Below are 144,179 nucleotides of genomic sequence, written 5' to 3'. Positions count from 1 at the left end.
TGCTAACACCAAGAATTGTAAAAATGTACAATGTGCCTAATCTTTTGGAAAAACTCTTGAATATCTTAAGAGTGATATAGAAAAGCACACTTTATGTTAAAAGACCTTGTGATACCAATATTTCACAGTTATTGCCTGTAAGTAATCTTAAAATTATACACAGGAAAAAAGACATTACACACATAATGTGCTGTATGAAAAGGGAAACTGAGGCACACTACCATATTGCTTTCATGGCTAAATGCCAAGATTCCTACACTATGAAGAACATTAATATCTACATTGACTTGATGTTAATTGGGTTCCAAACATTTGCCAGAGTTTGTATGGATAAATTAGCTATTTTTGATAGCTCTTGGCAAGATCATATAAAACATTCAAGAATTATGCTGCCAGAGCAGCTTCAATCCACTATTAGTCTAACCAAGGTTTAACTTGGGTTTGTAAAGGGATTCAGCAATATTATTAAACATGATTTTAATAAATCATTTTAGTTATATACTGATACTTCTAATATTAGGTTAGAAGCTGTAGTAATACAGAACCAAGAATGGGACATTCCTGTAATGCATTCAGTAATGTCTGGGACACCACTTCCTGCATCAATTTTGCGTTGGGGGTGTGATGTTATTTGATTACAATATGACCATATAGAGCATTATTGCAACCACTGTTACATATTTGCAGCAAATGTCGTACAAAGGTTGTCGAGTGAGGTGTCTATGAAAAAGCTATGTTTTGCTGGTTATGATTATGCTATCTGTATGTATGTATCATTTTTGTATGTGAAGTTATAAGTACTGGAATATCCACCAGCTTTATGGGGATTGTCTGCCCCATTCTTTCCAGTTCACCCTAATTGAGTGACCACAGCTATCTCGCACTGGGACACCAGTCACAGCCAGATATGTCATGTAAGATATCTGCAAAAATGCGATAATTTGCCAGATATGATCATCTTGTTTAGATGTTTGTGTCACTTTTGTATTATGAGTTATAGATATGCATGTACGTCTGTATTCCAAACCTGTGCTATGCTTCTGGGTGACACCCCCAGGCAGTTTGGCATCAACCCTGCCTAGCCTGCTTGAGGGCCCATTAAGGACCATCAGCTATACAACTGACCCATTGAGAGAAGGCAGATACACTTTAAGAAAAGGAGGACTTGTGGCACCTTGGAGACTAACCAATTTATTTGAGCATAAGCTTTCGTGAGCTACAGCTCACTTCATTGGATGCATACTGTGGAAAGAGAGACACTTTATGACTCAACAAGGCATGCAGGGACATGCCCGTGGACAGAACTCTAAGGGCATGTCTACACTGGCAATTTACAGTGCTGCAACTGTCTCGCTCAGGGGTGTGAAAAAGCACCCCTCTGTGTGCAGTGAGTTTCAATGCTGTAAAGCACCACTGTAAACAGTGCATCAGCACTGGGAGCTGCGCCTCTCGCGGAGGTGGGTTTTTAACTCTCCTAGTGCTACGCCACGACTACGCAAGCCACGTTAAAGCGCTGCCGGGGCTGCGCAGCCAGTGTAGACTAGCCCTAAGGCTACCAAGCCCTGTGCTGGGCAGCTTGTGTTTGAAACAAAGGAAGCACAGGCCGCATGGCAAGAGCCTATAAAAGGCAGCTGCATCTTCTCCATTTTGTCTTTAATTTTGCTTCTTATCTTGGAGGAACCTTGCTACAAACTTAAGCTTTGAACAATGAACAGAATGACCCATCCAAGCTGTGGACGTACTCCAGAGACTTGACTTAAGCCAGCAATTTATTCCATCACTGCTACAAGCCTGAACCAAGAACTTTGCCATAATTGTATATAATTGATTCCTTTAACCAATTTTAATTCTTGCCTGTCTTTCTTTCTTTCTTTCAATAAACCTTTAAATTTTAAATACTAAAGCATTGGCATCAGCGTGATTTTTGGGTAGGATCTAAGTTATATATTGACCTGGGTGTGTGGCTGGTCCTTTAGGATCAGAAGAACCTATTATGTGATGAGACGGGCTGTAAAGAACCACTACACTCTGAGTCCAGTGTTTTTGCTGGTAATATAAGAACTGAAATGCCTGAGGAAACTGCCTTTATGTTTTCTTGCTAGCCAGTGTGGTGAAACAGGAGTTTACTTTTGTGGCTGGGCTGGTATAGCTTATAAAAGAATAACCATCAGTTTTGGGTTGTGTTTGCCCTATTTCTCAGCTGTTCGTCCTGAATTTGGCATTCTCAGTTGTGACCCATTAAGGCATGGTTACAGTTGGGATCTTGTGTAATTCTTAAAAAGAAAAGGAGTACTTGTGGCACCTTAGAGACTAACCAATTTATTTGAGCATGAGCTTTCGTGAGCTACAGCTCACTTCATCAGATGTTTACCGTGGAAACTGCAGCAGACTTTATATACACACAGAAATCATGAAACAATACCTCCTCCCACCCCACTGTCCTGCTGGCAATAGCCCATCCAAAGTGATCAACAGGTGGGCCATTTCCAGCACAAATCCAGGTTTTCTCACCCTCCACCCCCCCACACAAATTCACTCTCCTGTTGGTGCTAGCCCATCCAAAGTGACAACTCTTTACATAATCAAGTCGGGCTATTTCCTGCATAGCCCGACTTGATTATGTAAAGAGTTGTCACTTTGGATGGGCTAGCACCAGCAGGAGAGTGAATTTGTGGGGGGGGGTGGAGGGTGAGAAAACCTGGATTTGTGCTGGAAATGGCCCACCTGTTGATCACTTTGGATGGGCTATTGCCAGCAGGACAGTGGGGTGGGAGGAGGTATTGTTTCATGATTTCTGTGTGTATATAAAGTCTGCTGCAGTTTCCACGGTAAACATCTGATGAAGTGAGCTGTAGCTCACGAAAGCTCATGCTCAAATAAATTGGTTAGTCTCTAAGGTGCCACAAGTACTCCTTTTCTTTTTGCGAATACAGACTAACACGGCTGTTCCTCTGAAACCTGTGTAATTCTTGTAGACCTAGTTCCACCTAGAGGTCTGTAAATCATGTCCTGATTTATAAAGGAGATTCAGAAGGTTATAGAAAGTCAGGAAGAAATCTAGCCTTCTATATGGCCTCTTGCGCAGAAAAATAAAAAGTTATATGGAGTTGATCAGATCCCAAATGCCAAAAAGAGCCAAGTCTTGAGAAAATGCTATAATTGCCTCCCCAGGTGGAGATCTAGAGATTGTAGTACTCTAATTAACAGGCTCACAGTACAGTTGTAAAAAGAAAAGGAGGACTAGTGGCACCTTAGAGACTAACCAATTTATTTGAGCATAAGCTTTCGTGAGCTACAGCTCACTTCATCTGAACCTGTCAGTAAAGTTGTAAAGTATCTTGCAAGGCCCCTTGGATTAGAAACCAGCTTGAGAGCTATCAGCTCAAGGAAAATCTCCAGGGACTGCCAAATACAAAGTCTGTTTTCCCTTAAATACCCAGTTCATTAGCATGCAACTTCTATTAACATTAATAAGGGGTAGCCCTTGTAAATCTCTCACATATCTCCTATCATCTTACAGCGGCTACTCTAGAGAGCTTACAGCTGCATTGGTGCTGTAAGCTCTCTAGTGTAGCCATGCCCCTAGGCGTCAAAGTCCTGACAGATATCAGAGAACACCACAAGGGATAGGACACCAAAAATTGTATTTGCTAGGAGCTACACCTGGGTCATGCATCATAAAATCAACTGATCAGCATTGCGGTGTTGGGTGTGTTAAGGACTGTTAGAATTGCAAGCTATCACTTTAAGAATGGGGAAGACTTCCTGGTCCTCCTCGCAGGCTAAGGGTCTCTGCAGCAAAGCATGCAACTAGCAGCGGTTAATTTGCAAAGTGACTTCTAAAGTAAGTTGGGGTTAGATGTGCCTCTTTATTTTAGGGAGCAGCCTGCTTTGTCTCTCTCTCTGTTTTGTGGTTCTTGTATGTTGTTATTCTGAATTCTAAGAACTAAATTGGTGTAATCTTCCAGCAAGAGTATTTATGTTTTTAATTTCACTTCTCTGTTTGTATACCATGAAACACAAGTATTTTATAGGGGAGACCCCAACAGCGGTGTTTGGCTGCAAAAACATTCACAAATATAGGACCAAATCCTCAGATGTTGTAAATCAGCAAGCTCCATGGACTTCAGTTTACACCAGCCAATTGTCTGGTCACAAATATAATCTATAGCTACTGAAATATTGGAGAAAGAACAAACTATTCCTTGCCATCTCAGAAAGGAGGGCTGGTGACATAAATATATAGAACCTTGTTCAGACTGCAGTCCATTGAGTTCATGAAGCTCTGATGGGCCTAGCATCTAACAAAATCACATGGGCCTTGATATCAAACTATCATTTCTCTTATCACAACAGATAGAGAAAAGGATAATCTACAACAATAGGTTATAGATCGATATGTAGGATGATGTTCTACCAAGGGAAGCAGCATCTAGTTAAGGGATCTAATAAAGAGCTAGTTAAGACTGGAGCTGTTTATCTTGGAAAAGAGACTCAGGGGAGATAGGATAGATGTCTATTAAATCATGAATGGTGTGGAGAAAGTGAATCAGAAAGTGTTATTTACCCCTTCACAGAACACAAGAAGCAGGGGTCACCCAATTAAATTAATAGGCAGCAGGTTTAAAACACACATCGGGAAGCACTTCTTCACACAAAGTACAGTCAACCTGTGGAACTCATTGCCAGGGGATGTTGTGAAGATCAGAAATACAACTGGGTTCAAAAGAGAATTAGATAAGTTCATTGAGGATAGGTCTACCAATTGCTGTTAGCCAAGATGGTCAGGGATGCAACCCCCCTGCTCTGGGTGTCCCTAAACTTCTGACTGCCAGAAGCTGGGACTGGATGAAATTGATAAATTGCCCTGTTCTGTTCACTCCCTCTGAAGCATCTGGCACTGGTCACTCTCAGAAGACAGGGTACGGGACTAGATGGAGCATTGGTTTGTGAGGTGACCAGATGTCCTGATATTTGGGGCTTTTGTTTATATAGGCACCTATTACCCTCCACCCCCATCCCGATTTGTCACACTTGGTATCCGATCACCCTATTGGTTTGATACAGTTTGGCCATTCTTATATGGTACTACTGGTAAATACTCTAGTCTTTACCTCTAGAGATCTGTGACACAAATAGAAATGAGTTGTCTGGTGTCTCTGCCCCATCCCTAATCACAGATCCTTATGAATTCCTCATAATGGTCAGCCTCTCCTTAGCAAAGGGAAAGCCCTGAAATAGCAGGGAGATTGTACAGTCTGTCCGAAATGAGGTGCACTGGCAAACACCTCTATGGGGATGCTTGTGGAGTGGCTGCCTGAGCCATGACAGACTCTAACCAGCACAGACTGTCACGGTAAGTCACAAAGTGTGCTGCAACTTACATTAAATTCATACTAAATTTCACCATTTTTACTGTAGCCATTTTGATCAGTAAAAAAATATTGTTTCCATTAGCCAAAATGGAAAGAAAGCAAAAAGACAGCGCCCCAACCCCCACCGCCACTAAAAAGACAGCCTCTGAACATGTCAAAATCCTACATTTCAGGTGTGATCCCCAGTACATGGTTGTACTTTATTGTCCAGTTATTCGTAGTAACAGAACTGAGAGTCAACTCTGTTCTGGGAACCTTCCTCAGAGCTCCGGAGAGGTGCACTGTGTTAATGACCGCATCATCCGCAGAGCTAAGTGTTTGAATAACATGGGGGTATGTTGATGACAAGAGAGAGTGCTTGGATACATCTTTTGTATCCTAGATCTTTCAGATGTCGTCTCCTTGCCACCCTAACACTTGCTACTGTCCAATCTTTTCATAGACCTGCAAGGCGTTGTCTTTGGGCTAATTGCTTGTTAGAAATTCACAGCACTTCAGGTTGTTTCTCAGGGTAAATAAAATACAGCTCAAAGAACTAAGCAGATTCTGTTTTGAAACCATCTTCAGAATACAAACTTTACGAAGTCTAGCTGCCACTTCACTTTGTTTTGTATTGTGGTTCAGGTATGTCCACAGGTGTTATGAGACCATCGCAAACCTCACCACCATCTGCTCCAAGGGCAAGGGGCCCTTCTGTGACCTGCCTGTTCTAATATGATCACAGAGTGGTGTGTTCATTTAATAAAAATCACACAAGCAACACAAAATACTTCACTGTACACACAATTTTCCTGTAGGGGTGGGGGAGGGAGAGGAAGAGAGGGTGCCACATATGACAAACATTTACTTCACTAAATGCACTACTGGACGTTGCTCAGATACTATGACAATGAGTGTGGAATAAGAATCTATAGAGAATATAATACAATAGAATAGAATCATGTGCCTTTAAGAATATTAGCTAGATTAGGGAGGGTTCTATTTTGCATCTTCCCTTGGAATTGTTATTTTGTGTTGCATTCCTATCTCTGGCCTTCTCCACTCCTTTGGGCCCTTGTTCTCTGATCAGCCCAGCTGATCTCCTTTCAGTAACGCTTTCCCCAGCATCTAGACTCTTCTGCCTTTAGCATAATAGAGGCCGTTTCCCACACCTAAGGCTCTGGAAAAAATTGTATTTAAAAATATTTTAAATGTCATTAAAAATATTAAATATCTCCTCAAACTCAGACAACTGAACACAATCAAAGGGCAAGGGGATCTAATGAAAGAAAAGGGTGTGGGGAGAGAAACAGGGAGAGGAACAGATATGAAATACACAGCCCACAGTGATCAGACAGAAAGGCACCTTGGAAATGCAATCTTGGCTGTTGAGTCTCAAAGTGCTGAACTATGAATAGTGACTGAGGCCATGCCACTTCCCCACCCCCTTTTCTAGAACAATAATTCTCTGAAAAATCAGATCTTGCCCAGATACAGAAAATATTCTTCTGCCTGCCTGAGTGTATGGAATAATCTTGCCCCTTATGTTCAGTATATAACACACACCATAAAGAAATGGCCATTCTAGGCTATTCATTACCGCACTCAACGAGTGCACGTGCCCCTCAAAATACACTCAGTGCAATTCCTGGGTCATCTAATCCCTCCTTAATATGGGCCTATTCCTGCAAACACCCTTAACTCCCATTGACTTCACTGGGAGCCAGTGGGGGTTGAGGGGGACTCAGGACCTTCCATGAGGCACTTAGCATATCATAGGCGATTGGATCCTAGGTTTGTATAGCTTCACAGCTCCCTCTGCAGCATCTCTCCAATAAGTCATCTCTCTATATACAAACAGTATCTATCCTGTGAGGACAACCTACGTATTATGACTGCACACAGAGAAGGTCACAGAGCTGCTGGTATATTGCAACCACGAAACATAGCACAAAGCTTTCTCTCTCCCTCTGTTACAGAAGGGGAATGGTGGTGATATTTAGGTGTAGTAAAGAGAGGGAGCCACCAGGTGGCCACCATTCCCTGTTGGAGGTGTGGGAGTATCAATGGAAGAGTGTGATAGAACAAAGGAGGGGTTTGATAGGATAACAAGCCTGTTCTCTCAGCAGCCAATGTAACATTTTTAAATGGCTATGTAACAATGTTCCTTTTCTTTTATTACAATTCAGCTCGCAGGGTTTGAGATCCCAGATCCTGGCTTACACCAAAGAGATGGATCCTGTCCAAACTGCATCTCATCCTTTGTCCTATTCTGATGTGATTAGATCACAGGATCCAGGGATCTACCCGCGCCGAGAGGAAGCTTGTGCAAATTAATTCAGGAACAGGATGCTTTGGGTCTGCCTCCCCAGCTCCCTGTTGCCCGCCACAAACACTCCATCATAGGAGTCACTTCACCTCCTCGTTCTTTTCTACAGTACTCTTCAGCACTGACACTAACCTCACAAACAATATTGTTGTGGCAAATCCTTCTCTCAGGGGCCTGATTCAGCAGTGACGTCAATGGGAGTTTTGGCAAAGGAAGGCATGCAGGGTTGGACTGTTATTGAACGATACATTTAGTCAGGAATCAAAATTAACTTGCTGGGGACACAGAATTTGCCCTCGGCTGTTCAGCTTCTCTGAAATGCATCTGTACAGGAGTGAGTCTGCCTTTTGATATGCTGCCACAGCAGAGCTGGAGTTGTCGCACAACAGCAAACACACGCTGCCCATCCCTTGGAAGAGTATACAAGAGAGCGCTAGAGCAGGATATTGCCCTGTTGCTGCATGGGAGCATTAGGAAGGTGGAAGTCCTTGTCTCCCATTCCCATCCCAGTGCACATGTGCCACAAGATAACACTTAGCCCTTAATTCCCGGTCAGAATTACCACGGTACACCAGCCTAGCTGGACAAATGCTATGCGAAAGCTGAAAGAAATGGAGCAGGAAAAAATCCTACATTTGAATAATCAGTAAAGAAACAATATAAAATGGACATGGAAAAGAGAAGTGACTAGTCACTCCAGAACTGGGGGAATTGCTTGTGAAAAAGGAGGACTATAGAGAACCTACACTTGAGGCAGTGAGACAAAGGAATTGTCATTTGCTCTCTTTGCCCATCAGATGTCACTCTTGGATCAGTAGTTCTTTAGCTGAAGTCTCTCTCACGAGGGAATCCATTAAACAGGGCTACTGAGTTAAGAGCTGAGGGAAATGGCTCAAAATCAGGCCAGAAGTGACACCTAAGCATTCATTTCGAAAAGACACATAAGAGCTCAGCATGCACAAGTCCCATGTGTTGTTCTTGGGGCTGCATTCTGGTTGTGTGAAATACTCAAAGCTCAGACCCACTTAAACTGAGCCAGAGGTTTGATGCATTCATGAACACCAGCTCCTGCTCCTGACAGCTGGAATGTAAATCAAGTTTGTTTAAACCGGTGGGGACTGGGGAACCAGTGATCCGCTCTCCCATCAGCTAGAGTCACTTCCAAGTCCCCACTGCAATGAGCTCAAGGAGGCCTCGTCTTACTGTCAGTGGCCAAGATTCACTATGGCCTTGTACAGTTCTCATCCACTTTAAGGCCAGAGGGGCCCTGCCGATCAGCTCCTCCCCCTTCCCCAGAGCCTCCCGCCTGCTGGTGGGCCCTACCTCCGGCATCTCCCACCTGCCAGTGATCAGCTGTTCAGCAGCATGCAGGAGGCGGTGGGGTGAGGGGGAGTAGTAGGGAAGGAAGAGGCAGAACAAGGGTCGGGCACACTTGGGGGAGGGGGTGCAGGAAGAGGTGGGGGCCGGAACTGGGGCACAGCAGGAGTTGAGCACTCCTGAGGAAGCCAGAAAGTCAGTGCCTCAGCTCAGACGGCTCACTAATAGTCACATTTTCAGAAGTCGCCATTAACTTGGGGTGCCTCACTGATTGGGTGGGGCAACTGAGACACCCACCCTTGCGGGCACCCACTACTCCACTTAAAGTGAGATAATGAGGACTTGTGGATGCTCAGCACTTCTGAAAATCAGGCCCCATGTGACTGAAGTGGGCATCCAGTCACTGCGGCACCCATAATGAGGAGGCACTCTGGGCTTGCAGGAGAGAGAAGAGACAGCCTCTCACTGGGTGGTGCGTGTGAGAGGAAGGGGTTCTCGATTTGCTCATCCCTGCTGTACTGGAGTGAGCACTTAGCCATTGGAATTCCAGGGCCTCCACCTCATTCACTGCCCTGTGGTAGTATTTGGCCATGTATTTTTCAAAACATAGTTGAAGTTAGCTACTTAAGTGACTAACAAGTGCTCAGTTCCACAGTAGCCTATCAGGCAGGGGACCTCACCTGAAATAGTTTTGTGAACAAAAATAAAGAGGCTGCAATTTGTGGGTTTGTGCCTTTCCTCCATCTTGCATGAAAAAGGATACGTACTTTCCTGACCCTTCGATGTCAGCATGGAGTATGCCAACATTTTTATGGCTGACTTAGAACAATGCTTCCTCAGCTCTCGTCCCCTAATGCCCCTACTCTACTTACACTACATTGATGACATCTTCATCATCTGGACCATGGAAAAGAAGCCCTTGAGGAATTCCATCATGATTTCAACAATTTCCATCCCACCATCAACCTCAGCCTGCACCAGTCCACACAAGAGATCCACTTCCTGGACACTACAGTGCTAATAAGCGATGGTCATAGAAACACCACCGTATACCGGAAACCTACTGACCGCTATACTTACCTACATGCCTCCAGCTTTCATCCAGACCACTCCACACAATCCATTGTCTACAGCCAAGCTCTACGATACAACCGCATTTGCTCCAACCCCTCAGACAGAGACAAACATCTACGAGATCTCTATCAAGCATTCTTACAATATCCACCTGCTGAAGTGAAGAAACAGATTGACAGAGCCAGAAGAGTACCCAGAAGTCACCTGGGTCAGGCCCAACAAAGGAAGTAACAGAATGCCACTAGCCATCACCTTCAGCCCCCAACTAAAACCTCTCCAGCGCATCATCAAGGATCTACAACCTATCCTGAAGGACGACCCATCACTCTCACAGATCTTGGGAGGCAGGCCAGTCCTTGCTTACAAACAGCCCCCCAACCTGAAGCAAATACTCACCAGCAACCACACACCACACAACAGAACCACTAACACAGGAACCTATCCTTGCAACAAAGCCCGTTGCCAACTGTGTCTACATATCCATTCAGGGGACACCATCATAGGGCCTAATCACATCAGCCACACTATCAGAGGCTCGTTCATCTGCACATTTACCAATGTGATATATGCCATCATGTGCCAGCAATGCCCCTCTGCCATGTACATTGGTCAAACTGGACAGTCTCTACGTAAAAGAATAAATGGACACAAATCAGACATCAAGAATTATAACATTAAAAAACCAGTCGGAGAACACTTCAATCTCTCTGGTCACTCGATTACAGACCTAAAAGTTGCAATTCTTCAACAAAAAAGCTTCAGAAACAGACTCCAATGAGAGACTGCTGAATTGAAATTAATTTGCAAACTGGACACCATTAAATTAGGCTTGAATAAAGACTGGGAGTGGATGTGTCATTACACAAAGTAAAACTATTTCCCGATGTTTATTTTTCCCTCCTACTGTTCCTCACATGTTCTTGTCAACTGCTGGAAATGGCCCATCTTGATTATCACTACAAAAGGTTCCCCCCCCGCCCCCCCCGCTAGTAATAGCTCACCTTAACTGATCACCCTCGTTATAGTGCGCAAGGTAACACCCATTGTTTCATGTTCTCTGTGTATATAAAATCGTCCTACTGTATTTTCCACTGCATGCATCCGATGAAGTGGGCTGTAGCTCACAAAAGCTGATGCTCAAATAAATTGGTTAATCTCTCAGGTGCCACAAGTACTCCTGTTCTTTTTGCAGATACAGACTAACACGGCTGCTACTCTGAAGCATGGAGTTCGGAACTCAGTCACTAGCTGGCCATGGAGAGCAACTGCAGCTGCTTAAATATGTGCTAGAGACATTTTTTAAAGTAACTATAAGGAGAGAAGTTTCAGAGTGGTAGCTGTGTTAGTCTGTATCGGCAAAAAAGAATGAGGAGTACTTGTGGCACCTTAGAGACTAACAATTTTATTTGGGCTATTAGGAGAGAAAGGAGGGGAAATGGCCCTGTAGACTTTTAGTTTCATCTGGGACAACATTCCTCCCACACTCTCCAGTTTGTCCTTCAGTAAAAATCAGAACCAGCCCTATCTTATGATGATTATTTTGTATTGCAATAGTGCCTTGGAACCCAAGTCATGCCCAGAACTCCATCGTGCTAGGCACTGTACAAACACGAGAAAGAGAGTCCCTACTACACAGAGCTTCTGGCCTGACCTGAAGGGAATTTTATGAGGCTTAACAAAGTTTGGCCAATCATTTCTTAATATATAAATAAGAATCTCTGTACTTCTAGGTCCAAACTTCCAAACTCCAGAAGTTCAGATTAAACATGCAACTTGAACTAAATCCAGAACTAAGCACCCAATCTGAGGTCTTGAGTTTCTGCTTTGTCATAAGATAAATGTCACGAACTGTGGTCTAGGCACTGCAACCTAGTGGTCAGAACAGGCAGCAGGACGAGCAGTCCGAGCAGAGCTGGAAGAAAAACTGGAGTCCTGGTTAGGCGACAAGCCAGTGCTTGGAGCCAGAAGAGATCTGGAGTTATGGTCAGGAGACAAGCCACTGGCTGGAGCCAGGTTCCAGAGGAAGGTAGAGACTGGGACAGGGGCAAGCAGAAGCAAGGACCAGTCCAGGAAGCAGCTCTGATGAAACTACATGCAAAAAATACATTGAACAGCCCCTGCACTGCTTCTGCAACAAAGCCTACATGGCAATCTGATGGCTCTTCTGTCCAATCAGAAACCACAGTCACTTAGTGAGAGCTCATTGGGTTACTAGGTGAATGCACCCAGAGCCTGCTGAGTTCCTGACACCAGGTCACTGAGGCTTCCCTGTTTGGAAGGAGCTTCAAACAAGACTAGTCTGAGTTTCAGGGCTGCTAAATTAGAATGCAATTGGCTCTGAATGTGATTGGCCCCCAGAATTTCCCTAATGTTTGTTTGTCAAGCTCATGATGAGAGTTCAATGAACCTGCACTGATTTAAGTGAGTGGGGTGTGAATACACACGACCCAAAACACCACAAGGAGAGTCACACAAACCCTTTCAAATCAAGATCAACTAGCTTTACACAGCTGTTCAGGAGACAACTGGCATCTGGTGCCTTAGCTGAACCGAATGTCTGCTCACTTAAAGCTCTGTTGCCTTGGGATGTGATAGCACAATGGGATTAGGAAGCAATTGGTCTTTATCTTGTTTTCACTTCAAGCTCACAACAGTTCTTGGAATCAGGCTGTCCCTATTCAATGCAGACTTACTCAAACTTCCTCTAACATGCCTGTTAATATTGATTATAAATAACTGTGCCTTCCAGGCTTTGTGCAGGAGAATAACTGTCAAGTCACATTTCAGAGGGAAATGGAGAGGTTGGGGTTTTTTTGTTTGGTGAGGCTTCCCTTCCCACCTCCCCCTTGCAAAGAAGAAAAATTGTTCCAAGAGCATGAAATTAACACTGAAATAAGCTTTGCAGTTAGGTTCCCACAGCTTGTGAAAATATGAAACCCCCTATGCCTGGGGCTTTCCATTCAAAGCAAATGTTTCTATGTGTGGAAGGAGGAGTTGCCATGATTAATTTAACTGAAAATTCTGCTCTGAGTTTGCATCCATTCTCTGTTCCAGCATGTGTGTGTGTGTGTGAGAGGCCCAGAAGAAAAGAAAAAGGAGAGTTGGCATTGCAAGGGCATGTTTTATTTATTCTTTATTAGGCCAGAGGTTACAAAATCAAAACCACTTTGTGAATCCAAATGGGACATGTCAGCACCATTTTCCAATCTTTCCCATAGAGGTTAGCCCCTTCTCCCATGGACTGTCAGGGGAAATGCTGCCTGCTTTTAGCCTTCAGCTGATCATTTTATGATGTAATGGGAACTGAACTGGGAATCGGGCGGGGGGGGGTGTGAAACAGCAGAGGGTCTGACCACCAGCAGATATCCAGTGCCTATGTGAAAGGGGCTGGGTAGTCTTAGCTTAGTTCCCTGCCCATAGTTCCTAACCCACCAGGGGAGTGTTCCAGAGGTTGTATCCTGGTTGACAGTTTTCTCAGAGACACAAGGGTTAAATGATCGTCTAGGGCGGGAAAGGGTACAGTGGTGTTGGTCAGGGCCAGACTAGACAAGCTACAGCTCAGAGTGCTATGCTAAGGCACATGCCTCCCCCACAAGTGCAGACTGCTTTGATCTCTCCAGAGCCACAAACACACTCCTCCTCAGTCCAGACTCTTCTTCCTCTCACTTTCAACCACCCTCTTCCACAGGGCAGGGCACTGCCCACCTATTGTTGCAGGCACCTAACCCCAGAGCTTACCTCTCTGCCACTGGTGGGATCCCAGCTGGGTCTGTATGAGGCTCCTCCCTTCCCATTGTCTCTGCTGTCAGCAAGTAGACACAGCCTTTTGGGCAGAAGCAGGAGAGACCCTTTGTTAAATGGCTTGTATTTTTTTGCCTGGCTGGGCAAGGTACATCCTGTCCTACGGAAAGCTTGATGGTGGGGCAGTCTGGGTGAAACTTGTATTGTCACCGTCCCTGCTGGATCTATTCCGAGGGTAAACCACATCCATGCCCCCCTTCATGCAGCTTGGCTGTTGATTAAGAGTCTGATTTTTCATTGGGAATCAAGAATAAAGGGGACTGTAACTGTTACACAATGAAACTTCACTGTTGGTTTTTTTTTTTTTTTTTTTTTTTTAAAGCCAATTAGTTCCTAGGCTTGGAGTCTTCACTCAGACAGATGGTGTTTATACAACTCGCCTGCCACGTCAAGGTGCTGGCAGCAGAAACCAGCCCAGTGTAAAGCCCCTCCATCACCTGTCCCTGTCTGTTCTTTTATCCTGATGGAACCACCTATGTGATATTGAAAGTAATAATAGGGAAGCTTGTCCATTGTTGGTTTTGTGGCACTGTAAAAATAATATCGGTCAGTGCTCTGTTTGTTTTTCCCCCAAAGAAAAGGAATAACGTTGCAAATAAGCTGCCCTTGCAATCTGGAGCTATTGTCTCGTTTCTATTGTAGTCATGGGTACTACTTTCTTTAGAAAAATACTTACACTAAAAAACCCACCCACCCACAAAGAAAAAGAACAAAGGGAACTCCTCGCTTTACTCTGGACTAAAGCCCCTCCCTCCGTTAACGTCCCTACTATCTGTTGATTCAGGATGGCACCAGCATTTTTATCTGGCTAGGAATGAAACAGTGAAGATTTCTCTAAGGCCCCTAGGGCAGTCATCCAATAACTAGATAAAGTTAAACAATACTACACAAAAGCAGCCTGGGAAAAAAAGGGGGGTGAGTGGAAGGAGGAAGGCGGGGTTGGAAATAATATTTAATGCCTGCTAAGTAGGAAATTGTAATAATGATTCATGGAAAAGTTAAACAATTACACCCCAAATCAGTTTGGCTCCAAACCTCCCTTCTGTTTAATTAATAAAAAGCCCCCACATCATGTCTGATCTTGAAAATGATATTTTCCCAAAATAATGACCGGCCCTGATGAGGTTCCACAGTACATGCTATATATTGCAGGCTTCCAGAATGCTTCTGGTTAAGAACTTTTATTGCTCATATTCCAGGACTGGGGGTAGAGAACGCTTTTTGTAACTGTGCGCAAGGCACAGATTACACTGTTAGCTTCATGCAATAATTTACCAGTGGAAGTCCTTGCATTCTGTCCAGTCTCATTATGTCATCTCAGTCTTAGAATCAAATCAGAAACACTTCGCTCCTGGGAGTGGGGTGGGGGTGGGGGTTGCAGCAAGGCATTTGGGTTTGTAGAGCTAAAGCTAGAAGAGCCCTCGCGAGAAACCCACCAGGTGAGCAGGTAATTTGCTGGCTCACAAACTTGCAGCAGGGAAAGCTTGGTGTCAGGGAAATAACTGAAAAGTCAGAATTCCTGTGTAAGCTAGAAAGCATCTCTCTTTCACCAACAGAAGCTGGTCCAGTAAAAGATGTTACCTCACACACACACACAGCCCCCCTTGCCTTTCTCTCTAGCTGCACATACATTATATATGAGAGAGCTAGCCCCTTGCAACCTGTTATAAAGCTTTTAATCCTTTTTTATGAAAGAAATTTGGGAAATTAGATCTAGAATTGAACTTTTTGATCAAACCCTTATTGAGATGGAGTCCAGCTTCTCCAGAATTGGAGAGTTTTAACAGCTGGAGTTCTGGTTTGGGCCATTCTTTAACATGGAGGGATTCTATACATTGCTTACCACGCTGACTACTCCCTCCCTTCCTGTAGGGCCCAGCCACTACTAATTTCCCCCTTTTGGTGTTATAGCAACAGATGATTGGTTTTGGGGGAGTTAGTCTTAGAGCTATTTTAAGCAAGCAACTCACCTATAATCAAGACCAACAAAGCATAATTGCAGAATATTTACACAAATGCATTTTGGGATAACTGCATCATGGATACACCCTTCCTTATGATATTTCCTGAAGATAGACTCTCTGGCCCACAAAGTGAGTTACAAGAGGCGTGGAGATTTTCAGGATGGAGTAGAATAAAAACCTGTATAAGTTATGGGTTTAGGAGCATCCTGAGGATATTTTGAAGAGGTCTGTTTTTAGAGTTCTGCTTTCTCAGTAGAGAAAGCTAAATCAGTAGTTAAGTATCTACTTGGTACTCAGAGATGGGCAAAGATGAGTAGTTATTGAGATAGTGTTTCATCTGTTCAAAGCCCTGTGTAACCGTTAGCTAATCCTCACAACACCCATGTACTGTGTCATCCTCCCATTTTACAGATGGAGAGAGTGCGGGAGAGAAGCAAAGTGACTTAGTTCAAAATCAAAAAGAGAGTCAGTAGCAGAGCCAGGACCAGAAACCAAGCCTTCCTAGCTTCCAGCACTGCATCCATTCCATCCATGGGCACATGTGGGGATTCTTGCCCCCAACAACAAGGAGCACAGAAGAGCTCATAGGGAGGGCTAAGATGTACTCTCAGTGTTTGTTGACTACTGAAGTCCCCTCAGAAGCTGTAGCTGGTGTAAAATGCAGCAGCCCACTTCCTTGGCAGTATTAGCCAAGGAGAGTATTGCTCCACAAATGGAAGTGGTTCCCATTTGCTCCTGATGTCAATTCAAGATATTCTCCTTCCTGAAAATAAGGTGTAAGTTTTTAACCATGGGAGCAATTAACCACTGGAACAATTTACCAAGTGTCACGGTGGATTATCCATCACTGACAATTTTTAAATAATTTTTGGATGTTTTTCTAAAATATATGCTCTAGGAACTATTTTGGGGGAGGCTCTATGGTCCGTGCTGTGCAGGAGGTCAGACTAGACGATTACAATGGTAGCTTCTGGCCTTGGAATCTATGAATATATTGATCTACAAAGAGTAGCATGGGTCCCAGCTACCCAAGAGACTGCCTGCCTCATCATGTTTCGGCAAGACAGCTGAGCTCCACCATGGCACTCAAGAGAACAGATGCGAGCTGGTAAACGGGCATTTTCAGCAGAACGTCCTCACCTCTTGCATTTTCTTCCTACCCTTGGTCTGGCACAGCCTGAGCTTGAGCTTCAAGACGTGGTACAAAGCTAATCTCTGTTACCTGAGTCCAACAAGCAGCTCCTGGTGTCACAATATTTTTGGCCAAATCCTCCATTGGTGTGAATTTACACCCGCTGTAGATTTGCCCCTTATTGCTGTAGTTATAACATTTCATACACATGCTCAGAAACACAGAAGGTGAATTCTTTTTATAAATCAGCTACATACATATATTAACTACTTCTACTGACGATTCCCAATGTGAAAATTCAGCCTTACCCTTAAAGTCCTCATGAAGCAGAGGAAAAGATGTTGCTGAGATTAAAGATGAGAACCTGATTTTCATACATAGAATTTATGTGCATGAATGCTTGTAATGGCGAGTGCAAACTGCTAATTTGGTATATTTGCACATGCATGTTCACAATTTCAATGCATGCACTAATTAGACATACAATTGTGTGCCCAAACTGTATGAGAATCAAGGCTTGAACAGTTCATCTGATATTGCTCACGGTATATTTTTCTTTGTAAAATATTTGTATGCACACAGAATTATTAATTCTCCTGGACTAAAACTTGCCCAGTTGTTAAAAAAAACCCTGGAATTTAAATTAGATGCTTCCAATGGGTATTTAATTTATATTTATTAAGTCTTCTAATTGAATACCAATCAATTATTAAAAACAGACTACCAAGTTTTAACTACAGAATCAGACATGCATTTATTACAGAATTGTTAAACCATGGTAAATGTGTTCTCAGTCTCTTGGTATTCATTTGAAAGGCTATAAAAACCCTATTAAAGTCTTAGTTATGTGTGTATACAATAAGAGCTAAATGCACTTATGAGACAATTTAAAATAATTAGTAATTACTGTTCAGTTTCTTAGAAATTTAGCAAGAAACCCTATACAAATCTCTCAGACCTTTTGACAACAAGGTGTCTGGGAATGTTTTTTCCATTAATTAACTCTCTGTTGGTGGGGTAATTTTTAAATAAACTTAGCTTCAATGCTCTATACATTCCTCCAGTGGTAAATTAATGACACCTATTATCAGAAGCAAATTCTGAGTGAGATATAGTTATTGTTACAAGCTCAGTAGTTGCATTTATTTATTTTTGATTTTGCAAAAGAGCTCTGACTCAATCTTACCAGGTCCTCTTTATCCTATCTACTCTATCTCCTTCCAGTCTAGATATGTTAACAAGTTTTGAAGAAAGACTCAGCAGTTGGAGCTGGAACAGGCTGGTAGCATTTGCTTGAGTAAGCAGATGCTGACCCTGTTGGGAAAGGGCTAATCAAAAGAACCGAGGCAGCTGACCTAAGAGTCACTCTGGGAACAGAGGATCTAGGGTGTGGGCTGAGTAGTCCTGAAGGAGGATATATAGGAGCAGCCAAGCTTCAGGAGAAGACGAGATAACTTTTATGCTATTTTGTTGTTTTCTCCCTTAATAAAGCCAAATCCTAGGAAAGGTAGGAGTTTGGATTTTATATAGACTATGTTTGTAGGGCAGATTGGAGGAAAGGTATCTGCCACAGGGTGATTTTGAAATTTGGACGGATGAGAGCATGGTGTTTTCCCTTTTAAGTTCAAACATTCTCCAACCTCAAAGGAAAAAGAAAGGGGGTAGGAGAAACAGTGAAGGAAAGAAGAAAGAGGCTTTATCAAAATAACTCCTTTGTACTTAGATGTGAGCTTTTATTGGGAACTGAAAGTCCTACTGCCTTTACTAGTCCATTACAAGTGGATGTTTGAGAAGTAATAAGTCCTGTGGGCTCACCCCACAGATTCTTAAAAGCAGTATTTGGGTTATTTCCATACATACACTTACTTTTCAGTCACCTCTAGTGCCCTCCCATGCTGTAACCGGCCACGGCTTTTATTCGAGTAGCACAAGTGAAACACAATTTTCAAAGACAATCCTGAAGTAACCAGAATTGCACTAATATGTCCCCGCTAAGGAGATATTCCAAGTCAGTTTGGATGCGCTCAAAGTGTACAAGACATTAAATTTGACAGATAGCCAAGGGAGCAAAGGGAAGAACTGCCATGGTTGTGGCTGTAATCAGTAGCTGGTTTAGCATGGATTTACTGTGCACAGGCTATTCTTTAGCCCCTGTAAGTTTATGGTAAAGTGTCACTAGTATGCGAGAAGGTGGGGCAGGGCAGGGGGTGGGAGGTGGGAAGAGGGGAAGTCTCCTACTGCGTAATCCACTGAAGGAGTTTATTGAAAACAACTGAACTGTTGCTTCCTTTTATAAGGGTAAAATTCTGTATGGACAAAAAACTAGGAGAGTCAGGACTGACAGTGACAACTGCAGTCACATTTGAAAAGCAGATAAGGACTGTGGGTTTTAAACATACACTCTCTCTCTTCCCCCTCCTACCCACCCCCTTCCTCATTGTCATCCTTTTAGCTTATGGGCTCCAGGAATGTGAATGACTCTTGTCAAGAATCACAGTGAGTTTAGTTACTCACATAAAACACGTAAACTGCCCAAACTGAAACTGAATTGATTTTTGACAAGGTGCAGTCAAGTGTCCTTCCAGATACCACTCATGACAGAGTGATTCCTAGAGAACTGAAACATGCATTGTAGTCCATTTTCCTCACACAAGTAACAGCACCGAAAAGTCTGCCAGAGAATCACCTACATAATGCAAGAAAATCGCAACTGAGAGGAAATGATAATTGCAGGCTAATTGCTATAAAACAGTCCTATCCAGAAGGGGTACATATGTCCAGCAGTCTGCTTTCACTGCTCGTGCGATGGCTTTCACAGCTCAAAAGAAGCAGTGTTGGCCAGCTGATGAAATGGAATCTGACATTAATTAGAACTAGGTGACTGCAAAGGACAAATAGTACATGGGGAAATTTGAGTTTACAATTTAGTTCTCCTGATATCCCTTTGCATCAGCTCCCTGAATCCAAAACATACAGTTGCAAAGCTCTTAATTTTTCACATCTTGCTTCCAAGCAGATCTAAGGCTTTGACAAGGAACTGGCTCCTGTTAAAAATCAGTGCAATAATTGCAAGCAGCCGTTTCCAGCCCTGACAGAGTTGAACTCTGAAGCTCAAAGTAGCCTTCAAATCATGAGCTAATGCAAAAATAATCAGCACTATAGAACATCACCAACACAAAATTCTCCTTCGTACCAGAATAGCATCTGCTAGCTTTCAATGTGAGCCTTTTAAATTAGAATAGAAAGTCACAGAATGAAGGACCAGGGACAAGCGAAAGCTGTGGTGACTTCCCAATACCTGGGGCTTGCTGTCGGGGTGAGAGATTCCTCAAGCTTTTTAATCCTACTTGGCAGACACCCCTCTTGTATTTTTATTGTTGGAAAATTCAAGCAGGGTCATTTAAAGAGACAATTTATTAGTTATGGATAATTCCTCAGGGAAGAGGGATGCCCTTGTGATCACGGTACTGAACTGGGACTAAGCAGATCTGGACTCGATGCCTAGTGTTGACATACACAGCCTGGGAGACCTTCAGAATCTCTTTGGGCTTCAGAGCCTCATCTGTAAAATAAGTATAATAAATAATAATGATGATGATAACAATCTCTCCTTTCTCCCAAGTTTTGTCTATTTAGATTGCAAGCTCTTTGGGACATGAACTCTCTGTTATGGGCACATACAGCACTAGCTAGGCTGGGGCCTCTCGGTGCTGTTGAAATAGAAATAATCATTTATTAAGTAGTAGTGGGAGCAATGTACACTGAAAACATGACTAATAGCAGCAACAAATCGGCAAACAGGCAAAAGCTGCAAGGGATTTCCCCCAAACCTAGAGGGGTCAAACATTTCCTACTCCACTGCTACTTAAGGTATAAGATTCATAGCTAGCTTTAGCCAACGTAACGTAACAGGAATATCACATCCAAACCCCTTTACAATCTATGCAGATTTGAATCATCAGGTCTGAATCCACCACTACAGTTTTGGACCTGGGTAGGATTTAAACTGAAAGGGGAAAATACACTAAAAGCCCATGAGAACAGCTGGTTTTGTGACATTTCTGCCCTTAACACCTCATGAGATCTCAGCTTGATTACACCTCTAAGCCAAGTCTGGATCTGAACATTATATCATTAGCCCATGCCTAAGTGAAGTCTACTTCTAGCACTGCCCAGTGTATCTGGTATGGTCTTACAGAAGGGCCAATGTGCCAGTCGGGAGCACTGGAAAGAATGTTCCACAGTCCTCTTTAATGCTAAGGATTCAGCTGACCGAGAGCCAAAGGGTTAAATAATATCCCATAAAGAGCCCAGTTTATATCTGGGCTGAACCATCTGGAGTTTACCAGTCAGAGAAACCAGCTGGTAGCTTTTTACATGGTTTCCTTTTAAATGTACTTTTTTCTTCTACACGTGGCATTCTGAGATGGAGCAGCCTCACCCACATCAGAGCCAGTGGGTGCCAGACCCCCTGCTACTGGAAGTTTATGCTAAGGACCCAACCCTGAAGTGCTGATGAAAGCAAAGGTGAGTGACTGAAGCTGGGGGAGGGAGGGGCTGCATTTTGGACAAGCTGACTTTCAAGTGCAGGCATGTAAGCAATTAGAAGGAGGCGTTGAAGTTCATCTTAAAAAGAAGTCTGCTAAAAGGGAGAGGCAGACGTTTCTGTCATGCTATTGTTTCAGTCCAAGGTAAGAAAATGGAGGGCGGGGAACAATTTTCCCACACATGAAATGCAGCAAATACCATTATCTATTGGGAGACGGCACATTTAGCCGCCTGAAGTCTGGAGTCTAGAGTGGGCTTTCGAATAGCACCTGCTGTCTGTTGTCTTATCCTTAGACTGTAAGCAGTATGCTGTCCTCTTGTTTGTAATAACATGTAGCACAATGGCACTTTAAAGCCTAACAGATTTATGTGAGCATAAGTTTTCGTGGGTAAAACCCCCACTTCTTCAGATGCATGGAGTGAAAATTACAGATGCAGACATAAATATACTGACACATGAAGAGAAGGGAGTTACCTCACGAGTGGAGAACCAGTGTTGACAAGGCCAATTCAACACTGGTTCTCTACTCGTGAGGTAACTCCCTTCTCTTCATGTGTCAGTATATTTATGTCTGCATCTGTAATTTTCACTCCATACATCTGAAGAAGTGGGGTTTTTACCCACGAAAGCTTATGCCCAAATAAATCTGTTACTTTTTAAGGTGCCACCAGACTCTGTTGTTTTTGTGGATACAGACTAACACGGCTACCCCCTGATACTTGACACCTAGCACAATGGCACCCTGGTCCCAGGGGCTTTCACACTACAAATAATAAGGTGTCGAAGTCTCAGGGTCAGCTTCTCTGCTTAACCAAGGCACAGTAGAAAGCTGGTAGAGCAGTTCTCTTGGGAGGGGAATTGGTCACTGGGATGGGGGAAGCTAGCAGAGGCAACACAGCCCCCTTCTACACCAGCTGCTCATATCCCCCCCGTAAGGTAGTGGGTTAGGGATTCTGGGAGCAGACATGGTGAAGTGCGATCCCTCTATGCCTGATCCACTGCTGGCATACGGCCCTTATGCCAGTGGTAGTTAGAACAGCCCCCCTGCTGCGCTAACTTCAGTGGGAGCCATGTGACCGAGGATCAGGGAGCGCAACCGCTTCCCCGAAGCATCACTGTGCTCAGGCTTAGTGGAGAATCAAGGCCTTAAAGTTCCCCCTCCTGGGTTTATGCAATCTGAAGCCATTCTTTCCTCCTTTCTGCGTGCTCTAGAGACCGCCACTAGTCACCTTACCTTGCAGAATGACCACCACATTCCTAAGCTCCAAGGGACAAATTGTGCTCTTTTATGACCCAGAAAAGCTATTGACTTTTGCTCGGGCAGTATAGGCAGAACTGAGAATAGAATTTGCCCCTGCATGTTAGATGAGCACTAGCTGTATTTGAGAAAAGGGACAATTATTCCAAGCAATGATCTCATGGGAACAATCCGGCAAGTCTTTAAGTGGTAAGAACTTTCATTATTGGGTGTAATGCAGTCCACACAATAGGCAATTATTATACCTGTCAATGTCAGCCATAAGCCCATGCAACCCCTCCCACTGCACTAGAGAACGACTTGAAAGCAGGAATTGTTGTAGGGAAATATCTGTTGAAGTCCAGATTTTTCTTTTTCCTTCAGCAAAAGGCTTCAAGCAAAGCAAGCTGCAGAGTCACAGGGGCACCCTAAGCTTTGCTCAAGGCTTGTCTGCAATGAGACGTTTTGCAGCACTATAGCTGTACAGGGCTAGGTCAGCAGGGCTTGATGTGGATGAAGGTCTCTAGGACAGCAGGAGGATCCTGTTAGAGGTTCTGGCCCTAAAATGGTAACGTGATGTGTTAAACAAAAAATAGCCTAGGTACATGAGTTTCTCGGACAGTATCCACTGCTGGGTGTTGGTAAGTTACATATACTTTGTGGCCCAGTAATGGGAGTTGGACATGAAGGTCAGGAGAACTGGGTTCTGTTCCTGCCTCTGCCTTGGTCTGTGGGCAAGTTACTGACACCAATCTTTTTAAGAGTACCCCTTAATTTTAGCTGCCTCAGTTGGGGTGGGCCCAGCCTGAGACACCCAGGCCCTGATTTTCACAGGTGCTGAGCAGCTGCCTCTCCCATTGATTTCAGTTGAAGATGTGGGTGCTCAGCACATCTGCAAAACCAGGTGTCTCAAAGAGGGCACCTCACAATTGAGGCACGTTTGACATTTTGCCTTAACTACTCTGTGCCTCAATTAGCCCATCTGTACAATTCTGAAACTCCAGGGTCAGTGGTGACAGTCTACTGCCCACATTACAAACCGGCGTGTCATCCCTTCTGGCCTTAAAGAACAAAACAACCCCATGGAAATGGGGACAGTGACCCTTCCCCACTTTTGTGCAACAGGTGGAAGGGGCATAATCTCCAAAACCCCCAAAATATAAATTTTAAATACTCTACTTCCTGCAGTTCCTTTTGCAGCCCTGTGGTCTATTTCTGTTTCTATTATGGCTTCCAGAATGGAAACTGGCATATTGGGAAGTACCGAACAGAGCAGTACAATCCTCTTTGTGTAATGCTGGCATTTCAGGTTTAAATTTAGAACATGTTATCACAGCAGTTCAGTTTGGGATATATGATGTGCTCCAGTGACTGAAAAAAAGAGTGACTTCATGTTTTATGAGAAGCATTTTTACAGATGTGGTTTAAGGAAAATATTCTCCAGGAAAACCAGCAACATCTGCGGATCGTATGCCGATTACGTCACAGTAATGATAGCTTCTGTGTATTGTAACTCAACAGAGCAAACTAACCAATTCAGATGGACCATGCCATCCTCTTCCTGGGTAATGGAGTGAAACAGGTCACTGTAAAAGCTGTTCACTGGAAAAAATCAATTCTCTGATTTTATTGGCACTCTCTGGAGATCAGGAACCTCGAGATTTAGTGTGTCCAGTATGCAGGTAAAGGAGCGGTTGAAATTTAGCAGCAAACAGAGTCAACCTGGGATACCACAAAAAATATTCATGGCATAACAGGAAGAAGAAAAAAAGCAATAAAGGCTGAGATTTTCAACACTGTCTGGGTGATTTAGTGGCACAATTGTCAGCGGTGTATGTAAATCCTCTAGGCTGCTTTGAAAAATCTCAGCCTAAATGTAGGTCAAAGCAGCAGAATGCAAATAGAGGGACCTAAGCAAAATCACAGGAAGTCAATGGGAGTTTTAACGTGAACTTCCCTGGGAACGGGATTGGATCCTGGCAGGGCTGTAGTGGCCCATCCTGTTTGGCATCAGAAGCCTGGGAAGGGATTCCTTCTGATGCACCGTGGCAGATATAACTCATCCATTGCCCCTGGACATAGAGAGATGGGCAGGGGGGAACAAAAGTATGAGTCCAAGAGGTCCTACAAGAGGAATCCTAATAATAGCTACGACTGGAATTCATAGGGTTATTATTAGTCACCTTGTTAATAAATCCTGGCACCAAGAAGGGAGTGAGTTTGCCCTTACACAATGTGCCTGCAGATTTTGGTTGGCGCAAAGTAGAACCACCCCACTTTGCGGGCCATATCTGTGAACCAGCGGAATTGCAAAGTGATGCAAAAAAACCCAACTCCAACCCACACACTCAACAGGCCTACTCACATCCACGGTATGCACCCGATGAAGTGAGCTGTAGCTCACGAAAGCTCATGCTCAAATAAATTGGTTAGTCTCTAAGGTGCCACAAGTCCTCCTGTTCTTTTCACATCTGTAACGTTGTTCGAGTGTCTGCAGGACTAGGGCCTAATAAATAAGGGCCCTCTGTAAAATATTAAAAAAAGAACAGAAGGAGACAGGAAGAAGAGAACAAACATGCCTCCGTTTGCAGTGACGGATGCTAGGTTAGTTTGCAGGCCACCCATCTTGTGTATATCGCCCCCGCATCAACAGTGCAGATTGTTTTTGTAGGTGCAGATGCTTGTTTTGCTCATGCGCTAGGACGAGGAACATTGAGACCAAACAGAAGCTAGTCAACAATACTTGGCCTTTTCAACAACATTGTTTGCTCTTAACTCACATGAAAAAGAAAAGTAAATCTTTACTGTCATGCGCAACTACCCAGTTTCTACTTCGGCCGAAGCACAGACATTAGATGAGGAATCCAACACGCCAGGTTCGATTCTCTACTTTTCTTATGCTGCTGTATCTATGGAAGTTGATGGGACCTATTCGGTTCTGTGCCTCTCAGGAGAGGCAGCAGAGGTGATATCCCGACATAGGAGGGAAATGCCTTGAGAATTTAGGCTGCTTCAGGGGCCAGCATGAGCGTCAGTGTAAATTAGAGCAGCCCAGGGGTTGCTCTGCAGCCTAGAATTGCCAGGGCACAAAATGCTCCAGCCACTCCCCCTCCTTCTCCACGACTGTGTAGGGGTGCATAAAGAAACCATAGCAGGAACAGGAATTAGGCCCAAGAAGTTACACAGGAGAGGAGAATCAGTGGGACTTGATTTTTCAGACGTGCAGAGCACCAAGAGCTCTTATTAAATTTGATTAGAGCAGCAGGTGCTCAACATTGCTGAAAATCAGGCTCTCACATCTGCTTGTACCCAGGATTTGTGGCTCTAACAGGTCTGCGTCACCCAGGGGAGGGACTGAAGAATGAAGCAAGGATCCTTAGCTTTTTAGTTTCCTGACTTTTGAATGCAAGGGTCTGCAAGGTAGACCCTGGAGCTGCTGTACCATACAGCAGGGGTGTTATGCCCCCGAAGCCATCCACAGCCTGGATAGCATAAAGCTATCTTTGTCCCCCATCTCCCTGTGCTGAGGGCTCTGTGTGGCATCTCTCTGAAAACACAGCACAGAATCTGGCCTTGAACATGTTGTTTCCCTTCAGTTTCCTTGCCCTGTCCTGCCTAGGAAATCAGCCCATTTCCCGCAGACATATGTAAACAGCAAACAGGACTTGGCTGGGAGAGAAGCTGACACTGCACTAGGGTCAAGCTTAAAACAGTAACGGACTTCTGAGAAAGTCAGTCCCTTTTATGACAGGCTCCTCCTATCAGGGAAAAGCTGCTGCAATAATTTAATCTTGTATTAGGGTCTACCGCGGGCTGAGGGGGCGGGAAAGCAGCATTATGTAACTTACCTTGGCGTTCTGGGAAGACTGAAAAGGGTCTCACAGGCAAAGAAACTGCTGTGGAAGTTGCAGGAGAATCACCAGTCTGCCAAGAGCATCTGATCCCCTTTAAAAGCACATTAGATGCACCAGTTTCTTTTTTAAAAGCATAACGAAGCAAAACAATAGCACGTCAGTTCCCAGTGTGCTAGTAAAAGGCAAGCTGGATCCCTCTGTGGTCTAAGGTCTCCAGCTTGTAGCAGGCCTAGGCAATAAATTCTGGTATGGTGAAAAGCAGTAACAGGCCAATCATACAGACTCAACTTTAATTGGAATGAGATGATAAAGTCCAGATAACCATTACCAGCTCGGATAGGGATGTGGACTCATTATCGTCAGGCAGCTCATTAGGTCCAAACAAGTTTAAAAATATTTAAAGGTAACATTTGTTTGTATTTCCCATCAGTGATTGAATTAGGAAAGGGTTCTGTTTCCTCACCCAAATTCTGCTGAGGGGGGAGGGAGGGCGGAAACTGGCAAACCCACTCATATTCTGCCATTTTGCATCTGGCTGCTTAGTAACGTTTAATGGTCCATGTTTAGAAAGGGAGTTCTTGGTCCTAAGCTTTGGGAGAGCGAGTGGGTTTGTGTTTTCAAAATGTCCATTGAGCTTTTGAAACCAACTGATAAACCCAGTACAAGTCACAGCCTAAACATGAACAAAAGCAACCTCTAAGCTAGGAGCAGTTGACAGGCTTCATTTAAGTCACCGTTGGAAATGTTTGGAGGTTTCTTCCTAGTCCCTCTGCACTTATTTTGTGCCCGATGATTATTCAGTGGCAGATGTTTTGTGGCCTCCACTTTTTTCTGATGTAGAGTTTTTTTGAAAACAAAAAGGACTTCCTGTGAGTGAAGTGCTCCTACAAGGCGCTAGTTTGATAGCCATGAAGACCAAACCCCACTATCCACAGGACAGATACAGGACAGGGGGGGCTGCTGGAGGTTCCCCCACATGGGCTTGTCAATGCACCTCACTATGGAACAGCTGGTACAACTTCCAACTACGAGAGTAGTTTCAACGATTTCAACCTATGGCCCATTCGGTCCTTAGGGTCTGCTACTCAGGCTCTCCATTACAACTGATACCATTGGTGATAGTGGTTTTTGTGCTGAAGACTTGTGTCCAGCAGGAGCTGAACTGTGGCCAAATTCATTTCACATTTTAGCCACCCAAGTCAGCAACAGGTAACAACTTTCCGTAAACTAACAATCTGGGCGGGATCGAAGCTGGTGAACTAGGAGTGAAGAATAAAAGAAATGCATTTGTAAAATAGTGCTGCACTTTTATATTGACTCGTAGTTTGGGGTTTTTTTCCTCCTTTGCCTTACACGTACATTCAGAAATCCTTCCCAAGCAAGATTTTCCAGAAAATGTCCTTCGCTATGTTAGCTAGCAAGCATGCCAAATCTTCCTTAATCTTATGATTTGCACTGTTTTAAGCAGGTGACAAAGTATCTGGATCCGTGCCCTTGTTAGTTAAGCCTGCTTGCCACTGGATTTGAACCCCAGGTTGAATGTGTGCCAATGCCAGGAGGTCCCTATATTTTCTGTTTGATGCTTTTCCTCTGGTCATCCTAATATATTTACTGTAAAATATAAAATGGAATCCAGTGCTGTTTCATACACCAAGAATTCACTTTTCCTGATTGTTCATTTGATAGATATATGGAATACTGCCACCCACCCAGCCCTGCTCGTGTGCCTCAAATCTGCTCTGGAGCAAGTGCAGCGCTGAGAACAGTTTGGTCTTTATTTATGCCCATTCAGTTCCCTGCCTCCTTGCTAAGACTTACATGGTGCCAACTTTAGCAATGGTTTTATGGGATGTGGACAGCTGTCCATTAGGATCTGGGCTGAGACCACTAACACATTCTGCACAGGGACCCGAACAGTTGTCAGATGATCACTTTGCTGGGCCTTAAGGCCAGCTTGTAGATTGAAAGGAGAAAACACATTTATGGTAGACAGCGGCAGCCAAAGTGGCCCTCTGTACTCAGCCTGTGAGGACCAGAAACATGTTCACATCTGTCCCTCAGCTTGGCTGCAGCTGTTGACTGCTTCCATTCGCTTTTTGTACGAGTTAATATGGGCAGAGGCAAGACATGAGCTCCGGCCAAAGGAAAAAATTATAGTTTTGTACCAAAAGGCCCAGGGGCATTGGATCAAAATTGTAATGGCACCTGGAGAAAAGGCGAAAGCAAAGCATCGACATATAGCTCCAATCAGCATGTGTCTGCACAAGAGAGGAGCCATCTTGGGACAGTCGCTGCTCAGTCTCAATCTGTAGTGATTTTGCAGGTTACAGCAAAGTGGCCTTCATGCCAGATAATTCGGAGAAGGATTGTGGGTCCACACTGATACATGGTAGTTCTCACCTATTTCTTTGTCCACCTCCAGATTATCGGAGCTACTGAGAGACTCAGTATCCATTCCAGCACTGACTACAGCGATGGGCCTCATACAGGCACTGAGAATGGTGGATCAGATGCTCCTTGCATTCGTTCTCTACTTGTACGTGTATATCCTACTGCACTTTACAGCCTGGGAAGATGAATCTTGATACCAAGACTCTTGTGAGTGAACCTGGAATTAGGGACAAAACCTTTTTGATTGATTTATCTTTACATTTGAACAGATTTGCCCTTTTCAAAGCCCAGTTGTAAAGAGCAGAGAATGCTACGACCAGCCATAACCAGCATCTGCACATTTCTTACTTCATATTGTGTCCTCGCAAATAAAACCCTCCATCTGGATCCTGTGCTAAAATATCTACAGCTGTAAACAAAACAAACAGACTTGTGGGCGAGGCTGAATCACAGGGAGCTGAGGCAGGACCTTACAAAACCTTCTGAGTTCGTGTTCTGTCCTCAGCAAAAGGAGTCTGGTATTGTGCACATTAAACCCCATTGTGGGTAAATCTCTTCATATTCATCCAGGGTGCTTTTACAGATGAGAAAGTCGATGGTCAGAATAATAGAGCCACCATCTCTTGAAGAAAAGGATCTCTGACCAAATTCTCTAGGAGTGACACCTGCCCCAGCACCGTTCTGCCAGCAGTAGTCTAGGGCTTATATCCTGGGCCTGACTCTCAGTTGCTCTGGCAGCAAAAAGCAGCTCTTTAGGCGGTAAACCCGGCTCTCTGAGGTCTCCTGGCCCCACCTAGCGGAAACCTTGAGTGATGTAGGAACCACTAGAATATCTCCTGCACCACTCCCCTCTGAGACCCAATGCATGATTCTTTTTGGGAAAAGGGGGGAATGGCTGGGGTGCCTCTGTGGCCACGTTGGGCTGTGGGCAGCCAGCATATGTTAGAGCTGGGGAAGGGGATCTCACAAGTTAACAGTTCATTCAGCGAAAACTCCATTGCAATTCTGATCTGTTCCATTGGGCATTGCAGGACGCTTCTCTTGGGGTGGATCCTGCCAATGCTTACACGAGTCCAGTTCTGGGTGCCACATTTCAGGAAAGATGTGGACAAATTGGAGAAAGTCCAGAGCAACAAAAATGATTAAAGGTCGAGGAAACATGACCTATAAAGGAAAGATTGAAAAAACTGGGTTTGTTTAGTTTGGAAAAAGAGAGGACGGGGGGGGGGGGGAGCAGGGGGGACTTGATACGAGTTTTGAAGTACATAAAAAGTTGCTACAAGGAGAAGGGTGAAAATTTTTTCTCGTTAACCTCTGAGGACAGGACAAGAAGCAAAGGGCTTAAATTGCAGCAAGGGAGATTTAGGTTGGACATTAGGAAAAAATTAACTGTCAGGGTAGTGAAGCACTGGAACAAATTGCTTAGGGAGGTTGTGGAATCTCCGTCACTGGACGTTTTTAAAAACAGGTTAGACAAACACCTGTCAGGAATGGTTTACTTAGTCCTGCCTTCAGTGCAGGGGACTGGACTAAATGAGCTAATGAGGCCCCTTCCCGTCCTACACTTCTACGATTCTATGAGTAACTTCACTCAGTCAATTAATCCCATTAAATGCAATGAGAGTACACCTGTGAGTAGTTACTTAGATGCTTACATACAGACTCAGGTCCACAGTCATCTCTACAGACTACACACTGTCCTTTCCTTTTGCAGAGATGATAGGGGTGCCTGCCTGGAAGGGAAGCGTAAGCAATGATAGCTCTTCTGCAAAAAGAATAAAAACTATGTGCATACAAATTCAAACAGCATTAATCCCACTGCGTACGTGAGGCTCTTTGCTCCCATACCACAAAAATACCGTACCCTTTAGGAAATAATATGGCCATAAATCAATAACCAAGACAAGGTGGGCGAGGTAATACCTTTTACTGGACCAACTTCTATTGGTGGAAGGTACAAGCTTTCAAGCTACACAGAACTCTTCTTTAGATCTGGCCTGAAGAAGAGTTATGTGCAGCTTGAAACTTCCACCAACAGCTGGAAGTTAGTAAAAGATATTACCTGGCCCACCTTGTCTCGCTAATATCCTGGGAGCAACACAACTGCAACAACACTGCAAACACAATAAATCAATAACATTATTTCCCAAAGGAAATCTGCACTGAGAACATGTACCTTCTGTTTATATAATGGCATACCCTGTATCCACCTGCGTTTGGACACTGTGGGAACAATATGCACACAGCATGCATGCCCTAATGGGACAACAGGGAGATTCATTGCTTGATAAACTAACAACCTAGGCTTCATTGAGCGGAAACCTTGAGTAACGTAAGAACCTCTAGAATATCTCCTGCACCACTCCCCTCTGAGACCCTGATGCATGATTCTTTTTGGGAAAAGGGGGGAATGGCTGGGGTGCCCCATGGCCACATTGGGCTGTGGGCAGCCAGCATATGTTAGAGCTGGGGAAGGGGATCTCACAGAGTTAACAGTTCATTCAGCGAAAACTCCATTGCAATTCTGATCTGTTCCATTTGGCATTGCAGGACGCTTCTCTTGAGGTGGATCCTTACATGAGTCCAGTTCTGGGCACCACATTTCAGGAAAGATGTGGACAAATTGGAGAAAGTCCAGAGCAACAACTCAGCTATAATGAATGAGAGACAGGAAACTGACAGTACCACTTTATTTTGTATTTCATACAAACGCTCTCCCCCAAATGCTTTACAGAGTTAAATAATAGAGTTAACAGACACTTGCGGTATTTACAAGGTTCATTCTTGTCACTAGCCTGGTAAGGCAGGTAGAATAGCAGTCTGGTTTTAGTCACTTGTTACAAGACAAATAATGCGAGCAAAATGGAATCAGTCCAGAAACTAATTTACCACAGGATATTATTGTGTGAGGTGGCTCCGTTTTTAAGCTACTCAGGGGAGCAAATGAGTTGATTACTCATAAGAAAGAGTGGCCATGAGACAAGTGTATGGAAATTTTGATTTGTGGGAACTTATTTTCAAATGAAAACAGAGGTAAGTTTGAATCCCTAAGGTCAGATCTTGCCAGCATTGTTATTTATATAACAGCTAAATGAGACCACTGAGGATGCCTAAGTGAATGGTTTGCTTGATTTATACATTCAAACACAAGGGTAATGAAGCAATTTACGAATGTCTAAGGTGTGCCTCATGTTAGTGTCACAACACATCTGAAGAGTGTGCTGGACACCTGCAGTGTGAAAAACCGCCTTACAAATGGAGCTGAACAGAAGATACAGGTGCTGGAAAGTGATAGATGGCTCAACCTGACAATTACGTCGTTCTCACAACAATACATTTGGAAAAGCTAGGTAGGCCAGTCTCGTAGTACTCTTCCTCCTGCCCAGTCAAGCCTGTACTCAATCCTGTTTGTTCAGAAACGTCCATGTTCTGCTCTATGTCACTATGCTTCTGACTTATTGCCAGGTCCCCATCTGATTATCGTTACACATGCCTACATGGCATTAACTATCATTCTCTGTTGCCACAAATATTTGAATAATGAGAAAATGGCTAAGGGCCTGAAGAGGATGGTTGACTATTTATTTCTCTGTGGGAACCAGAAGGATGTAAAGTGTCTGTTGCGAGCCAAGCAAATCCAATGGGCTTACATGCTTGTGTCCGTATCTGATGATATTACACAATGGGTTTCTAAGAGAGGGCACTTACAACAAGGGAAAATGACTTTTCAATTTTAAATCTTGGTGTTTGATTAAAAAGATACTTCATGCTTCCTTCCCAACTTCCATCTGAGTTATGTCAAGGTGCTTGACAACAACCCTGCGAAGAAGTCTTACACTCATCGTACACATGGGGAAACCGAGGCAGGGAGCGGGGTTAAGAGACTTGCCTCAGGTCCCACAGGAAGCCTATGGCACGACTGGTAGCACGCCTCATAATTTTTTTTCTCCTAGTTCTGGACTACCATGACTTCTCATTTAGCAGACAATTAGCTAAAGGGCACATGAGAAAATGAACATGGACTTTTAAGGAGAGCAATAAAACTAGAGGAAATGAACCACAAGCAATATTTATAGACGAAGTGCAAAGAGATCAATTGTTAGCGATGATACATCAGCACGTAAAAACCCGAACAAACCCCAAAAACAGATAAGGCAGGCACCCACTTCACAAAACATATTATAACCAATTAACCTGGGCCCAGTAATGTACGAGGTTAAAAAACTAAGTAGAAATGAACATGAATGACAATTGCGAAGTAATAAGCTTCCAGTAGTGGCGGGCAAACACAGTGCAATAATATTTTATACTTGATTAGGAGTTTAGTAGTACAGCTAATCATTTACAGTTGCCCAAAGTATTTATGTTCAGATGGTCCAACTCCTTAAGAAAGGCTAAGCATACATAAAGGGAGAACTAGACTCAGCTATCTATGTGACAGAACCACCTTACGTTACCTGTACCTTAATAATTAAACCCGATCCTCACTGAAGGGAGTTGCAAGCCATGGTGTGGATGGATTTACAGACCTGATGCAGGTTTTGATGGTGAGTACAGGAGATAAAAGGGGGAAAGGTATTTTCCATTACCAGGAGAAACACATGGGGCTAAGGGACAGCGCATCAATGCCATAGCCTTTTGTCTCTTGGGATGAACTCTGGGTTCAAATCCTGAGCAGATCACAAGCGAAAACAAGCTACTGTCTAAACCACATTATAAAACTACTTCACCATTCTGCAGGATGGGTAACTTTTGTTTGGGGGAAGTTCAGGCCTGGCATGGAAGGTGCATTGTTGGTCAGGATTAAACTGCATAACTGTGAAGAAAAAAAACCCAGCCAGCCAGCCCTTATTTATCAAAATGTCAAGCTTTAAGCAGTGCTATTAGGCTCTCACTTCCACTAGCATCACTGTAATCACTGATCCACTGAATGCATGAAACAAAAGCGAGAATGGATATGCTGTCAGCTGGAATGACCCTCACTCTCTCACACAGAGAGATGCCCTCACCCTGCCACCAGAAGAATTCCTGCAAATGAGTTAGACATACATGAACAGTAGCAGCCTTATATTTATGAATTACCAGACTTGTCTGCGCTGCTGCTAGGTGGCATCTGGACTCAGGATTTCCTGACCCTGGCTTCTCATGCAGCCTACCAATGCTGCAGCACATTCAGCACTAGGAAAATTTGAATACCAGCGCTATGCCAGCAACTGGTTTCACCAATACAGGGTTAACCATGTGTCCCACTCTAGCAGGCCAACCTCCCTCCTGTGATCCATCATAGCGTCAAACAGAATAAAGAATATGCCACTCAAACCCTCACAGCCTCTCCGTTTCACAGTGTGATGTAGCAGCCATAGGAAGGACGATTTCTACAGGTGATTTCTACGCCTAACACTAGCCAACAGATCTTTTTTTCTGACCTTCTTCCAAGACCCCATTTCTCAGACCCCTTTTAGGGAAAACAGACAGGAGAAAGAGGGGCAGGCCGGTTGCCCCATCTATACTGTTTTGTGCCTGTCCAGAAGAGGCAGCTGTGTATCAGAGTGTTTTGCATTCCTCACAATTCTCTGCACTGAAGGGGGTGGGGGGGGGGAGGGGGAGAAATAGGGGAAAGGGGCTACTGCTCCTAGGCAGAAATAGCACCCCCCATCTGATAGTAACTCGTTCAGGTATTGAGAAATAATGCTGTCCTGGGCTGTACAATTCAAACCACAACATCACATTCTTTTCTGGGGAGCGATCAAAACCCATGATTTGCCCAGGACGGAACTGAATGTCTGCACTGAATGTTTTACTAGTAACTGTGTGGCATGCCGAGGGGGGGGGGGGGTCTTGTGTTTCTCAGAGTTACTGTTGTTGCTCTTTAACTGCTAAGAAAAAGACCAGAACTATAACCAGGATACGGTAACCCTGGCAACCATGCAGTTCAATGTTCGGCTTTCCGACACAGAAAAAAGGTGATTTGTTTTCTGCTCGGTTTTTAAACTACGTCTACAGTTCAAAAGGTCGGATATTCCAGCAAGCGGAATGTCTCCAACCCCCACTGATCCCAAAGGGAGTTGGGGGAACTATAGTCCACCAGTTTTCAGTGGAATGCACTCTACCTCTATCTGAAGTGCAAATTCAATTCATAGGGGTGCCTAGTGTATGGTGGTTATTGGGGCAACTGCATCCTACTGCCTCTTCCGGTGGGAGAGATCAGCAGCAGGACACATGACCTTTCTAAAAGAAAAATGTTTCCAGGCTTCTTATTTTTAATGTGCTGGTAATGCAGGGGTAAGGTTTCCAAAGCAGTGCATGGGGGAAATTGGCCACATGGCTTCCATTAGCATGAGTGGTACTCAAGCAGCCAAATCTCAGCTCACGGCTTACAAACGGCCCAACGTTCAGCCAATACTGGATGTCAGATGCCGTTCCAGCAGGATGCCCAAGGAAAATAAAACCCTCCAAACACCAGAACAAAACATCTCTCCCGACAAAATCAAACATTTCCCCAAAACAAACGGGAAACAAAATCTTGTAAATGGCTTAGGTTTGCGCTGAGCAGCAGTGGGTCTGAATCTGCTCCCACTCACTCTAGACCAGGAAAAATGAACTCAGCAGCTGCATTTACCAGTTCTGGTGCAACTTTCTAAGTTCTTGATGGATTTTGCTATTGGTTCCACAGCTGTGAAATTACAGAGAGCCAGAATGGCAGGTAGTTTTAAGAGCTGCTGTACAATCCTAGGGGCCACTGAAAACAGCAAAAGCTGGATCAGGCCTATGATGAACAAAAACAAAGACACCCTTTGCAGGAGGGCGAACAAGGCAGTCAAACATACGAGCTGAAGACCAATTCAGGAATCAGCCAGGCAGCCCAATACTATGTCACGGTCCTAAGCATTAGATGCCAGAGAATTCCAGGAACTAAAAGCAAACAGAAAAGCAAACCTTATAGCAGAATGTAGGTGCACGGTGCCTTTTTGATTCTTTTTGATTGAAACCTGGATCAGGTCTGCAGATCAGGTCAGTGCCATGTCATGTAACTAGTGAATTTCACGGTGACTACTTTTTAAAAAGATCATTTTTGCACAGGACAGTCATCTCTGCTTAATATCAGATCTTGTATGAAACTCTTTCCACCCCACCACTGTGCTGCATTGCAGGAACATAGCTTCCACCTGGTCTCAATTTTTTAGCACTCAGAGTCACAGAGCAATGTGTTACAGAAAGGTATAGATCTAAAGCAATGCAATAAAAGTTAGTTTCTCTTGTTAAAGTGCCTTATTTCCTTTGAGCTTTTAAAATGTTTTCCTTACATTTTAAAATGAAGAGAAAAAAAAAAGAATACTGGTTTTATATGAAACATAGTAGAAAATTAATCAATACTTACACAGATCTTGGACAAGGCCATGGCAGAACTTATTTAAAAACCCAGCAGACAACCCAAAAGCAGAGCGTCAAAAGGAAGGAAAAAACCTGTTCATATGCTTTCAACACCATCCCCTTGAGATCCCCAGAGTAAACCGCTTTATCTCTGAATAGCCATTTTACTGAGACGCTAGTAATCGGAGTTGATTACAGACATATTTTAAAACTAGTGGCGTGCGTGTGGGTGGGCGAGTTGCCTTATGACCTCTCCAGGAATAGAGTATGCACTTAGACAAGTTCGACTTTCGCGTTTGGATAAACAGCGACAACATCATATCCTTCGGGGGGCTTAACCCTTTCCTTCGCGTGTGTTTCGCAGTACAGCTGCTCCTCGATGAAGAAATATCCCCTCTGCTTCAGGTTTAGGCCACAGTCATTGCACATGAAACATTCTGGGTGGTAGAGCTTGTCCCGAGCTTTGACAATGGTCCCTCTGTCAAGTGTAGGAGAGAAGACGGATTACAGACCAAGCTGATGTCAAAAGTCATAGCAAGTGCACTCTGGAGCAGTTTGTTCCACTGCCCAGCATAGCAAAGAAACACGAAAGTAAATGGCATTTAGTGACATTTTGAAGATATTGTTTGACCCCTGCAAACTCTTCTGCCTCAGTCCCTGATACCCACCTTGTTCCCCCTGCTGGCCGTCTAAAATCCCACTGTGAAAATCCTCTCCCTCAGCCACTGCTCTGATCATCTTGACCTCTCCTTCAAGGGCCCAGTCCTGCTTCCACTGATGTCAGTACCAAAATCCTTGTTAACATCAGTGCCCGAAGCCCTGGACTGGCTCCCTACTGCCTTCTGCATCGAGTTCTCCTCAGCTTCAAGGTGCTGCTCAACTCTCCTCTCCATCATGGTTCCCAGAGCTTCTTTTACCACACCCACACCTCTCACCTGATCCTCCTCTTTGCTTCCTTCTCCCATGCCCGTCTCCACAACACCTCCCACATGGTCACCGTTGCCTGGGACACCCTTCCCATCCCAGTGTGGCACTTCTGCATCCGCTCCTTCTTTACAGCCTTCCTTGAAAACCCATTTCTTTCTCAAAGCCTATCAGCATTAGGCTGTCCCTCCACCCCCACCCCTCAAGAGCCCAGATGGATGAGGGAATATCTTTTACTGGACCAACTTATGTTAGTAAACTTCTGTAATAAAAGATATTGCCTCCCCCACGTTGCTGACTTTTGTCTGTCTGTTTAGGGACCATGTCTCCTCCACGTTCTGTACAGTGCAGATCACACAGATGCTGATCAACAACCATTCAGTTGATTTCAAGGTTGTTGGGAGCGGGTGGGTGGGGGGTGCGGGGCGGTGCCCTGCACCTCCTAAGAGACACTTGGCACCTTCCAGAATTGGACTTGAAGGGGATGTACATGGTAAGCCCTTTCCTACTCTTGTGGGTTGTTGCCTGACAGCCTGAATTCCTTACCCCACGCCTTGGCACGACGCTGGATCTGGAGCAATGGTTCTAAACCTATTTACCATTGTGAGCTGCAAGCCCACAGGCTGCAGGTTGAGAACCACTGGTCTGGAGTATCCACATTCAGCCAGGATGATGGAAAGGAGACCTGTCTGTGAGAGCAGGGAGCCATCCCCTTAGCCTATAGCATCAGCCCTTTCACATGCTAATGTAATAAAATAACTGCCTACGCAAGCCATTTCTGGGAGATCTCCCACCATTGCACCTCCCCTGTGATAAGAATGATGAAAACATGAACATGGACAGTGCACAGGAACTTTTACCATGTTGTCAGCAAGTCCCGCTCGAACTTACTCGAACTGGTGTGCTGGTAAAAATGCCTGTATTCTGCATACCACGTTGCAACAGTGGGAGCTTTCTCAAAAAAACCTCCCCAAAAACAACCCACCGCCGCAAGGCTAGTCAAGTAGACAAAGCCCTGCAGACTCTGGAGTCATCCACCAGGACTGAACCCAGCAACTTCAGCATGAAAAACACTGTCCTCTTCCACTTGAGCCAAATGAGATCTCGGTTCATTGTGGGATAATAAAAGGGTAGTAATAATTTCTGGGACCACTCACATGCATTAGGCCAGTATATTACAATAAGCATGGTAAAATCATGCGCGTCAGTAGAAATCCCGGTTACATCACGGCACTGGTCATATTTCTTTGCATCTTGAAAAGGCAACCCAGACTGTACTGGGGAATGTCACCTCATTCCGATTTTTTTATCTTGTGTACAGGTCTGGCTAGCAAAAAAATAGGAAGACTTGGAAGACTCTGCTGTAAATATTAATAGAGCCACTTCTAATAGATGAATACCACAATAGAGGTCTTGTGACTACGTTAATCGGCCTGCTCCATTGCATGTTGTTATTGACCTCGAATGCTATGGAGAGATCATGTACTTACACGATCCCATTTCCACATCTGGTGCACTCAGGAAGCATCTGCAATCCAGACATGGCACCACCGAGTTTTGATACTGGAGATTTGATGTTTCTTGGGCCAGTCAGCCGGTCGAGTTTTTCACCTGCCAAGAGTTTTGAAAAGACACAGATTAAAAGCTGACCTCTATTTTAGAGGAGAGATGTGACACCTGGGAAAACATGATATACATATTGCAACAGAAAACTCTTCTTGCAATTTGCGTAACAAAGAAAATGGTGGGACCAATCGGACTTTAGCAAATTCAGCATTTAAGTTCATAGAACACTGATAGGCCTCACATAAATCCATGGTACATCATAATGAAGCCAGCAGGGTCAGTAACTAACTGCTCAGAATGGTAGCAATGAAATGGCTGAAATATAACCATTGATTACCACATCACGATTTAATCGTACATCCTCAACAATCTAAACAGATCCCATCGATCTAAACAGACCAGGGCTGAATTTGTTTGAGAGATTTTTTTGGGAGCTAAGAGGCAGAGATGGGGAGAGAGAAGCACACTGATGAAATCATAGAGGAGCAGAACAGAGGGAGTGGGTTCTATCTGAGTAAGATTAGATGTACTGTTTTTTTATATCTATGACCAGTCAAAGAGAAAAAGATTAAAACCTTTTGGAGCACAGGGAAAACCAAAAGAAGAAATAAACCAAACAATAACACAGTTAAGTGTATTTTTCTTCTTAGAAGATGTATTTGTTTTATTACATCTGTCGTGAGTAAGGAAGACTTTTGTGAGCCGAAAACAAAAGTAAATCAGCATGTTAGAAGCTGACTTTTTTCTTGGCATTAAGTTTTGTTTTACATCGGAGATCAGCCAAACTAAAAGGAAGCAATGAAAGCTTTATGCATAGTAACTGGTGCACTCTCTCATACGTGTGTGTGTGTGTGCATATATATATATCTATAGCAAGAGAGTGTATACAAATAGTGAGTGTTTATATATATATATATATATATATATACACACACACACACTCACTCACATGGATACATGTACATTGCCAAAAACTGTAAAACTTAACAACATACATGACTAACTGTGAGATTTTCCAGAATCCCCTGTCACCCACCAGATCACAGTTGCAATTTTGAATATACTCATCCAAGCCCCCATTCAGCAAAGAACTTTAAGCATATGATTAATTTTAGGCACATGCTTAAATTTCATTGACCTCCATGGGACTTTAGCATGTGCTTACGTGCTGTGCTGAATAGGAGTAAGTATTCACCACACGGCTACTTTGGAGCTTTAATAGCTTTAATTCTGCCCTAAAGTGCTTAATACAGCTTTAAAAAATTCTGTGTATATAAAAGTTCATTCTTAGCATTTTTGATCAATCAGGGTATCATTCCTCCAGGCTGTTTACTGAACGTGTCCCTATTGTTATAAACAGATTCACACAGTATTTCTGACTTGAATTCTCAGCAAAAAGAAAGGGAAGCACCACTGAGTAATGCATTTTCCCAAATGATTTGGGGATGAGAGAAGCACCTCCTCTTCCCTTTTAGAATAAGGACGTAACAGGTAGGACAACTTGCTTTGCTTTCAACCCAGAAAGACAGATCAGTGCATTTCAGCTCTAGCAGTTACTAGCATGACTATACTTTCATCCTTGTAGAAACTGTTTGCCTTTAATGTAGAGAAGGCTATTCAATTATAGAATTAAGAAGTGAGCAAAGGACCCAAAAAACTCTCTCCCTCCCAAAGTCAGGGTTTTTTTGGGGGAGGGCCTTTTAATCATTTCTCTGTCTTTGCACAGTGACAGTCTTAGCCATTGACACTGAGCCAAAGCATGATAGTGCTCATGATTTTACCATCAAACAACTAAGATCATGAAAACCAAACTCCCTCCCAGCCCCCCATGAGTAAAACACAATGTTAATGATTTCAGAAGTCTTGGAATAAGACAGCCCCTTGCTCTATGTGCAACTGACTGCCCAAGCAACCCACTGAGACTGTTAAGCCAAAGAGGCCTCCAGTGTGTTTGGTTGGACTCAAGCAAAACTCGTTTGCTGAGATTTTCTGTGGAGCATGGACTGACACAATCGTGCACAAGGTCAGACCTCACATCACTGAGAGATGCTGTATTTGAGCTATTCATATATTCATTTGCCAGTTTTTAAAATATCACCCTACACTTGAAGCTGCTCTTATTCCTAAACTAGGGAACTGGGATGATTTCGACAGAGGTGGGGATAGAGAGAGAGATTTTAAAACAAGGTAGGATCTTCAAAACTCTCACCAGAATGCTAGGTCCTTTCCCTCTGTTTCTGCAGACACAGAGCCCCACAATAATTTATGTTCCTCAGCTAGGCAGCTACTAACTTTAACTAAACATTCTTGTCTATGCTTTGTGGTTAGAGGGCTCATCTTTCATGGTTGAGGGGCACCCATTGAGGCAACTGTTATGTTTCTTTACAAATCCTGTCAGATTCCCAGCAGGAAACACTTCTTATTAGAGGCACAGTGTGAGGCCAATCATCATAAAGAAAAAACACTGCTTCTGGCAGGAAAATTTTCCATATCCCCAGTCCTTCATGTGAAATACCAGGTTCCCTAAGACTAAGAAGATCCTGCCTTTAAAGGGACACTGTAGACTAGTCTTGGACCTGAAATGTACATTTCTTCTTTTTTGTATTTATTTTTTAAAAGGGGGAAAGGGAAGATCTGAAGAACCCGGATACAAATTAAAAAGAAAACAGCATGATTTCAAAAACAACAATGAACCTAAATATCTTAAACGGAATCTCTATTACTGAGACTCCCCAATACAATAACATTTCCCTAGTGCACCAGAACCCAGAAGTGAAATAATTTACCCCAAAGTGAAAGGGATTAGTCTAGTTCCGTCATCCAAGCTGAATGAAATGCAAAAGAAGCTTAAATTAAGAAAAATACATTCAGATTTTATAACGTTTACTTTTTAATTACCTATGAGTTTTATGCTGACAGAATCTCTGCAGAAGAGAGTATTTCATTTTTAATCCTTTACAAAATGAACACCAATAACTTAACAATCAATGCTCCTGGCCTGGTTCTGTGGCTGCAAAACTTGTCAGGGATTCACCAGCCTCATGTAAAAATCACTAGGAGAACAGAACCAGGTATAAAGTAAGAGAGAAAAAAGGATGGTGCTGGCCTTAGAATGAAGATCTGAATTGTCCAGCTTGCTGACCATTTGGTTGATATCTGTCATCAGTTTTGTAATTCCAGACTCTGACAACATTGTGCTGCCATGTTACCAGAGGTTGGCATTGTAATAAACTCCATGTGGGAGGGCAGGGGGCAGTTCTTCAAAAAATCTTTTTAAATAGTGTTGCACTTTTAAGATACCCTATTAAAATCTTGTAAAAGAAAGGCTCCACTGTGCTAGTTAGGTCTCGTCATGAGAGGATGGAAGAAGGGGAGGAGACAATAGTCATTTACAAGCTTCAACTCCAGCACTTTCTACTCGCTTCCTCCCAATAATGAGGTTCTTGGGTATGTACAGTTGTGCACTGTCAAAAGACACAAAGGCACAATTGGATCCTGCTGTTACTGCCAGCTAATCATGCATTTGCCCTGCCAGCCTAGAATGGAATAGAACTTCTATGCCTAGGAGTACCATGGCTAATCTCATATTTCACGCTTTTCCAAAAGTAAGTTATTGGCCCTTCTCCTTGCCTACAAAATGTAAACGGCTGCTTGGGTTGAAAGCTGATTTTCCCAAAGATCATAGCTTATTCTCAGGCCTCCTGCACTCACCCAGGCCTGGTCTTTGGGATCTGTAACGCTCATAGCCACATATTCTTCCAGGTCTTGGAGGACCCCAGGTCGCACTGTGGGTGTGGGGGAGCAGTGCCACCTAGAGTGCACGGATGATGTTTTTAGGGCTCCCACAAACTCCCTCAGAGCCACTTGCCTACAGCAGGGGACTGGCAGTAACCTGATGATGGTAAAGCAAGGCAGTGATATTCGACGGAACCCGGAATTGTCTGCCTGCCCTTCATCGCCTCCCCAGGCCAGACCTGGTCTCAGTGATACGGACAAAGTGGGCAGTGCTTTGGAATGGCAGGGTGCAGAAAACCGTTCTGTTCCAGCCAGCCATGTCCACAATGTGGCGGGTGGAGAGTCTGCCAGCCCAAACACCAAATAACATTGGGCCACTCTGTAGCACCTCTTTTCTTCGGCTCTCAAATGCCTTTGCAAACATTTGGGCCCAATCCTGCTCACCAGTGGAAGTTGCGTCACTGCTTTCAGTAGGTACAAGATATTGCTTGTCATGAATTAAGTCTTGCAAATAGCCTAGTGAGGTAGGAAAATATTCTCAGTAATTTTACGTACAGAGAAACTGAGGCACAACAAAGCTGTGTTACCAAACTCTGGCAATTTTATCCCAAGCCTTGCAATAGTTGTTGTTTTTCCTTAAAGTCCCAGCTCCTTGAGTCATGTGGGAATATCAGTCTTCTTGCAGAGAAAAGCTTGAAAATTTAAACCCTAAAGGCCCAAAACTCACAAAATGAACAAAACATTTATTGTTTAAAATCTCGTGGCTTTTTAAGACAATCTCATAATTTTTGCAGTCTGGCTCACGATTTTTGTAGGGTTGGAGACGAGTGGACAACATTCAGCTAAACTATGGGCTTTGTTATGTTCTATAGGAAGCTGACTGTGGGACTGCGATTAGAACGGAGACCTCTGACTCCCAGTATTATGTCTGTTCATGTAAATGCCACTTATTTAAATTGAAATGGTGGGCGAGGTCATATCTTTTATTGGACCAACTTCCGTGGGCGAGAGAAACAAGCTTTTGAGCTTACACAGAGCTGTCCTTCAGATCTTCAGCACCCGAAGAAGAGTTCTGCGTAAGCTCAAAAACTTGTCCGTCTCACCAGCAGAAGTTGGTCCACTAAAAGATATTACCTCACCCACCCTGTTTCTCTAATATCTTGGGACTAACATGGCTACAACAACATTGCATACATTTATTTAAATAGGCAACTGATATTCTATTAATTATGCCCCCAACTGTTTCTAAAATATTACATCTGTATGAATGTTTCTAGGAAAACAGCCGCCGTGTGCATCCAATCTGCAAACCTGGACACCTTCCACAGGATGCCCAAAGCCTGAGTTTGGATGCAGTAAGCACACAGATGCTAATCTGGGCTGTGCGTTCAGGTACCCAGGTTTCAAACCTGCCCTCTGGGAGTTCACCGCCTTTGGAACATTTATTGCTGGAGACGTGTTCGCGTGTCCAGTCATTCCAAGTCTCAGCACAAAGGAGGTGAGCTTGAAAACAACAAGAACCAGAACAGTCAGTTTCCGAGTTTCCTTTCAAAGTGCTTTCCAGGCCTGTGGAATGATTCAGTAGAGAATTACATAGAGGCTGTCAGCCAGGTCTTTTTCTCAAGGGATGATGTGGCTCAGCCCAGAGTGTGGAGTCTAATCCTTCCACAGGCAAGCAGCCAATGTATGCACACCTGTGCAATAACACGGAAAATCTGAGCAGAGGTTTGCCAGTGACCAGGTAATACCTTTGCACACTGTCACAATCTCATTTCCCAGCGTCCACATAAGCAATGAAAGAAGATGAAGGTTGCTGGCCGGGTTAGTTGCTGAAGTGGTTGTGGCCGGTGGGACCGGAGTGCCAGGAGCATGTGTGAACAAGCTCTCTACAATGGAAGTGCAGAGGAGGTTGCTAATCCTGTTTGAGAACTTGTGGAAGTGGGAGAGCCAAAATCCAGCCTCTGAAGTATCCCAAAGACTGAACTAAAGACATTCCTGCCCAGTCACACACCAAATGCTTTACATAGACGTCTACAGCTCTGCCTCAAGCACTAATCTCTTTCAAGTGGTCCAGACACACCAAACTGGGCTGGATGAAAGCAAGGCTGTGGTTTTGTTCTCAAGTTCAATACATTTCTTTCCACATACTTAAGATCAGTGTCACTGCATCACACCAGATTTCAGCTGTCCCAGCCCGTGTGTGTAATGTGAAGGAGACAATGCAGAGACCTTCCTCACTTGTGTCTCTGCCACAGCTTGGGTGGGGGGCTGTCTGGTGTTGTTAGCCCCCTGACATAGCTAGGAAGGATGAAGGAAGAGAGGTCCAGTGGTTAAGGCTTTGGCCCATGACTTGGCAGAGGAGGGTTCAAATCCCTGTGTGACCAAGTCACTTAACCTCTCTGAGCCTCAGTTTCCCATCAGTAAAATGGGAATAACAGCATTTCCCTGCATCAAAGAGGTGTTATGAGGACAAATACACTAAAGATACTACAGTAACAGGCAGCAAGCGGTGGAGCCAACTCTTGCGGTAGATGGGCAGAGAGTGTCAGGGTCCTCGCCTCATATCCTGTTCCTACTCATCAGAGTAACTGGGTACAGCTGCAGGGGGATGTGTGACTACACTCTGCTATGGTTCAAAGGGTGGCATTGCTTCTTCTTCATTGTATGCTCCCCAGCGTAATTCTGGCAAAGTCAGCAGAAATTCTCCCAGCCATTCCTGTTGCACTGTACCATGACCTGCTCAGTGCTGTAAAGCCAAGCTCTGGCCTACTCTGATGAGTGAGCACCATACAGTTACCTCTGTGGGGAGCAGTCACCTTAGTATCGAAGCACTGATGTTCCAAGCTTGGAAGGGCTTTTAATGTGGACCTTTGGATCATAAAAACAAATAATTCTTCCTGTTACACCAGCACAACCTCAGTGAAGTCAACAGGATTGCTCCAGCATAACTGTGAAGAGCATGTGACCCACTGACTCTTTCATGAGAAAAAGAGAAGGTGTTGAAACATGTAGGCTTTCCCCCTTGTAGGGCGTATTATATTCATAGGTAACAAACCGACGTAGAGGACCCTAAGAATTAGGAGGCTTGGGGGACTCTTTGGAAAATTCTGTATGTACAAACAATCTAAGATGCTGTCTTCCTTACCATTCTCTCCGGCTTCTAACATGCCCTGCAAATACCGGAACGATCCAGACTGCTTAGGCTCTGAAGCTGGCTTTTCATAATCCTGGAGCATCTTGTACACATCTGACTCCATGTCAATCCCATTTCTGCTTCTCGGGAGAGGTTTTAAAGGGTCAGCACTATTTAAAAGCAAAGCAATGTCAGATGGTAAGCAGCCATTGCATTCAGGAAAGGAACAAGATTCACAGCTAATTAGGGAAGGGTGAACTCCATGGGGTTGGAAGTTTTATGAGCAGCCCCAAATGTTCTGTGCTTCACCAAACAAGTCTGCATTTCATTAAACTTTTTCACCCATAAATTATATCCACGTTTATTTTCACAGAGATTTAATTAAATACTCCATTCCCATGTTTTCTACCTACAGCAAAGCTTGCTCTAGGGAAACAAACATGCAAATCATGAAAGATAAACTAGTATGTTGCTTGCTCTTCTATTGTGCAATATAACTAAGACTTGACCAGTTACCAAGAGTCTTAGACAAAGGGCAGCTGCTAAAAAGCTTCGTAAATTACTGTGCCACACATGAAATGTACTGAAAAAATTCATTAAACTAATGACTCAGTGCTATGGAAGCTACCCATCCATCGTTAAATGACCTGACATCTGAGGTATTTTTTGTTGTTGCCAACCACAGCCCCTGTGGATATGATGACAGGTTTCAGAGCGGTAGCTGTGTTAGTCTGTATCAGCAAAAAGAACGAGGAGTACTTGTGGCACCTTAGAGACTAACAAATTTATTTGAGCATAAGCTTTTATGGGCTAAAACCCACTTCATCGATGCATACAGTAGGAAGATAATACAAACACACACAGAGAACATGAAAAAAGTGGAGTTGCCATACCAACTCTAACGAGAGTAATCAATTAAGGTGGGCTATTATCAGCAGGAGAAAAAAACTTTTGTAGTAATAATCAGGATGGTCCATTTCAAACAGTTGACAAGAAGGTGTGAGTAACAGCAGGGGGAAAATTACCATGGGGAAATAGTTTTTAGTTTGTGTAATAACTCATCCACTCCCAGTCTTTATTCAAGCCTAATTTAATGGTGTCCAGTTTGCAAATTAATTCCAGTTCTGCAGTTTCTCATTGGAGTCTGTTTTTGAAGTTTTTTTGTTGAATAATTGAGACTTTTAGATCTATTTCCCCATGCTAATTTTCCCCCTGCTGTTACTCACACCTTCTTGTCAACTGTTTGAAATGGACCATCCTGATTATCACTACAAAAGTTTTTTTTCCCTCCTGCTGATAATAGCCCACCTTAATTGATTACTCTTGTTAGAGTTGGTATGGCAACTCCACTTTTTTCATGTTCTCTGTGTATATATATCTTCCTACTGTATTTTCCACTGCATGCATCTGATGAAGTGGGCTTCAGCCCACAAAAGCTTATGCTCAAATAAATTTGTTAGTCTCTAACGTGCCACAAGTACTCCTCGTTCTTTTTGTGGATATGATGTTATCTCCAGTGAACGCACCTTTCTAATCCAGTTTCCTTCTGGATAATTCTGCATTGAAAAGGCCAGTGGTATTTGTCCGAGAAAGTCCAAGTGTTAAAAAAACAAAAATACCGGGCCCACAAAAATGACCACTAAACAAATTAAAAAAACACCCTCCAGACGTCCTATTTTATCACATTCTCTCCCATGTTCTTTGATCCCACATTGTCTGTTTAGATTGTAAATTCTTTGGGGCAGGGGATTGTCTATGTTCAAAGCACCAAGCACAATATTGTGTGCAACTGAAACAAACAATATATAGTAACGAAGGCCCTGATTCAACAATCCATCCTAATACAGCAAAGCTCTAAAAGGACATGCTTATGTTCCATTGACTTCAAAGAGACTTTAGCAAATGCTTACGCACATTGTTGAACAGAGAAGGTCTTAAGCGTATGTTTAAATGCTTTTGTTGAACTGGGGCCTGATAGCATAATATAGCACCTGGGGGCAGGGACTTTGTCTTACTTGTCTGTAAAGTGCCATGCACATCAATGTCTTTATAAAAACAATAAAAATAGCCAGAGCTCTTAATCCCCATCAGACAGCATAACACATCTTACTCATCATGAGTCACTGTCTCCACCAGCATTGCATTCATGCCAGTACATAAATCAAACAAAATTCACTTTCAACAATGCAAAAGGTTGCATTTTCTGGAAGTAATCTGAATCTCAGACTCCTGCTGTGCCCAGCTTCTGTTTGGAATGTGCAGTTGTTGGTGGGAAACTTAGGAACTCAAAGCTAAACCTGCAAGATCGGACAAGCAGGACTTGATTTTTCTAACATTCTAATGGGCAGTTAGTGATCTCTTCATCAAGTCAGCAGTGGCAGGACTGGATTGGTCACCACGGATGGAGATGCCATTATATACAGTAGAGGAGCAAGATCCACAACTAATTAGGGAAGGGCGTACCACATACTCCATGGGGTTTAAGGTTCTGCAAACTGCCCTGGGTGTTCTGTGTGTCACCAAACAAGTCTGCATTTGATTAAATATTTTCATCCATGCATTACATTCTACTTTATTTTCACAAAGATCCAATTAAACTCCCTTTCCTCCCGCAATGTTTTTCTGCCTATAGGGAAGCCTGTTCTAGGGAAACAATTATGCAAGCCATGAAGCAATCTATGCATAATTCTCTGAAGATTGTGATGCCCATGAAATCTTGAGTCAGCGAGCTGAGCTGTTGCTGCTGAGAATCGTTGAGTGGACATGGGACTGAAAGTTGTTGCAGCATCTACCACCGGTGACTTGAACCTGACTCTGCAGATTCTGTGCCAGTTGCTCCGGTGTCCTTTCTGCATGTCTGAAGTTCCCTAACTACCTTGTTACAGTGCTGTCATCCGTCAAGTCACGTGTTTTCAACTAGGGAGTAAACTTGTGTTTTATCAAATCCAGGCAAATCACACACTTGAAAAAGACTGAGTTCATGACCCAATTTTGAACCTATGAATGCGTTCAAAATCAAGCACAAATGCACTCACTCATCACTTAGGCTAATCCCCCTGTTTTTAACCAAGGTATACAAAGCCAAATTCTGCTCTCAGTGATTCCTGTGCCATCTCAACAACTTCAGCATCATTAACGTCAATGTGGCTGTACGAATGTAACAGAGGGCAGAATTTGGCTCATCACCCCGAGGTGTGAATTAGTACAGACACACAGTACTCCACAATCTGAAAAAGCTTCTTCACCACTGGGAATTAATATGGGCATTTTTCCTAGTTCAGAACTAATGTGTGACATAAATTACCAACAGCCTCAAACAAAGATACTCCAGTACGCAAGCTGGGCTGCATCAAAGTTTCAGCTATTCAGCGGAGCTGTGTGTGGCTAGAAAAGTGTTTTCTTTTCTATAAGCACTAATATACCTCAGCCTGCCAAACAGCTGCATTCACCTAGATTTATAGATGTACCAATTTATTGGACTTAGTTTTGTATGAAAACCATAATCCCAAAATCTGCTCCAAAGCTTCACTTGGAAGACTAGTCACTATATAATAGAAATCATAGCTTCTACGGGGCAAAAACCTTTGATAAGCGTCTGGTGGACAAACGCTTCCTTAAAACAAGATACTGAAGTTTATGACAAACTCAGGACCATTAGCATCATCCCACATTGGGATCTCATCTGGTGATTGCTACCCTATCCAGTTCCATTAGCAGTAAAAGGATCTGAATCAAGTAGGGTCCAAATTCAGTAGTGATATAAATGATGGGGTAAGTTATACAATGGGTGTCAGTCAGAAAAGGCTATGCCTGGCTGTAATTGATAAACTAGAGTAAAATGTACTAGTTTGGCATTAAATGGACAGGCAAAACAAAAGTACAACTTCAGCCAACCTGATATCCACACCAGCTTGGCATCCTACAGGTAAACTGGGAATGGTGTGGGGATAGGCAGAGTGGGGGAGATCTTGCTTTTATTTCACAGCTTCCTGTTAATTGTTTGCCCTCCTACATACATCCCTTCTGTCCCCCCACGCAGTTACATGTTATTTGCTCATCTACTAAATGTTTAATTGGTGCAATTTATGCCATTTGGCCACTGACATTACAGCACGTGTAGATTACAATTTGTGTAATTGGCACCACTGAATTTGGCCCACAGACTCTCACAGGTGTTACCCCCATTTGCTCTAGGAAGCCTTTTGCTGAAACTGGCCCTGGTCCTTTCTGGTGAGCACAGAATAACATGCCGACCTCCACCTCTGGAGAGACTGCAGAAGTTAACAGAGGTGGTTACAAAAATCCATCTGAAATCCACACTTGAAGGGCAACTGTCAACTTGTTTTTGGTTTTTTTTAATTGAATACGTAAAAAAAAAAACCCAGCAGTTGCTGACAGAACCTCATTAAATAGCATGTTCTGATTTTATTTTTACAGATGCCTTTGAAAATATTTACCCTGGTTCATGTACAGAAGGGTTTTTTCGTCCACAGAAAAACAGAGTAACTGGCTATATGGAGGAAACAATGAGAGTGACTCTGCACAGTGTATTCTCAAATGTACAAAATAAACTTAAAAATAGAGAAAATCATTTTTATTGCCAATATCGGTCAGTTATGGTTAGTTTAGGTGTTACTTGGAAGCATAATAGGTACACCATTTTCAGACAAAAATATGGTTTTTCCAAGTAGGAAACTTCCTTTCAAGGAAATGGCTAGTCAGAATGTTCAAACGTACAGACTATTGACCAGTTTTACTGAATACAGAGAAAGATGCAAGTACCAAGTCATCGTTGCTTATAGACCATCACTGGAATGGTTGTGTTGTAGCTCAGTTATGTGATGGAGCCAATCGTTCGTACTTCCAAAATACTAATATGTTATGTCAACATAAGCTAAACTGCATGAAGAGAACTTTTGCTGTAGCAAAGCCGTTTAGTTGTGTTTAGCAGAATGGGGTTCTGGTCCTTGATTGGACTCCTAGGCGCTATGATAATACAAACAATAATAAATATCTAGCTACTTTGGTATAACATGCTTATGTATTGTACTGAGTGCCATAAGGGGCACAAACATCAGCCGCACACGGCATAGACCTACATAAAATAAACAAACACTGACTTCTGCTCCCATATGGCATTTTGATTAGAAACTTGAACCTTCAGCTCCAAGAACCCGGGTTCCCCATGAATGTGGGATGGCTGCCATTTTTGCTGGAATATTCAAAATTAGACCAGGAACCTTCAGAGCTAAGAGCTCTGCAGCTTGCGCTCAAAAGCCAGCGCACCCTACCTGTGCTGTACCAGACGTCTATCCTTTAGGGACAAGGCACGGAGGGGGGGGGACCTGTTATGTAACCCTCTTCCCCCCACCCAAAGCATAACACTTTATATAAACTGCTATTTAAAAATGTCAAATTCCACCATTAACTGTTAGCAACATAATCACACGATCAGAGCTTTTCTCACACCTGTGTGGCGAAGCAATATGGAGCCCACTCATCTGTGCTGGCAAACTGGATTCTACATTATTTGGATAGAGTCGTGTTGGATTATTGTACTGCAAGTTCAAAATCTGTTTGTTGTCACTGGGGCTCCCTCCAGGAGCATAGGGCACTGGTCTTCGGCTCTGAGTGGGCCCATTATCCTAAAAGGGAGAAGAAACAGAAAACGGTAAGGTAAGTGGCTCCCAGTACTAAACAGCCACTCCAGCTATTCTTCACGGCCTATAATAGCATTTCATTTGTTGTGTGTAATAAGCAGAGGAAGAGAAAGAAATCCACCAGGAAAAAGGAAATTCACATTTGACCCATAATTAGATCTTGCTGAACTTGTGCAGCTTTCATTGGTCTGTAATTAAATAACCTTGACTGTTTCTCAATATTCAGCTATTGCCAATTATTCTGCATTTCTTTATTTCCCTCATATGATCAATATTTATCTGTCCTGTGAAGGAAGAAAAAGGGGAATGATTCACATTTCAATTCTACCATTTCATAGATTCATAGATTTTTAGGTCAAAAGGGACCATTATGATCATCTAGTCTGACCTCCTGCACAATGCAGGCCACAGAATTTCACCCACCACTCCTAAAAAAGACCTCACACCTATATCTGTGCTATTGAAGTCCTCAAATTTTAGTTTGAAGACCTCAAGGAGCAGAGAATCCTCCAGCAAGTGACCCGTGCCCCATGCTACAGAGGAAGGCGAAAAACCTCCAGGGCCTTCCAATCTGCCCTGGAGGAAAATTCCTTCCCGACCCCAAATATGGCGATCAGCTAAACCCTGAGCATATGGGCAAGATTCATCAGCCAGATACTACAGAAAATTCTTTCCCGGGTAACTTGGATCTTACCCCATCTAAAAACCCATCACAGTCCATTGGGCCTATTTACCATGAATATTTAATTACCAAAACCATGTTATCCCATCATACCATCTCCTCCATAAACTTATCGAGTTTAATCTTAAAGCAAGATAGATCTTTTGCCCCCACTACTTCCCTCGGAAGGCTATTCCAAAACTTCACTCCTCTGATGGTTAGAAACCTTCGTCTAATTTCTAATCTAAATTTCCTAGTGGCCAGTTTATATCCATTTGTTCTTGTGTCCACATTGGTACTGAGTTTAAATAATTCCTCTCCCTCTCTGGTATTTATCCCTCTGATATATTTATAGAGAGTAATCATATCTCCCCTCAACCTTCTTTTAGTTAGGCTAAACAAGCCAAGCTCCCTGAGTCTCCTTTCATAAGACAAGTTTTCCATTCCTCGGATCATCCTAGTAGCCCTTCTCTGTACCTGTTCCAGTTTGAATTCATCCTTCTTAAACATTTCATAGAACAGTTGTGCACTGTTCCAATTTACTCCTGAGTCACACTGGTGCAAGTAAGATCAGAATCAAACCCCTGGGCTATGTATTCAGGTTACACAGGAGCCCAAATAAAGGGCCGGATCCTGACACCCTTTCTCACCTTGAATAACACCTTACTCCACAAATAGTTTAATTTATCTCAGTGGGACTGCTCTTGAAGTCAGGTGTTACTTGAAGTGACTAAGGGGATCAGAATTTATCTCAAGCTAATAACTTGGTATCTATATTTACATTTTTTGCTGGCTTTTTAGTGCCTGAGTGAAAATTAACATTTTGCAGGGCCAACCTGATGGAGGATCTGGTCTCTTTGTCGTATTTCCACCAAACAGGAACTGAAGCATTGTAAAAAGACTAGTTTTCATGTTATTTCAGCTGTACGAAATATTAACAAGACCGTAAAAACCACTGACAAATATTCGATCCTGTGCACACCAGAAGGTACAAAACACATCAAAAGTAACATTTACTGCTAGAGGTGCTCCCTACCAACCAAGCTGTACCCATGTTTTATCTCCTTTTTAATATTCTGCTTGGTGAGCTATCACAAGAAAGAAGAACCACTAGACAGGTTATTTCATATCCAATTATCAAAAGCACCTGAAAACCAAAGGGCATACTCTTCCACTTGCCCTGTGCTTGTTAGTTCCATTTGTGCTAGTCAGGTTCATGTCTGTATTGATGGAAGAATAGACATTTACATGAGAGACATTTTAATTGTAATGTATTCTGGGCCGGATCCAGGAGCTATGCTGATCTATACCAGCTGAGGATCTGGCCCTCAGTTTTCAACATTCTCGTATATTTAAGGCTCGTGAAAAGCTAAGGAGAAAAACCACATTGTGACCAAGTAATGGAGTGCACAGTTTGGGGTCTATTACCAGGTTTACTTTTGACTGAAATCATCCAATAAATGCTAATTGGAAACAAAAGTTTATCATCACTGGCATATAGAATGAAATAATTTTATGTCCAAGTATATTAAAAATGAATTGGTAAGAAAAATAAAAACAGATCCAGCCAGAGGCAAGGTTTTTAGCATCCAATCCTGAAATTCTTCCTCAAGAAAAAGAAAAGGAGTACTTGTGGCACCTTAGAGACTAACAAATTTATTAGAGCATAAAACTCTTAACAATATCAGTGGAACTTTTGCCTGAGTAAGAACTGCAAGTCTAGGGATATAGGGCCTGATCCTGCAACCACCTAACCATGTAACTATGTATGTGAACAGTCCCATTGGACTCAGTGAGACCATATGTATGCATGAAGTTACCCATGTGCTTATTAAGTAGTCGCAAAACTAGGACATTCTTTGTAATGCTGTTTCAGAGACATATGGGGGGAATAATTGCTTCCAACATATTAGATCAAATTATCTGTTAAAAAATAATTTCTCGGCTGGGAATAATATTTCAGTTTTTTCACCCGAATGATCCTTTAAAAAACAAAAGGAAACAAAACAAAACCCATTAGGCCACAGTTCCCAATTCCCAGATTTACAATGTTATTTTAAGAGAAATAAAGCAAATACTTTCTACCATGCCCCAGAGGGGAAAATGAAGGCCATAAATGTTTGAGGGAAAGCAATAGTGTAAATTGGCCAGATGGTAAATCGTTTTTAGTAAAAAGCCATCGGTTCTTCAGAAGCCAATCCTGTAAATGTCTATGTCAAATAGGTCTGAAATTGCATTTTACTCCAAGGAAATTGAATGCTACCCTTTCCTGAGTCAGATGAAGAATGAAGAAACCACAGAGCAACAGACATAGGCTAGTCTGGGTCATGGCTGAGGTTTGACACTTCTGTTTTATATGGATGAGCCACTCAGAACTATTGGCCAAACTCTCCCCTGACAGATGCATGTGCGGCTCCCAGAGAAGCCAACACAAATACAACATGTGTGTCCATGGGGAGAATTTGGATTTAAATTATTTGGGCTGCATGTTTCCCTCTATTATGGAGTAGAGTATATCTGCTTTGGAGAAGAATGCATGTTATCTGAGAGCATTATGCCAATGACCCTGTGCATGCTCTCACTCTATCCCCACCCCATTGTAGGTACACAGTGAGTAGTTAGCACTCTCCAGATCGTGATGGGGTGTGCTGGAGGCAGTGAAACCAGGCTAGACTGCAAACTCATCCAACTTTAAGGGTTCTCAAGAGTAAATCTGCCTGAAGGTTAATTCTTGTTCAAGTAACATTATCTTCTCCCAACTGCCTTAACCCTTCTCCCTTGGGTGCAGGCACAAAGGGAGAGGCCCTTCGGTGGCACAAGCAACCACAGAGAGAAGCTGGAGAAGGATCCTCATTACCTTTTGTGCAGGTTTGGGATTCCTCTCCTTCTTGGTTGGACGATGCAAAGGAAAAACTTTACTGGCTTGACGCCAAGGGGTTTCTAGCATTTATTTCCCTCCCCTCATCTTGTCCTTTTTTCCGTACAAGGGATGATTGGGGCCTTTACCATTAAGGTAACATGGGATCGTAGTCCATTTCTGGAATAAAATGCACTTTAATGTGGGCCTTGAAAGCAAGATCTCCTGGGGCTCCTTTAATCTGAGGCAGTTTGTAAACTGTCAGGCATTCATTTCTGTTGAACAAAACGATGTGTAAATCAACAGCAAATGTGTCTTAAAAAGCTAAAAAATGTTGCTTCGACACTCTCCAAAGTGCATAGAAATTCAGTGTTGGACACAGATTTATTCAATCTTGTGGGGGCCTTCCCAACTACTCCCGGTTAGGCAGTGCAGTCTGGAATGGTATCAATTTGGTGACTAGAACAAATGGTTGTGAGGCCATTTGACAAGCAATGATGTCCCTTGCTGTGGTTTTGTGGTCAGCTGAAGAGGGTCACTCTAAGTGGGGAGGTGCAGGTCTTTATTGGCTCCATTCTGTTTCCTAACAGTCCTAGCCTGCACCTCCATGGCACTATTTCGGCTCAGGTTAAAATGAAGCAGGTCTGTTCCAGACAGGATTCCAGCACAGACCCCATGCCTGGTACCTCAGAAAGAAACCAAACACCAGCTGGTTTTACTTTAAGAACAATCATACCAATTTTTTGAGCTTCTTGAAACCAAGGACAAACACATTGTCTAAAGGCCCAATCCCGCCCTGACTGAAATCTGTCATGGCAGGTTTGGACAAGTCGCAGAGTGAAGGGGCGATACCATGTCCCTAGTAAGCAAATGGCTAACTGGAGACCTGCGCACTCTTTTTCCTCCAAAGAGCTCAGGGCCAGATTTCCAAGTGTTCAGCACCCACAAATGGGGCCAGACTTCCAGAAGAGTTTGGCACCCTACAGCTCCCATCGTGGCATTTGCAGCCAGATTTGCAGAACAGCAGAGTACCAATCTGCTGAGCTCTTGAATAGCTGGCCACTTATTCCATTGCCAGCATGGGAACTGACCCCTTTGGAAAACCTGTCTTGAGGGGTTCAGGAGAGAGGCTATAAGAGGCAGGGCTCTGTGCCCAGGTGCTGAGGTTTGGTTGGATCCCATGCTGAGAAGGATTTTTGTTTTTCTCCAGATGCCTTTGCTTTGTTTGCATTCCTAGTTATAAAGATTTGCTCCTTTGGAAAAACCCTTGCAGATGGCTGTTATCTCATTTCCTGCTGACTCACCCTGGTAGCTCATGGGGCCCTTCTACTGTAATGCTCTCTCCAGATTCCTCCTCTTCTCAAAGGGGATTGAACTTCTTGATTGCATATTCACTACAGAGCTGAGTCCAACCTCTCTGTTTTCAGCCTGCTATGTCACTTCCCTGCAGTCACAAACAGCGAGCCTTTTGTACCACATGTAGCTCTGGTGATGTGAGGGCTGAGATTCATTTAATTTTAGTCACTACTAATTAATCTGTAGTCATTATAACCATACACCATATGACTTTTTCATAATCACCTGCTCTCTCTGCTGTTTTCAAGGCTCTGCCATCAATTGACTTTAACTCATAGCACAATGGTTATTTCCCAGATGTTTGGCCAGTTTCCTAGAATTTCACTTGTGGGCAACTGCGAAGTGTTGTGCCAGGGTGGAGTGAAGGAATTACTGGCTACTGGGAGGTGCAGAAGACTAGTACTGTTGGAAGCAGCCACGCTTTATACTCCCTTTCCAGTGACAAGGTACGTGAGTATTATTATTTTTTTTTTTTGACCAACTTCTGATGGTTATGAGAGAGACGCTTTCAAGCCACATCTTGTTTCTCTTATATTCTGGGACGGACACAGCTACAACTACACTGCATACTCCCTTTCTACTCAGGATCACTCTCCTGCCCCAGTACATGCTCCCACTGTGACCTACTTCCCTTTATTGCCAGTTCTCAAACCCTTCCTCAGAGCCTGGGAGCTGACCTGATGGTACCTCCAGACCTTGAAAATCAAAGGACCAATTCCAAGTCCTAATGGAAGATTCCAATTGGCTTAAATGGGATTGGGTCAAAATGCACAAGAGTAGTTGCAGTCTTTGATGGCTTTATTTTCTTGGACCATGCTGCGGATTCAGGCTGTGGCTTGAGAGGAAAAACATGGAGAATATTCAGTCTTCTGGGAGCTCACTTGTCTTGGTTGTACTCCTTCGGTTGCCTGGATTGGTTTCAGACTCCTTTCTTAGTACCTGTCTCAGAGTTTTCAATGAAGGCCATGCAAGATTTTACATAGTACAAAACATTCATGCCTTAGCCCTTAGAAACCTAGATCCAGATGGATTTCTTTCCTGCTCTCAACGTTTAAGATTATAAAAAAAGTACCCAGTTTGGTGGCTAATTTTCTTTACTCTGCCAGCTGTTTTCAGTTCTATAGAACTTATCCTAGTTAGAGGAGTTTTAAAAAAAAATCTGTATGGAGTTTCACTGCTAAGAACTAGTTATACCAAAGGGAATTATTTTGGTCTTCAAGAGAGAAGCATTAAAATCTATTTTCTCATGCTAGCCTTCCAAGATCAATTATAAACCACAACAAAATCTAATGGAGTTTGTAGCTGGCTTTTGGGACTCAATGGAAACTGGCTTGTGGGGATTCTCTCGCATGATTTGTGTTTGAGTCACAAATTAATTTAACGTGAGGAGCTGAGGTGAGATCTCAACATTGGTTGGTCTGATTTTGTCATAAACAAGAAGATACTTAGAGAATCCTGGCAAGTTGTTGGTTTGCATCAGTTGAGAACAAGAGGACTGTAATGTTCACGTCATGTCCAAAGTGCAGAAGGCACACTTCTACAGAAGGTTTTTATGGCTGAGGCCAAAGGAAGCAGAGCACAGGGCCAACCACAAGTGAAACTGGAAGTTGCAATTTTGAGGGATTTAAGAAGCCTAAACCTTCCCATATGGATTCTTGCCAAAAGAAGGAGACTGCAAGGGGCTGTTCAAGATGGAAGTCCATTTTAGGCACCACCACAGCTACATCACAGCTATGTGGATCTGCTGCTGCTAGGTTGAGATCGGGAATTGAGACTTTCAGAGCAGGGACAGTGTTATTAGAGGCCCTAGCACAATGGGGACCTGATCCTTTGGGTACTACTGCAGTATAAAATTACAATAATGTGATCTATTGCTGTCTGAATGCATGAACTGGTGCTGTGCTAGCTGTATGGTAGTCTCTCCACTGGCCAGCTCTGGGCCAGGCTTTCTACTTCTCCTATTATATGGATGGAGATCTCTAACTCCCTTCCTGACCCAAGGTGGGGGGAGAATACATAGAGGAAAGATGACTGAGTAAAGGAGGAGAGCTTGGGGACATGGTGAGGAAAGGGTATTTGGGGGGGAACACATCTGTTAGGAACTGGGACATGGAGAGCCTTGCCTAGCAGTTGGAGCAGGAGTCAGGCCTACAGGTCAGAGTAGGCATCCAGAGAGGAAAACTGAAGTAAGGGTCAGAACCAGAGTCAGAGGCCAGATGCCAGAGTCAATGATCAAGCCAGAGTCTGATATCAGCTGGTCTTAAGAGCAGGTCTGCTGATGCCCTCTGCTAATCGGGTGGCTTAGTCAATCTGGACGTGCAACTGGGGTCCAGCTGCACTCTTTGGACTGCTGGGGGGTTAAGGTAGCTAGTAGGAAAGCAGGCTAGCTGCGAGCTCTTACTCTTGACAGCATTCTTCATAACATCAGTGGGTCCCAGATTCTCAAAATTTACTTGATCAGCTACATTCACGTTTTGTGTTCTATCTATGTGAACACCTGTCACTGTTTTTCTCGGTGTATTTCCTAGGAACATTTAGTTCAACATCATGTTTTCCTCTTAAATATATACATCACCCATTTATTAATAATTTACACCCCTCACCACTGCCTATACATTAACAGCTACTGATATGTATGGCCTTATGGATGCAGTCCATACATCCTGATGAACTACTTCCAGAAATAGGAAAATGCAACACAATATGGCTCTGAGTATTTCTTTTGGCATGGCATAGAGGAAGTGAAAGGAAATTATATATATACATTTATGGTAATAGTAGCATTGGCAGCAATCCATGATTACCCTCATTAAGTGCATACTCTGATGAGGTACATTAAATTGGCTATTGTACTGGGAGCTACTGGATTTTTCCCCAGTAAATCCTCATTCACTAAAAGCCACATTCTGTCAGTCTTGCATGCACTGAGTAGTGCCTCACTCCACAAAGAATCTTAAGCAATGGCACTAAAGAATATACTTATCACAGTAAGAGAAGGGCGAAACTCACGTGTGCTGTCTATCAATAACCTGTGCCCTTTATTGTTACCAAACATCTCAGAACAGAAAGTACCAAGTGAACTGTTTTCTGAAGAAAACAATCAAGTTCACGAGATTTACATTAGGAATTCTGGAAAAGAAATGGGGCCTCCCACCTCACAATCAGATTTATTTGCTGAGTTCAGGTTTTCTTGAAACATGAACGCTTCTCAAATTTAACTCTTTATATGAAAACCTTTTATATTTTGTAACAGTTTTCAGGACTGAGGTAGAACATGTTTATACCAGTGATCCTTTGTGCCACAAGCTCTTACAGGTGTACACTGCTGGCTTTAAGGTGGCAACAGAAAAACAGATACTTGTTTATCTCAAGTAGCTAGTTCAAACAAACCAGTGTAACTAAATGCAAGGACAAGGAAAAAGCTGCTGGCTCCGGAATGCTGGTTACAGAGTCCAGCACACATGAAAGGTTTTTGTTTGGGAGGATAATTAGCTATTTATAGTTAAACAAGTTCACTCCTGACCTTTCTTTATAAAGGATGGAACAGAATCTGGTTTTGCAAGGCTTCTTTCATATGCAGCATGTCCCATGGAACCTCAAAAAGCAATAAGATGCAGCAGGAAAATAGCCAAAAAGCCACCAGTACTGGACATCAAAGAGACCAAGTTCTCCGTACAACTATCTTTCTCTTGTCCTACAATGCACTAACGCTCTCTGTACTGATGTTAAAACACAAACTACTTTATTCTGCATCCATTTAAAAACTCTTAATACAAATATGTAAGTTTCTACATTGCTCTAATCACAATGGTATCTGCAATATATACAAGGGAAACAATAGAGACGTTCAAGCTGGTATTTGGAACAAAGAGTACATTGACATGTTATTAAAATTTAATTGAAAGGACACAAACTTTCTTTATCAACATGTTTAGAAAAATAAAGCACAAAGCCTACTGAAAAGCTGTCATGACATCATCATCTTAAATAGTCTGTTCTGACAGATCATCAAAGGGGGAAAAAACCCAGACTTCGGCTTGGCTGTCCAACAGCTAATGCCATTGATACAGAGCATTTCTCGGCCTGCCTGTCTGACAGCCCGAATACTTTAACACATAGTGCCTCTCTAAACAATCCAACAATTTTCTTAAAATGGAAATTTTGCAATTGAAGTAAAGTGATATTCTCAGCATTGGGGATTTCCTCATTTTTGAAAAAGGGAAAATTTCCTGCAGTTGAAAGATGACAAGTTGTTTGCATTTGTAAAACTATCCCCTGCTCTGCGTTTGATCTGAACAAAGAGTCAGCAATGAGTGCTTCAAAAAGTGAGATCCACCTTCACGGGAGGCTCTTTCTATACTTCTTTCCATTCCTGGAAAGTCACTTTAGAATCCTGTCCAACTCACTAGTGTATCTTTTTTTCCCCACTAGCTCAGTGCAATTCTTTTAGCTACAGTTTCTCACCTATTACTCCATTCATGCCAAGACACAGCCAGTGAAGTTCCAAGGATCAAATGTTTTTGAAAATGCCTGGTCTCCTCCAGTCTCAGAGACACACAGGAGAGGATAAAAAGAAGTAGGATGGAGGTTTCAATAGAAATACAGAATTATACACCACTATGCCAGCTTTACTATAACTAATGGTTTGTCTACAAAGCAAGCTAGTGCCTGGCAAGCCAGACTACAGCACATCACACCTTGCTGCACAGTAACTTGCCTTGTGTGGACACTGCTACAGTGATCCTGAAGTGAAGGTTAACGTACTGCTCCTCTGGGAGTTTCACTGCACTGTAGCAGGGTTTACACAGCAAGCTAGTGCTTGGCTAGCCAGTGCGCTGTAGATTCACATCCTGGCTTAAAACGCATTGCATTGTAGCAGGGTCCACATGGGGTGTTACTGCACAGCAAGCTGGTGCACTGTAGATTCACAGCCTGGCCTGCCACGCACTAACCTGCCATGTAGACAAGCCCTTGGGCCACTATATCAGTAAACGATATCAGTAAAAGTGCTACAACCCCCTAGTGTAGACACAGTTACATCAGTAAAACTGTGCTTATACTGGTGTAGCTATTAATGTACAGGAAGGGAAATATGCTATCCTGGTAGAAGCATGAGTTATACAAGTATAACTGTGTTCACAATAATGGTGGGACTGGTAAAACTATGATGGGGCAGTGGGAGAGAGACATTTCTAACCAACATAGTTTCACTGGTACAAAAAAATCCCTCTGAGTGTAGACCAGGCCTAAACTGAGTTTCATCATCACAGAAATTTGATCCCCATACTCATCAATATGGTGCTATGATTTTGCATTTAGGTTTGTTGCCCTCGCACAAATGCTTTTCTCCATTATTAATTCACTAAGGGCCAGACTCTAAACAACCTATTCATCTTGAGTCGTAACTTGATACATGAAGTAGTCCCATTCAAATCAATAGTAGTACTCAATGGGCCAGATCCACAGCTGGTGGAAATTAGTGTAGCTCCATTAACAGCTGAGGATATGGCCCAACGTGAGTAAAGGTGGCACAATGTGGTTTTAATTATTTTGTGCCCTCGGTGTATATTAAGGAAGGGTTATGTGTCCAATATTTTTTAAAAATATATAGTCCATCTATATTAGACCAGGGTTATGGGTGGCAGTATGAAACCCTATGGTACTGTATGTCAGGGGAGAGGCATCAGGAATGTGCAGTTTAACAATCCTCAACTTTTTAAAATGAGTTTGTAAAACAAGCCTCGGAAGCTGAGCATATCTATCCAGCTAAACATTTCTAATATAAATGTTCTCCTAACAGGGAAAATATGCCATCAGCCAGGAATTTTGGAAAGAATTAGAAAATTAGTCTCTCTCTCACTAAGGAAGACAACGTTTATCATATTTTGTAAATGCCTTTTTGTACAGTCAACAAAAAACATAAAACACGGCTCTCTCATTCTGAATTTTGATACCTAGCTTGGCAAGATACATACACTCTTATTTGGTTTCAGAGTAACAGCCGTGTTAGTCTGTATTCGCAAAAAGAAAAGGAGTACAAGTGGCACCTTCGAGACTAACCAATTTATTTGAGCATAAGCTTTCGTGAGCTACAGCTCACGAAAGCTTATGCTCAAATAAATTGGTTAGTCTCGAAGGTGCCACAAGTCCTCCTACTCTTATTCGGCTTACTGCCTTCTGCATGCTTCCCAGCTTTGCTGCCTCAAATTCTGTTGATCTCAGATTTATTAGGATTTTATTATTTTATTCTCTTTGTAAGGGATTCTGCAAAATGCTATTATTTGTCTTTCTGTCTTTGTTCAGCTAGAGAGCTTCAATACTGGGCAGGATTCCCTATTATAAGGCAGAATTTTTAGATACAGTTGTATACTTAACTCTTAAACTTAAAGGTCTGTTCCAACTCCAAAGTTCATTTACTTCACTGGGTTTTGGCTCAGGCTCATAAAGGTTGGAAGTACGAACATTAGAAAACTACTAATCCCTTGTTATTCAAAACACTCACACCCTGTGAGATAGGTAAGTGTTATTAACCCCATTTTACACGTGAGTTAACTGAAGCAGAGAGGTTAAGGCCAAAGATTTCCAACTCGTGTGCCTAAAGGTTGTACCTAAATAAGTGGTGATTTTGAAAAATTCTGAGCAGCTGCAACTTTCAAGAACCAACCAAAGGCACCCAAGTATGAAAATGCTGGTTTAAGTGAATTCCACATGGCCACAAAGGTTTAGAACCGACAGCTCTGGGTTTAGAACCCAGCAACTCCTTAATCCTGTGCTCAGGGAACACATGGCAACCAGGTACCTAATTCCCATTGTGTTAGGCCCCTAACTGCCTTTAGTGCATTTGAAAATCTACCTACAAGGTTTATTTTTCTAAATCACAGGACCCAGCTTCTTCACTCAGTTCTACACATGCAATGCAGCTGGCATAAATTGAGCTGCCTGTGTGGAAGAGGGCACACAGGTTGAGACTCAGTGATGTACCTCAGATCTGCTGTGGTCAAAAACACACTACCATTTTGCAGTGCTCAGTTAATTACCTTGGGCACTTAAGGTTTAAGCTAGATGTTTACTGGAATAAAGATATGAGGCTTGATAGGTGTAAAACATTAGTTGAAAAATGTCATTTGGTGTTAGAGTAACTTTACAAAGGTATCCCTTGGGGAAATGTTTTTGCGTTTGTAGCTGGTGGGAGCAGCCCTTCACTAGCAGGTCTCTCCTTTGGCCTTTTATATCTGGGTTCACATGTATTCCACAAAAAGATGACAAGAGTAAATCATAGAACTGGAAGGGACCTCGAGAGGTCATCTAGTCCAGTCCCCTGCACTCATGGAAGGACTAATTATCTAGACCATTCCTGACAGGTGTTTGTCTAACCTGCTCTTTAAAATCTCCAATGATGGTGTCATAAATATAAAGGGAAAGGTAAACCCCTTTGAAATCCCTCCTGGCCAGGGGAAAGCTCCTCTCACCTGTAAAGGGTTAAGAAGCTAAAGGTAACCTTGCTGGCACCTGACCAAAATGACCAATGAGGAGACAAGATACTTTCAAAAGCTGGGAGGAGGGAGAGAAACAAAGGGTCTGTGTCTGTCTGTCTTTGTCGGGGATAGACCAGGAATGGAGTCCTAGAACTTTTAGTAAGTAATCTAGCTAGATATGTGTTAGATTATGATTTCTTTAAATGGCTGAGAAAAGAATTGTGCTGAATAGAATAACTATTTCTGTCTGTGTATCTTTTTTGTAACTTAAGGTTTTGCCTAGAGGGGTTCTCTATGTTTTTGAATCTAATTACCCTGTAAGATATCTACCATCCTGATTTTACAGGGGGGATTTCTTCATTTCTATTTACTTCTATTTTTATTAAAAGTCTTCTTGTAAGAAACTGAATGCTTTTTCATTGTTCTCAGATCCAAGGGTTTGGGTCTGTGGTCACCTATGCAAATTGGTGAGGCTTTTTATCCAACATTTCCCAGGAAAGGGGGGGTGCAAGTGTTGGGAGGATTGTTCATTGTTCTTAAGATCCAAGGATCTGGGTCTGTAGTCACCTAGGCAAATTGGAGAGGCTTTTTACCAAACCTTGTCCAGGAAGTGGGGTGCAAGATTTTGGGAAGTATTTTGGGGGGAAGGACACGTCCAAACAGCTCTTCCCCAGTAACCAGTATTAGTTTGGTGGTGGTAGCGGCCAGTTCAAGGACAACGGGTGGAATATTTTGTACCTTGGGGAAGTTTTGACCTAAGCTGGTAAAGATAAGCTTAGGAGGTTTTTCATGCAGGTCCCCACATCTGTACCCTAGAGTTCAGAGTGGGGGAGGAACCTTGACATGGTGGCATAGTGGTGGGATTAACCTGAAATCATTTTGAGATCCAGTTGAGATTTTTTGAACTAGAAATACAGATTTTAAAAAGGAAATTTTTTTTTTCCTTTGGAAAGGAAGTCCAGAAAGCAGCTGAAACTGAAAGCAGCTTGTTTTTCTCTGCTTTGTGGCCAAGCAGAGACAAAAGGGGATTATCTTTGTGAATTGCAGGTTTTCTTTGCCTGGAGGCAGGGTACTTAACTCCTGCAGGGAAATTCAGTCTTCCAACCCAGAGTTTTTTTTTCTTTTCTTCCTAAAAGTAAATAGGGGGTGTGTGTTCTACCCATTTGCTTTTTCTTTGGGCTGGGTAAGCAGGTTTCCAAGTAGTTGGAGGTTTTTTGCTTTAATTTGGGCCCAGAGCAGAGACAAGGGAATTGTCTTTTTCTGTAGGCTGACAATCACTATCAGAGAATAGGTATTCTATTCCAGCACAGCAAAATTTTACAGCCAAGTTTTGTTTGTTTATTTCTAAACCTCGGGTGTAAAGTTAGTTAAAAACAGAGAGGTTAGAATGACCAAATCTGCAGCTCGACTACAGCTGGAATTAGCCAAATTTCAGGCTGAGGAAAAACAAAGGGAACATGAAAGACAGATAGAACTCATGGGGCTGAAGAGGAGGAGAAGGAAAAAGAGAGGAAGCATGTGGAGGAGGTGGAGAGGATAAAGGCCCAGCAGAATATACCAACAAACCCTAGCAATCCTTCTCCAGGTACAACTTTCCATCCCAGAAAGTTCCCCACCTACAAGGCAGGTGATGATACTGAGGCCTTCTTAGAAAACTTCGAAAGGGCCTGCCTTGGGTACAACATCTCTACTGACCAATACATGGTAGAGCTGAGGCCGCAGCCCAGTGGACCCTTAGCTGAGGTGGCAGCTGAAATGCCTAAAGAACACATGAACAAGTATGAACTGTTTAAATCCAAGGCAAGAGTCAGAATGGGGATAACACCCGAGCAGTCCCGTCGGAGGTTCAGAGCCCTAAGGTGGAACCCAGACATGTCATTTACCCGACATGCCTACCACATTGTGAAACATTGGGATGCCTGGATATCAGGAGCAAGTGTTGAATCTCCAGAAAATTTGCCCTTCCTAATGCAAATGGAACAATTCTTAGAGGGTGTTCCTGAGGAAATAGAAAGATACATCCTAGATGGGAAACCCAAAACTGTAATCGAGGCAGGAGAGATTGGAGCCAGATGGGTGGAGGTGGCAGAGAAGAAGAAAACTGGTCGCAGTTGGAGCGGAGACCAGAAGGGACCACCCCAGACCACACCCTATTACCGGGGGCCGCCCAAGGCCCCACCTACCTCCCAAAGAACCCTCCAGACCCCTTATCGTCCCGCCACCCTGTTCTCCAGCAACCCTCCTCGCCCCAGTGACCCGTCAGCTGGACGATGTTTTAAATGTAACGAGCTGGGGCATGTAAAGGCCAACTGCCCCAAGAACCCCAACAGATTACAGTTCATTGCACCGGAATCACACCAGAGGTCCACAGGCCCAGATACCTCCCAGATACCCTTGGAGCGGAGGGAAACTGTGAGTGTGGGCAGGAAGAAGGTCACCGCGTGGAGGGACACCGGAGCACAAGTGTCAGCTATCCATGCTTCCTTAGTGGACCCCAATTTAATCAACCCAGAGATCCAAGTGACGATTCAACCCTTCAAGTCCAACTCTTTCAATTTGCCTACAGCCAAGTTGCCTGTCCAGTACAAGGGCTGGTCAGGAATGTGGACTTTTGCAGTCTATGATGATTATCCCATCCCCATGCTGTTGGGGGAAGACTTGGCCAATCATGTGAAGCGGGCCAAGAGGGTGGGAACGGTCACCCGCAGCCAGGCTAAACAAGCCGTGAGGCTTAGCTCTGTTCCGGAAACTTCTATCAGGACCCGGTCAGAGGTGATGGACCCGGACCCCAGGCCAATGTCTGCAACAGCAGTAGTGGATCCAGTCCTAGAGACCCAGACGGAACCAGTCCCAGAACCGGAACCAGCCGAACAACCAACACCAGACCCTGTGTCAGCACTGAATCCAGTACTTGCAACCTCAACACCAGAGGGCCCCACCAAACCTGAACTGGCAGCAGCCGATAACCCTACACAAGAGGCTCAGCCGGAGCCTGAATCCCAACATAGTGCACCAGCGGAGAGCGGTTCACAGTCAACAGAAACAGCTCCATCCCCTATATCGCTTCCAGAGGGACCAAGCCTAGGTCCACAATCCAATGAGGGACTGATGTCTCCAGCATCAAGGGAACAGTTCCAGACCGAACAGGAAGCAGATGAAAGCCTCCAGAGAGCTTGGACGGCGGCACAGAGCAACCCACCGCCTCTCAGCTCTTCTAATCGATCCAGGTTTGTTGTAGAAAGAAGACTTTTATACAAGGAAACTCTTTCTGGGGGACACCAGGAAGACTGGCATCCTCAGAGACAGTTGGTAGTCCCAACTAAATACCGGGCCAAGCTCTTGAGCTTAGCCCATGATCACCCTAGTGGCCATGCTGGGGTGAACAGGACCAAAGACCGTTTGGGGGGGTCATTCCACTGGGAGGGAATGGGCAAGGATGTTTCTACCTATGTCCAGTCTTGTGAGGGGTGCCAAAGAGTGGGAAAACCCCAAAACCAGGTCAAAGCCCCTCTCCAGCCACTCCCCATCATTGAAGTTCCATTTCAGCGAGTAGCTGTGGATATTCTGGGTCCTTTTCCGAAAAAGACACCCAGAGGAAAGCAGTACATACTGACTTTCATGGATTTTGCCACCCGATGGCCGGAAGCGGTAGCTCTAAGCAACACCAGGGCTAAAAGTGTGTGCCAGGCACTAGCAGACATTTTTGCCAGGGTAGGTTGGCCCTCCGACATCCTCACAGATGCAGGGACTAATTTCCTGGCAGGAACTATGAAAAACCTTTGGGAAGCTCATGGGGTAAATCACTTGGTTGCCACTCCTTACCATCATCAAACAAATGGCATGGTGGAGAAGTTTAATGGAACTTTGGGGGCCATGATACGTAAATTCGTAAATGAGCACTCCAATGATTGGGACCTAGTATTGCAGCAGTTGCTCTTTGCCTACAGAGCTGTACCACATCCCAGTTTAGGGTTTTCCCCATTTGAACTTGTATATGGCCGTGAGGTTAAGGGGCCATTGCAGTTGGTGAAGCAGCAATGGGAGGGATTTACACCTTCTCCAGGAACTGACATTCTGGACTTTGTAACCAACCTACAAAACACCCTCCGAACCTCTTTAGCCCTTGCTAGAGAAAACTTACAGGATGCTCAAAAAGAGCAAAAAGCCTGGTATGATAAACATGCCAGAGAGCGTTCCTTCAAAGTAGGAGACCAGGTCATGGTCTTAAAGGCGCTCCAGGCCCATAAAATGGAAGCATCGTGGGAAGGGCCATTCGTGGTCCAGGAGCGCCTGGGAGCTGTTAATTATCTCATAGCATTCCCCACCTCCAACCGAAAGCCTAAGGTGTATCATATTAATTCTCTAAAGCCCTTTTATTCCAGAGAATTAAAGGTTTGTCACAGTTTACAGCCCAGGGAGGAGACGACGCTGAGTGGCCTGAAGGTGTCTATTACGAAGGGAAATGTGCTGGTGGTGTGGAAGAGGTGAACCTCTCCATGACCCTTGGGCGTATGCAGCGACAGCAGATCCAGGAGCTGTGCACTAGCTACGCGCCAACGTTCTCAGCCGCCCCAGGACTGACTGAACGGGCATACCACTCCATTGACACAGGTAATGCTCACCCAATTAGGGTCCACCCTTACCGGGTGTCTCCTCAAGCTAAAACTGCTATAGAACGGGAGATCCAGGATATGTTACAGATGGGTGTAATCCGCCCCTCTGAAAGTGCATGGGCATCTCCAGTGGTTCTAGTTCCCAAACCAGATGGGGAAATACGTTTTTGCGTGGACTACCGTAAGCTAAATGCTGTAACTCACCCAGACAACTATCCAATGCCACGCACTGATGAACTATTAGAGAAACTGGGACGGGCCCAGTTCATCTCTACCTTGGACTTAACCAAGGGGTACTGGCAGGTACCGCTAGATGAATCTGCCAAGGAAAGGTCAGCCTTCATCACACATCTCGGGCTGTATGAATTTAATGTACTCCCTTTCGGGCTGCGAAATGCACCCGCCACTTTCCAAAGACTTGTAGATGGTCTCCTAGCAGGATTAGGAGAATATGCAGTCGCCTACCTTGACGATGTGGCCATATTTTCGGATTCCTGGGCAGACCACCTGGAACATCTACAAAAAGTCCTTGAGCGCATAAGGGAGGCAGGACTAACTGTTAAGGCTAAGAAGTGTCAAATAGGCCTAAACAGAGTGACTTACCTTGGACACCAGGTGGGTCAAGGAACTATCAGCCCCCTACAGGCCAAAGTGGATGCTATCCAAAAGTGGCCTGTCCCAAAGTCAAAGAAACAGGTTCAATCCTTCTTAGGCTTGGCCGGTTATTACAGACGATTTGTACCGCACTACAGTCAAATCGCCGCCCCACTGACAGACCTAACCAAAAAGAAACAGCCAAATGCTGTTCAGTGGACCGGAAAGTGTCAGAAGGCCTTTAACAAGCTTAAAGCGACACTCATGTCTGACCCTGTACTAAGGGCCCCAGACTTTGACACACCGTTCCTAGTAACCACAGAAGCATCCGAGCGTGGTGTGGGAGCAGTTTTAATGCAGAAAGGACCTGATCAAGAATTCCACCCTGTAGTGTTTCTCAGCAAAAAACTGTCTGAGAGGGAAAGCAACTGGTCAGTCACTGAAAAAGAATGTTATGCCATTGTCTACGCTCTGGAAAAGCTACGTCCATATGTTTGGGGACGGCGTTTCCACCTGCAAACCGACCATGCTGCACTGAAGTGGCTTCACACTGTCAAGGAAACTAACAAAAAACTTCTTCGGTGGAGTTTAGCTCTCCAAGATTTTGATTTCGACATCCAACACATCTCAGGAGCTTCTAACAAAGTGGCTGATGCACTCTCCCGTGAAAGTTTCCCAGAATCAACTGGTTAAAATCGTCCTTGAGATGTGGAAAATATTGTTAGTCTTTATGTACTTGGTAGTATATTTAGAGATGCATGTGTCTTATTAACTCTGTTTTCCTAGAGCTCCAGGAAGAAATCCCAGCCAGTGTTTCACCCTAGCTGAGATTTGGGGGGCGTGTCATAAATATAAAGGGAAGGGTAAACCCCTTTGAAATCCCTCCTGGCCAGGGGAAAGCTCCTCTCACCTGTAAAGGGTTAAGAAGCTAAAGGTAACCTCGCTGGCACCTGACCAAAATGACCAATGAGGAGACAAGATACTTTCAAAAGCTGGGAGGAGGGAGAGAAACAAAGGGTCTGTGTCTGTCTGTGTGTCTGTCTTTGTCGGGGATAGACCAGGAATGGAGTCTTAGAACTTTTAGTAAGTAATCTAGCTAGGTATGTGTTAGATTATGATTTCTTTAAATGGCTGAGAAAAGAATAACTATTTCTGTCTGTGTATCTTTTTTGTAACTTAAGGTTTTGCCTAGAGGGGTTCTCTATGTTTTTGAATCTAATTACCCTGTAAGATATCTACCATCCTGATTTTACAGGGGGGATTTCTTCATTTCTATTTACTTCTATTTTTATTAAAAGTCTTCTTGTAAAACACTGAATGCTTTTTCATTGTTCTCAGATCCAAGGGTTTGGGTCTGTGGTCACCTATGCAAATTGGTGAGGCTTTTTATCCAACATTTCCCAGGAAAGGGGGGGTGCAAGTGTTGGGAGGATTATTCATTGTTCTTAAGATCCAAGGGTCTGGGTCTGTAGTCACCTAGGCAAATTGGTGAGGCTTTTTACCAAACCTTGTCTAGGAAGTGGGGTGCAAGGTTTTGGGAAGTATTTTGGGGGGAAGGACGCGTCCAAACAGCTCTTCCCCAGTAACCAGTATTAGTTTGGTGGTGGTAGCGGCCAATCCAAGGACAAAGGGTGGAATATTTTGTACCTTGGGGAAGTTTTGACCTAAACTGGTAAAGATAAGCTTAGGAGGTTTTTCATGCAGGTCCCCACATCTGTACCCTAGAGTTCAGAGTGGGGGAGGAACCTTGACAGATGGAGATTCCACAGCCTCCCTAGGCAATTTATTCCAGTGCTTAACCACCCTGACAGTTAGGAATTTTTCCTAATGTCCAACCTAAACTGCCCTTGCTGCAATTTAAGCCCATTGATTCTTGTCCTACCCTCAGACGTTAAGAAAAACAATTTTTCTTCCTCCTCCTTGTAACAACCTTTTACATACTTGAAAACTGTTATGTCCCCTCTCAGTCTTCTCTTTTCCAGACTAAACAATCCCAATTTTTTCAATCTTCCCTCATAGGTCATGTTTTCTAGATCTTTAATAATTTTTGTCGATCTTCTCTGGACTCACTCCAGTTTGTCCACATCCTTCCTGAAATGTGGCGCCCAGAACTGGACACAATACTCCAACTGAGGCCTAATCAGAGTGGAAGAATGTCACATGTACCATCTGTAAAAGGAGACATTTTTAATCAAAGGCACAAGCTGAATCCTGTCTCATGTTCTTGCTTAATTTATGGACAATAACTACAACAATCAGCTCAAATTTAAAAAAAAATTACGTTGGCTTCAGAATCTGTACTAATTCTGGTCCCATCCAACACATTTCTGTGAGGAGCCAAAGCACTTTAGCTTTAGAGAAAATGAAATATACAAAGGTTACAAGTACAAAGCTGCTAAAATTATCCCAGAGACCTTGCATTAACACTGTAGTTTAGGGTTTATCATTCCCTTTGAACTAATCACAACAACAGAAAAGCCATTAAACCCTTGTAATACATCATTATGTTTTCGAGTGATTTGGTTTATGTATAACTGCAAAGCAGTTAATTGTAGCCACATACACTTGTTCTAAGGCATAGAGCAACTTTGCCCTATACACTATAGAGAAAAGCAAAATGAATCAATTGAAATAAAAACAATCCTGGAGATCATGTATGGGAGCTGGTCTCCCCTAGCGAGAGTGCCTGAGTGCTCATCTAATTCAGAGTGGCTGCTAACTGCCCCCTGGGGCAAAGCTGCAGCCTGAGATCCCTGCAATGTAGGGGGAGTTCTGGCTACCCCACTACCCCAGTAGCAGATTGTTCACAGATGAATGATGGTATTGGAGCCTTCAGGCCAACTCGAGACCAGCGGAGTATCCTCCTTGTACCGGAGTGATCCTCGCAAGGTTAGCTATGCCATCTTTAGGGCCAGTCTGCCAGCAGCCTGGCACAATTCAGCCGCACTGCATCAGGGAATCTGGCTGAATTGTTTTAAATTTAGCAGGAAGGATTTAGGGCAAACAAGACAGAAATTCCAGAGAGGGTTGGACAGTATTTTGAGATCCAAATTGATTGTGCCTGTCATCCAACAATGAAAATATTTATAGACAGGATAGCTATAGGCTCAAGTTTCTCTTATAGGATATTGCACAGCTCGCTACCTTTGGCTCTGAAACTGGGGAACCAGCAGAACAAGACAGACATGGCCAAAATGTTTTTAAAATATAAGGTGTACTCTCTTCATATGCCAGGCCTCTATCCTGCTCCAGAGGACAAACTCAAACCCTGAAGGCCTCATTCTGACTTAGTACTTGTTTTACAGTGGTGTTACTTCACTGACTTCTGTTTTATGTGGTGAGATCAGAATCAGGCCCTAGAACTTTATTAAAAAGAATTCATTTTCACATCCTTCCAAACCTAAAACCAAACTTTGTCGCAGGGTCCTTTTATGGGCAATTCTGTGAGCAGCTCACATGGACAGCTAAAAAGGAGGCAGGGACTTGTTAGATAATAATTTCCCCTCCCAACACCACACACCCCTTCGTATTTGTTAGTTTAATGCTCAAAAAAGATGCTAGTTTGGAGACTGAAGTCCATTATTTGTCAACAGAGATGGGACAGCCTGGTAGTGTTGGTACAATTTTAAAGTGAACATCAGTGCCACGGTCATGTGTGTAATGTGACCATCTCTCCATTAGTAACTGGACTGATGCCACCACCTCATTCCCCACAGGCAAGTGATGTTTCCCTCTAACCCTCTCCCCTCCTAAGCACCACTCTTCCTTCTTGATTCACGCTGGCCACAAAGCTGCAGCCTAGCTCCCCCAGGACAGATGGTGGAGAGTAAGTACGGAGGGGTGGAGCCAAGGCCCCACTAATTCACTGGCCAGTGTCACTGAGGCAGTGCAAGGAGTGTTGTAATTTGCTGGTGGCATAGGCCAGCAGCAAAGTACTATCCCTACCCCTGGAGAAAGAAGGATGCAGGGGAGGAACTGTGATTCAGAAGCATGACTAAGTCACACTGCCTCCCAGCGCTCCTCCTGGGGTAACGCATGGATCATCCTTTGTTCAGGTGTCTAAAGTCACAATTTCCCATCTCCGTGAAGAGCTCTCAATGGGAGCACTGAGCATGGATCAAGTGCAAAACCTTTTTTAAAGGTTGCTAAGAGAACCATGAGCAGGCCAACAGATGAAGCATTTCAAAGCACTCTGAAGAGATGCTGTGCAAGATCTTTATTTCAAGGGCTGCACTCTGAACTGTGTAGAGACAAGAATGTAAACCTAGGATTATATTGAAAAAGCCACACACATTAAAATTGAGATTATTTTCATTTGACTGTCAAACTTTTCTTTCTGAATAAGCTTTGGGTTGACCGTGGAGATTCAAGAGTCAGCTTTGTGAATAAGCTGACTTCAGGCTAATTTTAAACCGTCCTTGTAAAAACAACCCTGGAATTTAGTTCAGTGTTGAAGATTAATAGATAAAAGAGAAAGAAGATTGATTCAGTTGGCTGAACTGAGTGTTTGGTTTTTTAAAAAATATTTCAAGTATTCTGCTGAGAAGTAACTATTTCAAACAACGTACCCAACACCTAAGAAGAAGGAAAACATCTAACCTGCCTATACAACTTTCACATTCATCTGATAATCGCCAAAAGGGTTTGTCCAATCTTTCCGTTTATACATTTTAAAGTCAGATGGTCTTTCTACACTCCCTTTGGTTAACAAAGAAGCAGAAAACATTCATCTGAAATGTGACCCCATTTGGAGCCTGTCATAAGTAATAGGTTTGCATCCGCCTCTAATAAGGTTTGGTGGAATTCATCCTGAAAAAGCTCTGCTGTTAATAGGAACCAGATGAGAAGTGGGAATAAGAAAAGTCACAGAGCTATGTGCTTAAGTACTCCACTGCACATCCAAAAAAGCATTCATTTAGCTGTATAACAACTGCAAGGGAAAAAATGCATTATCTGGATGCCAAGTATTTTAAAAGGTTCTTTCAGCGTCACATCTCTATTATCTTGGATAGTACTTTCCCGAACCGATGAACGGTTTTTAAAAAGACTGTTTGCATGGTACAATCTGCAATATCCCAGAAAGCTCTCATCAGCCACAAGAAAAACAACATGTAAAGGTTTTCTTTTTTATTATTATTTTTGACGGCAACCCAATGGCCAGCCTTGTGACCTTACTATCAGCTGTGGATTTTACCAATATAAAATTCTATTTCCAGCCAATAAATGTGTTATCAAGACCCTTTCTCTAACACATTGATGCTAAAAAGTCCTCCATAAAATGTGCCTGTTGTAGTTGTCTGAAAGCCACAAACTAGGGACTATAACCACCAACATTTCATGGGCAGCCAGAGCTTGCCAGTGCTTTTTAACATTATCCACTCTGTAAACATATGCACTTCTGGAATACAAAACAACAGCAGCCTTTACAAGCCTCACCTTCTGTTATTGATTGGATTAGAAATATTTTCTTCAAAGCATTTGCAGCTACTAAATGAGTTATTTTAATCACCATCAATTTTTTTAAAAAAATGGAGAATGTGCATTTCCTCACATGATCCAATTACTGTGCAATTAACCTCCCCCGCCCCCCCCCCCCAATCCTAGCCAAAGGATCACATTAATTATATTAGAACAAACCCTAACTACTCCCACTCACGGGGACCAGGGCTCTGCACCTGTGTGGAGTGCAGTCCAATCCAAAAGGGGAAGGGACCTCCCACGAGATCAGTACTTCACAGCCATGTGCCACAGTGAAAACCAGCAGAGAGCTGGGAGAGAGTCACGTCCTAGCATACCTGCCTGACTCACAGCATCTCCACATCTGAGTGACTCCCTGGGGAGGTACAGAGTAGCCACTTTCTCATTTGAACAGCACAGGGACCAACCTTCTTCCTTGCCCTTAGGGAGGCTGAGGAACATTATTAGTAATGATTGTTGATCATTTCTGCAGTGCCAACACTGTACCAGACACTTTAAAAACAGACATGAAGACAAGGTACCCACTTAAAGAGCTTACAGTGGAGACACACACATACAAAATGACCCAGGGAGGATAGGGACTGGGAGATGATCAAAACACTGGACTGAGCAGTGAAGTTGAAAACACGTCTTGGTAGTTTGACCATTTCTATTTGGATTTTTCTTTCTTTAGGGAGTGAAGATGCTCCTTGGTTCTCTAGTGCGTAAACACATCCGTGAAGTGAAGAATAATATGGGCAGCAAAGGGGAAGCCTGCTCTGCTGCTGCCTGGACTTTAATTCTTCTCCTGATAATAGAAGGCTTCAGTCCCCCAAGTGGGAAATCTAGCATTTTTCCCAAGCACTCAGTGCACTATTTAGAAAAGGCTAAACATACATAATAGGTGTGGTTAAAGTTACAGGTACAGACAACTCATGCTAACTGGTCTTACATGAAGAGTCCTGGAGCCTCTTTCACAGCCTTCAATTAAACCCTCTGACCTATTCACAAAGAATTTGGTGTTGCTATTTCATTTGCTTTCCACTCCGTATCACTGAGAAAAATAAAGCAACACTAGGCAACACTTGGCAACACTAGGAAGTGCAGGATTCAGCCACCCTTACACCGAGTTGCACCTTGCTCTGGGCAAGTCTCACTGACTTCAGTGGGAGACTATTTGGAGAGTCAGGCAGTGCTAAACATTAGTAAGGGCTGTAGACTCTGCTCCCAAATTAATAGCTCTCGCTTCAGAATTCTACATGAGACAAACAGCTGTCAAATGCTTGAAGCAGAGAAGAACTGTTTAAAGAGGGAGCCTTGTCCTGTGGATGGAGCACTGGCCTGGGTCTCTGGAGACCTGAGGTGAGATTCTGTGCTGTGTCTTGAAGAGACTTTGCAGGCACAGGGGGTGTGGGGTAGCTACAGTGGCCATATCTGCTGGAGAGAATGCCGGTGTAACTTAGACAGCCCTGGCGTGCTGTATAAATTGCAGCAGCCTTCCCAGGTTGCAACAATGTCCAGAATCTCAACGGCATTGACTGCAGCAGCCCCGCCCCTCCCAACCTTTCCCCCCAGCATGTCCCCTATGTTTGCAAGCCGGTCCATAGGAGGCAGACTTGTGGCTGCCTTTCATAATACCTGAGCTGGGAGAATCCTGTCCAGCTCAAAATGGCATTTATGGAGCCCCTTTATCCAACATAAGGGGCACAGAGTGTGTGTGGGGGAATCTCGCCTTGGGCTCTGTTCCAGGCTCACCATTAACCCACTGTCTGACTGTGGGGGGTCAAAACTCATGAGACTTTTAAAATAGCACATTTTGTATTTTTGTTTGCAGATTGCCTTGTCAGCCTGTAGGATTTGTGTTTGAAAGTTTCTCTTTACATAGAAGTCCCAAACCACTCAGAGTTGCTGCAATTTAACTCTCCAAAGACGGAAATGGTTTTGTTTACTTATGTTGAGGGGGTGAAAATCCCCACGAGAAACAAAAACTGAAGAAGAAAATTACTTAGATGCGAGAAACGTTTCAAATTATATACATGCTCCTGAGCACCACACAGCCAGGAGTTTAAAATCTCACTGCCTCTCCTCAATCATTCAGGAGGAAAAAATGCCCCAAATTAAAGTAACCTGTATTTGATCCAAACACTAGAAAGTAAAGAGCAGACAAGAAGACAGGTGATCCCACAGAGCTTGCGCACAAAATCCGGGTACATAAATCTTCAGGTTACATAAAAAGAGCTGTTCCACCCAGAAGGTTCGACATAACAAAGAGTTGCTCTAGACTTTTATAAGAGCTGAGACAGCCCTGCACTCCTGTGTCTTGCTCTACTATTCCATCTCGGTATCTCATTCCCCCAACCCTCCGCCCCAAATCCCTGGCCTCTAATAATATAATTTCCAAAACAATAAAAAATACCCTGCCCTCATTTACGAGTATACAAACTGAAATGGTTTGGCTACAAACATCCAAACATACATTTCAACCCCCATCATCTACAAAACATTGTCACCTGAGCTAAAAAGCCAGATGTAATAACTAGGTTCGCCGCTTCTAATAAGGGTATAAAGAGAATGAGTTAAAGACCTCAATGGAAGGCTTGATTTGGGATCTGGGATTTCCCTGTATTTGGCTGGTATAGACTCAGTTACTACAGACATTTCTCAGTGACTGTCAATTTGTACATATTAAATCTATAAAGTTCTCTGTGCGTGTTTGTATAAGAGACAATTCTGTGTTTTAAAATTTGTTTTCAGAAGGATGGGCTTGGAAAGAAGATATAACCTGAATACAGAAGCCAAGCGAAGCTATGCATGATCTTGCTTGGGTCTCCCCAAAGGAATGTCATGCCACTAGACTGTTTACATGCACGTTGATTTTTACACCTTTGTCCAGTGATGGGATCAGACCCTAAGCTGGTATAAACTGACATTATTACATTGATTCAATGCAGTTACACAAGTTTACACAAGTTAAGGATCTGGCCGTATAATCTCTCCACTTCCTCACAGTTACATTTTTATTGATATCTTTTCCTCTCTGGTGAGCGCGTGTTCTGTGAAGGTAAAAGCAGCAGCACTAAAATTCAGCTGAAGTCTGCTATTTCTCCCAGGCCAGAGCAAGGCGGGTAGCTTGTAATTTGGGAGGGTAGCTTGTAATTTGACCGTCTCTACTCTATTTTCAGTGCCTTTCAGTCTTATCTGAAAGGATCATCTTATGTACTCTTCACAGTGGGTGAGTTCTGGCTCCCTATCATGGGATTTCAGCAATTATTTCATTAAAAAGGTCAAAATTACAAACACAAAATAAAGTGAGTTTTCCAGTGGAGCAGGTAAGTGCCTGCTGGTAACCAGGGGCCTGATCTCCACCTTTGAAATCAGAGGAGGTTTTGCCATTTACTTCAATGGACATAAGGTCAGGCCTGAGAGGCTCAATCCATCCTGGGGCCAGGCTCTGGCACCTCCCACCTGCTTCATCCAAAGAGGAGCATACACAATCAGCCCCTTCGTAGAGGCCAGAGAACTTGTTTCGCTTGAAAGCTCAAGATGGACTTGAATTGTGATGCCACAGCTTTATCCTTTAAGCCACCTGGCTCTCTAACTGTCTCTCAGAAATCCATGGCGATGGAATACGTTACCCATGCAAGACAAGAATGATTAAAATGTGTTTCCACTTATCTTGCCAGCCTAAGTGCTGGGGTCAGGATTTTCAATGCCAACAATACACGGATGTGTATACCGAACAGCCAAAGGAGGGGAGATTTTTGTACTAACGCTGTGTCAGTTTTATTAACGCTTTTAACCAAACAAGTTAACTAGTTAAAGATGTGGATTACACACTCTCTTTTCCTTCTGCTAAAGTGGAACATATAGAATACACTTACTCCTTTTCTTTTCTTTTTTTGACATGCTGCCAACATTTGTCTTGCATCACTTCTAATAAACCAAGCATCTTCAAATGCGTTCCCTGCCCTGCTCTTGGTTCTTTGTTTAGACAAATCTCTCTCGCGTTTGCAGTGAAAGAACATTTGGAGCCTAATGTAAGAACAGCCACTGTGCTGTGGTTAAACAATGAGCTCTGTGTTAACACTGGGCTGTAGCTACTATATCTTCTAGTGTTCAAATTTTTAAGACAACTCCAGGCCCCAGGTAATTTAATATGTAAACGGTACTCAAATTTACGAGGAGCCAAAGGAATTTTCAGACAGAATGAAAACCATTTTCTTCTTTTTATTAAAAACATTATAAAAGGCACCAATTGCATTATATATGCTTGAGACTCAGAGTGGAAGTAACATAATAGTAACAGAAATACTGAGTATCATTACTTCACTCCCAAAGCTGAGGTAACTGTCAATTTTCACCTGTGAGAGAAAACAAAACAATCCTTACTGGAAAATAAAAGCCAATTAAATTTCAAGCACTTTTGTAATGAAGTACCTTGGGTAACAACGGTGGAGAATCCTCCTATATACTATAAAGAGTGTGATAGAATACAAAATACAAAAATATATGTCACTCAAACACAACCAAATACCTGATAGCCTTTGGTAATAACAATTTTCTTTGGTAATAAGATAATTTCCACTGGAAGGATCCAATGTATGGAGCCAGATTCTTCGCTGCTGTAAATTGACCTGGCTCCATGACCACAATGGAGCTATGTAGATTTACACCAACTGAGGAACAGGAATAATTGCATTTTCTAACCACACTGATAATCTGAACCTTAAAAAGGATTTAATTTCTGTACCAAAATTTTCATTGAGCCTCATGTTCTCACTTTTCCAGTACTGAAGATAGAAGATTTCTCAATCCAGACAAGTAGACTTACGTTTGTGTGCAGGTTTCCAAACTCAGTTACTTACGCCAAGAGTTGCACATTCTGCAAGTGCTGTTCTGAGTGTTGTCTGATTATTATTGCTAGGACTATGACATGCCAAGTCACACTGTGGACAAAAACAGTAGCCATCCACCCTTGTACTTTCTAAATCCATTGCTAAAAGAACATTTCAGCATATCCAGTTTTCATGTCATCAAGCTGGTAGAGCTTCCTGATCTCTTTTAAGCAGGATTGTGTTGTCTTGATTTTGACTTTTCATTGTCTATATTTTGATCTCTAGGTTTTAAGTTCTTGACAATGTTTTCCTCATGCTACTGGCATACCAAGATCACTATCTGACCAATATGGTCTAGTTTCCTTGTGCTCCCCCATCAGTTTTTGTGTGTGTATATATATATATATATATGTTGTCTCTTGTCTTATACTTACTGTAGGCTCCCTAAGGGAGGGACTGTCTTTTCATTCTGTATTTGTACAGCACCTAGCGCAATGGGGTTCTGGTCCATGACTGGAGCTCCTAGGCAGTACTTTGATAATAAATAAATAATTTTATTAAGTAAAGAACAGTGCCCGTGATCATTATCCCATGACTTCAAATTTACTCATCTTTAAACCTTTGCCATCTATCCTGCACTGTTTAATTTTTTACCAAAAAGAAAAGGAGTACTTGTGGCACCTTAGAGACTAACCAATGCTCATATAAATTGGTTAGTCTCTAAGGTGCCACAAGTACTCCTTTTCTTTTTGCGAATACAGACTAACATGGCTGCTACTCTGAAACTTAACTTTTTAGCAGTATCCACCACGCTCATAATAATTCTGCCATCGCTTAATAAGCAAAGCAATTTCCAGCTAGTGAAATGAAAACAAAAGAAAAAGCCTAACTCATGAACAATTTGACACTTGGAGGGTGAAGTTACAGACCATTTAGTGGACACAGGGTTGTTTTTTTGTTTTTGTTTTTTTAATTTTAATTCTCCTCTAATACTGGTCAAAGGGAATTGCTTTCTTCCCAGGAAATATTATTGTATTATACCCTCTCCCCTTCCCTCTGCATACTAGTGGAGAAGAGGGTTTGAGAGCACAAGTATTAAAGCCAAGAATCTCATATTGTTGAGATATCCTCATATGCTTAAAATAGGGATGTAAACGGTTAAATGATTAACCAGTAAGCATTAGGCTTACCGTTAATCAGACCGTAACCCTTAACCCTGACAGCCAGGCGGTTGGAGGGACCCCAGCCCCTGCTGCCCCATGCCAGTCCTCCACAGTGACCTCAGTTAATGGTTAAATGATATAATTTTAATAGTTGAAAGGGTTAACTTTTTAAACCGATATTTACATCCCTCGATTAAAACTAAATTTCTCTGGGCATAGATGAATAGAAGTCCTCCCTCATCCTACAGGTGGGGGAAATTACATGAGAAATTACATTAAAAAAAATCACATGAAAATGATGGAGAAAATTGTTTCCTATTTTGAAATTGACCAGCCTACAGGTTATTTTTCAGTAGTGAAGAAAAAAGGTGGCTTCTAGTCAAATAAATATCTCAGGCCTTCCTGTTAATTACAAGTCCTGGCAATACCTATGGCAAACAACCAGCTCAATCATTGCAGGAGAACATGTTTCCAGAAGACAGACAAGGAACTTCTATAACTATTCACATTTTAGTCATGCAGAATGGTCCCACCTTATCCACTTTCCAACTTATCAACTGGGGCACAGCTGTTGTTTTCCCCCTTCCAAGTACTCATTTCTGCTCTTAGTGTCAGAAGTCAGTGCCAATCTGTTTCTTGCACGAAGGTTGGGAGACCACATAAGAACATTTCTGATTACACTGAACTGTTATTCATATGTGATCATCTCTGTAAGCACTTTGTCTTTCACATATACATCTGAAGGTCATCACTTTTCTCATCTGGGAGTCTGGACAAATAAGCTAACCTTCTGTTGTATTAATAGGCAAGCTTCTGTTCAAACAAAGGCTTCCAGATGATTCAACGTTACACAAGAAGCAGTTGACGATGCTCATTACACTTCACACAAATATTTTCCCTTTGGAGGAACCAGAAAATAGAACTGCATTTAGAATATTTACTTAACATATTGGTTGCTTGGTAACACAGAGAGATATGTTAGAACTGTAACAAATGACTACAGAGTGAAGAGTACATTTGAAATGAATGACTAAGAAAAATGAAATGGAACTATCATTATGCCGCCCCATAGGTTTTAAGAACAGTAACAGAAACACTATGAAACATAGAAAGTAAAATTTGCAAATGTGCTTTGCAGTTTTGAAAATGAACAAGGATTTGAAACAAAAAAATACTATGTCCCACCAGACACAATATTTAGGTTGCTAATCTAAAGTTTTCTCATCTGTTACCAATAAACTTTGCGGTAATTACACTAAAATACACTGTTATTTTAAACTCGACAGAGTCACTGTGATATATACAGTATATATCTGTCAAATGGTATTTTCCTTTTTCCAGTAGACCCACATTTTTACCATTAATATAGCCTATAATCACCTGTGATGGGAACAAAGAAAATTGGCAAATAAACTATTCAGATTACAGAAACTGACTGAGGAAAATACCTGATTGAAAAGCTTTAACTACAAATTTTTCCCTTTATTTCTTAAGTGCTTTTTTCTTAAGCACGAGGATTATTGAGAAATTCACATATTTAGGTCTTTCAACAGTTAACTAATAACTAACTGGGTGATATGGACCTCAAATCAATATAAACTGGTTATTGCAATAGGACTCCGTATCTTGCACACACTCCTCAAATGGAACTCCCACTGACGTCAACTTACCCGCATACTATTATTGAGCAATAATTTCCCCGCTGATTGAGCCAATTGTTTTCAATGGAACTACTCATGAAGTAAGGTGCTACTCATATGAGTACGGATTGTAGAACTGGGTTTTCAAATACTAGTAAAGGCTTACAGTATAGGGCCTGATCCAAAACCCACTGAAGTCAATGTGAATGTTTCCACTGACTTCAGTAGCCTTTGCTTCCAGCTACAGTGTCTGAACACTTTACTAAGGGCGAGTCTACACTGGTTTCACACCCCTGAGCGAGAAAGCTGCAGCGCTATAAAGTGCAGGTGTAGACAAGCCCTAAATAAAGAGACCATTCAGAAGCTTCCCTCCCCTCCCCCCATTAGGCTCTTTTTGTACTTTTAGGTTAATGGCCACATCAAAGGCAGTTGGCCACATTACAATGTTACTCTAACAATTCCTTTGCTTTCAACTTGATTAACATTGTTATCAGTTACAAAACCTTCACCAGTTTGAAAATCTACACCAGTTTGTATATAACCGCATTGCCCAATAAATTGGACATGCAACATAATGTCCTAAATAGTGATATCTGAACTTGAAATGCTGCATAAATACTTCCAATTCACAGTGGCCTTGAAGGCTTCTGTGTGTTTCTATGACTGAAGCAGTCCTCAGACAATAAGCTAGAGAGTTCCAATGTGATTGAGAATCTAATGTTGTGCCAGAGCATTATCTCACCCTTTGTTTTTCCCAAAGTGCAAAACAGATTTTTTCCCCTTTTGCCATACAATGCACTAAATTATCCTCGAGCTCTCATGTATCAAACGTTTGTTTTGTTTGGTAGCCTGCAGTAGCAATGAAGACTTTTTCTAAGCAGACACCATCCAAATCCTGCCTTTTCTATATAGCAAAGTCAGGAAATTCTGTCTGCCATTCTGGACAGAAGAAATTAAGCCTACAGTCAAGTGTAAACCAGTACACTGGGAGGATTGGGTTGATTTTTAAAAAGTTTGCCTATATAATAAATGCTAATTTCTAGAAAAAGGAAAAAGATAGGATTTACTGCTGCTATTTAATACCATGAGGTCAAAATTCATCCCTGATGTTACTTCACTGAAGCTAATATAGTGTCACATCAAGGATAAATTTGGCCCATGCTGCCAAAAGATCTATGAACTTGGAAAACTGGGTTTAAAAGATTAGCCCTTTAAAGCTGGAAAGGGACACCCTATTTGATAACTTACTGGTAAAAAGTCTAATGTTAGAAATTGACTAAAGTTTTGGACAGATCAAATCCTTTGAAAATTCATAGAAGCTACTGTGCATGTAGATTCAAATATTTTTCAAACTGCACCAATATTTTATAGTACAGTTATCCACTGCCTATACAATTAGACTGCAGAAGAACTACAAGAATAACTTGATATAGCTCTGTGCACAGTACCTCTCATGACATTTCACATTACAGAAGCAAAATGATCAATAAAACCAGGAATGTTAATCATGTGAAACAGAAAAGTGCTGACTAAAGAAAAAGATTTTCCTTTGTGAAATAAACTGACTCATTGATTCAGCATTTCTATTACCCTCTGTAAAAGCAGGTTGCAAAGCATTAGCACACATGATATAGATATCAGATGTCTAAGCCTCAAATATGTAGTCAGCTGCAGGTTTCAATTAGATTATCTACATAGATGCATATTTTCCTTCGCATCTAACAAATCTGGGACTAACCCAATCAGGTCTTCATCAGGCAAAACTCCACTGACATCACATGGAAATAACTGACATAGGAGACTAATCTATTGATCCAGGCATTTCTAGTGAGCCTCGTTGCCATTGCAAAAGCATTTTAAAAAGTTTGCATAAGAGAAAAAGTTTCATAAAGAACTTTGAAGTCATAGGAAACAAGTGTAGCAAGAAGAGGAGAATCAGAGATGGCTGCTGTAATATTTTAAGCAGCCATCTCTAATGAAACACAAGTAGAATTAAACTCTCTTTTCCTGAGTGATCTAGAAGTCTAATTCCTAAATGGTTTAGTAGGTATTTAATAATGCTTATCCAAATCTGCCATTCAACTTTAAACCATCACAGCTCAGTTACAACTGTTTACTTTGTGAATATCATCCATTCCAGTACAAATTAACACTGAAAATCTGGCATAATTTTGTTAGCCCAGCACTGAACAGCAGACTCCTTTGTCTTGAGAAGCCAAAAGCCCATGTTCACACACAGAACAGTTACTATTTAATTTTAACACAAACATCCTCGGGCTCTCAATAACGAAGTTCTGTACTGCAGGGGAAAAAACTCTACAATGTGGCAGGTTAGAGCAGTAGGATATTCCTGGTGCTATCAGAGAACTGGAAAAAGGGCTAATGAAGAAGCTCGAAACTCACTTCTTAGTTTTACCATCCAATGCTCCCACACCAAGAAGATAAAATGAACATGAAATATACATTTAGGGACTCACTGTGGCTGGCCCTGTGCAGGGCAGGTACATAACAGGTGGGAGAGGGTGCAAGGAACAATGCAGAACATGGCTGTGGAATATACCCCCAAAGAGAAAAAGGTGAGGTGGGAATGCGGACTATAGCCTTGCCCCTTCCACATCAGCCCGAGGAGCTGTTACACTATGAGTCTTCAGGAAAAATCCTGGAGGAGTCAGGAGCCCCTCCTGTACACTCTTCGCTGAAGTGTGGCTCCCTCAATCCACTGGAGCCAGGGTATCAGGGAGTAGGGTGGGGAAGGAGGCACTGGGAGCACAGAGGTATGGGTCCTTCACACAGATGGCTCTGGTTTCCACCTGGTCCCTCAAGGTCCACAAAGATCCCAGGGGTATTGTGAGCAGGTGCCAAGATCTGTTCTGTGAGGGTGAGGACAGTCATTCTGATGGAATGATTTGGGGAGAGGAACTCTACAGAGGCAGTATCCTGGAGTTTTCTTCTGCCTTTCCTCCCTTCTAGTGGTTGTACTGAAAGATGGCGACCTGTCCCAATACCATCATAAATGACAGAGACATATTCAAGGGTTGTTTTAATCACTTCTCTAGGATGATAAAAGTACATAAAGCTGTAGAAATGAGCTAAATTACTAACAGAGTCCATGCCCCAAAGAGCTTAGTTTCAAGGCACGAGCTGATACAATACAAAACCGGACAAACACAGACTGAAGAGGGGCCTTACAACATGAACACTTCATAAAACAGGTGGGTCTTCAGATACACTCAGTTTCATGAAGACCAGTCCAATGCTGACAGACAGGAAAGAGCTGAAGAGTCAACCACTGATGCCAAGTTTGGTTGGTTGGTTTTTACTACATTTTTAGTGAACCCAATGTTGGTTAGATAGTCATGGAAACCTGTGTCTTGTATTGATCCAGGCATTTCTAATCAGCCCATCACCATGGTATCTAATTGCTTCTGCTTATCCACTGAACAGGAACAGCACAGGCTCCCCCTCCTCCTCCCATTGTCCATGTATAAAAGACCAGGTCTTTGCCATATAGATTATATAGTCATTCATACCAAATCAGAGTGGTAGTATTTTACATGCACTTTGCAATGTCGAAAGTGCAGGGTGACTGAAAGTTATGGCCACCATTTCTATGGACAAGTGCCTCCTTCAGCCTCAGTATCCATTCAGTCCTCAGCCTTTCTGATAAACCTGACATGAGTGATATCAGATAAACTAGTACCAGTTCTAGTGGTGGTTTTAGAATGCAGACCTCTGTCAACTGGGAACTAGTTCACTATCTTATTTCCTGAGGAGCACCTAAGGGTTGTCAGAAGGCAATAACTTTTGGTCAATGTCATACTGAGCTGGATATGAAAGGCTCTGTGTTTCATTAGCCTCCTAATTCTCTTTCCAGTTTCTGCTATATGCACAGTTCCACTGCCAAATGAATTTTTGCTGCAGTCATACTAGTGACCAGCCATCTGAACTTACTGTCAGTTAGTAAGAATGGGAGTTTGACCTCACAGTCTGAGACATGAGTTTCCAATCTTCATCATGCCACTAAGCTGTCAATTTTGGCAGCATGTGAGTGGTCAAGAAAATAAACATCCCATTCCTTTATTAGCACCATATGGCTGTATTTTGACTAGAGAGTCAACGCTAAAGAAACTAAGCTCAGTGGAATTTTCAGAAACTAATCTCTTTCCTCCATGGTAGCTCACTGGCATTCCCTGCTTTCATTGTCTGCTAGAGAGTCAAACAGCAGTTACAAGTACAGTTACATTAAAAAGGGGGTGAATAGAACAGAGAGTGACGCTGCAGAACAGAGATTCAAGTTTTAAATAAATAAATAGTGAAGGCTTCTTTCAGCTATAGAAAAGTAATACTTCAAATAACAATACTACTAGAATTTGAATAGCATAAGCACTGCATGATTGTTACGTCTTCAGGGTCGGTCCCATCTCTTTACTATATATTTGTACACTATCTAGCATGATTCATGAGAGTTTAAGGAAAATAAGGACTATCCAGTGAACCTGACCTCCTGCATATAACAGGCCATTAAATTTCAACCAGTTACCCCTGTACTGAGCCCAATAACTTGTGTCTGACCACAGCACATCTTCCTGAAAAGCATCCAGTCTTGATTGTAAGACAACAATGGTGTTGGGGCCTTCTGGGAGTTACCACAACACAAATAATATGGGCCTGAGGTTTGGATTTGGCGCTGAACTTTCCCCAAGTTTGAGGATGTTTTTTCTTGGTATGCCATAGAGATGGAGCCAGCCACTCAATTCAGATCCAGATAGGCTCATCATTAAAATCGGGATCTGAGGTTATAATTTGAACCCTTCTTTGCAAACACTCTCTCTCTCTCAGGCCTCTCTACTCCATAAAGAACATAGAACCTTCACCACCGCATTCCATCTTTGCCCATCTCCTGCTGCAGTCTTCGCTTGCTCCCCTGGCATTTTGATAGCTTTCAATTCTGCTTCTATTGTGCATCTCCATGTTATCCTATGGGTTCCATTCCAACACTTGTCTTGTTATATTATTCTGGTATTGCCTCCATGCATGTCTAACCATCTCCATTTTTATTCTGTAACTCCTTGTCCTACTGGTTTCTGATTGGTCCTCTCCCAGAGTTCTTTTTGATTTTTTTCTGGCCATCTGATATTGAGGATTTGTCTAAGGCAGCTGTTTATGAAAACAGGTTAGATAGTAAGGTCATAAAAAGTCTTCAAGTTTCAGCTCCATATAGAAAAACTGACTCAGCAATGGTGTTAAATATTTCAAAGTTTAGTTGGGAGGGCAAGATTTCTGGTTCTCCAGATCAGCTTTAGAATTACAAAGGGATGTCTGACTTTTGCTGTTCCGGCTTTAATGTCTTCTTCTGTTCCACCTGTCGTATTTACAATGCTGCCAAGATATCTGCAATATCAGATATCATATATGCCAGTCCCAGAACGTATTACTGGTGTTTCTTGTTGCGTGTTGAATCTCATGGTTTTAGTTTTATCTGTGTTCTCAGTGTTTGTAAATACTAATTATTATTTGTCAAAGGTATGTTTTAGTGGGATATTAGGAAAAGTTCCTAATGATGATATCCATCAGGCTGCAGAATTAATGCTCGATGGCTTGAGATAACTGCAACCAGACTACACAAAGGACTAGCAAATAGACTGTAGGCAACAGTCCTTCATTGACAAGTTGATCCAGTGAGCCATTTCAAATTCCGAGTTCTACAATTCTGACAGCATTAGTTTCCCAGTGACTACCTATCACATTAAAGGTTCTGGGATAAGTCCCCAAAGCTGTCAAATCGAGGAGTCCTGGTTATATCAGGGACCATCTCCCTCTCTCTTTGTGACCAGGAACTTTCTTGCCAATGGAGCTACTGTGAAACTATGAAATTATCAACTACAAGAGCGAGACTCATGAGAGATGTCTCATTGGTTGGCCCACCGTTTTTGAACTCCCTCCTGCAAGGGATTAGAATGAGGCTGAATCTTACCGCCTTCTAAACAAAGTGACCTTGGCATAATAATAAACAAACACACACTTCTTTGCATGTCACCGTGCAAAGGGGAGAAATCAGGCAGACAGCCTGCTTTTATCATTTTGGTTATGTTTAAACATCATGGGGCAGGTGCATTATAAACACTGTGGTAGATAAAAAGTCCTTACAGTAAATTCCTTTTTTTTCTTTTTAATTTTCATTTTATTCTTTAAACTCTTCTTTGTCTGGCAATCGTTAAAACAGTGAACAGTCAAAGACTTCCAAGGTATCTAAAAGCTAACAGAGTAAAACCTTGGAGGAAGGAAATACATGTGCTCCACATTACTGGAAAGCACAAACCCCCAAGATCTTTTCAAGAATAGTCCTCAACCTATTTTTGTGATTCATGAGCTGGCTTGCATGAAGATCTATTTATTCTTGGGTTTAAAGGCAGATTGCTTTTTCTAAGGTGCACATGAGGTTACTCATTTTGAAGCTAACTATTACTTTACAATGGGTCTTTTCTTTTTGCACTTCAATAAAGACCCTTCACTAAAGGGTTTGGTTTAACATTACACAGGGATAGCCTTCTGGCACACGGGCCCCTTCCCCAGTGAACATCAAAGTACTCCTGCAATCAATATAACCCCAGCTCCGGCGGGAACTGGGGGCCTCCTGCAGCTGTAGTGTCCATAGGTATCCATGGCCATTCCTGACATGCTAGCAGTAGAACAGTACATCATAGGGAGTTTGAAGATTAAGACAACCACTTGCATCCTCTAAGGGCTCAGTTCTAATTACTATCATTATCAGTGGTAGTGTAGTGCCTAGAAATCCCAGTTATGGACCAAAACCCCACTCTGCCAGACACTGTACAAACACAGGAGAAAAGACATAGCCTGCCCCACCTGACAGTGAGTGAGTGCATGCCTACATTTCTTGGCACATAAGAAGTTAGTGCAGTTCTGAGATGGTAGGCTCTTTGGGATAGGAACAGTGTCCATCAACACATTTGTACAGTCCCTACCACAATGAGTCCCTGATACTACACAGAATCCCTGAGTGGTACTAAGCATGTCCAGAGATTATGGTGATAAAGTCAGATATTAATTCTGTGGGCCAGCTAAAGCATAAGAAATGGCCTACTGTCGTGAAAAAGGGGAGAATTTAGTCCAAGGACATGTTGGAAAGGGAGGGTCAGAGTGAGAAGTCATCTGCCTTCAACAGATATTTCTACATGTTACTCTGCTGTAAATGTGTATGTACTTTCTACTTTAGAGATTTCTTGTTTAGACATATTTGGGGTACATTTTGGTTCAGAAAAACACGGTTCTATAATAGATTAAAAGCCCCACTAACTATATTTTATGTAACTTTGTCTTCTTTTTTAAAAAGTACCATATGTAATATACATTAATAGGAAGATCAAATCCCATCTGCTTTAAACCGCAGAAATGTTGTATCTGGCAGTCAAAATGCAGAACATTTGTTCTTAATTTAACACTGTATGCAAAGTTTTGGTCACATCAAAGTCTGTCCAAAATATCGGTCAGAATATATTGCCCTAATTGATTAATTAAGCCAGCAAAGACAGAATACAAAGCCAAAGTGTATAGATCACCTTGTGTCTTCAATAACTATAGAATAAATGGTGTCAATGTGAGACAACTTCCATGGTAGAAACCTACACACTGTTTCTTTAGAGCTAGCCAACATTTTCTGAAAATTCTATTCGAGTCTCTTGTTAGCTGAGTTCACCATTTGTTGACCTTTCTGCTGTCAATCTTAATGCCACTTCCTCAATCTTCCCTGAAGAAAAGTCTGCTGTTTCTCATGTTTTTATGATAACTGTTCCCCACATCTTTTTAATTCTGACATCCATCTTGGGCTGGATTTCATATGGGGCCAGGCACAGTTAAGGGAGAATTCATGATCAGATGCTTGCAGCTGGTACTGATAATGTGTTGCCAGAGATATGCCAGTGGCACGGACACATGGTGCTGATCTCTGGATTCTTTATAAATGTTGAAGAAAGGTAAAATATCTTAAAGAAATTTCTAAAACAAAATTGTTGCAGCAATCACCTTAACAGAGTAACAGCATGAATCAGCATGAATATGGCAAGTAGAAAACGTTCATGGGCGAGTGTGCCATCAGCTTCAGCAGAACATAGCAGTCTACCTTGTTGCAGCAAAGATAACCTTCCAAATGGGAACCTAATGTGAACCCACACAGTGTTGTTTTCCTAAGTCTGCAGGCAGACAACTCCAGTGCCTCTACTGCTACTGCTCAAGATAGTAGGTCCTTCACACTGATCTTTAATTGTGGGTTTTGTTCCCTAGCTATTAGGTATCTTGGTGTAAGCGGATGTGGGTGCTTGGATGTGTGGGTGGGTGGGCAGACCAGGAGGGGAACAAGGAGACTGATGGGAAGTTAGACTAGAGAAATGTAGTGCTGGGGGGGCAAATTCTGGAGCAGAAGAAGAAGAGACTGAAAATTAAGGAGACGAGACAAAATACAAAAGAGAAAAAGAGAAACAGAGGAAAGAAAAAGAGGACAAAGACACTGACGCAGGAAAAGATGCACCACAGTCTATGATACAACAGAACAGAAAAAGTGGAGACAAGAAGATATGAAATAAGTTAGAAAAACATGTTATATAGAAGGCTGGCTGACAATAAAATATGTTACTATTAAATGGCAAGGGGCATTCTTTGGGGACATGAGAGCATCAGTGTTTTTCACCAGGCTAGTAGATAGCTAATTATTGCTCCCATACCTGTGACTCTGACTCTATGTTGATCCGGTAAGCTTGTGCTTTTCCATCTTCTAGAATATTAGGAGACCAAGTCTTGCCTTCAGCTCTGCAACAGGGAATTAAACAAGAAAATTAAACAAAGAAGTTTAATAAAGAAATGTTTTCATGGGAGGTAATCGAATGCTATTCTGAAGCACAGCAGAGTTTACATCACTCAGCAAGAGGTTTGTACCATTTGCTGCCTAAGTTACTCTTGATCCTTTCCATACCATGTGCCTGATAAAAATGACCTAATGCTGCAGTTTCTGTGCACAAATGTATCTTCAGCCATGCAAAGCGAGAGTGCTGGACCAGGCAAATGTCACCATTCAAAGATTTTCCAGGGGCCTGAATGCTTTTTCCACGGAGGTGTCCCAATGTACTGTACGGATTAGCTCACTGACACATTTCTGTTCAGTTCAATGTACTGAGCACGTCGGACCTGCTTTCTGTGTCTGCTGCATTTGTTGGAAAAGCCCTTTGTTTGTCTCTCTACAGCAGGGTCTAGCATATGTATTCATATGTTTCACTGGCATTTCTGAAGCCAAAGAGGGCCTCTTAAGGGGGCTGAAAATTTTCAAAGGCACCCCAGAAACTGAAATGGCACGAGAAGATCAGGGACAGGATTTTCAGAAGTGCCATTTTCAAAAGAGAGGAAGGAAGGAATCCTTTGACTTTCAGTGATATTTAAGAGCCTAAGTAACTATGTCACTTTTGAAAGTGGGACTTAGCAGCTTTTGAAAATCTTGGCCCTGGTCTTCTCATGCCATTTCAATTTCTCAAGACTAAACACTAGGATCTCCTAAGTGATTCAGTTTTTTTTTTAAAAAAGGACATTGTATCTACTAAGGTATTTACATGACACGCCCCACCCCTGAATCACTGACATGTCTAAGTGCCTCCCGAATATTTATCCTCTCAACACTCCTGAGGTAGGATATTATCATCCCCATTTTGCAGATGGGGAACTGAGGCTTGGGGAGATCCAGTGATTTGCGAACGTCACAGAGGAAGTCTGTGGCAAAACTAGGAACTGAACCTTGATACCAGGCTAATGGCTTAACTACAAGGCCATTCTTCCTCACTGCTGAACCCGTCGATCCAAAGGAACCTACAGTTGCTGTTTCTAACATGTAGTTCAGAGCATTGTAGACTATTCGTTAATAAGACGATCAGATCAATATAGCTATTGTGAACACATAATGCTAGAAAAACATTATTTCAATTAAAAAAAACTGCATTACTGTGCGAGTGCTGCAGTTTGTCAATAACTAACATAACAGCAATCTTTTACACTTATATCGCACCTTTCCTCCAAGAATACCAAAACGTGCTAACAGCTAGACAAGCTGAGGCCCATCAAAGTCATAGGGACAGTTTCTCAGAGCTTTCTATTCCCTCAGTCCCGGGGTCACTGAGAGCTTGACAAGAGCTTACACCGGCTGGGAACACCACCCCTCCTTCAGGGGCCATTACACAGCTGGGGATCATCAGAGCACAAAGCTGGAGTGGGGGCCAAGCAAAGGCAATTTTATTTTTCCCCGCGGGTGCTCCACCTCGAGGCCCCAGCCCACTCCGCTCCTTCCCCACAAGGCCCCATTCTTGTTCCACCTCTTCCCGCCACTGCACCGCTCCTCCCCGAGGCCCCACTTTTGCGCCGCCTCTTCCCACCCCTCCATCAAGACCTCCCACCTGCCCGCTGCTCACCACCCTCCCCCAAGCGCCTCCCCTTAGCTGCCAAACAGCTGATCAGTGGCACCCGAAACAGCTGTGGCTAGTGGGTGCTGAGCACCCACTAATTTTTTCTCTAGGTGCTTCAACTCCGGAGCACTCATGGAGTTGGTGCCTATGGGGCCAAGTACCTGGTCTGCAAAAGTTTCTGAACTTAGCTCTTTCTGAGGGAATTTCCTTGGGAAAGATCCAAAGATTTCATTTTGCCCCCGTCATTTTAACTTGAAGAAATCTGTTGCCTGTGTCTGCCTGTGCCTGCCTGCCTGCCTGCCTGTCTCTCTCTCTCATCTTCATCATGTGCTTTATTCATGCAACACAGAACTTTCTGTTTAACCTCAGGAGCCATGTGCAGATAATTTTTGGAAAACGTGACAAGTTTGTTTAATCTAATATGTGTTGCTTATTTGCTGCAGCCAAGAATCCCTTCGCTGGACTCTGCCCCCATTTGCCACACACCACAGCTGAATTTAATTTAATTATTTGAAGCATCTCAGTTTAGAAAACAAGAAATGTATGGTTTTATCCCAGGATTCTTTGACTTGAATTCTTCCTGTCTTTTTCTAGAACATCAACATCTGCAAAATAAGGGCCTGATCCAAAGCTCAGTGAAGTCAATGCAAAGACTCCCATGGACTTCAACAGACTTCAAACATGCCCAAAAGCTCCATGCTTTTATTTTTCCACATTGTTTGCTGCCTCTGAGTCTAGTTTTTGCAACACAGGGACACTTGTTATTTTTCATAGCTCTAATATAACTACCTCTATTATAGTGACTAGACGCTGGGGAGAGGAACCCCCCTTGTAACTCAAGTCTGTCCCTAGAAATGTGTTACTGTTCAGCATCCCTTGTCCTAGGCGTGGCTGATCCTCCCTGGAATCTTAGCATTCCTAACACTCCTAGCTTGATCTTTACCATAATCTACTGCTGCATGTTTACTGCTCCCACTCTGAGCATTTCAATTTCATTTTGAGGTGGCAGAACATGAAAATCTCTAGCTACTTTGGTTGAGGGTGTGGTGGTGGGAAAGGACCTTCGTAATTTCAATTCTCTCCCCCCCTGCATTAAATTAGTTTGACATTTGTTCAGATGGGAATCAGAGAGTTATGAACTTCCTGCTCTGATCTGCTTTGGAGACCAAATGCCAAATGCAATTTAAGAAGAATCCCTAAGATTGCAACAAATCCAGCAAGTAAAAGAGGAAGGATTCATAAAGTGATTTCAGTTCTGAAAGATAAAGTGATAAGCATTAGGATGTTCTCTCTGTCTTAAGCTGCCTAATGGATATAGTCATCGTTAGCTGCCAAACTGTGATTTCTCAGTTCTCACACCTGACTCAGAAACAAAAAGATCCTGTTGTGTGTACCAGGAAAACGGGGATTACATTTTCCAAAACCGTTCAAGGTTTCTTTTTAGATGTATCATGAAAGATAAGGTTGGAATTTAGTCCCCAGGTTCACACATGAAATCCTATCTGTAGCTGGAGCTTTCTTTAAAAAAAATCAAACTTGAAACTTTTCCTCCGTATCAACATTTCTGGGCCGTAAGAAAAATGGATTTCTGATTTCAGCAGCATCAGGGTTGGGCCTGAACGGAAGATGATTTTGGTTTTAGCACTTCTACCATCTATCTATCTAGAAGGGGCAGCACCAGGCCAAATTCTGATCTCAGTGACACTTACCAACAGAGTTACTCTGCATTTACACCAGCGTGACAGAAATCAGGCTTTGGCCCAATGTCTGTAAGGAGGTGCTGTAGAGCAGAACTGATTCACAATTCGCCCTTGCCATATATAACAAAAATCAGACTTTTCTAATGTAGTAGGTGATAGATTAAGCCTCTGACTTGTCTGTTTCTAGTAGGCTACTTAACTCATGGCTCAGGGGCCGGCAAAGTGTTTTCAGATGTGCTGTATTATGGTGAAAGGAATTAAAGTCAGGTATGCAGAAGTCAATACCTTGTATCAATAATGCTCTACTTTAATTGAATGTCTTCTACAACTATACTCAGAAAACAATTCTACCTGCATTCTGCCATGCCTTTAATATATAGCTCTGTGGGAACAGAGCCATTGACAAGACATTATTAAAAAGCTAGAAGAAACTGTAGTCCCCCTTTATCCTGCATTATTAATTTTTTGTCTTGTGGACTCACTGTCATTTTTGACAAATTGCTTGCATACAGTCACATATTTACCAAAAGCTTTTTCACCTGGTAACAATCTGGAAGTCTTGTTCTCTTCATTGCAGAATTGCTTTAAAGTCATGGGAATTCCTGGATCTCACCGTATTTCTAATTCCTCCCCTTGCAAATGAAATCTTAACATTTGGGGAAAAGGACAGCCTTGGACACTGCAGTCCTTTGTTTAACAACAGAACAGGTGTGACCACAACCATACCATTGTGCCCCATCCCTGGCCAGCCAAGGTCATTTACAGGGGTGAGGGATTAGTTCAGTGTACATGCTCATCAAGACTTTTGCATCTCTGATTAGACGACAAGTAAACTGAGAGTGTGGCTTTCATGATATGGACACTGGTCCTCTAGGAACTGGACTGAAACCACTAGCTGCTACAGCTACTGCTCATAATCCCAAGGGGTAATTTTCCCTAGATAACTACAGAATGTTGGTTCAATGACTACAAAGCCACATAGGACTACCCTCTGCCTCAGCAATAAAGTTAAAACGTCACACAACCAGATAAACACGGTTGGGAACTGGAAGGAGTGGGTAGGAGAGAAAATTTATGGAATATTCTCTAGGAGTCCTGAGCTGCTCAGAAGTTAGATGATTCCTTCCCTGGGGTGAGTTAATTTTATGAAGTCCAGTTCCGCAAAGCACTTGAGCATGTGCATAACTCTAGCCATCTGCTTAAAGTTATGCACCGGTTTAAGTCCTCCCCTACTTATCAAAGCACTTAGATGCACACGTAAAGCACATAGTCCTGTGTTTTCCAGGGCACACTGAGCCTGGTCTACACTGGGTGGGGGTCGAGCTAAGATACGCAACTTCAGCTACACAAATAGCGTAGCTGAAGTCGGCGTCTCTTAGGTCGACTTACCTGGCCGTGAGGACGGCGGCGAGTTGACCGCTGTTGCTCCCCGTCAACTTCGCTTCCATCTCTCGCGAGCTGGAGTTCTGGAGTTGATGGGGAGTGTGTTCGGGGATCGATTTATCGCCTCTAGATGAGATGCGATAAATTGATCCCCGATAGATCAATCGCTACCCGCCGATCCAAACCTGCCCTGAGTGTAGCTAATCCAGCCCTGGAGCTTCAGGGATTCACAAGGAAGTTCCTGGAATCTGGGAATTACAGAACTCTTGGGCTCATTCACCCAACTTGCCTTTTACAGAGCACCTCTTCAACTTGCTGTGGAGCTGGAGAGTTTCACTTCCTCCTCCCTTCCTTCCCCAAGCTAAAGTGGTACGTTGCCTTCTGGGCTTTGCACAGCCAGGAAGGCTGTGGATATTTTTTTTTTTGAACACCCTGAGAAGTTCCAAAGGGGAAGCTGTGATTCACTTTTTTTCAGTGGCACATTTACTGGAAACTTGGGACCATCACACACAGTAATATTTCCCATATCCCAGCAATATTACTGCATGGTTTCCAGCAACTGTACCTAAGACATTACCCTCCAGGGAGCCTTATTAAACTTTTATAGTATTGGAAAAAGTCAGAATGCAAAAGGAAATTGACCATGCAAAGTTCTGGAAATTGACCCCCAAAACTCTCCAGAACAGCCATTACCAGGCCACCTTTTGTGAGCACACAGTGCCTGTCCATTTGAGGTAAAATTCATCTCACGCAGAGAGCCAGCAAAGCCTCTCAAACCTGCCTTAAGTGGAACTTAAATGGTGCATAGGCCGCATGCTGGCCCTTCGCACTGGAGTGAATTAAATATCAAAATGTCCATGGAGCGTTTCTGCGAGAAAGAACTCTGAGCGCAGTCCTAATTAATAAAAATAACCTCTTCTTTAAACAGCTGTCATAAACCTACCATTTTACTCTCCTTTGGCAATCTCAGGATGATAAATGAGCCATATATTACGCTACCTTGGCTCCAAATTTAACAGGAGGAGGAAAAGATGACATAGAAGCATATCAGCTGAGTTATAAGATGTCATCCTAAATTGTTCTGCTAAATCTTCATTTACACCCTCATAAACCAGAAGACATGTGCCATTAGTAGCCTACTAAGTCCACTTGAACTCTTGCCCTTGGATTTGAAAGTCATTAACCATGACCCTAATGTCTGCCCCCTTTCATAGGAATGCCTAGGTAATTTCTCATACATTACATCAGTAACCACATGTGAATCAGTTATACAAGCTGGCTTCATTCAGGGGCTGAGGAATATTTTCCTCTGCTTCATTTCTGAACAAATGGGCTACTGTATTACTTTGTTTGCCCCAGCATGGGTGTCCTTGAACGGCCTCACACACCAAAGGCAAAATCCTGCTCTTGCTGAAGTCAGTAAGAGTTTTGCCACTGACTTCAATGGGAACGGAATCAGGTCCCCACATCACAGTTAGATAGAAAGCAGCCTCTAAGAGAGGACAGATCAGAGATTGAATACATACCATACAGCCTTGCACTGGAGTCAGTACGGAGGCAGACAGCTCCAGCTGGAGCTACAGGAGTTGCTGTGCCTGAGACAACATTGGCTCCTGGGGCTCCACAAAGCCTCTATAGCAGTGTTTCTCAACCTTTTCGATACCGGGACTGGCTTGCTGCCTTCCTCAACTGCGTCTGGGAGATCTAAGGGACCAGCGCTGATCCACAGACTGGTTGTTGAGAAACGCTGCTCAAAAGCATAATTGAAAAGGCTGAAACATCCATTCCCCAATGCACATGGCCAGCCCAGGGGAATTAGGGCATTATCTCATGCTCTCTGGAAGGAAAGCAACACATAGTCCTTGTGGATTGGATAGCGCAGGTACCAAAGGAATCGCTTTGCACCCTCTCCCATTCCTTGCAGACCCGTGCGGGACTGGGCAAAAACTTATCAAGAGCTTCCCAGTTGTGTCTATTGAGGGCAATGAGATGCAATTATGTATCCACTGGTATCACCAGCTTGTGTCCTACTGAAAGGATGCCACAAGTCTTAAGCGACTGTAAAGAGAGCAGATGTCATCTGGAAAAACAAAATTCCTAGTGCTCTGCCTTCCGGCTATGAAATCTATAAGCAGTCTAGACATTCAGCTAACACTACCTTCTAGCCACTGCTTCTCCCAGCACTGCTTCTTAGTGCAACAAGCCTCAGGTGGCATGTGAGCAGGATTCATCACCGAATTTGGTCAGCTGGTTGGATCATTAGCTTCTCTGGAGTGGGTACTGATGGGGAGTGCAACGTGAGAGCTGATCCTTTCTCCCCCCCCCCCCCCCAGCACTAAAATAACCAACAACCACCACCTCTTACCTATGCTCAATCAGGTCCAAACTCAACACCATTTTACAAAACTACAGAAATCAAGCCAGAATCAGTACTTTCAAACTTGGGTCCCCAAAGTTAGGCACCTGGAGTGGGGTCTGCACGTTGCTGAACACTCTCCACTCCTACCAAAATCAACTGAGGGTGCTTGGCACCCTGTAGGAAGGCACCTTTAACATTAACTCACCTCACAAAGTGGCCTGATATTCAGCGCACCCACCCAAAATGTAATGAAGTTAGTTATCATACTCATCATCCAGTATAAATAATTCAGTATGCACTGTATGTTAGCACTTGCTATGAAGATTTTTAGGTGTAGCACAAACACTGTAAAATAGGAATTTTTTAATAATCTGAAGAGAAACTCTGCTTTGACTTCTTGAGGTTTAGCCAGCGGACTATGAGCATATTTGCATATTTTAATTCCTGGTACTTTTCGTGCTGCTCTTCTACTGAACAGTCAAGCTGGGTGGATGTTGCAAAAAAGATTCCATGAATATTCACTCAAATTCCTATATGATTTCACCTTGGCTATTGTCATACTCCCTTTGTGATCACTCATCACCAATGGTCATACGCTCCAGTGTAACTGGCATGGATGTTCATGCCTGTGAATTTCAAAATTGCACATGTGTTTGTATTTGTGCTGGGAGTGTTTATGCAGTTATCCAATCAGGGAATAGAAAAAAAAAAAAATTACCACCTATCTGACCCATCATAACCAAAACTGCTCTTACGTCAACTACACAGAGAACTATTTGCAATCTGTCCATGGAGTCATCTCTGCCCCTTATCAACAGATCTCACATGACGGTGAAAGACCTGCTGCTTGAGTTGCTCCCTCCAAAATACCGTTCAGGTGCATAGGCTGGGCAGCACAGGAAAGTTTTCATTTCCTATGCTGCAGTCACTCTGTGCTGAATACATTTTCAGTCACCCTGGGTTTTTATACCATGCGTACCGGCACAGTATCTGAGTGCCTTATATGACCCAGTTTTACAGATGGGCTGCGCAACCCACAACTCCCAAAGTCAATGAGGGATGTGGTTGATCAGCACCTCTGAAAGACAGGCCATTAGTGTTGGTGTCAGTGTGTCCAGGGCTGTTCATCTGTTTTCTTTCAAAAGATCAGACTTTTTTTTTTAAATTATTCATCCAGTCTCTGATTTTCCTGCTGACCTTTCCAGTGGGAGTCAAAGGGCATTTGATGAACACAATTTGGAAACAAAAACGATCTTGTTACATATCTGAATAGCGCATAATGTCGAGAGTTCAGTGAGAAAAGGGTACTGGATGGAAAGCCCCAAAAGAAACAAAAGGATGAAAGATGTTCATTGAGAGGTCCTCTACTCTCTTTACATGATGATTAGTCACACGTTCAGAGCTGGATTTGGGTGGTGCCTTATTTGGCAAAATATTTGCAGCACCAAATTCCATAAGTACTCACTCAGCAGATACAAAAGAGCACCAAAAAGATAAATAACCCTGCTATCTTAAAACATATTTCACTCACACATCCCCCACTTTTGTTTTAATTTGTGATCTAAAAAATAAGCAAATTAAAAAAAAAAAGATTTTTGCTGGCCTGCAAATTACTTTTTAGCTAGAAGAAAACAAAGAAGTGAAACATGTCAAGGACACAACTTTGAAAACATTTACATACTCACTCAGAGAGGAGGGACTTTGCATAAGAATTCGGCGTCTCAGAAATACATGTATTACTTGCACAAGAGTAAGAAGAAGTCAACACCCTGCATATCAGTGTCTTTTTAGAAGTTCAAAGCAAACCCTTAAAGGGCTAGATTCTCAGCTGGTGCAGTGCAAAGCCAATGAAAAACACTGCAAAAGAGGCTGTCCTCTTGTACTTCCAGCCCTGATCAGAAATGGAAGTGGCTCAAATCTCATGGAAAACTTGACCCTGGAAGAACTCCAGACCAATTGGACAGACTCAGGTTCTTCTGGATACTTGTCTGGACCATACCCAAACCCTTGATGGTTTACCAATCATGAAGTTAATGTAAGTGTGTCAGTTGACTGCACTGGCTGCTATGGAAAGGTCTATTCTCTTAACCCAAAGCGGGAGAGAAAATTAAGTATGTAACAGTATGAGTGTTTTGGCTCAGGAATGGCCTACAGTTGACAGAGACAGTGCTGTTAGGCATTATGTAGCCCTAGACATCCCCAACCAGCTTTCTGGCCATGAGGTGGCTGGGCTGGAGTCTCATTAGCGAAAGGGAACCCTTAAAAGGGGAAGACTCCCTCCCAGAAACCGTACTGGGAGTTGGTGAGCCACAGCTGTTGAGGTGGCAGCTCTCAGCCCCAATTGCTGGTGGTGGTGTGGAATGGGGAGCGGTGGGAGCACCTTCAGAGAGGTAGAACTCCTCTGCAGAGGTGGCCAGATTGGTGTGTGCCAGCCCTCTACCACTGATACTGTGGTGGGGGCCAGAGTCACAGCCCTACTAGTGCAGCTCCCAAATGGTGAAGAGTTGAGGGGGCATGGCCAGAGGCCCCTACAAAAACTAGCACCTAACCAGCTACTTATGCAGCCTATGCCTAATGCAGACCAGGAAGCTGAAAGCACAGTGCCAGGGCACCAGTGTCCCATATGCAAATCTACAGCCTCTGGTTTTTCATACACAGATGCAAGTGAATGTCAGCTGACTCCATGCAAACTAAATGACTTCTAATGCATGGGAAACTTGCAGATTTTCACTACTGTGAGGATAGTAACACTAGACAATTAAAAAAATATATCCTTGTTATCCCCAGAGGTACTTCCCTCATTCAAATGATCTCACTTCTTTCTTAGAAAGGCAACTCTTGAATGGTGATTCATTTTCACTGATGACATAGCCCTGGATCAGACTTCAGCAATGACTAACTATTGGGCAAGATTATCTGGAACTCAACAGATCATTCAGGACTGAGCAGAGAAATCCAACAGCCATGTCACCAAACACTCAGTTTGGGCCAAGCTAAAAATAGAGCTAATGAAGTGTTACTGTAGTTGCTTGCCTTACTGTACAAAATAAACTATTCAATTTTTCCTATCAGGAGAAAGGCCTTATTTAAATATTACATTAATTAACTTACATTGGCACAATAGCCTCAAGGGTATATTTTCTTTATAAAGAACTACGTATTCATGTATGAAACAACTGCAGGATACAGTTTAAGTTAAAGCACATAGAAAATGGTTACTTTGGATCCAACTCTGTCCTCGGTTACATCAGTATTACTCTTGTGGAAGTCAATGGGAATTGTGCATGGATGCCTCGGTCCTTTTATCTTCCCGAATAACTGGCCACACGTTATCAGGTGCTGCTTTAGGAACCTAAATTTTATTTTCAAAAGAGATTTAGGCACTTATGAGTTGAACTGAGTTCTAAAAAGACTCATAAGTGCCTAAATCCCTTTTGAAAATGAGATTTAAACTTCTAAATCAGTTATATGTTACAACGCTGAGCATAGTAATACCTAAACACCTTTAAAAATCTAAGCCCAAACAATAGAATCTACTACATCTCTTGGTAAGTTGTTGCAAAGGTTAATTACTCTGACTGTTAAAAATGCATGTCCACTTTATTTCTAGTCTAAATTTGCCTGGTTTCAGCTTCTGGCCATTGGATCTTGTCATGCCTTTGTCTACTAAACTAAAGAGTTGACTACTATAAGAAATCTTCCACATAGCAACCTACAGACCATGATCAAGTCATCTCTTTGATAATGTAAATAGACTGAGCTTCCATAAAGCAGCTTGACTATAAGATCCTCTGCATGAGAAATGACCCTGTATAATAAAGATTGTTACAGTGGTGCCAGGCAGATTTCTTCTCTGTCAGCTTGTCCTATGGTTAGAGTTGGATCTCTGTGTTTCTGAAAGCTGAACTCCACTTTCACGGATGGGCTGCCAACAATCAGCACAGAAACATCCTAGCTCCAATCATAAGCAAACATGCTTGTTAGCAGGATTCTAGCACATGTTCCCTGACCACCATGAACTTGTCAGAGAGCGAAAGCTGTTCTAGAAAGGAACATCCCCACATGCCTACCTTTAATGGCCTTCAGCATAGGTTTGAATATACTTGATTTTTTTCGTTTTAGTAAAACCATAATGTAACCCCACCAGCCATTAGAGCTTGTCTACACTTGAAATGCTCACCCACTCCTGCGAAAAACCTCTAGCACTTTAGAGTAGACACTACTTACACGGAGGAGAGAATCCATCTTTTCAAGAGGCAGCAGTAAGGTCAATGGTAGAATTCTACATCAGGGGCTGGGTCCGCTTAACATCGTTCAGGAGTATGGATTGTTCACTTAGCTGCATATGGTAAGATTCTGTTCCCATTGTAGACAGGGATTGTGCCTGACTTCCAATAAGGCCCCTTCTGAAACTATTTGAGCCAAGGCTTGTGGGTGCTGGTGTAGTTTCAACGCTGGATGTTAGAAATCAACTTAACTTTGAATTTGGCTTTCTGGACAGGAAAATGCTTCATTTGAAATGGTTCTGGTGACAAGGTCTCTATTCATAGTTGGGTTTAGCTGATCGCCGGGTCGGGAAGGAATTTTCCTCCCGGGCAGATTGGAAGAGGCCCTGGAGGTCTTTCGCCTTCCTCTGTAGCATGGGGCACAGGTCACTTGCTGGAAGATTCTCTGCTCCTTGAAGTCTTTAAACCATGATTTGAGGACTTCAATAGCTCAGACATAGGAGAGAGGTTTTTCGCAGGAGTGGGTGAGTGAGATTCTGTGGCCTGCGTCGTGCAGGAAGTCAGACTAGATGATCATAATAGTCCCTTCTGACCTTAATATCTATGAATCTCATTGTATTTACTCCATATCGTGAAACATTTAAATATTATTTGGATTATTTTTAAAAATGTGTTAGACAAAAAACTGTTCATCCCAAGGAATGAGCAAAGTTCGATCAGGGTGTTAAAAGCGTCCCAATGTCTTCAAATGTAATATATAGGTTACTCTGTATACACTGGAATCTGATCATAATAATGGTCTGATCCACCTCCCATTAAACTTAATGGAAAGACTCTGACTGACATCAGTAGGGTGTTTGTGCTCTTCATGAATTCACATAGGACGACATTCCATTTTAGTGGAGTGAGAGCTCCATTTAAATGCATTTCAGTGAAGGGTCACCTGCAGTGAAGCTTTCTCAAGCATAACAAGGTTCCGCTATGTTAGTCCCCTTGAAGGTAGCCCCTTGACACATTGTAGTTCCAAGGGGAACTGGTAAAGCAGAGAAGGAGGGGGAGAAGGAGCAGAGAAGTGTTACCACCTTGTGTGGAGAGGAGTAAGGAGAAATCCATGTTTCCCAGTGTGGCTACAGCCCCACTTTGTGAAGAGACAGGCCACTCTTACTAAAGCCACTCCCTGTGGGAAGCAGAGAGATGTAGCAGGCCTGATAGAGCCTCTCTTGTTATATGAAACGCTGCTTGTGATGAAGCTTTCTGTGAAACAAACCATTTAACCTCTCTGAAGCAGGGACTATATGCTCTGTTCCTCCAGGACCTGGCACAATGGGGTCCAAACTTGATCGGGGTCTCTGGGTACTACTCAAATATTAATGTTAAAAGAGAGTTCTACTTTATTTATGATAGCGATTTATAAATGACCAAAATGTACACACAGAAATAAGGCTGTGGCTTTGTGAAACACCAATAACTAGTTACTTAGATTTCAGACCAGGTTTCGAGGTCCAGAAATCTAAACAATTTTTAAAAGGAAGTATAAACAGTGAATGGTAGCTCTTTACATAAGGAAATGCCTTTTTAACTTGAAGTGGAAAATCTTATAAAATGTACTTATATCTATCACAGATCATATTAGTCATTAATGTGCCTCATAAAACTCACTCATTTTGTCTGGACAATTACAGTAATTTGTGATTTAATTAGAAACATTTGGCCAGGGAATGAATTCCGGTGGAAAGAAAAACAAAATCCATTTACATGAACTTTTGTTTTGCTTTAAATCATTCCTAAAAGTCTAAACCCTCAGCAGACGCTTGGAAAGTGTGCTACGGCACGAAGACAAAAGAGATTAAGGTAATAGGTGCCACGTATGTGGTGCTTCTCCACGCCCAGATTTCGGTCCCAAGAGCGCTCCCATTGAAATCAATGGGAGTTTTTCAGTGGGAGCAGGCCTGGACGTTTAGACCTGTAAATCTGCGTCTACCAAAAGCCCTACAGTGTGCTCATGCAAATTCAAATACAAATGACCTGAAATATATATTGCCATATCTACCTTTTCTACTAATGTCATTTTAAAAGCATTTGTTTACCTGGAGCAGATACACAAACCACTGGAGCAGATTAAGAAACAAACCTATTGATACACTACAGTGTCATTCTTCATTCTGAGACCAGTCACCAGTCTTTTGCAGATGTACCAACTTTGCATGATATCATGGAACAAATTAGTCTATGCAAATAGGAAAGAAGGGTTAAAAAATAATAAAAATGTATAAATGTAGTCCTGGTCCCAGTGTCCTGCTCCCTGGACAAACAGATGCAGGATTTGTTGAAGAGGCAGCATGCTTAGGCTTTTGGTGGGAGGGGAAGGAATGCTTCGGGCTTGTCTAGACTTGAAATGCTACAGTGGAACAGCTGTGCCGCTGTAGCACTGCAGTGTAGACACTACCTACACAGACAGTGGGCGCTCTCCCACTGATGTAGGAAATCAACCTCCTTGAGAAGCAGTCAACAGAAGAATTCTTCCTCTGACCTAGCACTATATACTCCCGGGGTGAAGTCAACTTAACTACATCACTCAGGGTTGTGGATTTCTTACCCAGCAATGAAGCTGGGTCGATCTAATTTTCTAGTGTAGACCAGTCCTTAGACCACCTGGTCTACACTATGAGTTTGTCGGATTTAGCAGCATTAAATTGAATTAACCCTGCACCTGTCCACACAACGAAGCCATTTTTCTCGACATAAAGGGCTCTTAAAACCGATTTCTGTACTCCTCCCCAAGGAAGAGATTAGCGCTGAAATCGACATCGCCATTTCAAATTAGGGTTAGTGTGGATGTAATTCGAAGGTATTGGCCTCCGGGAGCTATCCCACAGTGCACCATTGTGACCACTCTGGACAGCACTCTGAACTCGGATGCACTGGCCAGGTGTACAGAAAAAGCCCTGGGGAACTTCTGAATCTCATTTCCTGTTTGGCCAGGTGAGCTCGTCAGCACAGGTGACCATGCAGAGCTCATCAGCACAAGTGGCCCTGCAGTCCCAGAATCGAAAAAGAGCTCCAGCATGGACCGAACGGGAGGTAGTGGATCTGATCACTGTATGGGGAGAGGAATCAGTGCTATCAGAACTACGTTCCAAAAGACGAAATGCCAAAACATTTCAAAAAATCTCTGAGGCCATGAGGGACAGAAGCTACAGCAGGGACGCAACACAGTGCCACGTGAAACTTAAGGAGCTCAGACAAGCACACCAGAAAACCAAAGAATCAAACGGATGCTCTGGGACAGAGCCCCAGACATCCCGCTTCTACGTTAAGCTGCATGCAATTCATGGGGGGGCTGCCACCACTACCCCACCCCGTCCGTGGACTCCAATGATGGGGTACCCTCCGCCATGCCCGAGGATTTTGTGGCTGGGAAAGATGAGGAGGAGGAGGATGAGCTTGAGGAGAGCACATAGCACAGAGTTCTCCCTGACAGCCAGGATCTTTTTATCACCCTGACAAATACCCTCCCAACCCAACGAAGCCGGAGAAGGGACCTGTGGTGAGTGTACCTTTTTAAACATAATACATATTAGAAAAGCATTTTTTAATGATTAAGTAGCCCTGAGGATTTGGGATGCATTCATGGCCAATACAGCGACTGGAAAAGTTTGTTAACAAGTCTGGGGATGGAGCGGAACTCCTCCAGGGACATCTCCATGAAACTCTCCTGGAGGTACTCTAAAAGCCTTTGCAGAGTAGTCTGGGGAGAGCAGCCTTATTCTGTCCTCCGTGATAGGACACTTTACCACGCTATGCTAGTAGCAAATAATCTGGTATCACTGCATGACAAAGCCTGGCAGCGTATGGTCCCAGTGTTTGCTGGCATTCAAGCAACATCCGTTCTTTATCTCTCTGTGTTATCCTCAGGAGAGTGACATCATTCATGGTAACCTGGTTGAAATAGGGGAATTTAATTAAGGGAACATTCAGAGGTGTCTGTTCTTACTGGGCTGTTTGCCTGTGGCTGAAAAGAAATCCTCCCCACAGTTGGCCACGCGGTGGGGTGAGGGGTAAAGCAATCATCCCAGAGAATTGGATGGGAGGCCGGTTAGTTTGGTTTCTGCTGCTGCACATTAACAGGAAAACCGCAGCACTAAATGGCCACCTCAACGTGTTTTGCTTGGTATGGGAGAGGAGGGCGCTGCTGTTATGAAGGTTGCAGAAGCCGAAAAACTATGGCTTACCATGGCTGCCTGCAAGCCGAATTATGTTGCCCGGCACTGCGTGTGTGATCTCTAACACCAAAGCCGCAGGCACTCAATACAAGATGCAAAATGCAACCTTGTACCAAAATCACATGTGCTATGTAATGTGAATAGCATTGTTCACCATGAAAGAGTACAGCCATTGTTCTGTAAAATGTATCTTTTTAAATACTTCACTCCCTTTTTTTCCTCCAGCAGTTGCAAATGTTTCAAGTCTCCCTCCTCCGTCCCAAAGGCTATCTCAGATAAGGCGGAGAAAAAAAAACACACACATGATGAAATGTTCTCTGAGCTCATGCAGTCGTCCGGCACTGACAGAGCTCAGCAGAATGTGTGGAGGGACACAACAGCAGAGCACAGGAAAGTGGCCGACGAACATGAGGAGAGGTGGCGGCAGGAAGATCATAGGAGGCATGAGGCAACGCTGAGGCTACTGTGGGATCAAATGGACATGCTCCAGCGTCTGATGGAGGTTCATGAACGGCAGCAGGATCACAGACTGCCCCTGCAGCCCCTGTTTAACCACCCTCCCTTCTCCCCAAGTTCCATAGCCTCCAGACGCCCAAGAACGCAGGGTGGGAGGCTCCGGGTGCAACCACTCCACCCTAGTGGACAGCCCAAGCAACATAACGCTGGCATTCAACAAGTTTTAAAGTGGCCTTTTCCTTCTCTTCTACCCTCCTCCCACACCCCACCCGGGCTACCTTGTGAGTTATCTCCCTATTTTTATAATCAATTAATAAAGAATACATGTTTTTTAAACAATAGTGACTTTATTTCCTTTGCAAGCAAGCTGTGATCAAAGGGGGGAGAGCAGGTGGCTTACAGGGAATTTATAGGCAACCAAGGGGGCGGGTTTTCATCAAGGGGAAACAAACAGAAGTGTCACACAGTACCCTGGCCAGTCATGAAACTGGTTTTCAAAGCTTCTCTGATGTGCAGCGCTTCCTGCTGTATTCTTCTAACTGCCCTGGGGTCTGGCTGCGCGTATTCAGCGGTCAGGCGATTTGCCTCAACCTCCCACCCTGCCATAAACGTCTCCCCCTTACTCTCACAGAGATTGTGGAGCACACAGCAAGCAGCAATAACAATAGGAATACTGGTTTCGCTGACGTCTGAGTGAGTCAGTAAACTGCGCCAGCGACCCTTGAAACATCCAAATGCACACTCTACCACCATTCTGCACTTGCTCAGCCTATAGTTGAACAGCTTCTTACTACTGTCCAGGGTGCCTGTGTACGGCTTCATAAACCAGGACATTAAGGGGTAGGCTGGGTCCCCAAGGATAACTATAGGCATTTAGACAGTTTTCAGAGTAGCAGTCGTGTTAGTCTGTATCGGCAAAAAGAAAAGGAGTACTTGTGGCACCTTAGAGACTAACAAATTTATTTGAACATAAGCTTTTGTGAGCTACAGCTCACTTCATCGGATGCATGCAGTGGAAAATACAGTGGGGAGATTTATATACACAGAGAACATGAAACAATGGGTGTTACCATACACACTGTAACAAGATAGGTTTCAGAGTAGCAGCCATGTTAGTCTGTATTCGCAAAAAGAAAAAGGAGTACTTGTGGCATCTTAGAGACTAATCAATTTATTTGAGCATAAGTTTTCATGAGCTACAGCTCACTTCATCAGATGCATAAAGTGGAAAATGCAGTGAGGATGTTTTATACACACAGACCATGAAAAAATGGGTGTTTATCACTTCAAAAGGTTTTCTCTCCCCCCCACCCCACTCTCCGGCTGGTAATAGCTTATCTAAAGTGATCACTCTCCTTACAATGTGTATGATAATCAAGGTGGGCCATTTCCAGCACAAATCCAGGGTTTAACAAGAACGTCTGAGGAACAGTGGGGGGGTAGGAAAAAACAAGGGGAAATTGGTTACCTTGCATAATGACTTAGCCACTCCCAGTCTCTATTCAAGCCTAAGTTAATTGTATCCAATTTGCAAATGAATTCCAATTCAGCAGTCTCACTGCATTTTCCACTTTATGCATCTGATGAAGTGAGCTGTAGCTGGTTTTGAAGTTTTTCTGTCGTAATAGCGCAACTTTCATGTCTGTAATCGCGTGACCAGAGACACTGAAGTGTTCTCCGACTGGTTTATGAATGTTATAATTCTTGATGTCTGATTTGTGTCCATTTATTCTTTTACGTAGAGACTGTCTGGTTTGACCAATGTACATGGCAGAGGGGCATTGCTTGCACATGATGGCATATATCACATTGGTAGATGTGCAGGTAAACGAGCCTCTGATAGTGTGGCTGATGTTATTAGGCCCTGTGATGGTGTCCCCTGAATAGATATGTGGGCACAGTTGGCAAAGGGCTTTGTTGCCTACAGACAGCCCCCCAACCTGAAGCAAATACTCACCAGCAACTACATACCACACAACAGAACCACTAACCCAGGAACCTATCCTTGCAACAAAGCCCGTTGCATAACCACCACCCTATACCAGAAATCTACTGACAGCTATTCCTACCTACATGCCTCCAGCTTTCATCCAGACCATACCACACAATCCATTGTCTACAGCCAAGCTCTATGATACAACCGCATTTGCTCCAACCCCTCATACAGAGACAAACGCCTACAAGATCTCTGTCAAGCATTCTTACAACTACAATACGCACCTGCTGAAGTGAAGAAACAGATTGACAGAGCCAGAAGAGTACCCAGAAGTCACCTACTGCAGGACAGGTCCAACAAAGAAAATAACAGAACACCACTAGCCGTCACCTTCAGCCCCCAACTAAAACCTCTCCAACGCATCATCAAGGATCTACAACCTATCCTGAAGGACGACCCATCACTCTCACAGAGTACTCCTTTTCATTTTACTGTAACAAAACTGATCGGGTAATGTGAGCTATTACCAGCAGAAGAGCGGGGGTGGGGGGTGGGAACCTTTTGTAGTGATAATCAAGGTGGGCCATTTCCAGCAGTTGACAAGAATAACTGAAGAACAGTGGGGGATGGAGGGGGGAATAAACATGGGGAAATAGTTTTACTTTGTGTAATGATACATCCACTCCCAGTCTTTATTCAAGCCTAAGTTCATTTGCAAATGGAATACAATTAACTCCAATTCAGCAGTCTCACACTGGAGTCTGTTTTTGAAGTTTTTTTGTTGAAGAATTGCCACTTTTAGGTCTGTAATCAAGTGAGCAAAGAGATTGAAGGGTTCTCCGACTCGTTTTTGAATGTTATAATTCTTGACGTCTGATTTGTGTCCATTTATTCTTTTACGTAGAGACTGTCTGGTTTGGCCAATGTACATGGCAGAGGGGCACTGCTGGTACATGATGGCATATATCATATATTTGTTTATTCCCCCCCCCACACACACTGTTCCACACACATTCTTGTCAACTGCTGGAAATGGCCCACCTTGAGTATCACTACAAAAGGTTTTTTCCCCTCCGCTCTCCTGCTGGTAATAGCTCACCTTACCTGATCACTCTTGTTACAGTGTGTATGGTAACACCCATTGTTTCATGTTCTCTGTGTATATAAATCTCCCCACTGTATTTTCCTTTTCTTTTTATAGGCATTTCAACATCCCCAACAGTTATTTTCTGGTCTGGGAAGTAAATCCCTTCCTGCAGCCGTTTTAACAGACCAGAGTTCCTGAAGAGTCACGAACCTTTCCCGGCCATCCCACGTTGATGTTGGTGAAACGTCCCTTGTGATCCACCAGTGCTTGCAGCACCATTGAAAAGTACCCTTTGCGGTTTATGTACTAGCTGCCCTGGTGGTCTGGTCCCAAGATAGGGATATGAGTTCCGTCTATGGCCCCACCACAGTTAGGGAATCCCATTGCAGCAAAGCCATCCACTATGACCTGCACATTTCCCAGAGTCACTACCTTTGATAGCAGCAGCTCAATGATTGCGTTGGCTACTTGCATCACAGCAACCCCCACAGCAGATTTGCCCACTCCAAATTGATTCCCGACTGATCGGTAGCTGTCTGGCGTTGCAAGCTTCCACAGGGCTATCGCCACTCGCTTGTGAACTGTGAGGGCTGCTCTCATCTTGGTATTCTTGTGCTTCAGGGCAGGGGAAAGCAAGTAACAAAATTCCATGAAAGTGCCCTTACGCATGCAAAAGTTTCAAACACTGGGAATCATCCCAAACCTGCAACACTATGCAGTCCCACCACCCTGTGCTTGTTTCCCGTGCCCAGAATCGATGTTCCACGGTATGAGCCTGCCCCAGTAACACCATGATCTCCAAATTGCTGGGGATCACGGTTTTAGAGAAATCTGTGTTCATGTCCTCATCACTGCGCTGCCGTTGCCTCCTCACCAGGTTTTTCAGGTGCTGGTTCTGCATAAACTGCACGATAATGCGCAAGGTGTTTACAATGGTCATAACTGCTGCGGTGAGCTGAACAGGTTCCATGCTTGCCATGCTATGGCGTCTGCTCAGGCAATCCAGGGAAAAGGGCGCGAAATGATTGTCTGTTGTTGCTTTCACGGAGGGAGGGAGGGTTGACTGACGACATTTACCCATAACCACCTGCAACAAACTTTTGGCCCCATCAGGCATTGGGAGCTCAGCCCAAAATTCCAATGGGCAGTGGAGACTGTGGGAACTGTGGGCTAGCTACCCACAGTGCACTGCTCAGAATGTCGACACTTGCCACGGTACTGTGGATGCACACTGCCGAATTAATGTGCTTAGTGTGGACACATGCACTCAACTTTATGCAATCTGTTCCCAAAAATCGACTTCTGTCAAATCAGAGTACTTTTGTAGTGTAGACATGGCCTCAGGATAGTTAAAGCGAATCAGCTAAAACATGTGAAGTCAATATGCATAAATTAAAGGGTGTTTCATTCAGGAGTAAAGTGGCCATAATTTGCTGTAATTTAATCCTCGTCCAAGGATTCCAGGATGGATTAAGGGTTTGTCTATGTGACCAATTAGTTCACCACAAACTGGGGTGTGAACTCACCCGGCACTAGCCTGCCTCAGACTATCTGTCCGTGTAGACCGATTGATGCACACTAACAGTTAATGTGCTTTGACAAACCCTTAATCCTCCCTGGAATCCTTGGACGAGGATTCAATTACAGCAAACTTCGTACTACGGCTGCTTTACTCCTGAATGAAATGCCCTTCAATTTATGCACCTTGACTTCACACTTTCAGTAGATTCACTTTCACTTCACATCCCCATGTAGACAAGCCCTTAGGGTCACTCAGATGGGATTATTTATTTTTATTTTAAGATGTCGTATCAGATCTGCTCCAACACGAACTGCCTTCCAGTCCTCCCTAGCTAGGAAAGAGGCTACAGCTCAGAGATTCAGAGGAAAACATGATGCTGCTCAAGGCTGCCACGTGGTTGCAGAAGAGCATCTCAAGGAAGGGGACATTTAGTTACAGCTATGGACACAGTAACTATGTAGTGGGTCAATACCAAAGAGGTGTAAAAGTGTTTGAAGGAAAAGTGCAGACACCCACCTGTTCACAGATAGCATCAGCTGGTCCATACTTGCTTTGATCTTGTTTTGTGCTTCTAGATGAGTCATGTTTTCTGTGCTCTCGCCATTAATTGCCAGAATAATATCTCCGGGGCACAGGTTAGCCATGGCTGCTTTACTCCCAGGATTAATCTACACAAGGAAAGAAAAAAAGTGCTACTAAAAAGGATGCCTTGTGTGAGAACACGTAACAGTTAAAGAAAGAGGACTGGTTCTTTGGAAGGGAAGGGAATGTAGTGAACTTTCTGTTACCAAAGCAGCTGTGAGTGAAGAGTTTTCTATTGAGAGGGCCATTGTGCTTTGTCTGGGATGAAGATATTTACTAGTTTGGGCATGTTTTCAGAAGTAGCCTCAATTTTGGGGTGCCCTATTTTCTCCCCTGAAGACTGAGTTCTGCAGCCACACTGGATGGTTCTAGATATGGGTCTGATTCAAAGCTCTTTCAAGTAAATTAAGAGATTCCCATTGACTTCCATGACCACTTGATAACGTTCTCTTTACATTATTGTATGTAAAAAAGCAAGTTTGCAATGTAGCCCTTCACCCAAAGGGAGCTGGGCACCTAAAATCCCTTGGGCTCCTTTGAAAATCCCAGCCTCTATTCACAGGCTCCATCACGAGCTTGAGAACCAAATTCTGAAGAGTGCTGAAAAAATGAAAGGTGGTGGGTTGTTTTGGGTTGTTTTTTTTTGGCAAAAACAGAGAAGCATCATACCAGTCATGCTAACAGCTTCCTTCAGAGGTGTGATATTCTACATCAGCTTTCCCCAGTGCTGCTCAAATTATGTCTTTCCAGTCTTGCATGAAATAACATTATGCTTACTAAATCTCCATCACTTTTCCCCTACTATTTTTGTATTAATGCCAAAATCTCACTAAGATTAGAATTCCTTTCTGGGGAAACTAATGACATGTCCAGGTACCAGTTGTGGTTGGATTGTACAGATTTAGGGCCGAACACTACAGGTCTGAGTGAGCCATAGTTATTCAAAGCAGTGGGTGTTTTTCCTGTAACTGATCCAGCATGTTTCTAATTTTTGCAAAGATAAAATAAAATTATGTTATATGTAGGCAGTACAGCTGCCAATAAATGCATGTCTTGTCTGTGCAAACTGTTGATAGCTAAATGTCTGTCCTCGAATTTCCTCCTCAGACATTCATAGCATCTGTTTATGCTTCCACACACTTACTATGAGAACCACCAGCATGGTTTATCTAGTGAGAAAGTGCAGTCTGTTAGATATTTTACTTATTCATCTCTCATTGCATTTTAAATGTGATGTTTTTTGGATACCATTTAATGTCAGTCTTTATTTATACTAGAATAATCCTGTGTCTCAAGAGATGTGTGACTGCTTCAACATATTATTTTGCAGAATTACTGGGGCACATCTCTGACAGACAGATTAGGATTAAAAGGAAGTCTAATTTAGGATCGACTAGAGATTCCACCTCCCCATCCTAGTACAAACTACAAATTAGTCATGGAATTACAGCCTCTAACAACTGTGTCTCTTGGCAACTTCACTTTCTCATGGAAAACTCTTTGGCTTTGATTTTTTTTCTATTACACACAACCCGTGATCTCTGTTGCATCTTACTCTTAAATGGAACTATGCTTTTTTATATGGATTACAGGTGACAGGCGTGGTGCTATAGAATGACAGTAATAACGACATAAAGAAACCTCCAGACATGACTGTTTGGTTTGAGAATAAAGTGAAAGGGAAATTCTCCAATATTGTGACTTGGTCACTTCAGGGAGTTTCTAAAGGGAAAATGTTTTTAAACAAACAAACAAAAAAATCCTCACAATTTACATCTCTAAAAAGTAAATTTCCTAGGCTGTATTCAACATGTGACTCAAAAAGCAGAATCGCTACTCAGCGCCGTACTATCTCCCTTATATGCATTGTTTGGATGGATGCAAGGAACAAACTGGCTAACAAACCACATATATCAATTGTATCAAACACCTGGGACCCAGTTCAGGCTCTGGTTGATTTCTGGGTGCCACTAGGCATGCACATTGCACAGTGTTATTTATTCTGAGCCTCTAGAGACATACTAGAGACCCTAATAAACAAGCACAAACATGATTCTTGCCTTAAAGAGAGCACAATTTAAGTTTAAATATGACAGATGTAGTGAGACAGACAAGGGGTCAGAGGTGGACCAGGCGATAGCAATATCACCTGGCTAATAGAGAGGCTCAGGTAGACATTTTGATTTTGAGGCCCGTTTTGTATTGGCAAGGAGCATCATATGAACTCATGTTCTGATCCAGCCTCAGCACCACGCAGAGCCCTCTGCGGGCATATCTCATTCCCCTGGCAGGAATAATGTGGAAAGATATTGAGTGAACAGGGCAGGGAGCATCCAGTTTAAAATATACTGACCGTGCCACTTGTCACAGAATACCCCCTTCATGATGATGGGTACAGAGTACCAGTGGGGCATGAACTCTATGGGTTTATGCGGCGCTCAGAACCTCTTATGTCTAATCAGAACAATAAACCTGCACTAGGACCTTTGATGCATTTGCCATGATGAATTGGCATTTCTTATTTACTTTTCAATGTTTTCAGATGGCTTATTTTGTTCTGTACAAACCACTGGGCTTTCCACCTGCTTCATTTTTAGGCTCCACTGTAATGAAAGTGTCCATTTTCTATAATGTACAAGTAAAATCTATATTTATAATAGGGTTTTCCCCCTCCATTCAGCTAAACTAAATCAGAGCTTACTTGGAGAATAAGCCATTCATAAACAGAGTTCTTTGTGGTTTCCTATTTTTAGTTTGTAATTTGTTTAAAATTACTTTGGCAACTTTTTCATATTGGAATTATTTTACGCTATTCATGGAAATGCTTTTCAAGGTCTCGTTAGTTTGGGATATAAACATTGGTCCTTTGCGCGTGAGGCCCAACATTTGTATTGGTTGCTGAATTACCTTTAAAGCCCTACAGGCCAACTTCTCCAGATTTACAGCAGTGAAACGATCCCACTGACATTCTAAGCCAAATTCCCGCCACCAAGAAGTGGACATTAATGGGGGCCTCTAACGTGCTGGCTTTGGCCTCAACTGCATTTAAATCTTCTAGGGCAGTGTTTCTCAACCTGGAGTACGGGGCCCACTCGGGGAACCTTGAGCAGGTTTCAGGGGGTCCGCCAAAAAGACCAGCGTTAGACGCACTGGGGCCCAGGGCAGAAATCCGAAGCCATAGCATTTGGGTCTGAAGCTCGTGCCCTGAACCCTGCCACCCAGGGCTGAAGCCAAAGCCTGAGCAATGTAGCAATGTAGGACCCTGGGGCTCCAGGCAATTGCCTTGCTTGCTACCTGCTAACACCGGCCCTGGCTTTTATATGCAGAAAGCCAATTATTGTGGCACAGGTGGTCTGTGGAGTTTTTATAGCATATTGGGGGGGCCTCAGAAATAAAAAGGTTGTGAACCCCTGTTCTAGGGCAGACTCACATTGGCTTCAGTGGGACTCTGCATGGGTACAGGGACCTACAGAAGAATTCTAGGGCAGGATCAGGACCTTCATAGGCATGAAAATATGAAGTTGTGTCTGGTTGCTGCCACACTCATTGGATAAGGGATCTTTTATAGCAGGGTAACAACCTTACTGTACTTAAGATCAGGTTTGTATTTAAAGCTTGACTCTAACTGCTCTAAAATCTACATGGTTACTCATGGTTAGCCTTGACATTTGGTATACTTAACAGTGCCCTCTGGTTCTGACATTGATCCAAATTTGGGGCCATTTGAACAAGGGGTTCCCAAGATATAACTCTAAGGAGAAACAAAACAACTTTTCTTATAAATTGAAAGATTCCGGCAACTCATTTTTGGTCACACAGACATCAAACCAGGGCTCAGTTCATTGCACCAGGGTGTCCAACACTCAAAAGTTACCCCAAATGAGTACAGACATGGAACCCACCAGCTCTTTGGGGAAATCAAAATTAAAAGGTTACTTCAAAAATATTTTGCTTCTTCAGTTTGGCTTGTCATAAGGGTGACCCACATGCCTGATTTTCATGCCAAATTGATTATCCTGAGTTGAGTATGGAGAGAGAGAAATTAATAGGATTGTTAGTCTTGGAAGTTTCACACCAGCTGGAGAGCTCAAAGGGATAAACAGTAGGTCTCTGAACCTGATCCTCCTTGGGCAGAAATCTGAAAAGGGTTGGGAGGTATATCAGTAAAATCTGTCTCTGTTGGGGGAGGAAGGGCATGTGAGGATGCTAGATCATATTAAAGAAGTTCTGTATTAAAATCACAAATGAGTTTGATTCCCCATAGTTTAAATTCCAGGGTATTACTAATTAAGAGGTTTTTTTGGTTTTTGGTACTGTTTCTCTCCCTCTATGTATGAAACTTGCAAGCTGCTAATTCTGTTAGTACATTCTAAGACAGAGTCTGTTCTCAAAGCAATTCTTTGTAACAACAACTACTCACACAGAGAGAGACTCAAAGCAATACTCTGTAACAACAGAAACAGCACCCAGAGACTCCCCGCCCTTTTGTTGTATTCACTTTGTTAACAATTGTGATTAAAATAGAGATAGAGGATGTATGTGGATGGATGCTTGGTGTGGATAATAACTGAATTATCAGGGAGGTGCCAGCCTAAGAATCCAGTGTCCATCGGCTGAAGAAGGCGTCAAGTGGAAATAACCAGAGGACCCCCGGAGGGCAGACTGGAATCCACCCAACAGCCTCAAGAATGGGAGAACCTAAGAACAAGATAACATCTGGCAGCACGGAGCCGTCAGGAATGTGTCATCTGCTGATTGATTCAGCAACTGCATGATGAAGCAATTCCCATAGACTGGCATAGGAAGAAATTCCTATAAAAATGGACTCTAGAAAGTGAGAACTTTGGGGTCTGATTCTGCAAACCAACTTCCAGGAGTGTCAGATGAGCATCTGACAAGGCCCTGCTCCCTCCTCATGTCCAGGCCACCTGGCCAGTGGCTTGGCATGAGCAACTCTAAGGTTGGTAACTATGATAACAACCTTGCAGAACCCGTGTGTGTGTGTGTGTGTGTGTGAGAATGTGAATAAATATGAAATTGAATGGAATGTTATAGCTATAACTAACTGCTTACTACGATTCTTTCTGTATTCACAATAAATGTGGCATTTTGCCTTTTCCCCTTTAATAAGATCCTGCTGGTTTTTATTTTATTGGTATAAGAAGGAGGTTATTTTGGGGGAATGTAATAAAAAAAATTAATTAGATATGCAAATGCTTTTACTGGAAAGGGAGGGCCTTTTAGGGGGGAGTGAGGGGGAATAAGGGTGAGAGGGGTCTGGGGCTGCATCAAAGAGAAGGGGACAAATGGTGATGGGTAGTAGAGGAGGGGAGAGGTGGGGGTCTCAGGTGAAGGGAACTGGGAAGGGGACATGGATTGAATAGCAGGGAACTAGGGGACAATAGGGACATGGGCACCCCTCTTTCTACCACCCTATGCGAGCTGGGATCTGGGGTTCCCTGCCCATCTGACAGTCTGACCCCCCTCTCACTCCCCCTCATGTAAGCCAAGTTCTGGGGTGAGGGCTTGCCTTTCTCCGGTATCCAAGCCTTTCTCCCTAACCCCCATGTGAACTAGGATCTGGAGAAGCCCTGTCCCTCTGGAAGTGGAGCTTAGAACAGGCATGCTCAGAGCAAATGACCAAAAACACTGGGGTGAGGGGCTAAGAACCAATATGCTTAACACACATCAGAAACTCTCCTGCACTGCTGGCAGGAAGGGAGCACCCACTGACATGAATGGTGCAGTTCACCCATCTCAGAGCAATTGTTTCAAGCTATATTCATCAACATGGAGTATTCTCTTTCCTCTGAGAACTTCTCATTGAGATGAATGGGCCACTTAATGCCTCACTGGGCCTACAACTTTGAAGTCTGAAACCCACCTTGGGCATTTGCCTTAACTCTGTATTCCTTGGTTTCTGCTGAACTCCATGTTCTGGAAGGGCAAAAGCTATTCCCGGGCATCCTTAACTATGTTAATGATTTATTTATTTGCCATTTAATTATTAGCAACTACAGTTCTCTTTTAATTCAAGTGTTAGAACTGGGTGTTGAGTGCAACATGGCCAGGGTTCTAGTCAATAGTTCTCTGCAGGTATGGCTATGTGATTTATTCAATAATTGTGTGTTGCAGGCTGACTTGAATTCACTAAAGGGCATGTTCTGAAAATCAGTGAAGTTAAAGTGGCATAAATCAAACGAGATTTTTGGCACAGGGCTTTTGGCAGATTGATCCATGCCTCCAGTCAGCTAGACCTAGAGCCTGCTTTGATCAGTAACCAAAGTACATGTGACATGAATGAAGTATATGCCAGCAGGGTCTGAGAGTGAGCAGGCACATATTAGGGAATTAAAAACACTTAAAATATCTGTGCCAGCCCATTTTATTAATTTCTTCTATATCACTCTAAAGTCACTTTATAGCCAGAGCTCTGGATAATTTTCAAAGGAACTTTACTTGTGCATGCTGCTGAATGTAATGAATAGAATGGGGTTTTTTTAAGACAAAATAATGATCTGTGAATAATCTATTGAGGCTTTGTGACAATAAGGATGCTGGAAATTACCACTGTTGAAAACAGATCTTTATTACAAGGGACAAGTGTCAAAAAAACCCTGTTCCATAGTTAAGGTTATGTAAACACAAACTTTTATAAAACCTAAGACAATATCCATGATCCATGCAGACAGATCCTCAGATGGCATAAACGGTTTGCAGCGAAGCAATGACAATTTACACCAGCTAGTGATCTGCCCCATAATCTCCATGTTTCCATGAAGATTTTTTTTTTTTAATTCCAATGGAAACAGTTAAAAATAAAGACACTCGCTATCAACATCTGCAATTGTTATTGATCAGAGCCACCTGTTATCACTTCAAGCTATTTGAGGAAGCAAACATTTTCGCATATACTTTGGGATACCTCCCCTGGAGACTATTAAGTAAAGACTCAATTCTTCCAGGATGGCCAAAAGAAGTGAGTCAATATGGGATTCCCCCTCTGGGATTCCCAAGACATCTTGTCTATTCTGTGCCCGTTTTGTCTATATTGTAAACTCTTCAGTTTGTGGGCTGTCTGTATGCTGTGTTTTGCACAGACCCTTGTATCCCAGTGAAGTCAGCAGGATTGCATTGGGGCACAAGGGTCTGTACTAGCTGATCATATTGCAGGAGAGGGAGCAAATACTGTGCAATAATCACTTGTGTACAGTCGGCATTTCCAGCTGGTCCCAAAGTATATGTGGAAAGAATATCTCCTTTAATTTTATATAATTTAAAATTCTTTGTAGCTGATCCTACTCAAAAGCCCCTGGACAGTTGTCACCACCCTCTTCTGATATCTGGAAATTTAGAAGAAACTGGGGAAACTCAAAAAGAAAAGGAGTACTTGTGGCACCTTAGAGACTAACCAATTTATTTGAGCATAAGCTTTCGTGAGCTACAGCTCACTTCATCGGATACAAACTCAAAATTTCTCTGCCTGATTCTCCTTTACACTGGTGTAAACTGAAAGACTTCAGTGCAACTGCTCCTGTTTTATAGCTCAGAGACCGTGCCACAAGTCCTCCTTTTCTTTTTGCAGATACAGACTAACACGGCTGCTACTCTGAAACCTGTTTTATAGCTGTATAAGCAAAAACAGAATCGACCCTCTGTCTTTTACAACCAGTTGAAAACAGTGACTCACATTCTTTGATTTAGGAAGCCTGTCATCTTCAGCTGGTCAACACCCATGATGTATTTTGTGAGAGGAATGCATTTCACATGGAAACAGTTCAGGTCGGATGTGTCATATAATACTTGCATGTAATTCACAGATCACAGGAAGACACAATTTTTGCACAGCATTCAGTGTTAAGCTGTCCAGCAGACTAAAGAGCATTAGTACACAGATGCTAATGTTTAGCTCAGTATCCATTCATAGCAGTAAAGAATTTACAGTGACTTCAGGCCAAATACACTGTAAACACTATGGTCTTAAAGAAATCTTTAAATAATTTGAGTTGAGGTCTTTAAATTAGCCAATATTTAGTGAGACAAGGTGGGTGAGGTAATCTCTTTTACTGGACAAACTTCTGCCGGTGAGAGAGACACGCTTTCAAGCATAGGCCATGTCTACTCTATCACTTAAGTTGGCAAAATTTATGTCGCTCAGAGGTGTGAAAAAACACCACCACCTCCCCGCCCTAGCAACGGTCTGGAAGAGGTACAGAGAGACCTGAGGAAGAGCTGTGAAAACTCAAAAGCTTATCTCTTTCACCAACAGAAGTTTATCCAGTAAAAGAGATTACCTCACCCTCCTTGTCTCTCTAATATCCTGGAACCAACACCACAGCAACAACACTACAATCAACCAGTATTTAGTGTCAACTGAAAGTGTCATTAACATTCCAAAAAGAAAAGGAGGACTTGTGGCACCTTTGGGACTAACACATTTATTTGAGCATGAGCTTTCATCATTCGGATGAAGTGAGCTATAGCTCACAAAAGCTCATGCTCAAATAAATGTGTTAGTCTCTAAGGTGCCACAAGTCCTCCTTTTCTTTTTGCGAATCCAGACTAACATGGCTGTTACTCTGAAACCTGTCATTAACATTCCATTCATCTCCCTGCAAGGCCATTAACAAAGATGTTAAAGGGCCTTGGCCCTGACTCAAAATCTCTGCACTACCCCCATTAGATACCCTCCCCAATTGGATATGTTGCTATTTATCATTGCCATGCATTTACAGTCCTTTCAGCAAATATAAATCCATATGGCACCATTCCTATCTAGCCCATTGAAATTAGTTTGATTCATAGTACAGATATGTGATCAGCCATGCTTGATCCAGGCTTAAGGCTTAACTGTGTCACTCAGGGTGTGGATTTTCACACCCTGAGCGATGCAGCTGGGTTGACCTAATTTTTTAATATATGCCTGGCGTCAGATCAATAAAATTTGCAAAGTACTTCTGAATTTTCAGCTGGAAGGTACTACAAGGATGTAAAGTATCATTACTTTGCATTGGCCCAGTAATGTGCTCTGGGGAAGTTTTCTGTGCAAATGTATGGAGATTTAAAAAATAAATAAATAAAGCTATGAAAACACAAGAACTTCCATGTGTTTCACTATTGAGGTGATCACACAGCACAGTTGTCTGCCTTATGAACTACACTGGAAACATCTGTCATTTGTAATGCCCCCCAAAACTAGAAGTAAAATTATGGACAGAACAGCCCCTGTAAGCATCCCTTTCCTCTACAATACCCCTCCCTCCTCTCAGCACCCAGGACAGGAGTTGTAGCCACAGCACACTATGCTCCAGCTGGTCTCATCTGCTGGATGGCCGTAGAAGACCACAGGCAATTGAGAGCTCACCCCTGAAGCTCTAATTTATACCAGGAAGCAGGCATCCCCCCTAAAGGGCTGAAAAAACCAGGAGCCGAGGATTTCTTTGCTCTTGCACCAAGCACAAGGACAGAAAAAGGGAGAAAGAGCTCGAGTGATGAATTATTAAACATGTTTTGCGCTGTACAAGATCCCCAAAAAGCCAGTCCGTAACCCAGAGCTAAGATGTTCATGGATAAAACAAGAAATGCTGAGAAACCCAGAGGCGGTGCTAACGTGGGGTGTGAGAGGGGCAGGAGAGGGGGTGTACAGTTATAATTACGAACAAGTTACATTTGCTCAGCTAAAGACTGAGCTGTCATTGGGTTTAAGAGGATTTTCACACACACCCCATCCTCTCTCTCAGGATTGCCACACACCCACCACCTTCCTTCCCTCCAAGAGCAGCAGCATCAATGAGTCTCTTTGTGACGCTGCCTGCAGCTGCTGATGTGTGGAGTGGTCGGCTCTTTCCCCTAGAGACTGACACATTTCCCTCACGATGTGAAGTCTGCTTCCCTAGAGACTCATGTGGAGAGTTTGCTTTCAAATGTCTGACCCTGGCTGTGGGTGGCGTCGCTAGGCCAAGCTACATTATTCCATTAGTTAAGAGACAACACAAAGATGAGTGGATAATTAGATCTTAAGGAAGAGATTTAACAAAAATACCAGTTGCTATCTTATCTGGCCACTGGAGTTTGCATATGCTTTAAAAGTGCTCATGTCTGACATCAAGCCAGTAAAAGAAAACACTCCTACAACTGTTGCTTATACTGTAATGAGCTAGTTGGCATTTGGAGATGTGCAACTTGATTTCCTAAGCGACACTGTTTATACTTGAAACATACATAAATACACACACACAGTGTTTATATTTTCTCTCAAGGAGATCAAACTCAACACTCCCCAGCACACTAAGGAACCAACTGGAGGGGGCCAAAACCTGAGAGTACCATTGTGCCCCACCTATACCCATGGCAATGGGGCCAAGGGGGAGGAAAACTCTGCAAGGTTCCCCCTTCAAGCATGTCCTCCAAATTCTTTCACAAACAGCAAGGCATATTTCCCCCAAGCAGGGGGCTTGCAACCCTAATTCTGTGGATCCCCTGAGCTCTGCTATAGGCTTGGACCATCTGTGCAGATGTTCTCTCCTTCTAGGACTGCTCCATGGTCCCAGGTGGTTCCCCCTGCTCCCTGGGAGTGAAGCTCCATTGTAGCCCGGGACTATATTACCTTTTCAGAAGAGTTCCCATGGGCCGCCAGTGAATGATACAGAGTCAGTCTTCCCAGCTCTGTTGTAGCCAGCACTGCGTTTTTTGCTCTCTACCAGTGGGACTTGGTTATAGGCAAGTTAGGGGAACATACTGTTCCATAAGCATGATCAAAAGGCCCAGATCAAAGCCTTAGAAAGCTGGTCAGATGTGGTCTAACAAAAACATGACAAAATTCACAGCTATCAGAGAGAACAAATGAACTTGCTCTATCCTCAGACAGCAGGCCATGTACCACCACTGCAGTATTTCGTATAGCAAGATTTTTAAATCGGAAGAATCAAAAGTTAAGCTATCAACCAATGAAGTTCAATACCCGTCACCGCCACCACCACCACCTTTAGCATTTTCCTGTTTATTTTATTAAGCTTTCTGTTTTAGCATAGTTCACGGGAGAGAACAACAGATGTTTCATTCCAATCCACCTGCATCTTTCCCACAACACAGAAATTTGGTAAGAACAAAGACATATTAATAAATAGGTTAAGAGATTCAGGATGGAGAGATTGCAAGATGTTTGATAATAGTTTTACATTCAAAATACAGATGGATCCAAATCAAAACTTAGATCCAGGCTTTCTTGCAGTTTGAATTCCAGTCCAGATCTTTGAGGCTCACCTTGGTCAAAGATGGAAAAAGCTGAGAACCACTGAACCCTATAAATTACACAAACCTATATATTATATAAATTGATGAGGTTGGAGAATTAAGAATGCCAGTGACTGAGCAATAGGAGGCAAGTGACAAACTAAAGTATAAATGCAGACTTAAGAGCTCCTTCTTCAAGAAATACACAGTTCACCCAAGGGCCACATTTTAAAAGGTATTTGGGCCCCTAAATATGCAGACAGGCACATAGGCATTTCTGAAATTCTCACAAGGCACCTATCTGCATCTTTGGGCAACTAAATACTTTTTAAAACATGGCCCCCTCAAAATTGGACACAACAATGCTCCGAACAAGGGTACCCTGAAAGGTATCGGATACAGTTTGCTTCCCCTTATCAATTGCCTTTGCTAATCCACAACAAGCAGAGACATTCCTGCTCATTACCCTCCGCAGCAGGACTGAATTGCAGCTGTATTACCCCCGTAGCACTGACTGGCTACCTCCATCCCACCAGTCACTTCCTGGAATGTAAGTGGTATGGCTTTAGGTCAGTTTTGGAGCAATCTCCTGTGTGCTTTACAGGAGACAAACAGAAGCGGCTTATGGCTTTTTATCTTAAGAGTACTGGGTTTCCCAACCAGAGGGGTAAGTATATGTAATCTCCTTTTGATAGTAATAACAAATAGTAGGAACAGGTTAGGGAGATGCAGAAACACACAAAATCATGATTTATTCATTCATTTATGTTGCAATTGATTATGAAAGTTTAAGGAATGGGTAAATTTGCAATTTACCTTCAAGCTCCCACCACACCTTCCCTAGTGGGAAAACTGATCATGTGATGCCTAGACTCCCTCTCACTGAAGGCAAAGTTAAATTGACTGCAGGTGTGGAGGAGCTGTCCTTGTGCAACATTCAGTATTTGGAATAACAAATGTTTTTGAATCCTTCTGTTCTGGAGCTAGATGTAGGTTGATTTTACTGTATTTTTAAAGTTTGGAAATCTTACTGTGGATTGCACACAAATGTCACTAAATTATTTCACAAGATATTTTTTCGTGAAATTACTTTGAAGTTCTGGTCGACATGAATTTGAAACATAGATGAGGCCAGCATAGCTCCTTCACACTGCTGCATTCCATGAGAAATTATCAGTAATGGCATGGACTTTGAAAGGGCCTTTGTGATGCTTTGATATTATATTGGTAGCAATGCTCTTGGAGAGCAGAGTAGATACCCTAGTGGTATTGTTCCCCACCAAAAAATAAATAGTAAAAATATTGTTTGTATATACACACAAAAGTGATAGATTTCTCTCTCAAGAGGGTGTAAGGACCACTACTGAATAACACAGTGCTCAAACCTTGGCTCGGTATGAAATTTTGCACAACCAGCAACGTAACAGCCAGCACACTGGGAGATGAAATTCTAAAACACTTTGCATAAGCCTGCAAATGTACTGACTGCAATGGGACCAGGACTGCGGCCTATCATGCTCTACATGACACAGAGAAAAATATCATTGTACTTGTTTTTAGTATTGGGAAAGTCATTTTAACCATCTTGATACTGGTTAGAGGGAGAAACTGGATTAATAAAAAATAGCTCCAAAGTATCTAGCTTTTTGGCTACAGGTCATTTTACAAGAACTCTCAACACCTGTCTTAACAGAGCAATAGTTCGAATTTTATTTTAAAGCTAATGTTGTCATTATACTAACAATTTTAAAAATGCTGTAAATCCCCCTGAATGTGTAGAACATTTTCTGTTTTGTCAAGTCTGGCAAAGACCTACAGTATTTTAGGGTGGATTAGGTTTATTTTGCTAAACTCAAGCCAAGGTCAGACCTTGTATGACTGGAACTACATGAATCATTCCTTCCACCTAGTTTCCTACCCTGGATTATCAGTGTGCTTGATTAGAGTAATTAGCATTAGGCTCTCTCTTTAGTATTTTCTTCTAAACAAACTCCAAGGCTGAATAGCAAGAGATTTTTATTTTCCTCTCATAGCTATTTAATAAAATCTGAAGGCAGAACATTTAGGAAGCAATAAAAATATATTAAATCTAATTCCACTAGCTCTTACCTTTAGTTTAAATGATTTTTAAGTGTCATTACAACTGTAGGTTTCAGAGTAACAGCCGTGTTAGTCTGTATTCGCAAAAAGAAAAGGAGTACTTGTGGCACCTTAGAGACTAACCAATTTATTTGAGCATAAGCTTTCGTGAGCTACAGCTCACTTCATCGGATGCATACTGTGGAAACTGCAGAAGACATTATATACACAGAGACCATGAAACAATACCTTCTCCCACCCCACTCTCCTGCTGGTAATAGCTTATCTAAAGTGATCATCAAGTTGGGCCATTTCCAGCACAAATCCAGGTTTTCTCACCCCCCCCCCCTTTTTTTTTTTTACTACAGGACAGGCCTAACAAAGAAAATAACAGAACGCCACTAGCCATCACCTTCAGCCCCCAACTAAAACCCTTCCAATGCATTATTAAGGATGTACAACCTATCCTGAAGGATGACCCAACACTCTCACAAATCTTGGGAGACAGGCCAGTCCTTGCCTACAGACAGCCCCCCAACCTGAAGCAAATACTCACCAACAACCACATACCACACAACAGAACCACTAACCCAGGAACCTATCCTTACAACAAAGCCCGTTACCAACTGTGCCCACATATCTATTCAGGGGACACCATCACAGGGCCTAATAACATCAGCCACACTATCAGAGGCTCGTTCACCTGCACATCCACCAATGTGATATATGCCGTCATGTGCCAGCAATGCCCCTCTGCCATTTACATTGGTCAAACTGGACAGTCTCTACGTAAAAGAATAAATGGACACAAATCAGATGTCAAGAATTATAACATTCATAAATCAGTCGGAGAACACTTCAATCTCTCTGGTCACGCAATTACAGACATGAAGGTCACTATCTTAAAACAAAAAAACTTCAAATCCAGACTCCAGCGCGAAACTGCTGAATTGGAATTCAGTTGCAAATTTGGATATTATTAATTTAGGCTTAAATAGAGACTGGGAGTGGCTAAGTCATTATGCCAGGTAGCCTATTTCCCCTTGTTTTTTCCTACCCCTCCACCCCCAGACGTTCTGGTTAAACTTGGATTTATGCTGGAAATGGCCCACCTTGATTATCATACACATTGTAAGGAGAGTGGTCAGTTTGGATGAGCTGTTACCAGCAGGAGAGTGAGGTTTTTGGGGCGGGGAGGGGGGCGGTGAGAAAACCTGGATTTGTGCTGGAAATGGCCCACCTTGATTATCATGCACATTGTAGGGAGAGTGGTCACTTTGGATAAGCTATTACCAGCAGGAGAGTGAGTTTGTGTGTGTGGTTTTTGGGGGAAAAAAAAGGGGGGGGGGGGACGTGAGAAAACCTGGATTTGTGCTGGAAATGGTCCACCTTGATTATCATACACATTGTAAAGAGAGTGGTCACTTTGGATGGGCTACTACCAGCAGGAGAGTGAGTTTGTGTGTGGGGGGGTGGGGGGGGGGCGGAGGGTGAGAAAACCTGGATTTATGCTGGAAATAGCCCAACTTGATTATCATACACATTGTAAGGAGAGTGACCACTTTAGATAAGCTATTACCAGCAGGAGAGTGGGGTGGGAGGAGGCATTGTTTCATGGTCTCTGTGTATATAATGTCTTCTGCAGTTTCCACAGTATGCATCCGATGAAGTGAGCTGTAGCTCACGAAAGCTTATGCTCAAATAAATTTGTTAGTCTCTAAGGTGCCACAAGTACTCCTTTCAACTTACTCTCAGTTACATTTTAGCTTCTTATAAATCTAGTACATATAAGTATACTTTGAATAAAAGAAACAGCTACCAACTCTTAGTTCTGTCATACAGGAGATATATACCTGGCAAAGGCTAGCAGACAATCTTTGCAATACGAGTTTTAGGACTAATGCACATTTAGCAGTTAATCCAATCTATTTGAAAGCTCTAATCAAAAACTGATTGCAGCAATAGATTAAATAGTACCAGCTACATTAAACAAGCGTAATCAAATACAGAGTTGCAGAAATTTGAAACAAAACCAAGGAACTAAACAATGGCTTAACGTGAAGGGCTTCAGGGGAAAACACATATTTGGTGGTCCTAGGTCTCTCAGCAGTGGTTATTAGACTACATTACAATAATGAATGGCATATACATTGTAAGTAATGTGTTTAAAAGGCTCAGGATTGTAATGATATCCAGAGTGATTATCAGGAAGCCCTACAGCAAAATCCATACAGATCAGAAATTTTTTTTTTTTTAAATAACTGTTCTGTCAGAAACCTTTACTTTTACAACCTCCCAACCCTTTACTGGAACAAATACTCTCCTGAATGTAAAATAAAACCTAACGCTGTTAAATTTTCTTTAAAGAATGCATGATCTCAACATTCAAACATGGAAGTGCTACATCATTCAAAAATAGATTGTAAATATGTTTTTTCACACTTTCATTTGTTTTGTGTAATTATGGGCCAATACCGAAAATGTGTTTTCTGGTTCACTCCCAGAAATCAACAGAGGGACTAATATACTAAGCTACCCAGGACAATTATGAGTAATTTGTTTATTGGAGTAAATCTACATTTTCTCCAAACATAAAGGCTTGGGGCATCTTTGACTGAACTCAGTAGAAACATACCTTTGACTTCAGTAGGAGTTGGACAGGACAGTTGGGCCATAAATTATCCAAATGCATTTTAAATATGCCTACTGTACTTATAAGATGGTAATTTTAATTACAGGCAGGGTGTGTATCTCATGATTAGACCGGAAATCAGAGAGCCATGACTCCTGGCTGTTATTCAGCTCTTAAATACCACCATGATAGGTACTAAACAAAAACATAAGATAACCTCAGCTCTGCCACTGAGTTGCAGTGGGACCAAACCTCTTAACTTCTATACAACTTTGTGTATTATTATGCCTAAGAACGTTGGGAGGCTTTATGTCTGTTAAGTACTTTCAGTAATCTGGAAGCAGGATGATGAATGAAGGGTTCTGTTTCTGTTATTAAACCACAGCGGATGAAAAAGAGGAAGTACCCTAGCAATCAAAACTAAAAGATGAAGTACACTGATTTTCCATAAAGTTCAACTTGTTTGAACTGCAGTTCTTGGAATAATTAGCCAAGAAAGCAAAGTTGACAGTAACCAGATCCTTACCTAATTAAATCTTAAGTCTCATTTCTAGCACAATGCCTGTCAAATCATGAGGCCAGCTTCAAACAGCTGTTGCCTCTGTAAATTCCACAAAGGGGGAGACAGTACACAACGTTCTTCCCTCAGCTCCAAGCTCTCAGTTGTACTTGCCCATAGGCCATGTGCCACCTCGCATGGCTCAGAGAGCAGCCTTGCACTAAAAATGCTATTCCCAGCATTGTGCCGGTATTATGGTGATGATTCTGATGCACCTAACATGGGGGCACAATTCAGTACAACGTATGTTTGAAGTTGCTAAACTCAGCCTGGCCAATTTCAGCTTCACAGACAACATACAGGAGGAAAAATGAACTGAATTAGTTCTTGCTGTTAGATGGGTATGGGAGAAAGGAACGTGCCCCCTTCCCTCCCCCAAAATCTGTCCTTCCTACAGCTCCTTTTAAAATATTATTTTTTAAAAATTAAAAATAAAGAGTAAAATTTTAAAAACTATCCCAAACATTAATTGAACATGCAGGCTAGAGTTCTGGCCTCTCTAAAGCAATCTAGTAACCAGTACCATAGCTGAGGCTCCAAATGATTTTAGGCAGAAGATAATGACAGGTGTAGCTCTGATCTCATCGCCATCCTCACTAAAACCCTGCTGGTACAGGGCCCAATTCTACAAGGTGCTGAGTAACCGCTTCTACTGCTGACGTGAAGGATCAGGCCACTCTATGTAATTATATTTGTGGACCTACAATTTTCTATTTATCAAATAGAAAAACTATTTTCAGGAAAAACAAACGAACTTTAAGAAATATATGTGGTTATTGATTACATGAGCTTTCTTCAAATGCCCCAGCAAAATGAATCTAGTTATTGGAAAACAATGGGCAAAACTCTACTCTCAGCGGCATCTGTGCAACTGTAATGATTTACCATGGAAGTTAAAGATAGAAAACAGACGTAGTAGATCATACAATCCATCTCCCTGTCAGGGCAGGATTGTTCACTACAATATTATTGAATGTTTTTAGTGCTAAATCCAGAATAGATTTAAATACATGATGTGAAGTCATTTCCACAGCTTTCCTTGAGGGCCCATCTTTAGTCTTCTTCTCCATAATATCCTAAATAACTCCTCTCCCTCCCTTGGGGTTTACAACCTTCAACTACTTATACTCTGTTAAAATGTCTCCTCCTTAAATGTTGCACGGCCATGCTATAAATACAGGTATTTTAGGGTCTAGTTCTTCAGTCTTTATTCACACAAGTATTTTCATTTGTTTCCACTTATGTTTTTAAATGTTGCCTTAGTGGAACTGGAATATAAAGGCCAAGTTCTGTCTTCATTGGTTTGCTTCAACCCAGTTTGGCAAGATGGACTTTGAAAAAGAAACTGCAATCTTAAAGGGGTCTCACCTAGGTAACTAAGTGTAAAATGTTGTCTTACATTTGCTTGCTGTGTGCTCTCACAGCAGCAACAGTATTTTTGCATTCCATTAAAATTAGTGAATTGTCTAGTCTAGAGGGAAATTATTCTTTTCCCTAGTAGTCTAGCAGTCATAGAAAGCCAAATACTTATTTGCTGAATGATTTATAAAACAAACCAGACACAGATACACTTGGGTGTTGTAAACAACAGAGGGTCTCATCCTGTAGGAGAAATCTGGATTAAATTATCAAGTCTTTAGCGATTAGAGACATCTTAGTCAGATTTAAAAGAGCAGAACAAATGTTGAAGTCTTCCCTCTGTCTGAACATAAACTCCTATTAAAGGCCTGGCTCATACCCATTATATCCACACAAGGGGAGATCACGGTTGTGAAAAACCTACCTGGTTTTCAACAGACAAAGATAATCTAGTGGATTTTATGTGGGGTTTCCATTTCTTTGCATAATTTTTTTTAACTTCTATATCCGTCTGAAGTGCTTACATCATCATAACGTGTATTTAGACACTGGAGACACTAATTTCAGTCTGCAACTGAAAACTTTAACCATCCTAACAAGTGAACACAGAAGCGATGAGAATTTTAAGGCTCTTGTTAGAAGCACTATGAGAAAGCAATAAGAAACCTATGGAACTAACTGGAAGCCTGAAAGGGAAGGTGAATAAGTGGGGTCCTTGGTGATTGGGTAGTAGGTTGTGGCAAGTGGATCAAACGAATGGTCACGATGGAAAGTGTATTGATATCAAAGGGCACATATAAAAACAGCATTGCCAGTCCAAAGTATGTGGTCAACATCACAAGTCAATACCCCTGAAAAAGAATCATGAGACAAATAGGTTCTTTTTACTTGCTTCCTGCTTTCTGAGCTCTTAGAAAACATTTAGGTCATGGTGTCAAGCTTCTTCTGTAATCAGGAAGGTTAGAAACCTGTTTGTTTTAAATGAAAGTTTAGGTTCTTGCCTAATCACATCTCTATGAGCTGGGGTTAAAAAAAAAAAAAAACACACACCAAATGTCATGGGACTTGCAAAGAAATTGTGAGAGTTGGCAATACGGAGTGACAAAGCTCAGTTGGCCCAACTAGTTAGCAGCCTGGAGACTCCTATTGAGTTAATGGTTTTCATGCATTAAATTGCTGGCTTTACCTTTACAGTCATCTCTGTCTACACACACACACACACCCAAAAAAGATGGGGCAATGTGGAAGGAACACTAGAAGGGGATTCTTGTGGAGATTTTCTTTCCTACAGTCCCTTCCTGTGCATTTTGCCACAGAGGATTTTCAGACCCAAAGTCAGTCTAAGAGTTCTCTGCATCAGGGCACCCAATATTTGGCCCCATATTTACAAACAAATTTAATCTCTGTTACAGATAACACTTTAGATTACTGAAAATAAAATTTTTGAAATCTGATTTGTTTTCACTACTTATACTGTTTTTTTAGTATTTGCATCAACAGAGGGACAAGGAAAATAAGGTAGTTTCATTTTTCTTCACAGTCAATTCATACTTAATTTCCTATTATCTTGCCTTAGCAGAATGTTACAATATCTGGGTTGGGGAAAAGAAATCACAACTTTCCACTTAAATAAATATTAATAACAACAAAACATTTTCACTGGCCCATGGTTTTGTAAAAGCTTATTTTCAGTAATCCTTAAAAGTGGGACTCAATTTGACCTGACAATGTCCTTTTAATCTATGTAAAACAACTAACAACAATAACAGCTGTATTACCAGAGGAGTGCAGCAATTCACACTTAGCATCTGCATCACAGTGCAATCTGCTACAAAGCTTAGCCTTTCGTCCAACCCCCAAAATTAAACACTGATGTTTTTACCAAGTGTCTAAGTGTCTTTCCTGATTTTTACCATTTTCAGATATTAGTCCCAAAGCCAATAATGCTTCTTTCAGTGCTAACATTTTAGTGGCCAATCTCACAAGGTGCTGAGCACCCTAGACTCACATTAGCTATGAGGGTGCATTGCTCATCACCTTGCAAGCTTGAGTACTTAGGGACTGAGCCTACACCATCACTAGCCGTCACCTTCAGCCCCCAACTAAAACCCCTCCAACGCATTATTAAGGATCTACAACCTATCCTAAAGGATGACCCAACACTCTCACAAATCTTGGGAGACAGGCCAGTCCTTGCCTACAGACAGCCCCGCAACCTGAAGCAAATACTCACCAACAACCACATACCACACAACAGAACCACTAACCCAGGAACTTATCCTTGCAACAAAGCCCGTTGCCAATTGTGCCCACATATCTATTCAGGGGACACCATCACAGGGCCTAATAACATCAGCCACACTATCAGAGGCTCGTTCACCTGCACATCCACCAATGTGATATATGCCATCACGTGCCAGCAATGCCCCTCTGCCATGTACATTGGTCAAACTGGACAGTCTCTACGTAAAAGAATAAATGGACACAAATCAGATGTCAAGAATTATAACATTCATAAACCAGTCGGAGAACACTTCAATCTCTCTGGTCACGCAATCACAGACATGAAGGTCGCTATCTTAAAACAAAAAAACTTCAAATCCAGACTCCAGCGAGAAACTGCTGAATTGGAATTCATTTGCAAATTGGATACTATTAATTTAGGCTTAAATAGAGACTGGGAGTGGCTAAGTCATTATGCAAGGTAGCCTATTTCCTCTTGTTTTTTCCTACCCCTCCCCCCCGATGTTCTGGTTTAACTTGGATTTAAACTTGGAGAGTGGTCAGTTTGGATGAGCTATTACCAGCAGGAGAGTGAGTTTGTGTGTGTATGGGGGTGGGGGGGGGATGTGAGAAAACCTGGATTTGTGCAGGAAATAGCCCAACTTGATTATCATGCACATTGTGTAAAGAGTTGTCACTTTGGATGGGCTATCACCAGCAGGAGAGTGAATTTGTGTGGGGGGGTGAAGGATGAGAAAACCTGGATTTGTGCTGGAAATGGCCCAACCTGATGAACACTTTAGATAAGCTATTACCAGCAGGACAGTGGGGTGGGAGGAGGTATTGGTTCATATTCTCTGTGTATATATAAAGTCTGCTGCAGTTTCCACGGTATGCATCCGATGAAGTGAGCTGTAGCTCATGAAAGCTCATGCTCAAATAAATTGGTTAGTCTCTAAGGTGCCACAAGTACTCCTTTTCTTTTTGCGAATACAGACTAACACGGCTGTTACTCTGAAACCAATACACCATCAAGGTCAATTGAAGTTTTGCCATTGATTTCAATCACAGCAAGATCAAGCCCTTGAAGTCTGACTGGTTTTTAAAAGTTACTACATAAAGTGTAATGAATAACATGAAATACTATACAATTGCTAATCGCATGTTACATCCTCTTAGGACCAAAGTAAAATGTCTCTGTTCACTGAAGTAAAAAGTTTCTAGCCCCTAAATTTGCTGAATCAGATCAGGAATTTGGCAAGCTTCTTGTCTGCTGCAAAGCCAGGCTCTATGGTTTTTCTAACATAATGGTAAAACAAAATATTTCCATCAAAGTAACAATAAAACAGGCTTTCTGACCTACATTCGTTATTTTAATCTTCACAAGAGAAATATTTTATGATCTCTAAGAGACGGGTAGTTATTTAATTGTGATAAATTCTGTAAAAATGGGGGAGAAAATTAACAGACTTCCTAAAATTAATGAAATACGTGCTGACACCTGCAGGCCAATTACTTCCCCACTGGGCACATCTAGCATATGTTTGTTTAACAGATATATTTTGCTCAAATACTGTCTGTTGCTATTCACCATGCTACATTTTTCCTTCGTTTTGTTTTTATTTTAAAATGAATAAATAAAACCAAAAGATCCCTGTAATGTGTGATAAGAAACACCCCCAAATGAAAGCAAACATGCAAAGCTTTTCAGCGTGTGTAACTTCAAGATTACAAACTGAGTAGTTTAAAAAACAGGTTTCAGAGTAGCAGCCGTGTTAGTCTGTATTCGCAAAAAGAAAAGGAGTTCTAGTGGCACCTTAGAAACTAACCAATTTATTTGAGCATGAGCTTTCGTGAGCTACAGCTCACTTCATCCATCCGATGATCCGTCCATCGGATGGATGAAGTGAGCTGTAGCTCACAAAAGCTTATGCTCAAATAAATTGGTTGGTTTCTAAGGTGCCACTAGAACTCATTTTCTTTTTAAAAAACATGGTTTGTTTCTATAATCACATATAGCTTTCCTAAAATCCTATTTACTCACTTCCATTATGTGCAGTCACTCCTACTGGCAAGTATAGAGTTGGTGAACAATTTCTGTATGTGGGGGGAAGCATCTTCTAACAGCTGTTTCTCCTTGCAATGCCTATCAATATTCTGTGGAGCATTTATTCACTAATTCCAAAAGTAAAATGACCACTTGACTGATATCCTGAAACTTACTATTCAACTCCAACACAAAAAGTATGTGCTCAATCCTGTGGGTGTGCTGAATGTCTCCTCAGAGCTTCTGAGCAATCCCACCTGCCATTGATTTCAGTTTGGGTAGTTGAGAGAACTCTGCACTTTGCAGGGTACAGCCCTGAACAGGATACTTAGATGCTTCAGCAAAGCACCACACTTGTTAATCCAGGCCAGCATACATCACTTACCTGCACACATTCCTATTAAGGATTTTTTAAAATGTGCACAAGTTGCTTCAAGCCAGCAGCAGTATTTAAACAAAAACTCCCAAAACATACCCCTATGGTATTATACACAAGTACCTGACACTGCAATAGTTACTATGCAACACAGGATTGGGTGTTGGACCCAGTTCTGCAGTCTTTACTTAAGTAGAGCTCCCATTAACTGCAGTCGTAGCTACCTAAACAAAAACTGCAGGGTTGGACCTATCCCCAGGACTAATCCCTCTACTGTATAGGCAGGAAGGTTCTTTACATCTAAAAACTGGACAGAATAACTGGAAAATACATGTTATTTACTGAGAAGAACTGAAGAGATGTTAATTACCATCAATGTATTTTTACTTTTAATGCATTTGACACAAATATGAAAACTTTGGAAAACAAGGTTTTAGCCTTTAAGATATTAGAACAGAATATGCAGTGATCGGACAGTTATTCTTTGACATATACCCAGATTGCATTTTAAGAATTCATCTTAAATATCCATTTAGAAGATGCCATAGAAAACTCAGACATGTTTGTTTATTTCCACAATTCTATTCTCCTCCAACTGCGCCTTGATATTTCCAGTGGCAGGTATAATATTTTATATTTTTACATGAAAGATGCAATATATAGTGTCTTTTTTACCAATATATTTAAATAACTAGAATGAATCTGTCTATAGGAAAATGGAAAATAGAATAAATTAGATAGCTAATATCCAGCTGCACCAATTCAAGGAGGACAGATTTATGCAATACTAAGTACAGAAAGGAAAAATAAGTTTACAACGCTACTGTGAAAGGAGCAACAAACTTCAAACTGCTTACACTGCAAAAATATTCTGAATCATATTTATTAAAATTATATTGTATAAATGCTCATCCCAAATGAATTGAACCCAAAAAGGGTTATTCAAGAAAATAAAACACTACTTTTTGATAACTAAATGACATGGTAAATTACTGTGAGTTAAGTTAATCCTTATTATATTTGCAATCCTGTAAGACATAAAATGCCAAGTTCTGTCCTAACTTATGTCCCTGAAACCCCACTTGAAAAATGGGATTTTATAAGTGAAACTGAAGGCCAAATTTGGCCCAACATAATAGTTTACCCAGCCATCCTGTCACATGTCACTTTCTTTGTGCTTCCAGGTGAACAAGGAATGCCATTGCAATTGTTCTCTTATCAGGTGAAAATACTGCACTGTTTTACTTTCTCGGAGAGTGAACAAAGAATTAATAATTTAGGAGGTGGCGCTCTCTACTTTTTAAGAGACTTTGATCTAAGCTTTAAACCATTGTATGACCACAGCCACCTTATGCAGAGAAGATCCTGGTGACTGTCACTGTACTTGGTTGCCTTTCACAAAAATGCAGATTTTTGTTCATTGTAAAACAAAACAAAGGCACTATCAGGAATGCAAGAAAATGTGTAAGTTTGCAGCATGAAAAGTAAGCTTTTATCAACTATGTTCAAAACCGACCTCTCTCCTGGATGGGAGCTCCAAATCATAAGGCTGGGGTACGCAACTTTTCAGCCTATTAACTCAATTTTAATTTAGGCCCAACTGCATCGCACTGATTTTTGCCAAATCCCGCGGCAGACAAAGCCTCCAGAAAGTTTCTCAGCGGGTATAATTTTATCTACTTCGGTGGAGTTACAGTTACACCAAGGAAGTGTTGGACGACCCAGCTCCTTTTCTTTCTGAACAACCCTCAGCGCGCAAAGGTCTGGCTACCAATGCAAAACAACACCCCCCCCCCCCCAACACCAATGAATGAAACCGCCAGTCGGCGGGATCAGCTACGCACCCAGCCCACTCCCCACAGCCTCCTTCCACCTGCTTCAGCTGCAGTCACCGTGGCCGCGAGCCCCGCACCAGTCAGTCCCCGCCAGACCCAGCGGGGCGAGGGCGCGCGCCCGGTGCGGTGCAGCGGGGACCCAGCACTGCAGCCCCGTCTCTGCCAGTCACCCCGCAAGCTGCTCCGCTCCTGCGTTTCCAGGCGGAGCTCCGCTGCCCAATTCCCAGCCTGCGGAGCTGCGGCTCCCCCCCCGTCCTTTGCAAACACCCCCCCCCAAAAAATACCCCGCAGCTCGGCGGGAGGCGAGAGCACCGGGGCATCTCGACAGCTGTACAAACGAGCCCCAGCTGCCCGCGGAGACCTGCTGCCCCCGCCAGCGCTGAGCCCGGGCAACTAAGCGCCCCGCTTGGCTGCTGCAGGGGGGCGCCTTGCAGCCCTGGCCGCGGCGGGCGGCACGCGGGCGGGCTTACCCGGGAGATGGTCAGCGGGGTGCTGAAGTCCTTGCCCCCCACCAGCCGGAAGCCCCAGGGCGAGGGGCCGGTCAGAGCCACGGTCTGGGACATGCTGGGCGGGCTGGGGCGCGCGGCGACCGGGGGCGCACGCGGCAGGGACGCTCTGCTCCTTCGCCTCAGCCACAGCGCCGGCTAAGCCCCGGCCCGCCTGACGTCTCGGCTCCCCCCACTCCCCGCCCGAGGGGCGGGTCCCTGCCCGGAGCCGGCTGCGGGGGAGCGGGCTGGGGGACAGCGCCGCAGGCCGGGCACGGGGCCGCCTGGTTCCCCGAAGAGCCAGAACCCCGCCCCCGCAGGGAGCAGCGGTGAAAGGCCCGGAGAGTGGGGGAGAGGCGCGCTCTCCCCCCGCTAAACCCCTAAGGGTGCCCCCTCCTCTTCCCCTGCTAAACACCTAAGGGTGCTCCCTTCTCTCCCCCCGCTAAACCCCTAAGGGCACCCCGCTAAACCCCTAAGGGCACCCCGTCCTCTCCCCCTGCTAAACCCCTAAGGGTGCCCCACTGCTAAATCCCTAAGGGTACCCCCCTCCTCTTCCCCTGCTAAACACCTAAGGGTGCTCCCTTCTCTCCCCCCGCTAAACCCCTAAGGGCACCCCGTCCTCTCCCCCTGCTAAACCCCTGAGGGTGCCCCCTCCGCTCCCCCTGCTAAACCCCTAAGGGTGCCCCACTGCTAAACCCCTAAGGGTGCCCCCCTTCTCTCCCCCTGCTAAACCCCTAAGTGTGCCCCCCTCCTTTTCCCCTGCTAAACACCTAAGAGTGCCCCACTCCTCTACCCCTGCCAAACCCCTAAGGGCATCCTCCTCCTCTCCGGCTGCTAAACCCCTAAGGGTGCCCCCCTCCTTTCCCCCTGCTAAACTCCTAGGGTAGTTCCCTCTCCTTTCCCCCTGCTAAACCCCTAAGGGTGACCCCCCTTTCCTCTGCTAAACCCCTAAGGGTCTTCCTCTCCCCCCCCCACCCCCGGCTGGAGGAAGCAGCTCACCTGCTCCTTTCACCTTATTTTAACCTCTGGCTGGGAGGTTCATGAGACACTACCCTCCATTTCCCATGGGGGGATGCCACTCCACCTCAAACACCACTCCTAGGGTGCGCTTCTGCTTAGTACCCAATAAAGGATGTGATAAGGCAACTGTTATCTTTTCATGTGCTGTAATATATATATACCTGCCTACTCTATTTTTTACTCCATGCATCTGATGAAGTGGGTTTTAGCCAACAAAAGCTTATGCCCAAATAAATTTGTTAGTCTCTAATGTGCCACAAGGACTCTCATTGTTTTTCCTGATACAGACTAACACGGCTACCCCTCTGAACCCTGTCAGGATAAAGTTAGTTACGTTTGCCTAATAGAATGGGGAAACAGCCTGGAGAAAGTGAGTGAAGGGACCAAGGGAATCGCAGAAACTGTCTCTGCTTTGCCCTTGTGTTTGTTCAGGACAGAACTGCTGCACCTTTTTAAAACTAAGGCTGTGCTGTGGTTTGCTTCCCTCAGGGGCTACTCAGCATAGTAAAGTTAAGCACGTGTGTAAGAAAGTTTACAGGATGAGCGCCTATGGTTATCCCAGTTTCCTGCAACACTTGGACTACATCCACCCTACAAAATCATGTTGTCCTAACTTACACTGGCCCACAGCCACCACAGTTTTTTAATCACCTGTGTATATGTACTTTTGGCTCCTTGTGTCAGCGGTGCGCGTTCTCACCAGGAGCGCTTGTATCGATTGTATTGTCAGTGTGGGGCATTGCGGGACGGCTCTGAAAGCCAGCAACAGTAGACAGAAGCAACACAGTGTCTATACTGACGCTACGTCAACCTAACTACATCAACCATGACTCCACATGGGTCTGGAAGGCGTTGTTACTAAATCAGCATAGAGAGGCACTTTGGTCATCTGGAGCCAAATTTATGTGAAGACACTTCCACAGCTAGGTCGACGCAAGGCAGATTATGTCAATTTAACCGTGTACTGTAGACCAGGCCTAGGAGTAGAAGGTAACTGTGGTAACAGGTTGGGGAATGTTGATTGTTTAATGGCTTCCACTGTATGTCATTGTTAACACTTAGGGAAAAACTGGACATTTTTAGTGAAATGCTCAGGATTTTTTGGAATGGGGATTAAAGGATTAAAAAAAAATTATAAACACACTATGATAGTCATTCACGTGCCTGCTCTCAGCCTACTCCCTGATGTAATTGTCCCTATAACATGGCATAAGATACAAACAAGCCAACAATCAGCTCAGTGAAGCAGCAGCCGGAGAGGCAAAATTGTGTAGCTGCATCAAGCAGTAAAGTATGAGGGCCTGCTAAGTCATCCACTTCTTAAGTGCTAGAGTTGAATGGATGTAGAGTTATAACCATTTTATATAACCTACCATAGACGCAGTAGGGATTGGAGGTGGGCTTTGCTTATGTATAGTGTGGCTATCGCAGTTCTGGGAGGAAGCCCATGCCTGCAGTGGTAAATTCACTTAAAGTTGGCTGTTACCAGCATGCATTTGACAGTGATTGAGTCAGGATCTAGGTCCTAGGAAACAAAGCATTGTAGAGACAGTAGCTGAGTCTGCAGGGGTAAAGTGCAAGGCATTAATCTGTGACCTCACAGGACTCCCTTCATAGATGAAATCTATAGTATAATGTCTTCTGCAGTTTCCACAGTATGCATCCAATGAAGTGAGCTGTAGCTCACGAAAGGTTATGCTCAAATAAATTGATTAGTCTCTAAGGTGCCACAAGTACTCCTTTTCTTTTTGCGAATACAGACTAAAACGGCTGTTACTCTGAAATCTATAGTACAGCAGTTTGTAGATGCAGCAGAAAAGAGTTATGTGCCTCCACTGAGCACCGGGAGAAAAAAAAGTTCTAAAAAAATGACAGGTCTTGGAACATCCTGCGCTCTTTCCAGTTAATGCAAGGACAGGAAAGTCCCACTTCTAAGAGAGACTAAACAAGGGGCCCATTGTTTAAAAAGTGTGAGGAAAAGCAGAACACACTTTTTCAAAAGTGACTTCTTGTCTCTATCTAGGACTATGCTACACTACACATGTTTTGTTCTGGGATCATGTTACAACATACTCATATAGGTTGTTCTTTCTGTCTGTCCCATTCTCATCACCACAGTATCTTGGAGACTTCAGACTTGTGGTGTAGAAGGAATCATGTTTTAACTGTAAAAACAAAGAGGAGTCCTTGTGGCACCTTAGAGACTAACAAATTTATTTGGGCATAAGCTTTTGTGGGCTATAACCCACTTCATCAGATGCATGGAGTGAAAAATACAGTAGGCAGGTATAAATATACAGCACATGAAAATAATGCTTTGTGTGTATAAAAAGATGTTCTATACTTTTCACATCCGATGAAGTGAGCTGTAGCTCACGAAAGCTTATGCTCAAATAAATTGGTTAGTCTCTAAGGTGCCACAAGTCCTCCTTTTCTTTTTGCGAATACAGACTAACACGCTGTTACTCTGAAACCTGTCATTATACTACAGCCCTTGTATTTGAGAACCTAAATATAAGAACATAAGAACAGCCAAACTGGGTCAGCCCAAAGGTCCATCTAGCCCAGTATCCTGTTTTCTGACAGTGGCCAATGCCGGGTGCCCCAGGGGGAATGAACAGAACAGGAAATCATCAAGTGATCTGTCGCCCATTCCCAGCTTCTTGCAAAGTGAATTCAAATATGAATTCAGGAGCCTAACTTTAGGCACTCACACTTGAAAATTTTGGCCTATGTTCCCACAACACAGTAGCTTTTCATCATTTAGACAGAAACTTACATTTCTGGGCTTGATGTTAGCAGGTAAATAGCCCCCCACCTAGTCTTTGATGTTCACCCCTCAGTGAGGTGGGGAAATAGTTTAATTCAGACCTTTCCTGCTCTTGCTATTTGTGTGGCTAGAAACAGTTTTTGGGAAGGTTGAATTAACAAGGGTAGAGTGCAGCACTTTGCTCTGGGTTCTCCCTCCTCTCAATGGCAAAGATATAAACATGTTTTGTAATAGAAACTTTAGATTTGGTGGGAAATAGCTAAACAAAGTGTAGACTTGGCAGTTTTCTTATGCTAGTGATTTTCCACTGGCATTCATCATGGCTTCATTGCTGTGGTGGCCTCTAAACCACAAAGCACTCTCTGAGGGGAGGGCACTGCAGTGTAACATACTGTCAGAAATTTCAGAATAATTCAGTGAGGTAGGAAATAGATGTTTAAACAAAAATATCCATCATTAGAGTACAAATGCTGGAAGTTTGATTAGAAAGCTGCTCCCTGGGAGACACTTCTCTTCAAGGCCTTTTAAATACTTGGCCAAATTCACACTGGTGTAACTACATTGACTTAAAAGGACTGGCACAGGGATGGATGTGGCCTATTTCCTGACATTGCTAGGTATCTTTTTCAGCATTTCAGGAAGGAAGGTGTTAGCTGAAGGTCCCAAAGCTCACTGGCACTCTCGCTGTCTCAAGCACATATGCATCTTTTCACATATATGCTTTATCTGAACATAGAGCAGTGGTTTTCAACCTGGGGGTCCGCAGACTGTGTGCTCCTCCATTTGAAATTTTTTTAGGGGTCCACAAATGAAAAAAAGATTGAAAACAACTGGCATAGTGGATAAGGGCTCAGCTACACTTAAAATACTACAATGGCACAGCTGCACAACTCAGCTGTGCTGCTGGAATGCTTCAGTGTAGACCTAAGCTGATGGGAAGGGTTGTCCCATCAGCACAAGTAATCCACCTCTCTAAGAGGTGATAGCTAGGTCGCCGGAAGAATTCTTCCATCAACCTAGTGCTGTCTACACCAGGTTTAGGTCAGTATAGCTACGTCTCTCAGGTATGTGAATTTTTCACACCCTGAAAGATATAGCTATATCAATGTAAAATCCGAGAGCAGACCAGCCCTAAGATTTTGTAGCTAGAAGAGGGCCTGATCTTGCTCCCGTTGAAGTTAATAGGAGTAGATTCATTGGCTTCAATGGGGGTAAGAATCAAGTCACTTGTCTTCCTCCTCCCCCCCCAAAAGCGTACCTTGAGAAAGATGTGAAAATAAATTATTAGTAGTAATTTCTGTTACCATAGTGGCTAAGAACCCTAGTCATTGACTAGGACCCCATTGTGCTAGGCGCTGTACAAACCCAGAACAAATACATTTCAGAGTAGCAGCCGTGTTAGTCTGTATTCGCAAAAAGAAAAGGAGTACTAGTGGCACTTTAGAGACTAACCAATTTATTTGAGCATAAGCTTTCGTGAGATACAGCTCACTTCATCGGATGCCACTAGTACTCCTTTTCTTAGAACAAATAGAGTGTCTGCCCCAGGGAGTGTACAAGTCAGAAGACAACAGATATGTACAGAAAAACTGATGGGGGACTACAAGGAGACAATATTGGTCAGCATGATAGCTAGTGATCTCGGCACACCAGTAGCCTAACCAAAAGGTGTTAAGAAATAAAAACCTAGAGATCAAACTGTAGGCAAAGAGAAGTAAAAATCTAGACAATGCAGTGCTGTTTAAATGAGATCAGAAAGCTCCAGAAGCTTGGTGACATGAAAACTGGATAAGCTGAAATGTTCTTTTAGCAGTGGATTTTGAAACTACAAGGTGGATGACTACTGTTTTTGATTTGTCTACAGTGTGACTTGGCATGTCATATTCCTAGCAAGGATAATCAGACAACACCCAGAACAGCACTTGCAGAATGTGCAACTCTTGGCGTAAGTAAAGTAACTAAGTATGGAAACCTTCATACATGTGCAAGTCTACTTGTCTGGACTGAGAAGTATTCTATCTTCAATACTGGTAAACTGTCAACATGAGGCTCAAGGAAAATTTTGGAACAGAGATTAAATCCTTCTTAAATTCAGGTTATCAGTGTGGGTAGAAAGTAGTTACAAAATAAGTTTGTATTATTACTATAGTGGCCATTCATGGACCAGGACAGCAATGTGCTTGGCACTGTACAACACACAATGAAATGGCTGTTTCTGCCCCTAAAAGTTTAGAATCTAATCTAATGAAGAATTAAATCCTTTTTAAAAGATGACTGGGTCTCTTTCCACTTCTTGAGTAGCAATCAGCAGAAGATTAAATATATGCCTGTTGCAGACCTGAATGAACTCCCTCAGATGTAGGAGCAAACAGTTTAAGTATGCATTAATGTTAATAGGTACCATGCTGTCCCTGAACATTTTTTATTCCTCCTGTTGCGTAATGTGTGTGATAGACTGTACAGCAAGCTCTATCTCTGCTCATGCCCATGATGTTCTATAGAAAGCAATGCCAGAATATATCCTAGCAATTCTAACTAATATCTCCTCACACATTTTACTTTTCTTTTTCTAATATTTTGCTCAGTTTTTCTTTTTGGTCATCCCTCCCGCCGAAATCTTATCACCTATATAATGCTTTATTTGAATATTCCATTTTGCCTTTCATTATTCACCGGTTATGCTCGCTTTTTCCTATCTATGTTGGCGAAGGTCTCATGGTTGAAATATAGGATACCCAGCTTATGTTCTATTTTTAACAAGCGTTCAGGATAACTGTTTTCCATTTGCCACCCACATGCTGAGGTAAATGTTTTCTTGTTCGCAGATGTGAACCTCAAGCATGTTTCTTCACCAGCATTTTCAACCATTTGTCTAGTTGAGAATGTTTTAGTATAGCAGCCAGAGTTGACAGCCGTTATCAAGATAGCGGGAATTCACTGCTCAACAAATGACCTTCCTGTGGACTCACATTGTTTCATCATCAGGGTTATCTCAGCAGGTTTGGAAGATAGCCATGAAACCTGTAGCAACAGATTGGGCTCAGAGGAAGATAAAATAAGACTTCCTGATTTTTGTAACATTTGAGGGTGGCTGTATTGGTGTCACTTGATACATCATGTGGTAGCTGGTCTAGACTATTTAAACTTCAGGGAGTTTCTTTCAAATATTATAGTAGATATTTTGATTGTTGACCATAATTTTTTTCCATTCTGTATACTGGATTTTATTACTAGAGTAATGAAAAAATAGCCCAAAAGCCCTGACTGTAATAAATCATTTTTATTACACCAGAGAAATCTCCAAAGGTTTACTTAATTAATGTTTGTTTGTGTTTCAGGAGCTAAAATAGAATTAGGCCACTCAATAGGTTGATATTTGCTCTGTGGGCCTCAGATATTTGCTAAACATGAGGAATAATTTGGCAGCTATACAGTGCATGATAAAAGTTTGGATTCTTCACTGCCTGCTTATCCTTGGTCAGGCTAGTGTTCACTTCACAGAGCAACTAATTACCCAACAGGAGCATGTCACTTTTAACTGGGAATATACTAAGGCTGCTTTAGAATCCTCTCTCATCTGACAACCGTG

General features: G+C 42.9%; 1 protein-coding gene across 1 annotated transcript; it reads right to left on the bottom strand.

Moving 5' to 3' along the window:
* Positions 1-31,678: 31,678 nt before the first annotated feature.
* PDLIM4 (PDZ and LIM domain 4) lies at positions 31,679-136,997 on the bottom strand. The gene is made up of 7 exons (XM_073355643.1): positions 136,786-136,997; positions 111,908-112,059; positions 90,781-90,865; positions 51,201-51,376; positions 45,744-45,901; positions 38,788-38,908; positions 31,679-36,851 (listed from the first exon to the last, which is right to left on the bottom strand). The coding sequence occupies exons 1-7, from the start codon at positions 136,876-136,878 to the stop codon at positions 36,647-36,649; spliced, it is 990 nt and encodes a 329-aa protein (XP_073211744.1). The 5' UTR covers positions 136,879-136,997; the 3' UTR covers positions 31,679-36,646.
* Positions 136,998-144,179: the final 7,182 nt, after the last annotated feature.

Source organism: Lepidochelys kempii, chromosome 8 (genome assembly GCF_965140265.1).
Source record: "Lepidochelys kempii isolate rLepKem1 chromosome 8, rLepKem1.hap2, whole genome shotgun sequence".
Taxonomy (NCBI): domain Eukaryota; kingdom Metazoa; phylum Chordata; order Testudines; family Cheloniidae; genus Lepidochelys; species Lepidochelys kempii.
Note: the sequence above shows the minus strand (reverse complement) of the source record. Positions and strands in the feature narration are given on the sequence as shown.

What these genes read in the sequence shown, in the direction of transcription:
- PDLIM4 (XM_073355643.1), bottom strand. Translation starts at nt 136,878, where the DNA reads ATGTCCCAGACCGTGGCTCTGACCGGCCCCTCGCCCTGGGGCTTCCGG. An exon ending in GTTAGAAGCCGGAGAGAATG is followed by an intron (nt 38,909 to 45,743) that starts GTAAGGAAGACA and finishes AACTCTTGGCAG; the next exon opens with GTGAAAAACTCGACCGGCTG. An exon ending in AGATGTGGAAATGGGATCGT is followed by an intron (nt 36,852 to 38,787) that starts GTAAGTACATGA and finishes TACACTTGACAG; the next exon opens with AGGGACCATTGTCAAAGCTC.